Source organism: Zea mays, chromosome 2 (genome assembly GCF_902167145.1).
Source record: "Zea mays cultivar B73 chromosome 2, Zm-B73-REFERENCE-NAM-5.0, whole genome shotgun sequence".
Lineage (NCBI taxonomy): Eukaryota > Viridiplantae > Streptophyta > Magnoliopsida > Poales > Poaceae > Zea > Zea mays.
In genome coordinates, this window is record NC_050097.1 from 92,768,479 (window position 1) to 92,912,657 (window position 144,179).

At 43.3% G+C, this 144,179-nt stretch overlaps 3 protein-coding genes across 3 annotated transcripts in view; 2 read left to right on the forward strand and 1 right to left on the reverse strand.

Moving 5' to 3' along the window:
* Positions 1 to 13,418: 13,418 nt before the first annotated feature.
* Positions 13,419 to 91,638, forward strand: LOC103648791 (uncharacterized). The gene is made up of 4 exons (XM_020548922.1): positions 13,419 to 13,501; positions 13,816 to 13,932; positions 90,135 to 90,856; positions 91,496 to 91,638. Exons 1-4 carry the CDS (start codon positions 13,419 to 13,421, stop codon positions 91,516 to 91,518), a joined length of 945 nt encoding a protein of 314 aa, XP_020404511.1. The 3' UTR covers positions 91,519 to 91,638.
* A 4,451-nt stretch (positions 91,639 to 96,089) lies between these two features.
* On the forward strand, positions 96,090 to 98,099 carry LOC109944230 (uncharacterized). The gene is made up of 3 exons (XM_020548923.1): positions 96,090 to 96,133; positions 96,596 to 97,317; positions 97,957 to 98,099. The coding sequence occupies exons 1-3, from the start codon at positions 96,090 to 96,092 to the stop codon at positions 97,977 to 97,979; spliced, it is 789 nt and encodes a 262-aa protein (XP_020404512.1). The 3' UTR covers positions 97,980 to 98,099.
* A 42,516-nt stretch (positions 98,100 to 140,615) lies between these two features.
* The window catches only part of LOC103646695 (uncharacterized), a 7,104-nt gene continuing 3,540 nt past the window's right edge, over positions 140,616 to 144,179 (reverse strand). Inside the window, exon 2 of the mRNA XM_008671394.3 lies at positions 140,616 to 141,057. Within this exon, the coding sequence (XP_008669616.1) occupies positions 141,002 to 141,057 (56 nt within the window). The 3' untranslated portion in view covers positions 140,616 to 141,001. The remainder of the gene's footprint in view (positions 141,058 to 144,179) is intronic.

Genomic DNA, 144,179 nt, shown 5'->3' on the forward strand with positions numbered 1-144,179 from the left:
TCGAAGCTCCTGGTCCCGAAGCGTCAAACAAAAGTATTGACTACATTATTCGTCATGCTTCGGGAAAGGTACTATCCCAAGAAGAGATGTTAGAAGCGCAACATTATGCCCAAAAATTGAAATATCCGAAGGGGGCATTAGTGTTCAATGGCAGTGGCGAAGAAAACTTTTTGTACTGTCTCCCGGATAACAAAGAAATATCTGTTTGCCGGGAGATAGGTAAAAGCATCGGATTCCCGAAGCTGGAAGACGATCTTTTGATTTTATCGAAGGACGAACTTGCTGACAGCCTAGCATACAATAGCATAAAAGTATAAAAACTAACTCTAAATTTGAAAAATGAGCTATTTTATTTGTCATACTTATTCTTTCCTCCACCTTGCAGGGCTTGATTTTTAGTAATGCCCTTAGGGCACAGAAAAATATGGAGGACGAAGGCTATACAATGGCCCTGAACAACCTTCGTGCAGAGGTAATTGAACTAAGAAACGAAGGTCTTGAAAAAGACAAAATCTTATTTTCTCTGGTTAACAAAGTCAAAGAAAATGAAGCAAGCTTCAAAGCCCAGGCCGAAGCCCCAAAGATTGAAATTGAAGACCTTTGGAGGCAATTGGCCGAAGCTAAAGAAAAATGCGCGCTCGCAGAAGCTAACCGAGAAATCAGCGAATATTGGAAAAATCATTTAGAGAAAAACGTTGAAGAACTTCGCACATCCAAGGAAAGATGCTTTGAAAAATCCTTGGACTGTGTGAAGAAAATAAAAACCAGTTTCGCCAACGTGGGCGCCTTCTCTAACGAAGAGAACTTCATACGAGGCGACCCCGAAGGCGTTATTGATTGGATAAGTGGGGAAGCCGAGAGCTTCGAAGAAATCTTAAGTCATCGAGGGGATGTCTATGCATTTTCTGGTGCACGGGGGATTTCAGCTATCTTGGAGAAGGCGGGATGTGATCACATCAAGACTATGGCCCAGGCCGAAGCTGCCTTCTCCGCAGATGACACGAAGGATCCTTCAGCTGAAGCAACCTTGATGGGCGGAAAATTCTATAATGATGTCTGGGTGAATGGCGGCAGAGAGATGGCTCATGAAATTATAAAGAAGAGTGAAAAATACACCCATGACGCTCAGATAGAAGCGAGACAAGCTGAAGAAGCTGCAGAGTGCGAAAAACGTATAGGTAATATATTTTGATATTCAACTTCAGCATTTTGTTTTTGTGGCTTCCGACTAATTAATTTTTCCCACTTCAGCTGGATTATCCCCTCCACCAGAACCATTCGATCCCCTGGCCGATCCAGAGACGAAGGAAGCACTAGAGATCATTAATATGGCTGAGTCTATTGATGACGAAGTCGTCAATAAACTGCTAAATGAAGTTGCAGAGAAAATCCTGAAAGAAGACTAGGACTTATTGTAAAAACATTTTTAAATGGTCAATGTAAGGGACACTAGAATGGACATTGTGTTTTTATTGTAATGAAGCTGTAATATTTTATGTGTGTAACTTTGGATCGAATATGCAAATTATTGTAATTTATTCCTTTACGATGCATGAAACTTACATACATACCGTTTTTGAGCCTTTGGCGAAAAAAAACACCTTCCCTTCTTTTCATGCTTCGTAAAGAAAGAAGATCCGTGGTTCGTAAAAATAACGATATCCATGCTTCGCAAAGAGAGATCCCTCTGTTGTATGCAGGCTGACGAAGCTGTAATTCGAAGCTTACTTCGTGTAACTTTGACAGTATTTTCCGAAAATCGGCTCCGTATTTCATTCTTGTGTCATTGATGCAATATGATGTATGATGTGATGCTATGCGAAATGATGTGATGATATGATGCAAAATGATAATGATGCCGAAGACACATACTCACACTCCCACACTGGAACACACAATCTCTTCATTCCCTTAGGAACGACTGGAATCTCTTTGCCGTTTATTTTTTGGCTTCACCGTTTATTTATCGGTGTAAGTTCTACATCCCCTTATGAACGTCTTTTGAACTTCTTCGCCTTCTATTTCGGCGGTATAAGTTATGCATCCCCTTAGGAACGTCTTTTGAACTTCTTCGCCTTATATTTCGGCGGTATTTGGCTGTGCATTCCCTTTGGAACAACTTTTGAGCAGAAAACTTACACTGCGCTCCCTTAGGAACGTCTTTTTTGTAGCTTCGGCAAAACTTACGCTGCGCTCCCTTAGGAACGACTTTTTTGTAGCTTCGGCAAAACTTATGCTGCGCTCCCTTATGAACAACTTTTTTGTAGCTTCGGCAAAACTTATGATGCGCTCCCTTAGGAACGACTTTTAGCTTCGGCAATTTTTGAGCTTCGTAAGCATGTGAAAAAGATATATTTCATTCTGATAGAAGTGAAATTATTACAAGGAATTAAAACTAGATTTATATTGCTTGTTCCTTATTGAAAAACAAAATGACATAAAACATAAAAGTATTTCAGAGGTAGGATATCACTCAATAAATGTTCTTTGATTCTGGCACAGTACTATTGACTGTGTGAGCTTTGGATTCCTCCCTGAATTCACGTTGCTGTTGGGAGTGCTGGCGCCCTTCTGGTGCTGGCTTCAGGAATAGGTAGGTTGCAGTGGTGGTGGCGGTGGGATCTGTGGCCAGGAAGCCTGTGAATGGCTAGCCGAAGCAACAAAAGCTGTAGGATGATTGCCCACATATTCTGGTATGTAGGGAGAATGGCACGAAGCAGTGTGCAAGACCTGCTTCGGCTGATTCTGCCGAGCTTCGGCTTCTGCGATCTCCTTTTGCTTCAGAATGGTGATTTGGCACATTCTTGTAGTATGGCCCTTGCCCTCACCATAGAATAAGCAATAGATCTTCCTGGGCTAATCGCCATATCTTCCTCTGAAGCCCCTAGCGCCTCTACCCCTTGGAGCTGGTGGCCTGAAAGAGCTTTGTTGTTGCCCTGAAGATTGTGAGGTGTAATGTGGCCTCTGAAGCTGGCTTCCTTTGTCGTCATTCTCACTGGAGCTGTGGATTGACCTGACATGCCTCGGGTGGATTCTTCCTTCGAAGCCCCTGGTCATCTCCGAGAATCTGTAAGCTTCTTCCCTTCTTTGGCGGAAGTCGTTGTCAGCCCGGATGTACTCATCCATCTTCTGAAGCAGCTTCTCCAGTGTTTGTGGGGGCTTCCTGGCGAAGTATTGGGCCGTAGGTCCTAGCCGAAGACCATTAATCATGCCCTCAATGAAAATTTCATTAGGCACTGTGGGCGCTTGTGCCCTCAGTCGCAAGAACCTTCGGACATACGCCTGAAGGTATTCCTCATGGTCTTGCGTGAACTGGAACAGGGCCTGAGCTGTGACTGGCTTTGTCTGAAAGCCTTGGAAACTGGTAACCAGCATGTCCTTGAGCTTCTGCCACGGCGTGATTGTCCCTGGCCGAAGAGAAGAATACCATGTCTGGGCTACGTTCCGGACTGCCATGACGAAGGACTTTGCCATGACAGCTGCATTGCCTCTGTATGAGGATATTGTTGCCTCATAGCTCATCAAAAATTGCTTTGGGTCCGAGTGCCCATCATACATGGGTAGCTGGGATGGCTTGCAGGATTGTGGCCATGGGATAGCCTGCAATTCTGCTGCCAAGGGAGAAGCATCATCAAAAGTAAAGGTATCATGATTAAAATCATCATACCATCCATCTTCATTGAATAGGCCCTCTTGACGAAGCTCCCTGTGTTGGGGCCTTCAGTCTTGGTCATCTTGAGCAAGCTGACACACTTCCTTAGTAGCTTCATCGATCTTCCTTTGAAGATCGCCTAGCCGAGCCATCTTCTCCTTTTTCCTTTGCACTTGTTGATGGATGATTTCCATGTCCTTGATCTCTTAGTCCAACTCCTCCTCCTAGAGTGTTGGACTGGTGGCCTTTCTCTTATGGCTTCGAGCCTCTCGGAGAGAGAGAGTCTCCTGGTTTGTGTCCAGTGGCTGCAATGCAGCAGCCCCTGGCGTTGTTATCTTCTTCGGTGGCATGACGAAGATCAGTGCTTTGCTGAAGGTTGTGGAAGTGAGTACACCGGAGGTGGACGCCAATGTTGGGGACTTGTTCTCAAATGCTATGAGTTAAGAACAAGGCAACACAAATGTTAATGGTTAAAAGTCCTTCGTCCTTCAAAGCATTATTTCCCTTAGGATATAATGATCTTCAGACGAAGGTCATGAAGGACATACCTTCATCATCGCAGTGTAAATTAATGAAGGAAGAAGCATATGAAATATAAGAGACAACATGAATAATCATATGACACTATTAATATATCTTCTTTATGTTAACATGAATAAACAGGAACAATATTGAATTACATTTGTACCTTCGGCTTGACAGAAGGTAAAAGTCCAAGCGTGACGCACAAATGGATACAAGTCAGCGTGAACAGTACGGGGGTACTGTTCATCTATTTATAGGCACAGGGTGTAGCCAGTGTAAATTTACATTCATGCCCTTCATATTAACTATTGACTTATGGACAACCCAATGGGGACTGGATAGCCTTTTCCTCTTTAAGTCGGTTCCTTTTTCCACCATTGCGCCGAAGCTCCCTTGCGCATAGCTTCGAAGCAACATCAGCCTTCGTCTCGACCATGCTTTTCACATCGTATATGGTTTTAACCCGAGTCCGAAGGTACCTGTTCACATGTTACACTTGGAAAACATTGTTAAATCATGTTTTTGAGGACCTTCGTAAGACGAAGGCCCCCAACAGCATTAAATAAAAATAATAAGGATAAAAATAATATGATAATGACTAGAAGTTGGATTAACCCTAAATGGAAATTAGTGTTTGGAAATAAGAAAAAGGAGAGAAGAGAAAGAAAAAGAGAAAGGTTATGAAAATATAAATAATATAATTATATTTCTAAAATTGGTATTTTTAATTTCACAATATGAATTGAGAATAAATTTGGCACAAGTTTGAATTCAAATTTGTAATTCAAATTGAACTTGGAAATAGAGAAAAGATAATAGAGAATAAAATAGAAAAGAATAAAAGACTTCATGGGCCGACCGACCACCATTTCGGCCCACTGGAGGAAAACAACTGCGTGGCCCAAGACTCCCTTCAAGCGCGCGCCCAACCGGGTACTCACAAGTCGGGTCCGCACATCATATGCTGCCAACCCGCGCCCACGCGAACCGGGTGATTCGCTGCGCTCGGGGCCCGCTTGTCTGCCGCTCCTCCGCACGCGCGACGCGACTCTGGTGACTCGCTGCGCCCTGGGACCCGCCTGTCATCTCGCCTTCCCGTCAACGGGTGTGCCGAGCATGGCAGAGCACGGAGATCTCGCGCCAATCCTTCGAGGCACCTTGGCCATGTCCGCGTCCTTAAAGGTAGCACGATCGGGCTCGCCTCTCCCTCCTTGTCCTCCTAACCTCGCGACAACCACCGTAGCAGAGGGAGAATCACCCGCCGCCGAGTGAAGGAGGGAGGCAGTAGGAGCGCTGCCGCGGAAACTCGTCGCCGGCAGGATTCAAACGCCAGCGAAGCCATCCAGGCGTTGTTCTACTCTCGCTGCAGCTGGGGGAAGATCTAATTGGAAGCGCACCAGCTACAATCGGGGGAATTGCTCGCTGACCGGCCAACTTCGCTGCCATTCGCAACTTGCCCCGCGTAGTGAGCTTCGCGCCGTGTCTGCCGGTAACTCCCTTCCCTTAGCTGCGTCACGTTCCTTGATCGGTAGCAAATCACCTCGCGCCCAAATTTTACTAGCGTAGACTCCAGAATTGCTCAACAGCGTCACATCCTGCCGTGAAATCGCCCCATCTATGGCCGAGAACCTCCATGGCGGGTAACAGTGGGCAAAGGCCTCGGGGCAACCCCCCATCGCGCCCAATTCCGTTCGCACTATTTGCGCAGGGGATTAGCTCCGAGAGTCGGGGGATTAGAACTCCGGCGATGGCGTCGCCGTCCACGGCGGGTGCGCCGTCGCTCGGTTGGGGTTGGGTAGTCGGGGTTTGTGCACCGTTGGATATGAGAGGTGCGGCCCTGATTAGAAATCAGACACCGGTTCGGCCAGGGCCTCTAGTGGCCGTCGATCCCAGATCCGGTGGCGGAAGATGGTTATGCGGTTCATTAAAATCGTGCCAAAGATCTTAAATCGTGCGGTCTGCATAGAATATCGATTCAAGAAGGTCTGGATCTAATCTTGCACGCTGAATTCAGATCGGACGGCTAGCAATCGTTGATACCCTTTCGGCCGCACGATTAAGCAAAAGAGCCCCTCGATTTATGTAAAAATAACCCGCCGTCCTTATCGACAGTAATCTGTCTGGGGTTTACTTGCGCCAAGACCCCTGTGCTTACCAGAAATCGAGGCCTAGTCTAGAGAAGGTTAGAAATAGAGAAATTGAATTATAAATTGATTTTTAACATATAAATAAGTGCTAGAACTTGTATAAATCATATAAAATTCATATGAACTTCAAATTGATCCATTCTAATTTCTATAATTTTATAATATTATTATTTACCACCTAGAGTCTCTGTTTTGACATGAAAACAGTAAGAAAATTAATTTCTCATTTAATCCTATTTCAAGCACATAAAACCTTTGGAAATTCATAACTTAAAATCCATAACTCCAAATTTAATGATTCCTGTTCCTAAAATCTTAGTTTAATGTGTAGATTATTATTGTATATTTTATTTACATGTTTGATGTGATGTTAATTTTTGCTATACTATGTATGTATTGTGTTGATGCGAGTAGACGAGCAAGCTACTGTGGATCCTGAGGTTCAGCAAATAGAAGTTGCTGAGCAGGAGCTCATTGAAGGCAAGTTGTGCCCTTGATCACTTATTTTTACCCAGCCAATAGGTTACCCAGTTTTGGTTATCTTTATACCTTGTTGCCACTGAATATTTTTGGATAGTATTTGCTATTGCTTAATGTGGTTTTGGGTATGGAGATTCACTATTCATGATTACACTTTTATTATCTGTTTATTATTATTGTTCATGTTAAGATCATTATGTTAATGGGAACATGGAGCGGCCACCCAGGAAAACAGTGCTACCACAAGGGTAGTATGGGATGCCCTTGAGTGATTAACTAGGAAAGCTAGTGGATGACTACCTTACCCTAAGGGGCAAGGGCAGTAGGGGAGTGGTCAATGTAGCGAGGTCTTTGGGTTGATTTTGCTGCGATGGCGGTCAAGCGAGGGATTCCTGCACTGGAGCTTCCTATAAACTGTAGCGGGTTTTCTGAAGCTAGTGGAACTTTGTAAAGGCCTCGTAGTGTTACCCTGCTTCGCCTCCTAGGTAGAGGTGTATGGGATTGGCCATCTCTTGGCAGATGGGTAACATGACTTGTGGGTAAAGATGTGCAACCTCTCCAGAGTGTAAAACTGGTATACTAGCCGTGCTCACAGTCATGAGCAGCTCGGGCCCTCACATGATTAATCTATGGAATTAAAACTCAATTTGTCATTTTGCATCGCATTGGGATTATTTTCTTATTACTTTTACTTATTATTACTAAGGTTTGGTATTTACTTATACTTAGTAACTGCTAATAAAATTTTGACCAACTTATAAAAGCAATGCTCAGCTTTAGCCTTTATTTTGTTGATCAGCCTTACAATTCACATGAACTCCCACCTTTGGTGAGTTCATGCACATTATTCCCCACAACTTGTTGAGCTATGAACGTATGTGAGCTCACTGTTGCTGTCTCACACCCCCCATAGGAGAAGAATATTTGGTCGAAGAGGAGTTGCCTAGCACCGAGGCTTTCGACTTGATCTAGGTGGCATCTCCCAGTCAGCTTTGTGGCGCCAGGGAATAATATATAGTTCGTGTAACACCCCAGGTGTTACCCAAGGCCCTGGCTTAATGCATGCACCATAGCCTATTATCAAATGTGTTTAGATACGAAGAAGGGGCACCAAAACCTTAGAGACCATGGCTTAACTAAGTGATGATCATGATGGGAGTGATACCCTAGCTTTTCATGTATCTTAACCTATGAAAAAGGTTCTAAAACCCTAGTTGCCCCTCTTGAGCCATTAAACCCTCAAGCATTGGATTAGTGAGAAGGGGAAGCAAATGATCATTTTATGGCTTGAACCCTTTACCAAAGTTGAAGTGTGTTAATGTATCTACAAAATATAGTAAGGGAGGTATTACAAAAAGGTCCTATAAAACCCCAAATCAAGCCCCCAAGTGGAGAGCACCCTAGAGCAATCCACTTTTCTCTAAGTCAAAAATCAGCCCTAATCTAAAGATCAGAAGTGTTCACTTAATTGCTGGCGGCAAAACCACATGGTCCAAATAACAAAAAGTAGCCAAACTACCCAAGGCACATCCCTGAAAAGTTTGAAATCAAACCAGGGTTGTTTGACATGGTTTGACATCTGTTTTGTCGCGAGGTGAATAGTGCAAACAGACAAGACTTGGCGCCACCATATCTTCCAAGCCAGACCCAATCTCCCCTTGGAACTCACATGAACTAGATAACTCTAGGTGCAGGGAAGAAATCTTACAAAAGTCATATGGCAAGATTCGCACGTTTCGGTGCTCAGCAGGCGCAAGAACTGGGGCAGATTAACACGGCCACGTGTTCGACGCGCCCTGGCAACGCCAGAGCACGCCCCGGCGCTCAGCCCCGCGCGTGCCGCGCCGCGCCGCGTCAACCCCATGCCCACGCCCGCGCCCGCGGCTATAAAGACAACACCGACCTCAGCCGTACACCCCGCCCCCCGCGCTCCCAACCCTGCCCGAGCACAAGTTCACCGACATTTGCCCTGCGCACGGCGTGCCAGCGGCCGCCCAACCCCTGGCCACCGTAGACCGGCCGCTCTAGTTCTGCTCCACCCCGTCTGACCCCTCGGCTAGCTTCTTCGGAGCTCAGTGAAGCTCCTCAAGACCGCAGACCAAGCACCACCTCACCGGAGACGCCGGATTGACGCCGCCGGACTTCAACCGGCCGCCATCGCACGAAGACCGAGCTACACGGTAAGCCACTCGTCGATTCCTTGCGCCTACGACATCCTTGACCTCCAATGAAGCTCCCCATACTATTTAATTGAACTCTACCATCGTGAGCAGGTCGAGCACGCGTCGCTGACAAGCCCGACCGCCTGCGCACTCGGCCAGCCCTACTCTGGCCATCACTGTCGGCGATCCGCCCCTCGACGTGACCGCCAGGACCTCGCGGACCTCACCCAACCCTCCATCGGACCTCTCCCGCCGCCGGTAAGCCGCACTACCCCTTTTCCTCTCTGGGGCCACTATTCCGGCGGGGAGGGAGCTCGGGTTAAGAGAGGGAAAAGCCAGGGGGTATTCGCGATGTCAGTGACTCAGTGAAACAGTTCCTAAGGGGCACGGTTTAAACAACTTAGTTAAAGAAACCCCCAGGGGCCCCGGTGCAAAGCTGTTTTCCTTAAACCTTTAAGATTTATTCTTTTTAAATAAGTGGAAAACTTGAAAATTTCATAACTTGAGTTTTATCCAACCAAATTTGGTCAAACCAATTTTGCTAGGTCCTAAATATTATAAACTATCGAGGAAAAATAATGAACCCCCTGATTCCAGCAATACTTATAGAGTTTTAATTTAAATAAGTATACTGCACAAAATTAAATAAATAAAGGAAAAATAGAAATACTTTTGGACTGAGGGTAAGAAAAATTAGAGACATACTTAACTACTAATTGCACTATTTAAAAATATTAAGCTTCATAGTATATTAGGATAAGGAGAGATTAACCATTAAAACATGTATTGGCCCAAACCTTAAGAAAATGAAAAAGGGACATTAAAATGAGACCCAGAGGGCAACCATATGTTTCCTAGCTTGCTTAGGTGATATAGTTCATAAGAAAATTATGTTGAACTCTCTGTTAGCACAAAGGAAATACACCACATTTGTTTTATAAAAACAGTAAGAAATTAGAAAAATCCTAGAAAAATAACCCTATGGAGGAGCCACCCCAATCCTTGGGATAACTACTATTATGCTAGTATGAATCTAGGAAAAATACAAGTTTTGTTGTTTGATATTTTTCAAATGACAAGTTAGTTATAAGTGCCTTTTTGACATTAAACTTTAGAAAATCACAACTAAATAACCATTAAGTCACTTTCTTTGATTTTTGGCACAGAGACCTGTCATTACCCATAGATGTTAGTAAAAATAATTTTTAGTGCAGGACCCCCACCTAATACAGAGCTGTAGTGCAAAGTGACCATCCATCCTCACTTTTGTTATTTTTCCAAGAGTTTATCCTAATTATTCTTAACCTCAAATTTGTGGAACATGCTACAATGATCAATACTAGCCCACTGTAATTTTTAGAGATTTTTTTTGGAAATTTCTAAATCATCATGGCAGTGCAAGCCTACCTTAAAAGCATAAGTAGAGGATGCAAAGGAGGATTAGTGGAGATAAAGAATGTTATCCACACCCCTACGCCCAAACCTCCCTAAATACCTACTAAAACCATGAAGGATGTCCAAACATCTTGATTCCAACCAAAACCTACTAGGCAAGTATAAAACACGTAGAGCATCATATAATAAAGAAACCCTAGTACCACTGCCTTATATTATTTCACCATACATCGTGTTACTAAATTTGCATCTCATTAACATACATGTATCTTATTCATTGCATTCGATAGATTGTAATCTCGCTGATGGAGAATACGTGCTCATACCGGAGCAAGGAGTTGCTCAGGAGGTAGTCCAGGAGCCAGCACCAGAGCTTGCCATCGAGGATCTGCCTGCCCCAACTGTTGAAGGCAAGCCCCGGTTTTATGCATAACCGTTATATATGCTATTTTACTGCACTTAATGATCGTAGGCTTGTAATGTGCACTTAAGTGTAGGAGTTGCCTGAAACCCTAGTTGCATAAACTCAGGATTCCTTTTGAGATGGATACTAGTATGCTAGGTCGAGTAGCTATTTTGCTAATTAGAGATCTCGGTAGAAGTCGAGTGATTTTTCTAGCACTCACGCGAGGTCAGGAATTGGTTGTATCCATTTTGATAACTGAATAATGATGGTTTGTGGACACGGATCCATGGGGATGCACTGTCTACGAGATGAGAAATTGGAATAAGGATTAACGTGCGGATACCTGTGTCAAGCGTTTGAACGTACTAAGCACATGCCGAGAAAAATGGTAAATCGGTAAGCCTAGTACCTGAGTGAACCTGCCCGCAGACTTTACCCCTCATACGACCTGAGACGTAGTCTCCCATTCCGATTATGGTGGGTACAAGTGCGTTCACTGCACGACGGTAGTCGGGGTTAGTGAGGCATTGTACGCCAAGGCGGTGAGCCCTGTTCTGTTGATGGGGAATCGATGGGAACGGTTGATGTGTGTGGGGATAGAGTGCCTCGCCACGTCGTGTGTTTAGGTTTACCTTGCAAGGTTAAAAACTCAATTCGAATCGTCTACCTCTCGCAGCTAATGAGACTGCGTGATCCATTGTACTGCATTGAGTAATAAGTGGAAATGAGATGACTCGCAAAAGAGGTTGATTAATAAAATGCTTGATACCATGCATGAATAGCTAGGTACTCATTTAGTTTAAAGAGGATCATATAAAACTTGAAAAGCTAAAACTTAATTTTAGACTCAGCTAGTGCTTTTGGCAAACCAAACCCCTCAGCCAAACAACTACGGATCTGATGATAGCCCGATCTGAGGTCAATCTTAGAAAATACCCGAGCTCCGGTAAGCTGATCGAATAAGATATCAATCCGGGGAAGAGGGTACTTGTTCTTCATTGTGACCTCATTAAGGGGTTATAGTCCACACACATCCGAAGCGTTTGATCCTTCTTCTTGACAAAGATTGCAGGACATCCCCAAGGTGACGAACTGGGTCGGATGAATCCCTTCTCCAGTAGATCTTGTAATTTAGTCTTGAGCTCTGCCAACTCATTTGGAGGCATTCGGTACGACCTTCTAGAAATAGGAGCCGTACCCGGCTTCAGTTCAATCACAAACTCTACATCTCTTTCTGGAGGTAACCCAGGCAGATCTTCCGGAAAGACATTGGGAATTTACATACTACCGGAATATCTTGGATTTCTGGCATGATAGCTTCATAGACTCTGCCAAATGGTTTAGCTGGAATAGCTACAGGGATGGACAAGAGAACCTCGTTATGGCCATAGCTCAACCTGATGGTTCTTAAATCAGTGTTGAGGATAGCTTTGTGCTGGGCTAACCAATTCATGCCCAGAATTACATCTATATCTTGGCCTTTTAGAACAATCATATTGGTGGGAAAATCCCGTTCAGCCAATGTTACTTGCACATTGAAGGCCACTTCTTTAGTGAATATTTGTCCATCAGGCGAATGAATAATAAACCCTTCCCTTGATTCAGTGTAAGGAATGCAATATTTTCCACGAATTTCTTGCTTATGAATGTATGCAAAGCACCAGAATCAAAAAGAATGACTGTTGGGTGATTGGCCACAAGGAACGTACCCATCATAACCGGCTCTCCCTCCAGTGTAATGGCCACTTGAGTGTAATATATTCGCCCAGTCTTCTTGATATTCTTGCTTGCTGAATTAGTAGCCATGTTCCCTTTGCCTTGACTGGAGCTCCAAGAGTTCTGCTGATTCTTAGCCTTATTCTGCCTCAGATATGGACAGTCTTTAATGAAATGACTAGACTTTCCACAGTTGAAATAGCCATTTGAAGAACTAGGGAGGGCGGGGAAACGAGCACCAGGGGCACTCGGTTGACTTGTAGAAGTGGGGGCAGTGGCAGGGCGAATGAAGACAGGCTGTTTGAATGGGTAGGAGGGTGGGCGAGACGAAGAACGATTCTGATTAACAGGTCATATTACCAACCTGGTTCACTTTTCAGGTCCCTGATTGGACCTGTCAACTCCGAATCCCTTCGATTTTCCTTGGCTTGTATTCTTAGCTTCTACTGCAGGCGCTGTGCTGACAGCCCTACTGTAAGTGAGATCTAGGCAGGTGGCCATTTTTCTTTGAAGCCGATCGTTGAGGCCTCTCATGAAGAAATTCTTCTTCTTCAGGTCAGTGTTTACTTGGTCAATTGCATATTGGGATAAATGATTAAATTTGAGATACTGCATAACAGTATCTCCCCCTTGCTTGAGTCGCATAAATTCCTCATGTTTCATGTGTAGCACTCCTTCTGGAATATAGTGCTCACGGAACGCTAACTTAAATGCATCCCACGTGACCTGATGTTCGGCTGGTTAAATTGCCACAAATTTTCCCCACAAGGTACTCACAGGACCTCTTAGTTGTTGGGCAGCGAACAACGGCTTATGTGTTTCGGTGCAGCGGATTAATCCGAACTTCTGCTCCATTACCCTGATCCAGTCATCAGCTTCAAGAGGATCTTCAGCTTTAACAAAGATTGGGGGACGCGTTTCAGAGAAGTCCAGATATGAGGTTTCACGCGGTCCCTGGGGAGGAGCCCTTCCGCCTTGCTGCTGGAATTGATTACCCGCCATTTCATGTAAAAAGCAGGTATTATCTCCAGTCGCGTTGACCAAGGCAGCGATAGCCTCGGCCAGCGTTGGTGGTATAGGTGGTGGATTAGGGGTATCTTCCCGACTACGGGAAGTACCCGCACAGTCCTGCGCACGAGTCCTTGATGGCATCTGAGGCAAAAACAACATTTGGGAAAAATGCCGATACACACCATCATTTTACATTACCAAAACGTAATGATACTGACCAAGTGTACAACATGACTTCATTATTTATCTTACATAGGTATAGTTCCTATACTACACTAGTCTAGTCTTTGTTATCTTTTGTTGCTTCACTGTCTGTTGTAGGAGACCGCTCATCAGCCAGGTTCATAGAAGGAGGGGGCTTAAAAAGGTTCAGTTCCCCATTAGGTCCTTCACCTGCTATCCCCGATGGTCCGGCTCCCATTGCAACAGGGTCGGCAGGTACGTCCGGGTGCAGTCGTGAATACAGTACATGCACTTCCTCATGTAGAGTATTGCAGTATACTTGCAAGTTGTCAAGGGCCGCACTAAGCTCGGTCACACGAGCACGAGCTTTGGCTTCCCGATCTCAAGCAACCGAACGAGAGTTGATGGCCCAATCGACCGCCAAATCCCGTTCAGCAAGCTCGTCTTGCAGGCATCTGACGTCAACTTCCAACTCATTTATACGCTGACCAAATTCTGCCCACACCCTGTTTCGGTGACGTAACTCCGTCCAAAGCTGTTCCACTTTGTGAATCATCTAGGCCCCTTAGTGATGTTTTGGTAATGACAACTGTTTGTGGACTAACGGTACTTGGAGAAATAAGAATGCAGGGTTGGACCACATAGAACAGGAAATCTTGGAGATTTATAAGCATTGGTTGTGGATCAAGTGATGGCAAAGGTATAACATAGGTTTTGTTAGGTTTTGTTTTTGCCGGTCTCTAGGAGTTTAGAGAAGATACTTGACCGGATTAGTAGGTTAGATAGTCGTACTATTAAGAGGGGTCAATGACTTTGATCTGTGTAAAACTTAGTGCCTCATAGAGCATCTAATGGTTGCATTTGCATGAGGACTAACAACGCTTCAAATTTCATGAGTTAAAAATCCTTTCAAAAGCGTGTTTGAAAAGTGCCAAGTATTGGGATGCGCGGACCGTTCGGGCCTTGAGGGCGAACCGTCCGTGATCCTCCAGTGGGGTCCGAAGTCTGTTCACTTTGGACAAATCCTGTTCATTTGTACTGTGGACCGTCCGGGCCTTGGGGCCAGACCGTCCCCAGTCCTGACCAGAGGAGGCTGCTCTCGGCACAGTCCCTGAATTATAGTGCGGAACATTCGGCCTAGATGGGCGAACCGTCCGCAGGTGCCAAATTTGGTTTGGACTAGGACTGTGTGGTTTTTGGGATTTGTTGTATGGACTGTCCGGAGGATAAGTTCGGACATTACTAACTCCTAGGTCTCGGACCGTCCTGCCTTGTAGGCGGACGGTCCGCATGTGTTAACTCCACTTGTTCAGAGCTCTGGTGCTCCATGTTGCCAGGTCGCGGACGGTCCAGCCAAGGTGGGCGGACTGTCCGGACCTTACTTTTTTGACAGCTCTGACAGATTTCAAACGGGAAAAATAGCCACTATGCGTACGGCGGACCATCCAGCCCTAGGGCGCGGACCGTCCGCGTGTGCATAGAACATGTGTCTTTTGCTCATAACAGTTGGATTTGAGAGAGGGACTATAAATAGAAGGGGAGCTCGTGTGTGGGGGTCCTCTTGGCCATTCCTTGCACACATTGAGCTCATTTGTGATGCTCCAACTCATTCTCTCACACACATTGCTTGAGATTGCATTCTAATGAGAGATTGAGTGTTCCTAGTGCATTTGCATCCATTGGTGATTCTTGAGGCACTAGGTGGTACACCGAGCAAGTGTCATCGGCTTGTTACTCTTGGAGGTTGCCGCCTCCTAGACGGCTCGGGTGATTGTCTCCGTCGAGCTCTCCAAGAAGATTGTGGAGAAGCCGTAGTGTTGATTGTGAAGGGTTCGCGCCTACCTCGCCGGAGCGGCAAAGGTGACACTAGTGGAATCGAGGTATTGAGTGATTTCTTATCCACTTGGCTCAAAGATCAAGCCATGTCTTGATAGAGGAGCAAGTGAGAGCTTGAAGTCCACCTCAACGTGGATTAGGGGTGATCGGCAAATCATCGATACCACGGGATAAAATCCGGTGTCTTTATTTTCTTGCATTACTTATTGTCGTCCAAGTGAATAGTATTTTGCATATTGTTCATCAAGTATTCAATCACATTAGTTGATTCTCATAGATTGTTTACTTGTTATCACTAGAGAATTTATTCCTCTTGTTATATTGATTAAATTTCCCTAGTGTTTTTTTATTTTAGTCAAAACCGTCTATTCACCCCCCTCTAGCCGGTGTCCTAGATCCTACAAGTGGTATCAGAGCTAAGGAGTCCATTGTTTGTGGATCTAATCATCCCGGAGTGGGACAAAATGGCTAGTAACAACAATGTGCACATTGGGAAGCCACCGCATTTTGATGGGAATAACTACGACTATTGGAAAATAAGAATGTCAATGCATCTTAGAGAAATGGATGGAAAAATTTGGCCAATTGTCGAGGATGGATTTGTTGTGTTGAAAGAAGATGAACCATCCGTTAGTGACAATGAGAATATCCTTACAAATGATCAAGCCATGAATGTATTCTATGATGCTCTTGATATAAATGAGTTCAATCATATCAAGAATCTCACAACCGCTCATGAGATTTGGATTAAGCTAATGGAAATTCATGAAGGAACTACAATTGTGAAGAGTGCCAAGCTATATGTGTTCAAAGGAAAGTTTGAGCAATTTATTATGAAAGGAGATGAGAGTGTATCCGATATGTTCAACTGGTTAAATGAGATAGTGAATGAACTCAAGGGACTTGGTTTTAATGTACCAGATGTGGATTTCACTCATAAGTTCCTTAGATCACTTCCGGAGAAATATGAGACCATTGTGACAATGTTAGTAAAAAGTGATCTATCTACAACTTCTCCAACCGAAGTATTGGGGGAAATTCTTACTCAAGATATATTCAAGAAATCTCAAGCCGATGCTATAAGTTTGGCAAAGAAAGTGAAGAATGAATCAATTGCTCTCAAAGCTAAAGCCTCAAAGGCAATTGAAAAAGAAGATAGTAATGATGAAGAAAATGAAAGTGAGAGTGATGGTGATATGGCTCTATTTGTAAGGAAATTCAACAAATTCATGAAGATGAAGTGAGGTCAACCTAGAAGAGGTCAAACATCAAGAAGAAATGCTTTCAATGATAGAAAATGTTTTGAGTGTGGGGAACCTGGTCACATTGCCATGAATTGCCCTAACAAGAAGAAGAAGGGCAAAGATGAAGGTGATAAGAAGAAAAAGAAATTCTACAACAAGAAGAAAGATGGCAAAGCCTACCTCATCCAAGCTTAATGTCGGAATTGCCATCAAGGAAGCTCCCTCACTCTTCTCATCCCCACATTGTCTCATGGCAAAGGGAGATGCTAATGTAAAAATCATCACCGATTTAAATGATATAAATGATGATGATGATGTTGATGATGATGGCTATTCATATGATGATCTTGTTAGAATGTTAGGTGAGGCTGATGACTACATGCACAAAGAAAAAAAAATTTTAAGACCTTGAAGGAATTGTATAAAAACCTCCAATTGTCTTTTGAGGAGCTCAAGACCTCTCACGACGATCTAAAAGAGAATTGTTGAGAAGCTTGCGGATGCTCAAAAATCATCTATTGTGCATGAAGTTGTGGTGGTCACCGAGGATGTTGGAGTCACTTGTGACTTACTTGATAGTCTTACAAGTGAACCACTATCTACTAACTCTATTTATGATAAATGCAAAATTTCTCCTATGAATGATAATATTGCTCTTGATGAATCAAAAATCATTGTTGAGAATCTAGTGATAGTAGATAGAGTAAATGCTCTAATTTATGATCTAGAGAAGGCATATGGTGGAAAGGCTAAATTGGATTTCATATTGGGAAGTCAATGGTGCTCACTTAACCGTGACGGTCTTGGATATGTTACCAAGAAAGGAAAGAATGTTGTTGGGGACTTGTTCTCAAATACTATGAATTAAGAACAAGGCAACACAAGATGTTAAATGTTAATGCCCTTCGTCCTTCGAAGCATTATTTCCCTTAGGATATAATGATCTTCGGGCGAAGGTCATAAAGGACATACCTTCATCATTGCAGTTTATGTTAATAAAAAAAGCATATGAAATATAAGAGACAACATAAACAATCATATAACATTATTAGGTCATTCTTATTATATTATCATGGAAAGACAAAAACAATATTGAATTACAAAAGTATCTTCGACTTAATAGAAGGCAAAAAGTACAAGCGTGACGCAAAAGTAAGTACAAGTCAGCATGAACAGTACGGGTGTACTGTTCATCTATTTATAGGCACAGGACGCAGCCTATGAGAAATTACATTCATGCCCTTTACATTTATTATTGACTTATAGATAAATCTATGAGGACTAGATAGCCTTTTCCCTTTTAAGTCGGTTCCTTTTTCGGCGATAGAGCCGAAGCTCCCTTGCGCGTAGCTTTGGAGCAACGACAACCTTCGTCACGATCATGCTCTTCCCATCGTGTATGCTTTTATCCTGAGTCCGAAGGTACCTGTCCATAAGCCATGCTTGGAAGACATTGTTAAATTACATTTTTGAGGACCTTCGGAGGACGAAGGCCCCCAATAGTAGCCCCTCGTAGTATTAATTTGTTTAGGATAACGAATTCAGACTGCAACATGGACGAAGGCCTTAAGCCGAAGGTCTGAAAAAACACCTTCCCTTTGCTAGAATAGCAACAACCAATGACAAATGGGACCCTCCAATTTGGAGCGCGCCGGGCGTATAAATAAAAACTCACCCCGACCACATTTGGTACGCTGTTTGTGCCACTTGCTTTATTTGCTCAATTTTATAGCTCTTGCTCACTAACGCTTGCTAGTTTCTCAAGCTTCCTGAGCTTCGGTTAAAAAGACACGTTTTCGTCATTGCTGAAAGAAAAATGTCTCAAGACAAGAAGGTTGTTGCTGAGACGAAGCTAACCGAAGAGGAGAAGCTCTTTGAACAAAAGAAGGATGCAAATCCTTATATAGCTGGGTTTTTAGAATCAATGGCAAAATCAAATACAGAGAAGATTACTAAAGAGATATTGGAGGGCCTGTTTGAAGATACTAGTGATAGTGACAACTATGATGCAGAAAGTGGAGGTGAAGATTCCGAAGATCGACCCTGGAGGCCAAGCCATACCACCTTGAGAGCATGAGAAGGAGGTACTTTCGAGATATGTCTATTGTGAGGGCTGGCGAAGACAACAACACTCCTGCGCCTGAGGAGAATGAAGTTGTGATTTTCCGAAGCTTCTTTAAAGCTGAGCTTCGGTTCCTGCTGAGCAGGTTTGTAGTTCAAGTGTTGAAAACCTTTCAAATTTTCCTTCATCAATTGACCCCCGAAGCCATATTGAGGATGGGAGTCTTCGTCTAGGCAATAAAGAGTCAAGGGATGGAGCCAAGCGCGAAATGCTTCTGCAGCATGCACGAACTTCTGTATGAGACGAAGGCCATGGGGAAAGAACAGTATCACAACAACTTCGGTTGTTATGGATTTATTGCCCGTCCCAACGCAAGCTACCCGGTGCCAACATTCCGGAAAAGGTGGCCGGGAAATTGGATGGAGGAATGGTTTTATGTGAAGAACGACTTGGTGCGAGGGAGGATATTAAGGAGGTTATTATGCGTCCCATTTGGTCCCGCTTCGGCCTCCGAAGACCGAAGATTGAAATGGACGAAGTCGCCGAAGCATGTCAAAAAGCATTTGCTAATATCTGCTTCTTTATTGGTACGAGAGATTTAATTAAAGAGCACATAGCATTCAGAGTATGGCCGCTTGTAGAGAGTTGGGAAATGCCGAAGGAGACCATCACCGAATCTAGTGAAGGTGAATTGGTTTGGCTGAAGTACACATTCAGATATGGGGATAAATTCGATGAACCAAATGATGACTTGCTAAAATGCATCGAAGCTACAAGCGATGAACTGCTTGGATCATATTCCAAGGCGGAAGACAATGCATTATCCATAGCCTTCGGAGGCCAAGGAAAAAAGAGGTTGAATAGAGTTTTTGATGCCATTGGTTTTGTTTACCCCGACTACCGCTATCCGGTGCGAGGACAGGGAAAGAAGAGAAAAACTGCTGCTTCGGCCACTCCAGATGAGCCTGCGCCGAAGGGCAAAAAATGGAAGGTCCTTACCCACCGGCCATGCTATATTGAACCGACCGTGGTACCTGACTTTGGCGGGGAGGCTTCTTCAGCTGCTGAACTGAAAGAACCTGCTCCTCCCACGCAGAAGATTGAGGAGCCGGCTGTAATGCCGAAGGCACCTTCGGCTGAGCTAATTGAAACGAAGGTTGACAAAGATAAGGCTAAAGGGTCAAAAACTAAAGAAGTAACAAAGATACTCGGGGTTTTAAGTCCTGGGATTTTAAGTCCTTCAACAGAAGCAACAATGCTGAAGGCAAAAAAGAGTTCTGCCATAACCCCTAGAAGAAAAAGGATGGTAAATGTATTAGATATTTTGGAAACAACGGATTCCATAAGCCCCACTCCCATAAAGAAAGTTGCCGAAGTTGTCAAAGCGCAAACCAAGGCTGATACTAAGCAGATAGAAGTTGAAGCTACAATGGGAATAGATACTAGGCCTTCAGAGCCTGCTGAGAAAAATTCTGCCGAAATTGAAGAAATGGCAACAGAAGAAAAGGCTACAAAGCAAATTTCGCATGAAAAGGTTGCCACTCCTGCTCCCGAAGCTATAAAAGAGAACATTGATTACATCATCCGCCATGCTTCGGGAAAGGGACTCTCTAAGGAAGAAAAACAAGAAGCTCAACATTATTCTCCAAAACTGAAATACCCGAAGGGGGCATTAGTGTTCAATGGCAGCGGGGAGGAAGATTTTTTTGTACTGTCTCCCGGATAGTAAAGAGATATCCGTCTGCCGGGAGATGGGTAGAAGCTTCGGATTTCCGAAGCTAGAAGATGGCCTTTCAATACTATCAAAGGATGAATTGGCTGACAGTTTAGCATATAATAGCATAAAGGTATAAAAGTCAATTTTGTATTTGAAAACGAATTACTTCATTTGTTTATACTTAATGTTGTCCTCTTGCATGGCTTGATCCTTAGCAATTCCCTTAGAGCACAGAAAAACATTGAAGATGAAGGGTATACAATGGCTCTGAACAACCTTCGTTCGGAGGTGATTGAACTAAGGAACGAAGGTCTTGAAAAGACAAGATATTAATTTCATTGTTAAACAAAGTAAAAGAAGACGAAGCTAGTTCCAAAGTTCAAGCTGAGGTCCAAAAGAATGAAATCGAAGACCTTCAGAAACAATTAGCAGAGACCAAAGAAAAATGCGATGTCACTAAAGCTAACCGAGATGCCAGCGAATATTGGAAAAATTATTTAGAAAAGATAGTTGAAGAGCTTCGCGCATCCAAGGAAAGATGTTTTGAAAAATCTTTGGGCTGCATGGAGAAGATAAAAACTAGCTTCGCCAACATGGGCACCTATTCAAACAAGGATAACTTCATACGAGGCGACCTGAGGGCGTTATCGAGTGGATCAGCGGTGAAGCCGAAGCTTTTGAGGAAATTATAAGCGATCGTGGGGACGTCTGCGCATTCTCTGGAGAGAGAGGAGTTTCAGCCATCTTGGAGAAGGCGGGTTGCAATCATGTTAAAACCTTGGCCCAGGCCGAAGCTGCCTTCTCCGTGGATGACACGAAGGACCCCTTGGCCGAAGCAAGTTTAATAGGCGGAAAATTTTTCACTGATATCTGGGAAAATGGCGGCCGAGAAATGGCTCACGAAATAATGAAGAAAAGTGAAAAAGATATTCATGACTTCCGAGAAGCGGCTAAAAAAGTTGAAGAAGTTGCCGAACGCGAGAGACGGATAGGTATCATTTAATAGCCTTTAGCTTCGTTGTTTGTTTTCGTGACTTCGAACTAATTGATGTTTTCTACCGCAGCTGAATTACCTCCTCCACCAGAGCCGTTCGACCCACTGGCCGACCCAGAAACAAAGAAAGCAATAGAAATCATCAATATGGCCGAAGCTATTGTTGACGAAGTTGTTAACAAATTGCTTAACGAAGTTGCAGAGAAGGTTCTGAAGGAAGAATAGTAGTTATTGTAAAAACATTTTTAGGCTATTAATGTAACATTTGATGTTTATAGTTTTGAATCTAATATGTAAATTGTTTGTAATTGAGTTCTTTGCGATGCATGAAACTTTATGTACATACGGTATTTGAGCCATCGGCGAAAAAACACCTTCCCCTCTTTTCATGTTGTTGGGGGCCTTCGGCTTCCGAAGGTCCTCAAAAACATGATTTAACAATGTTTATGGAGTATGATACATGAACAGGTACCTTCGGACTTAGGTCAAAACCACAGTGTGAAGAAGCATAAAGAATACGAAGGATGGCACATAGCCGAAGCTATGCGCAGATGAGCTTCGGCATGATAGCAGAAAAGGAAACCGACTCAAAGAGGAAAAGGCTATTTAGACTCCGGTGGATTACTATAGAGTTATTAGCAAATGTAAAGGGCATGGGTGTAATTTTACATGGGCTGCGTCCCGTGCCTATAAATAGATGAACAGTGCCCCGTACTGTTCACGCTGACTTGGCATTTGCTTTTGCGTCACGCTTGTACTTTCACCTTCTTTCAAGCCGGAGGTACCTTTGTAACTTATTATCATTTCTATTTTTCCATAATAATGAAATAGAGATGAGTTGATGGTAATACATAACTGTTTATGTTACTTTTTGTATTTCATATGTCTCCTTCGTTATTTATATGTTATATTGACGAAGGTACGTCGTCCATAACCTTCGTCCGAAAATCATTATCTCTCAAGGGAAATAATGCTTCGAAGGACGAAGGACTTTAATGTTTAACATTTTCTGTGTTGCCTTGTTCTTAACTCATAGGATTTGAGAACAAGTCCCCAACATTGGCGCCCACCTCTGGTGAACCCTTTTCGACCACCTTCGGTGAGCATCGACCTTCGTCATGCCGCCAAAGAAAGCTTCAGCGACAGGGGCTGCCGCTCTGCAGCCGTTGGACTCGAACCAGGAGACCCTTTCTCTTCGAGAGGCCCAGGGCCAGAAGAGGAAGGCCACCAGTCCAACGCCCCAGGAGGACGAGTTGGACCAAGAGATCAGGAATACGGAGATGCTTCATCAGCAAGTGCAAAAGAAGAAGGAAAAAATGGCTCGGCTAGCTGACCTGCAAAGGCAGATTGACGAAGCCACTGAAGAAGTACGCCATCTTGCTCAAGATGAGCAAGAACGAAGGCCCCAGCACAGGGAGCTTCATCAAGAAGGATTGTTGGATGATGATGGATGGTATGATGATTCCCATCATGGAAATTTTGCTTTTGATGATGCTTCTCCTCTATTAATAGAACTGCACGCTACACCTTGGCCTCCATCTTACAAACCACCTCAGCTTCCCATGTACGACAGGCACTCAGATCCAAAGCAGTTTCTGATGAGCTACGAAGCTACCATATCTTCATATGGAGGCAATACTGCAGTCATGGCGAAATCTTTTGTCATGGCAGTCAAGAATGTTGCACAAACCTGATACTCCTCTCTACGGCCAGGAACAATCACATCATGGCAGAAGCTGAAGGACATGCTGATCACCAGTTTCCAAGGGTTTCAGACGAAGCCGGTTACTGCTCAAGCTTTGTTCCAGTGCACGCAGGATCACGAGGAATACCTTCAGGCGTATGTCCGAAGGTTCTTGCGTCTGAGGGCACAAGCGCCAACAGTGCCCAATGAAATTGTCATTGAGGCCATGATCAAGGGGCTTCGGCCAGGACCTTCGGCCCAATACTTCGCCAGGAAACCCCCTCAGACCTTGGAAAAATTGCTTCAGAAGATGGATGAATACATCCGCGCTGATAATGACTTTCATCAAAGAAGGGAGGAAGCTTCGAATTCTCCGAGATGACCAGGGGCTTCGGAGGGAGGATTCACCCAAGGCACGTCAGATCAATCCACTCTACTCAGAATGACAACAGAGGAGGTCAGCAGCATAGGCCACAATATTCCTCCCAGGCTTCGGGGCAGCAACAAAGCTATCCTCAGCCTCCAGCTCCAAGGGGCAGAGGCGCCAGGGGCTTCGGCGGAAGGTTTGGGAATGAGCCCAGGAAAATTTATTGCCTATTCAGCGGTGAGGACAAGGGCCATACTACAAGGATGTGCCATGTCACCATCCAGAAACAGAAGGAGATAGCAGAAGCTGCAGCCCAACAAAACCAGCCAAAGCAAGTTATGCATACTGCTTCGTATCATTCACCGTACATACCAGAGTATGTGGGTAACCATCCTGCAGTTTCTGTTGCTTCGGCAAGCCAACCTCAGGCATCTTGGCAACAGCCTCCACCTCCACCACCAATGCAACCCGCATATCCCCAGGGCCAGCAGCCAGAAGGGAGCCAGCACACTCATCAGCAGCGAGACTTCAGGGAGCAGTCCGAAGCTCGCACAGTCAACAGTACTGTGCCAGAATCAAAGCACATCTACTAAGAGATATCCTACCTCTGAAACAGTTTTTACATTCGTCATCATTTTCCTTTTCGATAAAGAAGCAATCATTGAAAGCCTAGTTCTTTTGTTGTTTTCAATTTCTTGTAATAGCTTCGTCATTGTCATGATATAATATACCTTCTTCACAGACTCACGAAGTTCCAAAAGTCAGTAAAACACGAAAGTTGTTCTCAAGAGAACGCGGGGTTCACAATTATATTACAAGATTTGCCGAAGCAACAAAAAGTCGTTCTAAGGAACGCAGTGTAAGTTTGCTGAAACAAAAAAAAAGTCGTTCCTAAGGGAGCGCAGCGTAAGTTTTCTGCTCAAAAGTCGTTCCAAAGGGAATGAAGAGCTTACAGCAAAAAATAAACGCTGATTCCGCCGAAGTATAAGGCGAAGCGCGAAAAGTCAATGCGAATACCGCCGAAGTAGAAGGCGAAGAAGCTCCTAAGGGAGGCTTACAGCGAAAAGTCAGCGCTGATACACCGAAAATTAAGCAGTGAAGCCGAAAAATAAACGACAAAGAGATTGTGTGTTCTACTGAGGGAATGTGTGTGTATCTTCGGCAAAAACTTTATTCGCATACCATAACATCATCACATCATTCGCATAACATGACATCATACATCATATTGCATCAATGGCACAAGAAGGGGACACAATGTTGATCTTCGGAAATTGTTTCAAAGAAGTTGTGCCAAAGCACAAAATAAGTTTTGAAGAAGTACAACTTTATCAACTTTAATATCAAAGGAGATCTATTGCTTACGAAGCATAATATTTTCACGGAATATGGATATTCTTCACGAAGTATGAAAAGAAGGGAAGGTGTTTTTTCGCCGAAGGCTCAAAAACGGTATGTACGTAAAGTTTCATGCATCGTAAAGAACTGAATTACAAACAACTTATATATTACATTCAAAACAATAAAATATTACACACTTTGTTCAGCAAATATTACATCAATATTCCGAATGTTTTTACAACAATAGCTATTCTTCTTTTAAAACTGCTTCCGCAGCTTCGTTTAGTAGTTGAGTCACAACTTCGTCCATAATAGCTTCGGCCATCTTAATAATTTTATCTTCCTTTTTTGCTTCGGGGTCGGCCAATGACTCGAAGGGCTCCGAGGGAGGAGATAGTTCAGCTGCGATACAAAACATAGATAAGTTCGAAGTCACAAAAATAAAACATAAAGTTAAAAACAATCAGGCAATACCTATCCGTTTCTCGAGTTCCGCAGCTTTCTCAGCCGCCTTCGCTGCTTCTCTCGTATCATGATGAGTATCTTTTTCGCTCTTTTTTATTATCTCATGGGCCATCCCTCGGTCGCCATTTTCCCAAACGTCAGTAAAGAATTTTCCACCAGCTAAGTTTGCTTCGGCCGAGGGATCCTTCGTGTCATCAATAGAGAAAGCAGCTTCGGCTTGGGCCAAAATCTTCACATGTTCGCATCCTGCTTTCTCCAAAATGGATGTGACTCCTCTTGCACCAGAAAAGGCGCAGACGTCTCCACGGCCATTCAAAATTTCCTCAAAGGCATCGGCTTCGCTGTTGATCCATTCGATTGGGCCCTCGGGATCGCCTCTTACGAAGTTGTCCTTGCTGGAGTATGCACCGACGCTGGCGAAACTAGTCTTAATTTTTCCCACACATTCTATGGATTTTTCATAACATCTTTCTTTTGAAGACCAAAGTTATGCAGTTGTCTTCTCCCAATAATTTTTCCAGTAATCACTGGCGTCTCGGTCAGCTTCGGCAATTGCACATTTTAATTTTGCTTCTGCCAGCTATTTTCGAAGATCTTCAATTTCACATTTCTGGGCTTCGGCTTGGGCTTTTGAAGTAGCTTCGTCCTCTTTTATCTTGTTCACCAATGAGTTCAAAACTTTATCTTTTTCAAGACCTTCGTTCCTTAGTTCAATTACCTCGGAACGAAGGTTGTTCAAAGCTATAGTGCATCCTTCGTCTTCGGCACTTTTTTGCGCCCTGAGGGCGTTGCTAAGAATTAGGCCCTGTGGAAGGAGTGCGGTATTAAGTATAAGCAAATAAGAAAATCTTTTGTTTTTAAAGTACAAAAAGTTTATTCTCGTACCTTTAAGCTATTATATGCTAAGCTGTCGGCTAATTCATCTTTTGATAGCACCGAGAGACCGTCTTCTAGTGTCGGGAATCCAAAGCTTTTGCCCATCTCCCGGCAGACAGAGATCTCCTTGCTGTCTGGGAGACAATACAAGAAGTCTTCTTCTCCGCTGCCATTGAATATCAACGCCCCTTTTGGATATTTCAGTCTTTGGGCATAATATTGAGCTTCTCGCTTTTCTTCTGCAGATAACCTTTTTCCCGAAGCATGTCGTACAATATAATCGAGAGCTTCGAAAGATGCTTCGGGTGTGGGAGTGGCAGTTTGTTCAGACAGAAGTTGTTCTGAAGCTTCTCTTTCCGTTTCTTTATCTCCAATTTCTAGGGATTTCTTTTTGGCGGGCTCTGAGGGCCCAGTTTTGGGTTTGGCATGACTCTTTGCAGCTTCGGCTTCAGTTTGCTTTGTTTCAATTTGTGTTTTTGAAGCTTCGGTTGTTTTCCCTGGAGTAGAGCTTGAAGTCTTTATTTCTTCCAGTACATCTAGTACGTGGACCATCCTTTTCCTCTTAGGGGTAACTGTAAGATCTTTTTGTGCCTTCGGCACTGTCACCCCTGCCGAAGGACTTGTAACTTTTGATATCTTTGTTCTCTCGACCTTCGGCTCACCCAATTTGGCCAATGGTGCCTTCGGCGTTGCAGCCGGCTCTTCAGTCTTCTGCATAAGCGCAGTTTCTTTGGCTTCGTTAGCCGAAGAGGTCTCACCGCCAAATTCAGGCACTGTGGCCGTTTCAATGTAGCATGGTCGGTGAGTGAGGACCTTCACTTTCTTCCTCTTCGACGTAGGCTCACTAGAGACAGCCAAAGCAACATCCTTCACAGGAGCCGCACCTTTCCTTTTCTAACCCCGTAGTGGGTATCGGTAGTCAGGGTACACAAATCCTATAGCATCAAAAACTCTGTTTAGTCTCTTCTTTTTCCGGTTCCCGAAGGCCGCAGATAATGCGTTATCTTCTGCTCTGCAGTACGGCCCAACCAATTCATCACTTGTAGCTTCGATACACTTCAACCAGTCATCATCCGGCTCAACAAACTTACCTCATATCTGAGGTGTATTTTAACCGAACTATCTCTCCTTCGTCAGTCTTAGTGACAGTCTCCTTCGGCATTTCCCACTTTTCTACAAGTGGCCATACTCTAAAAGCTATATGCTCCTGGATTAGGTCCCTTGTCCCGGTGAAAGAACAAACTGTGCCGAAAGCTCTTCGACATCCTTCGACCGCCTTGTCAATCTCCACCTTCGGCTTCCAAAGGCCGAAGCGCTGCCAGATAGGGCGCATGATTATCTCTTTAATGTCTTCTCGTGCCTTTAAATCATTTTTCACATAGAACCATTCTTTCATCCAGTCTCCAGACCATCTCTTCTGAAAAGTCGGCACTGGGGAGCTTGAGCCAGAGCGGGCAACGAAGCTATAGCAGCCAAAATTGTTATGATATTGTTCTTTACCTCAGGGCTTCGTCTCATATAGCAGTTCGTGCATACTGCAGGAACTTTTTGCATTTGGCTCCAAGCCCTGGCTTCTCACGGCCTAGACGAAGATTCCCATTCTTATGATTGCTTCGGGAGTAATTTGATGAAGGTAGACCTGATAGATCTTTAAAACCTCAACCACAAATCTGTTTCAGGGGAACCAAAGCCCAGCTTTGAAAAAGCTTCGGAAGATCACGACTTCATTCTCTTCGGGAGTAGGCACAGTCTTCTCTCCGTCATCTGCCCTCACAGTAGACATATCTCGAAAATATCTCCCCCTCATATTGTCAAGGTGACTCTGCTTAATAGTTGATTTTCCGAAGACTGTATGACTTGGTCGCCACGGTCGATCTTCGGAGTCTTCACCTCCACTTTCCATATCATAACTGTCACTTTCACCAGTATCTTTAGATAAACCTTCTAAAATCTCCCTAGTGATCTTCTTTGTATTCGTCTTTGCTATCGATTCAAGAAACCCAAGATTTTTCTCCTCAGAAAGGCTCAGCTTCGTTTCGGCAACAGCTTTTTTATCTTGAGTCATCTTCGGAAATGTTGAAAATGTGCTCTTAAGGCCGAAGCTAAAAATCTAAAAAGCCAGGCAAGCGTTGGTATGCAAGAGCTAAAAATTGGGAAAGCAAGAGCAGATGGCAAGAAAGCGTGCCAAATGTGCTCGCGGTGTGCTCTTATTTATACGCCTAGTGCGTTGCAAGTGGGAGGGCCCCGCTTGTCATTGACTATTGCTATTCTAGCAAGGGGAAGGTGTTTTTTCGGACCTTCGACTTAAGGCCTTCGTCCATTTCGCAATCTGAATTTATCATTATAACAAATTAATATTGCGAGGGGCTACTGTTGGGGGCCTTCGGCTTCTGAAGGTCCTCAAAAACATGATTTAACAATGTTTGTAGAGTATGATACATGAACAGGTACCTTCGGACTTAGGTCAAAACCACAGTGTGAAGAAGCATAAAGAATATGAAGGATGGCGCATAGCCGAAGCTATGCGCAGAGGAGCTTCGGCATGATAGCAGAAAAGCAAACCGACTCAAAGAGGAAAAGGCTATTTAGACCCCGGTAGATTACTATAGAGTTATTAGCAAATGTAAAGGGCATGGGTGTAATTTTACATGGGCTGCATCCCGTGCCTATAAATAGATGAACAGTGCCCTCGTACTGTTCACGCTGACTTGGCATTTGCTTTTGTGTCACGCTTGTACTTTCACCTTCTTTCAAGCCGGAGGTACCTTTGTAACTTATTATCATTTCTATTTTTCCATAATAATGAAATAGAGATGAGTTGATGGTAATACATAACTGTTTATGTTACTTTTTGTATTTCATACGTCTCCTTCGTTATTTATATGTTATATTGACGAAGGTACGTCCTCCATAACCTTCGTCCGAAAATCATTATCTCTCAAGGGAAATAATGCTTCGAAGGACGAAGGACTTTAATGTTTAACATTTTCTGTGTTGCCTTGTTCTTAACTCATAGCATTTGAGAACAAGTCCCCAACACATGCTTCGTAAAGAAGAGTGTTCATGCTTCGTGAGAATATCCATACTTTGTAAAGAACATCCAAGCTCCGTAAAAACATCAATGCTTCGTAAATAATAGATCTCTTCTTCCATATCAGAGCTGATGAAGATGTACTTCTCAGCTTATTTTGTGCCTTGGCACCTTTTCATTTTTGTAAAGCATTCTCCGAAGATCATGTCATTGGTGTGATATGATGTATGATGTGATGCTATGCGAGATGATGCGATGATATGATGCAAAGAATAATGGTAATGCCGAAGACACACACCCACGCTGAAACACACAATCTCTGTGTCCCCTTAGAAACGATCAAAATCTCTTTGCCGCTTATTTTTCGGTGTAAGTTCTGCATCCCCTTAGGAACGTCTTTTGAACTTCTTCACCTTCTATTTCGGCGGTATTTTTTGCGTTGACTTTTCACGCTTCGCCTTATATTTCGGCGGTATTTGGCTCTGCATTCCCTTTGGAATGACTTTTGAGTAGAAAACTTACACTGCGCTCCCTTAGGAACGACTTTTTGTAGCTTCGGCAAACTTACGCTTCGCTCCTTAGGAACGACTTTTTGTAGCTTCGGTGAAACTTGTACTGGGATTTTTAGCTCTGCATTCCCTTAGGAACGTCTTTTGAGCTTCGTAAGTCTGTGAAGAAGATATATTTCATTCTGACAGGAACGAAGCTATTACAAGAAATTAAAACTAGGTTTACATTGATTGTTCCTTATTAAAAACAAAATGAAAATGAACGTAAAAATGTTTCAGAGGTAGGATATCTCTTAATAGATGTGCTTTGATTCTGTCACAGTACTGTTGACTGTGCGAGCTTCAGATTCCTCCCTAAATTTCCGTTGCTGTTGAGAGTGCTGGCACCCTTCTGGCTGCTGGCTTCGGGAATAGGTCGGTTGTAGTGTTGGCGAAGGCGGAAGTTGTGGCCAGGAAGCCTGTGAATGGCTAGCCGAAGCGACAGAAGCTGAAGGATGATTGTTCACATACTCTGGTACGTAGGGAGAGTGAGATGAAGTAGTGTGTAAGACCTGCTTCGGCTGGTTCTACCGGGTTTCGGCTTCTGCTATTTCCTTTTGTTTCTGAATGGTGACATGGCACATTCTTGTAGTATGGCCCTTGTCCTCACCATAGAATAAGCAGTAAATCTTTCTAGGCTGATCCCCAAACCTTCCTCCGAAGCCCCTGGCGCCTCTGCCCCTTGGAGCTGGTGGCCTAAAGGAGCTTTGTTGTTGCCCCGAAGATTATGAGGTATATTGTGACCTCTGAGACTGACTTCCTTTGTCATCACTTTGAGTGGAGTTATGGATTGACCTGACGTGCCTCAGATGGACTCTTCCTTCGAAGCCCCTGGTCATTTCGGAGAATCTGTAAGCTTCCTCCCTTCTTTGGCGAAAGTCGTTGTCAGCTCGGATGTACTCATCCATCTTCTAAAGCAGCTTCTCCAGAGTTTGCGGAGGCTTCCTTGCAAAGTACTGAGCCGTAGGTCCTGGCCGAAAGCCCTTAATCATGGCCTCAATTACAATCTCATTTTGCACCGTAGGCGCTTGTGCCCTTAGTCGCAAGAACCTTCGGACATACGCCTGGAGGTATTCCTCATGGTCTTGCATGCATTGGAACAGGGCCTGAGCTATGACTGGCTTCGTCTGAAAGCCTTGGAAACTTGTCACCAGCATATCCTTGAGCTTCTGCCACGAAGTAATAGTCCCTGGCCGAAGAGAAGAATACCATGTTTGGGCCACATTCTGAACTGCCATGACGAAGGACTTGGCCATGACAGCTGCATTGCCTCCATACGAAGATATAGTTGCTTCATAGCTCATCAAAAACTGCTTCGGATCTGAGTGCCCATCATACATGGGGAGCTGAGGTGGCTTGTATGATGGAGGCCATGGGATAGCCTGCAGTTCTGCTGCCAGGGGAGAAGCATCATCAAAGGTAAAGGTATCATGATTAAAATCATCATACCATCCATCCTCGTTGAATAAGCCTTCTTGAAAAAGCTCCCTGTGTTGGGGCCTTCGATCTTGTTCGTCTTGAGCAAGATGACGTACTTGTTCAGTGCCTTCGTCGATCTACCTTTGAAGATCAGCTAGTCGCGCCATCTTCTCCTTCTTCCTTTGTACTTGCTGATGAATTATTTCCATGTCCCTGATCTCTTGGTCCAACTCCTCCTCCTGGAGTGTTGGACTGGTGGCCTTCCTTTTCTGGCTTCGGGCCTCTCAAAGAGAGAGGGTCTCCTGGTTCGGGTCCAGTGGCTGTAGTGCAGCAGCCCCTGGCGCTGAAGCTTTCTTTGGCGGCATGACGAAGGTCAGTGCTTGCCGAAGGTGGTCGAAAAAGGGTTCACCGGAGGTGGGCGCCAATGTTGGGGACTTGTTCTCAAATACTATGAATTAAGAACAAGGCAACACAAGATGTTAAATGTTAATGCCCTTCGTCCTTCGAAGCATTATTTCCCTTAGGATATAATGATCTTCGGACGAAGGTCATAAAGGACATACCTTCATCATTGCAGTTTATGTTAATAAAAGAAGAAGCATATGAAATATAAGAGACAACATAAACAATCATATAACATTATTAGTTCATTCTTATTATATTATCATGGAAATACAAAAGCAATATTGAATTACAAAAGTACCTTTGGTTTGATAGAAGGCAAAAAGTACAAGCGTGACGCAAAAGCAAGTATAAGTCAGCATGAACAGTACGGGCGTACTGTTCATCTATTTATAGGCACAGGACGCAGCCTATGAGAAATTACATTGATGCCCTTTACATTTATTATTGACTTATAGATAAATCTATGAGGACTAGATAGCCTTTTCCCTTTTAAGTCGGTTCCTTTTTCCGCGATTGAGCCGAAGCTCCCTTACGCGTAGCTTCAGAGCAACGACAACCTTCATCACGATCATGCTCTTCCCATCGTGTATGCTTTTATCCTAAGTCCGAAGGTACCTATCCATAAGCCATGCTTGGAAGACATTGTTAAATTACGTTTTTGAGGACCTTCGGAGGACGAAGGCCCCCAACAAATGCTTTTATAAAGCAAAAGACATTATTTGTGAAAGAATGTGACAAAGTGTGTCACAAGTGTCACAAGAAGGGACATATTAAGAAAAATTGTCCTAAGCTCAAGAATGTATCCTCCACTTGTTTTGAGCATTGTTATGTTCTTTCTCATTATGCAAAAGGTGTTCATGCTAGATTTGTTGGTACTTCAATTGTTGGCAACAAAAAGAAAGCTATTTGGGTGCCAAAGACCTTGGTCACTAACATCCAAGGACCCAAGCAAGTTTGGGTACCTAAAAGAGATTGATTTCCTTTTGTAGGTGAACTACAAGGCGGGAGGGAATCATTGGGTGTTAGATAGTGGATGCACTCAACACATGACCGGAGATATGAAAATGTTCACCCAAATGAGTGAGGAAGATTGCTCAAATTATGATAGTATCACATTTGGAGATAATCGCAAAGGAAAGGTTAAAGGATTGGGTAAAATTGCTATTTCGAATGATCATTCCATATCAAATGTGCTCTTAGTTGAGTCTTTGAATTTTAATTTACTATCCGTAGCTCAATTATGTGATTTAGGATTTAGTTGCAATTTCACAGTTGATGATGTTATTATCTCTTGTTTTGATGGTAGCAATCTTAAGTTTAAAGGTTTTAGACATGAAAATCTTTACCTTGTTGATTTCTCATCTAGTGAGGCAAAGCTCACAACTTGCTTATTCTCAAAGGCTTCACTAGGTTGGTTATGGCATAGATGACTTTGTCATGTTGGAATGAAGCAACTCAATCGGTTAACCAAGCATGACTTAGTCCGTGGCTTGAAAGATGTGAAATTTGAGAAGAACAAATTATGTAGCTCTTGTCAAGCTGGGAAGCAAGTGGCAAATACTCATCCAAATAAAAGTCAAATGTCTACTCATCGACCTTTGGAATTACTTCACATGGATTTATTTGGGCCCACATCGTTTGTGAGTATTGGTGGTAATTCCTATTGTCTTGTGATTGTGGATGATTATTCTAGATTCACTTGGGTTTATATTCTTCGGGATAAATCTAATGTGTTTGAAACATTCAAGTCATTTGCTATATTGGCTCAAAATCAATTTGATTTTGATATCAAGAAAGTTAGAAGTGATAATGGGTCGGAATTCAAAAATGCAAGAATTGATGAATATTGTGATGACAAGGGTATTAAACATGAATTCTCTTCCAAATATACCCCGGAACAAAATGGTATTGTTGAAAGAAAGAATAGGACTCTCATTGATATGGCTAGGTCTATGTTAGCGGAATATAATGTGTCGGATTCTTATTGGGCCAAGGCAATAAACACCGCTTGCCATTCATCAAATAGGCTATATTGTCACAAGCTTTTGAAGAAAACTCCCTATCAATTGCTCATTGGTAGAAAGCCAAATATCTCATATTTTAGGGTATTCGGTTGCAAATGCTATATTTTGATAAAGGGAAGCCGGCTCTCTAAATTTGAGAAGAAATGTGATGAGGGTTTTCTTCTTGGATATTCACCAAATAGTAAGGCTTATAGAGTTTTCAACAAAACTCATGGTATTATTGAAGAAGCATATGGTGTTGAGTTTGATGAAATTAATGGGTCTCAAGATGAAAGTGATAATCTTGATGATGTTGGTGGAACTCAATTGAAAAATGCTATGAAAACAATGGCCATTGGTGACATAAATCCAAAGGAAGATGATGATGAAAATAATGTGGTTGTCATTCCTTCCACTTCAACTCTAAATGAAGAAGATCACCAAAGCCAACAAAATGATGAAATTATGGCTACTCATGATCAAGGTACTTCAAGTCATTCGGTTCCTCCTAATGCTTCAACTAGCAATTATCAAACGGTATCAAGAATTCATCATTCTATTGTGAAGGATCACCCGGTTGATCAAATTGTGGGTGATATTAGTAAGGGTGTTCAAACTCGCTCTCGCATAGCTTCATTTTGTGAACATTTCTCTTTTGTATCTTGTATGGAACCTAACCGTGTAGATGAAGCTCTACTTGATGTTGATTGGGTGAATGCAATGCATGAAGAATTAAATAACTTCACTCGAAATGAAGTTTGGGAGCTTGTTGAGAGACCAAAGAACCACAATGTTATTGGTACAAAATGGGTGTTTCGCAACAAGCACAATGAAGATGGGGTAGTAGTAAGAAATAAGGCAAGATTAGTTGCACAAGGATATACTCAAATAGAGGGTTTGATTTTGGGGAGACATTTGCTCCCGTGGCAAGATTACAAGCAATCCAGATTCTTCTTGCTTATGCTTGTGCACACAATATCAAGCTCTACCAAATGGATGTAAAGAGTGCCTTTCTAAATGGTAAGATTAGTGAACTAGTGTTTGTTGAACAACCTCCCGGTTTTGAGGACCCCAAAAGACCTAACCACGTGTTCAAGCTTTCTAAAGCTCTCTATGGGCTTAAGCAAGCTCCACGCGCTTGGTATGAAAGGCTTAGGGATTTCTTGCTTTCCAAAGACTTTAAAATTGGGAAGGTTGACACTACCCTATTCACTAAAAGGATTGGAAAAGACTTATTTGTCTGTCAAATTTATGTTGATGATATTATTTTTGGATCTACTAATGAATTGTTTTGTGAGGAATTTGAAAAAATGATGTCAAAAGAATTTGAAATGTCTATGATAGGAGAATTGAGCTTCTTTCTTGGTCTTCAAATCAAACAATTGAAAGATGGAATCTTTATAAGCCAATCAAAATATTTGAAGGACATGCTCAAAAAGTTTGGCTTAGAAAATGCAAAGCCTATCAAGACTCCTATGGCAACAAATGGTCATCTAGACTTAGATAAGGGAGGTACTATGGTTGATCAAAAACTTTATCGCTCAATAATTGGTAGTTTACTTTATATTACCGCATCTAGGCCCGATGTTTTGTTTAGTGTTTGCATGTGTGCTCGATTTCAAGCTTCACCTAGAGAGATTCACTTGAAGGCCGCAAAAAGAATTCTAAGATATTTGAAGTACACTCCTAATATTGGTCTATGGTATCCCAAAGGTGCTCAATTTGAATAAATTGAATATTCGGATTCGGACTATGCGGGGTGCAAAGATGATAGAAAGAGCACCTCCGGTTGTTGTCAATTTCTTGGAAGATCTCTTATTTCATGGTCTTTTAAAAAGCAAAATTTTGTTGCTCTCTCTACCGCCGAGGCAGAATATATATCGTCCGGTAATTGTTGTGCACAATTATTATGGATGAAACAAACTCTATTGGATTATGGGATCATTTTGAAGAATGTGTCTCTCATGTGTGATAAAGAGAGTGCGGTAAAATTGGCCACAAATCCGGTCCAACACTCAAGAACTAAGCATATTGTCATACGGCATCACTTCTTAAGGGATCATGTTGGAAAGGGAGATATCTCTATATATTCAATTGGCACGGACGATCAATTGGCCGATATATTTACAAAGCCATTGGATGAAACAAGATTTTGTACACTAAGAAGTGAAATGAATGTGATAGATCTCTCAAATGTGGCTTGAGGTTGAACGCACATGTGTAGTATTGCATTTCGTTTCTAAATATGCTCTCTACGCTATTTATTGGGTATTTTTTTGATGAATTTTCATTCTAGATTGATCTAAGTAGTTTGATATGAAAATGTGTATTCCTCAAATACATAATGTGTGTATGCATACATACTAACCCTTTGGATTGGTCGAAATGTCCATATATAAGCATCAAATCGGATTTGAAATTCAAAATCAGAAAATGGACAAAGTTTGAATATTTGGGTATCAGGCTGCGGACCGTCCGCCTATGGACCATGGACCGTCTTCTGTATCTGGTTTTGGACAGTCCGAGGGAGCAGTGCAGACAGTCTGAGTTACCAGGGTGCGGACCGTCCGCGACAGGCAGTTAAATCAAGCTGAGCCAATCAACTTGTCACTTTCATCCATTGTCTCTCCTCTCTCACTCTCCACACGCCTAAAGGTCACTTTGGTCGATTGTGTGCGGACGATGTAGTGAAGTTGCGCACGGACAGTCCGAAAGCTTATGGGAAGTTCAACAAACATGTCTTCATCCTGGTATTTCATAATCTCGTGGATTTCATCTAATTTCTTCAAATTTGGGGATTCTTTGGATTTTTTCTCTGATCTAGAATTGAGCAATACTTTCACAAATCGGATTGGTGGGATTGTTAGTGCTACTCATTGTGAATGTTGTGCAAAAATTTGAATGAGTTTGGATGGATATTTTCTGCCGAATCGTCGATTGCATGATTGAGGCGACTAGGGTTCTAGAGAGTCGCCCCTAGACGGTCGCGGACCGTCCGCCAGGTGGGCGCAGACAGTCCGACCCTCTAGCGCGGATAGTCCAGACCCTGACAGAAAATTACACTTCCTTTCTCTATGATTGTGGCGTTATCAACTATTCATCTATGGATGTTTCTCATATTTATTGCAGTGGCCTGGGTGGTCTTCGAAAGAAGCTTGCCGGTCGCTTCAAATCAAAGCGCCCTCGTGCAGACGATGCAGACTACACTCCAACCACTGAATCAGAGGCCCAATCTTCAGCTAGGGGAGTGTATCTATGGACACAGAAGACGTTCCACATACACATCCTGACTATCCGATTGACGTCACAGGATGGACATTTCCAAAGAGGAGGTTCTCTATAGCATAATACTGCTCCAGGAGGACTATCAATCAATATACTCTGCCATCAGACACCAATGTTCAATTCTTTCACACTCAGCTCCAATTTGATGTTTTTTGGGGCACATTGATGGATACCAACTTTCACAAACATCAGGAGATTGATTGGACTTTCATGCTAAGACAATCAGTTATGGAGGACCTGATTCTAAAGTTTGAGACATGTGGTCTGTATCACTTTATGGGTCAGAGAACTGATTTCAGTGAGATGGCACTAAAGCAATTCCTGGCCACAGCTGAGATTGATATAGATGAGGAATCCATCACTTGGATGACTGGTTTTAAGAGATATTCTGCAACGTTTGCTGAATTTGCAGCTGCCAACAGTCTGAATTATGTCACCATTTCAGCTGGGATTGATCTATACACTGAAGATAACTTTGAAGACTTTGTGCAATTTTATGAGCCAGCAAGGGCTTCAGACCCACATGGATAGCCGCTTCCAGGGACTGATGACACATATGGATCAGCGCATGGATGCCATGCAATCTCGTTTTGATGATAACTAGGATGCGCTAAACACTGAGTACTCTAAATTTCGCAGTCACAATCAAGATCATGTCACTGATCCTATCATGAACAGACTCAACAACATGCAATAGAGTTATCAGGACAACATGGGAGCTCTATCTAGTCAATTTGACAATCTCTCTACCAATGACAGCATGCAAGAGATCAGTCAGAGGCAGCAGCAGCTTCAGCAGGATTTTGGGCAGTTCTCCTCTCTCTTTGACACCTTCAGCACTCACTACTATAGCATGCATCCTCCACTAGGTGATCAGTGAAGCCCCTCCTTTGTGGCAATTGATGCCAAAGGGGGAGAGAAGAGAAGAAAGAGAAGTTGTCATATTCAGGGGGAGCTTGTTTATGTGGACATTGAGACCATGCATGTGCATGTTTACCATTTTATGTCGTATGCACTATTTTATGTCGTATGCACTATTTTATGTCTTATGCACTTGGTATTGGCTACTATTTGAACTCTATGTCTTATGCCTGTGGACAACTATTTGTAATATTCTGTGGGTTGAACTATGTTTAGTTCAAATTACTCTGTGATTGGTTAATCGAGGAGTGATTATAATTGCTGCGCTTACTTTACATATTATCTCTTGTATGCCTCGATAACCATGACTGTAGGAAGATCTCCATCAAAACTCCGATCAATTATGTCTTATGCACACACATAGGGGGAGCTTTTCCTACATTCTGAATTTTATTGGGATTTATCTATCTCTCGGACAGAACTTCAAATCAAGATAAGTCCTATGAAACTCATCGCTAAAATCCTTCTTATACCTAAGGTATGAGGGAGATTTGGAAAAACAAAACTTCTCTTGAATATATTGTGTAGTGTTGTCATCAATTACCAAAAAGGGGGAGATTGTGAATCATCTAGGCCCCTTAGTGATGTTTTGGTAATTGATGACAACTGTTTGTGGACTAACGGTTCCTGGAGAAATAAAAATGCAGGGTTGGACCAAATAGAACAGGAAATCTTGGAGATTTATAAGCATTGGTTGTGGATCAAGTGAAGGCAAAGGTATAACATAGGTTTTGTTAGGTTTTGTTTTTGCCGGTCTCTAGGAGTTTAGAGAATATACTTGACCAGATTAGTAGGTTAGATAGTCGTACTATTAAGAGGGGTCAATGACTTTGATCTGTGTAAAACTTAGTGCTTCATAGAGCATCTAGTGGTTGCATTTGCATGAGGACTAACAGCGCTTCAAATTTCATGAGTTAAAAATCCTTTCAAAAGCGTGTTTGAAAAGTGCCAAGTCTTGGGATGCACGGACCGTCCGGGCCTTAAGGGTGCACCGTCCGCGATCCTCCAGTGGGGTCCGAAGTCTGTTCGCTTTGGACAAGTCCTGTTCATTTTTACTGCGGACCGTCCGGGCCTTAGGGCCGGGCCGTCCACAGTCCTGACCAGAGGAGGCTGCTCTCGGCATAGTCCCTGAATTATAGTGCGGACCGTTCGGCCTTGATGGGCGGACTGTCCGCAGGTGCCAAATTTGGTTTGGACAGGGACTGTGTGGTTTTTGGGATTTGTACTACGGACTGTCCGGAGGATAAGTCCGGACAGTACTGACTCCCAAGTCTCGGACCGTCCGGCCTTGTAGGCGGACGGTTCGCATGTGTTAACTCCACTTGTTCAGAGCTCTGGTGCTCCATGTTGCTAGGTCACGGATGGTCTGACCAAGGTGGGCGGACTGTCCGGACCTTACTTTTCTGACAGCTCTGACAGATTTCAAACGGGAAAAATAGCCGTTATGCGTACGGTGGACCGTCCGGCCCTAGGGCGCGGACCGTCCACGTGTGCGCAGAACATGTGTCTTTTGCTCATAACGGTTCGATTTGAGAGAGCGACTATAAATAGAAGGGGAGCTCGTGTGTGGGGGTCCTCTTGGCCATTCCTTGCACACATTGAGCTCATTTGTGATCCTCCAACTCATTCTCTCACACACATTGCTTGAGATTGCATTCTAGTGAGAGATTGAGTGTTCCTAGTGTATTTGCATCCATTGGTGATTCTTGAGGCACTAGGTGGTACACCGAGCAAGCGTCATCGACTTGTTACTCTTGGAGGTTGCCGCCTCCTAGACGGCTCGGGTGATTGTCTCCGTCGAACTCTCCAAGAAGATTGTAGAGAAGCCGCGGTGTTGATTGTGAGGGGTTCTCGCCTACCTCGCCGGAGCGGCAAAGGTGACACTAGTGGAATCGAGGTATTGAGTGATTTCTTGTCCACTTGGCTCCAAGATCAAGCCATGTCTTGATAGAGGAGCAAGTGAGAGCTTGAAGTCCACCTCAACGTGGATTAGGGGTGATCGGCAAATCACCGATACCACGGGATAAAATCTGGTGTCTTTATTTCCTTGCATTACTTATTGTCGTGCAAGTGAATAGTATTTTGCATATTGTTCATCAAGTATTCAATCACCTTAGTTGATGCTCATAGATTGTTAACTTGTTATCACTAGAGAATTTATTCCTCTTGTTATATTGATTAAATTTCCCTAGTGTTTTTTGATTTTAGTCAAAACCGTCTATTCACCCCCCTCTAGCTAGTGTCCTAGATCCTACACACTTGGGCTTCTAAGTCTCCGATTGGATCGTTGTTGCCGCTGCTGCTCCCTTCATGTCTTGGAGCCAACTGATGACAAGGTACGCCAATAGGTCCAGTGGACTTACGCGCGGTTTTCCTCCTACGCGGCGGCATGTCTCCATAAGGGGGGAAAATTTATTAGTATAGTTTTAAAACATGATGCACTCTATTACCTGGTCTTACAAGATGATTACTTCAGAAAGTAGTAAGATAAGAATGAAAGAAATTTTCTTAGATAAGCCTTTGAAAATTCTTTTTGAAATGCTTCATAATGTCTGAAGAGATGGGCTTCACTCCGATACCAGCTGTGACGGAACCTCCCAAGTTATTTGGCCCACCTACAGTTGTCCTTGTCCAACGGACTTTAGACAACCATGTAGATGCACATAATTACTTGACAAGTTCGGTATCTGTATCCTTTTCTCGCCCAAGAGTGTCTCACTCGTCACGCAGATATTACAACACATCGAAGGAACGAATAAGCGGAAGCAATTACAGTAACTTAATTTACATTAAAATACAGAAAGAGTGTTATTATTACAGACTAGAGGTATATGAGTGCAGAAGTATTATTATTACAAACTCAGGAGGCAAAAACCCCTCCCGCATAAAAAGTATAATGTTTTTAAAAGGAGGACAACATCCTCCCGAGGCTTCACTCTTGAGATTCTTCTTTTGGCACCACCTTAGAGCAAAAGCAGCAAAAGTTTGCTGCTTCCTCACCTACAACAACATGGGTTCCTAAACCCTGAGTACGAAGTGTACTTTCGCAAGTCTTACCCGTCAAAATAAAAGACTCTCAAGCACTTGGCCTATAATAGCCAGTTTTATTAGCAAGTTAAGTCATTACCTGAATCTAGAGTTCTTTCTACCCTAGTTCAAGCACTTAGCCTATAATAGCCATCTTTTATCATCCCTTTAAGTTTACTAGAATGCTACATGTAAGTCAGTGACCAAGTCTTCATGTCTGAGAAGTAACGGCGATCCGAATCGATTAATACTCAGCTGAGGATCTCCAATCACACGACATATTGAGACTTAACCCTTGCATATGTTAACTCACCTCCGGGGTTCTTAAGACCAGATCGGGTTCACGCCAACCGAGAGCACAGATACACCCTCGTCCAGCCTCTTGCTATGGAGGGTACACGCTACTCTCGCCATCTCTCCACTCACATTGTGTGTTGTCCTATTCTGGTATTAGTCTGCTCGAGGCAAAGCTTACCCATGATGAGGCATGTGACCAGTTAAAGGGTCCTCGGTCAGCAGGCCGACATCGACACAGTCATTAATCGACTCAGACGGAGACACTACACCGAGACTCTCTTCTCGTGCAAGTCACCCGCCCGGTCTCAGCTTTATCATTTCAAACCCAAAGTTTGGTACCTGACAGAGGTACATCTTTTCCGATGTTGAACCCATCAAGTCCCTGATGGATCCACCATCAAGTTTTATTTTTGAAAACATCCCATCCCACTTGAGGCATCATCTTTTGTCAAAAAAAACATTTTGTTTTTCTAGAGCTAGACTAAGCATCGGAAAAATCTTTTCATAAAACAGGTGATCAAGGAAAGGTAATCAATCTTCAAAGGAAGGAAATGCATCAACTGTTTAGTAAACAACTCCTATCACCTAATGCATTAAGCAAGTGAGAAAGATTTTAAAATATCAAGGAGGTGGCAAATGCACCGGGGCTTGCCTTGTGTTGTATGAGAGTCGGGTTCTGCTCCACAAATATCAAAATAAAAGCAGTTCCCAGCAGGTGGGTCTTCAGGTGGTGGTGGTGTAGCTCCTTCTTCTTCAACCACTACTTCTTCCTCGTTCTCTATATATAACCATATATAACCATGAATGCTCATGTAATGCTTATGAAAATGCAGTAATAGAAAAGGTTTATCAAGTTGTATATTGAATACAAGGTTTATCATGATACTCCAGGGAACTATGGTTTTTGGAGTCAGTTCTTCATTTCAGAGGGCAGACCCTACCTAGAAGACTAGGGTTTTAAGTTTAGGAACCAAACAATGTCCAAAACAAGTCAAACATCACTCATGTGATCTAATTACTAAATTAGGCTCATCCTAAAAGTTTGGTTATTTTTGGAGTAATCCAATAATTCCTAAAATTCCAATAGACTAGGTTTTGGCTATTTTAAATACTTCATAATTCCTGGTTTGGACTAAAAATCTTGGAACCATTTTTATTAAATACTATAGAAATTTAGGAGTTCAACAAAATTGGTCTCACATTTTTAGCATTTCTCTAGAATTTTCTATGGATTTCCAAAGTCTGGTAGAAAAAGAAAAAGAGAAAAGGTCAACAGTACTGGGCTCAATTCAGCCCGAGCCAACCCAATACCGGCAGAACGCGCCCGCGTGCGCGCCCGTGGCGTCAGATTTGCACAGAGAACCTTGGTGATTTGAAAACCCCTTAAAGAGTCTGCAGTACTGTTTCTCTGTGCCACTATCAATTGCAAATAGTGTAACACCCCGGGTGTTACCATGGCCATGGCACATCTATGCACTAATGACTGTGATCACATGTGGAAGAAACTTGAAGAGAAGAGCCCCAAAACCTTGGGAACCATGTAATAACCAAGAATGTTAATGACCAAAAGCATTACCCAAGCATTTATGCAATTATCACCTTGGGCAAGAGAGGATTAAACTCTAGACCCTTCTTGAGCCCTTAACTCCTAAAACCCTGGTTAAAGGGGGAGGTTAAGCAAATGTGCAAATCATGATTTAACCCTTGGTCAAAGTTAAGTAACATTAAAGTTCACAAAAATGCAGAGAGGAAACATTACAAAAAGACCCCTTTAAAACCCCAAATCCATTCTTTAAGTGGAGAGAGCACTAGAGCTCTCTAATTCTCTCTAATTCAAATTTACACCTAATCTAAAGATCCACCGTGTTCACTTAGTAGATGGCACCAAAACCACTTGAGTTGTATACCAAAAATGTGTCATACCAACTAAGGCACCCACTGGAAAAGTTTGAAACCGAGCCTAAGACGTTTGACATGATTTGGCATGGCTTTTGTCGCGAGGTGGGTAGAGGGACAAGCCAGATTTGGCGTCCGCATATCTCCCTACCTAGGGCATATCTGCCATGGGGACTCACATACAAGAGACAGCCCTAGGTGCTAGAAGGAGGCCTGCGCTGGATTTTTGCCAAGATTCGCAGGCTTGCGATCTCGGCGAGCTGTTGAACAAGGGCAGAAGAACACTTCCACGTGTTCGACGCGCTCTGAGCGCGCCAGAGCACGCCCAGCGCCCGACCCCGCGCGCTCCGTGCCGCGTCGAGCTGTGCCCATGTCTCCTGCTCGCGCCTGCGCCTATAAAGCCTCCTTAGACGTCGACCGTACTCCTCCGCTCACACTCGACCTCACCGGAGCCAGAGACCACCGGCGTTTGCCCTGCGAACGGCGTGCCCGTGGCCACCCGAGCCCCTGCCACCATAGACCGGCTAGCAGAGCCCTTCCCAGCCACGACCGACCCTCGGAAGAGACCGTGCATGCCTCGGTGAAGCTCCCGGAGCAAGGAATCGGACTTTGCCTCGCCGGAGAAGCCAGTCCACGGTCGCCGGACTTCACCCGATCGCCGGTGAACGTAGACTGGGTAAGTCTCTGCCCCATTTTTCGATTCCTTGCGCACATAGCCTCTACGTCATCCCGTGGAGCTCACCGTGCCGTTTAATTGGACTAGATCACCGTGGTTAGGCCAGAAGACTCACCGCCGACGAGTTCACCCGCCTGCGCACGTGGACCGGCCGATTTCGGCCACCACCGCCATCGAGCCGTACCTCGCTGTGACTGCCAGGACCTCCCAAAGCCAACCCCGCCCCTCGCCGGACCTCTCTCGCCGCCGGTAAGCCGCGCCGCCCTTTCCCTTTCCGCGGGTACAGTTTACATAAGGGGAGGGACCTCGGGGAAGAAGAAGGAAAGGCCAGGGGGTTTTGTGTGTTTTCAGTGACTCAAGGGAATAGTGGCGCAGGGGTAGAAATGAGTGGGTTGATTTAGATAGAACCCAGGGTCTTCGGTGCAAAGTAGTTTTTCAGGAAACCTTTTAAATTATTCTGAATTAAATCCAAATAGAACTTGGAAAATTCATAACTTCAGTTTGGTTTACCCAAATCGAGTCAAACCAATTTTTCCAGATCCTAAATGATGTAAACAACTTAGGAAAAATATAAAACTCCTAAGTGTTGCAGAAAACTTTAAAGTTTTGATTTAAATGATTAACTGGTCAAAAGCTAAAAGAAATAAGAAAAAATAGTTACACTATTTGACTGGGGTTAAGAAATTTTAGAGAAGTACTTAATCATTTCCTAACCTATTTAAAAATAGTAAACCCTTCTGTACACCCCATTAAGTGTTGCAGAAATTTGTTGTTTGACATTTTTCAAATAGCAAGATAATAGTAAGTGCCTTTTTAACATTAAACTTTAGAAAATCACAACTAAATAACCACCAAATATCCTTCTGTGATTTTTGGCACATAGGCATGTTATTACTCTTAGAAACCAGCAAAAATGACCCTTAGGACAGAACCCACCCCTAGTTAAGAGTTGTAGTGCAAAGTGACCCCTTTGCCCCAACTTTTGTCATTTTTGTCCAGGGCATACTCTATTTAATTTGGACCTCAAATGTATAGGGCAAACTACAATAACAAATAGTAACCTCCTGTTATTTTTATAGAAATTTTGGAAAAAGTTAAACCATTGATGTAGTTCTAACCCACACTAGAATTCATAACCCAACCAGCAAAAACCCCTTAAATGCCTACTAAAACACCTAAGGGAAATCCAAGCTTCAATCCCCTATGCTTATCCCTAGGCAAAAACCAAATCTAAAGTTGATAAGCATAAACCACTGAGAGCCACGTGTAACCAAGAAACCCTAAGTTACTAACTAAACTTAGTTTTCTTTCACTTAGCATAATGTTTACTAAATCCTACATAATCATGGCATACATATTCTTATTCATTGCATTTGATAGATTGCAACCTCACTGATGGAGAGTACGTCCTCGTGCCGGAGCAAGGAGTTGCTCAGGAGGTAGCCCCGGATCCAGCACCAGAGCCTGACCCACAGGATCTGCCTGCCCCAACTTTGGAAGGCAAGCCCCGGTTTTATGCATAACCTGTTCTATATGATATTTTACTACACTTAATGTTTGTAGGTTTGTATTGTGCACTTAAGTGTAGGAGTTGATTGAAACCCTAGTTGCATGAACGCAGGAATCATTGTTGAGATGGATACTAGTATGCTAGGTCGAGTAGCTGCTTTGCTAAATAGGGATATCGTTAGAAGTCGAGTGATTTTTCTAGCACTCGCGCGAGGTCAGGAATTGGTTGTATCCATTTTGATATCATAATGATGGTGGTCTGTGGACAACGGTCCATGGGGATGCGTTGTCTACGAGACGGAAATTGGAATAAGGATTAAGGTGTGGTACCGTGTGTCAAGCGTTTGAACGTACTAAACACATGCCGAGAAATATGGTAAATCGGTAAGCCTAGTACCTGAGTGAACCTGCCAGCAGACATACCCCCTCACGCGACCTGAGACGTGGTCTCCCATTCTGGTTATGGTGGGTACAAGTGTGGTCACTTCACGACGGCAGTAGGGGTCAGTGAGGCATTGTATGCCAAGGCGGTGAGCCCTGATCTGTTGCCAGGGAATCGATGGGGACGGTTGATGTGTGTGGGGACAGAGTGCCTCGCCACGTTGTGTGTTTAGGTTTACCTTGCAAGGATAAAAACTCGATTCGAATCGTCTGCTTCCCGCAGCTAATGAGACTGCTTGATCCATGCTGCTACATTGAGTAACAAGTGGAAATGTGATGATGTGACAAAAGATGTTGATTGCTAAATTTGCTTGCTACCATGAAAGAGTAGATAGTACACATCTAGTCTTAAGAGAGTCACACTAAAACTTGACAAAGCAAAAACTTGATTTATAAATTGAGCTAGTGCTTTTGGCAACCAAACCCCACAGCCAAACAGCTCCATGTCTAGAGGTAGAGGAGTAGACTCCTCACACCGGGTAAGTCTAGCTGAGTATTAGTATACTCAGCCTTGCTTGTGGCATAATTTTACAGGTTCTCTGGAGGACATGGTTGTTGGAGTGACTTGGCCGTCCATCTTGCCACCAGGTTGGACAGTCGAGTGGGATCCTGCCTCGGCTGAGGAGGAGCATGAGGAGTGATGGGACAGACTTCCCCATCTCTCTGTTTATTTACCGTTAGTTTTATTCCGCTGCATTTCGAACAATGATGACTACTTTTGTTAAAACTCTGATGATGATGTAATAAGTTTAATACTCTTTAATGTATGGTTTTATGCTTTATTGTATCTGCTCTGTGACTCACCATCGAGTGATTCTATGGTACTTGATCCTGTCAGTGGCCTTGTCGGACTAGATCCGAGGGATTGACGGGTTATTCCCATTATGTGTGGTCTAGCCTCTAAGGCGGGACTTAGACACTTAAGTTGGAATAATTCGGGCGGTTCCGCCACAGCTGGTATCGGAGCTCATACCACCACAGAGGAATCAATAAACTATAAATACCATCCTTTTTCAAAGTAAAACTGGTTAGAAATAAATGTTGAATAGATCGTCAGGACGATAAGGATAGACCTAGGATGTGAAGCCTTAGGATGATAGAGGGGTAGCTAGGTGGCAAATTAAGTAAGCCCTACAGGCTACTATAAGGGATGGGAGTTCCTTCCTATTCCCTCTAAGTTGATGTGAGGTCGTTTAGGACGAGCATGCATGCATCCTTAATTAAACTAATGGATAATTGGGTAAGAACTTTAGTACAAAATGATGACAAACTAAGTACCCCAGTACCATTGTCGTAGTTATAGAGAGGCTGAGTTGTGATCCCTTTTCTTTTTATAATTCTTTTTTTCTTTTGCTTACGCTTAACCGTACACAGATGACTTCTCACGGATCCTCGGACGAAGGGAATGCACAGTCCCACACTGACGGACTTGCACGAGAGGGTTTCCCCCGTATCTTGTGGGAGGTACTTTAGGGAGCTGGTTACATGACGCCTCCCCAGTACGCGGTGCAGCAGTTCGAGAAGCACCGAGTGCCCCGCTGTACGGTGAGGATGACCCTGGAGCCTCATCCCCTACAACCAGGCTAGCGTTCACTGGACTCTGAGTCGTTTGGATACAGGGCTGAGGACACTATGGAGGCAATTGCTCTTCACGGACTGACCACCTTATGCGGATTCCACCACTTGGAGCTATCCACTCACCCCATTGGTTTGTTCCCCGTGGAGAAGGAGGACGACCTAATGTGGAAGGATCGAGTGGAGCATGCCAAGGATATCTGGGTTATCTACCCAGGTCAGACTGCTCACTTGACGGTGCGGTGCATGAATGCCCTGTATCGTCTGCAAGTGATGCGTGGAGAGACGATGTCCCATCTAATGGCGTTATTGGAGGCTACCAAGGTCACTTTGGATAACAGAGAGGAACTTGTGGTTGACTTGTCCACTGAGATGGTGGAAAAAGACCTACAGGTGGAACAATTGTCCAATGAGATCCAAGAGCTGGAAGAGTTAGTGGGAACGAGGGAGAACACCATCGAGGTTCTCGAGGATCAGTTGATCAACACTCAGCAGCAACTTGCAGAGGCTAACCAGCACCTGGATATGCACCACCAAGAGATCTAGGACATGGAGGCCAATGAGGATGTCAACATCGAGGGAGGAGAGGAGCCTACCTCCAGTTTGGACACTGCTGGCTCAGGGAGACCACCTTCTCCCGAGTCGAGCGTTGCCTCGTTTGCTCACTAGGTCACAAGGATAGAGTTAGAAGTCTGTGATGGTAGGACTACTCGAAGCTAGCTTAGCTTTTGTACCCTTGGGGTACTAGGCTAGATAGAGTTGAATCTTTTGAGTTATTGATGTAATCGTGATAAACACTTTTGGAAGCATGGTTGATGAATGCTGTCGGTCTTAATTTAAGAAGAAAAGTTTAGACCATGTGGTTTCTTTTATAATTATGCAATATATATTGGTTTTGCCCTTTTGACTCTTTCACCACGATTGAACCTTGAACCTCAGAAATGTGATATTGAAAATATATATGATTTTTCAGATGGCAGGAAGAGCGCGTCGTGATCAGAATGAACGCGTTCCTCCACCACAGCCACCGCCTCCTACTCTGCAGGAGTTGATGGCTCAGCAGAATGAGATATTGAGATAGCTAGCTCAGTGTTGGGGACTTGTTCTCAAATACTATGAGTTAAGGACAAGGCAACATAGAAAATGTTAATCATTAAAGTCCTTCATCCTTCGAAGCATTATTTCCCTTAGGATATAATGGTTTTCGGACAAAGGTTATGAAGGGCGTACCTTCATAAATTCATTATACAGTGACGAAGGATAAAATGTAAGGAATATAAAAGACAACATAAACAATTATATATTATTATCATGTATAAACAGAAATATCGTTGAATTACAAATGTACCTTCAACTTGAAGGAGATGATAGTACAAGCGTGACGCAAAAAGCGAATGCCAAGTCAGCGTGAACAGTACGGGGGTACTGTTCACCTATTTATAGGCACGGGACACAACCCATACAAAATTACATTCATGCCCTTTACACTTGATAATAATTCTATAGTAATTTATCGAGGTCTAAATAGCCTTTTCATCTTTAAGTCGGTTTCACTTTTTGTTGCCACGCCGAAGCTTTCCTGCTCACACCTTCGGCGCTGTATCAACCTTTGTATTATTCTGGTCTACTGTGATGCCGACTTGAGTCCGAAGATACCTGTTCACACATTATACTCCAGAAATACTGCTAAATCCTGTTTTTGAGGACCTTCGGAAGCCGAAGGCCCCCAACAGTAGCCCCTCGCAATATTAATTTGTTTAAAATAATAAATTTAGATTGCGACATGAACGAAGGCTTTACGCCGAAGGTCCGAAAAAACACCTTCCCTTTGCTAGAATAGCAACATTCACTGACAAGCGGGGTCTTTCAATTTTCAACGCACTTGGCATATAAATACGGTCATACCGCAAACTCATTTGACACGCACTCTGGCCAACTGCTCCCGCTCACTCAATTTTTAGCTCTTGTGCACTAAGATTTGCTAAGCTTTTAGTTTTGAAGCTTCGGCTTTGAAAATAGTTTTTTAGTGTCTCCGAAGATGTCTGAAGATAAGAAGACTGCTGCTGAGATGAAGCTGAGCCTCGACGAAGAGAAAAACTTGGGGTTTCTTATAGCGATGTCAAAGACCCATACAGAAAAAATCACCAAGGAGATTCTGGAAGGTTTGTCTGAAGATACTGGTGACAGTGACAGTTATGATGTGGACAGTGGTGGTGAAGACTCCGAAGATCGTCCCTGGCGACCAAGCCATTCAGTTTATGGTAAATCAACTATCAAAGAGAATCATCTTGTCAACATGAGAGGAAGGTATTTCCGGGATTTGTCCATTGTGAGGGCCGACGAAGGGGAAAAAACTTGTCCACACCCTGAAGAGAATGAAGTCGTAGTGTACCGAAGCTTTTTGAAAGCTGGACTGCGATTTCCCTTGAGCAGCTTCGTCGTGGAGGTGCTGAAAATCTTCGAAGTCTATCTTCACCAACTTACCCCCGAGGCAATCATAAGGCTGAATATCTTTGTGTGGGCTGTGAGAAGCCAAGGTCTGAAGCCTGATGCAAAAAGCTTCTGCAATATACACGAATTATCATACGAAACAAAACCTTGGGGTAAGGAACAGTATCACAATAATTTTGGCTGCTACAGTTTCGTTTCTCGGTCCGGGTCAAGTTGTCCCGTGCCAACCTTTCGGAAGAGATGGCCCGGAGACTGGATGACAGAATGGTTTTATGTGAAGAATGACCTGTCAGTACGAGAAGATATCAAAGGTGTAATTATGCGCCCTATTTGGCAAAGCTTCGGCCTTCGGAGGCCGAAGGTTGAAATGAATGAAGCTGCCGAAGAATGCCAGAGGGCCTTCGGCGTTATCTGTTCTTTTATTGGAACAAGAGATTTAGTACAAGAGCATATTGCCTTCAGGGTATGGCCGCTCGCGGAGAAATGGGAAATGCCACAAGAAACCATAAAAGAGGCCGACGAAGGTGGACTTATCAGGTTGAAGTACACTTTTAAATTTGGAGATAAATTCGTTGAGCCAGATGATGACTGGTTAAAAAGCATTGAAAATTTAAGCGATGAACTGCTTGGGGCTTATTCGAAGGCCGAAGATACTGCACTGTCAGCAGCCTTCGGGGGCCGAAAAAAGAAAAGACTGAATCGGGTGTTTGATGCAATCGGGTTTGTCTACCCTGATTACTGTTATCCCATTCGAAGGCAAAAAAGAAAAAACACAACCTCTGCTAAAGAAGAAGTTGCAACTGCTCCTAGCGAGCCAGAACCAAAAAGAAAGAGGATAAAGGTCCTGACACATTGGCCGCGCTATATTGATCCAGCTTCGGTGCCTGAGTTTACTGGGGAAACCTCTTCGGCCACCGAAGCTGAAAAACCAACCGAGCCAACCTTGCTGCCAGAAGTCGCAGAAACGGCCGAAGTGGCAACAAAGATAAAATTGGAAAAACCAAAGATTTTGTTATCAGAAACGAAAGAGAAGGCCGAAGTGCCGTCCATAGAAAAAATGGAATAAGTAAAAGAAGCAACTGAGGGATCAAAAACATCAGAAGTTTTGAGTCCTGCAGCAAATATTGAGACAGTAAAAAACCAAAAGGTGCCAGCAGTGACTCCGAAAAGGAAGAGAATGGTCAATGTACTAGATGTTCTGGAGACAATTAAATCTTCAAGCACACCTCCGAAGGAGGCTGTTGTCATCCCCGAAGAAAAAACTGAAGTCTCTGAAACTAAAGCTCCAGAGCAAGAAACTGAAGCCGAAGCTGGGTCCTCAGAACCCACGAAGACAAAATCCCTGGAATTCGAAGAAGAAAAAATAACAGGGCCAACTTTTGTTGAAGAAATCAGTGCTGCTGCCCCCGAAGCATCCCCGAAAGCCTTTGATTATATTATTCGCCATGCTTCGGGGAAACAATTATCAGAAAAAGAAAAACAAGAGGCCCAACTTTACGCCCAAAAACTGAAGTATCCGAAGGGGGCATTAATATTCAATGGCAGTGGAGAAGAAGACTTTTTGTATTGTCTCCCTGACAGCAAAGAGATTTCTGTCTGTCGGGAGATGAGCAAGAGCTTCGGATTCCCAACACTGGAAGACGGACTCTCAGTGTTATCGAAAAATGATTTGGCCGACAGCCTGGCATATAATAGCTTGAAGGTGCAATAAATGGGATCTTTGCATTTTTTGTTGAGACCAAAAATTTTCGTTTGTTTAAACCTATTGACGCACACATATTTCTCTTTGCAGGGCCTGATACTTAGCAATGCCCTCAGGGCATAGAAAGATGCTGAAGACGAAGGGTGTTCTATAGCCCTGAGCAACCTTCGTTCCGAAGTAATTGAACTGAGGAACGAAGGTCTCGAAAAAGATAAAATATTACACTCATTGATAAATAAAATAAAGGAAGACGAAGCTGCTTTTAAAGGTCAAGCTGAAGCTCAGAAGCGCGAAATTGAAGATCTTCGGAAACAACTGGCCAGAGCCAAGGAAGAACGCATACTTGAAGAAACAAAGCGAGAACTCAGCGACCAATGGGCAGATCACTTAGAAGGAACTGTTGAAGAGCTTCGGTCGTCCAAGAAGAGATGCTATAACAAATCTATAGAGTGTGTTAAGAAGTTAAAGGCTAGCTCCGCCAGAGTCGGCGCATTCTCAAGCGAGGAAAACTTTACGAGAGGCAATCCCGAAGGTCCCATCGAATGGATCGACCACGAAGCTGAAGCCTTCGAAGAAATTTTAAATAGCCGTGGAGATATATGTGCTTTCTCGGGTGCCAGAGGAATTGCCACTATTTTAGAGAAAAAAGGCTGCGAACATGTAAAGATTTTAGCGCAATCCGAAGGTGCTTTGTCCTTCGAAGATGCAAGGGATCCATCGGCCGAAGCTAGCATGGTTGGTGGAAAATTTTTCACCGATATCTGGGATAATGGTGGCCGAGAAATGGCCCGAGAAATTATTCAAAAAAGCGAAAAGGGCATTCACGATGCTAGAGAAGTAGCTGACGCTGCTGAGAAGAGCGCAGAGTCCGAAGATCAATTAGGTATTATCTAATAGTTTTTATTGTGTTGTAATTTTAGGTTTTAAGATTCGTTTGCAATTTGTAATAGCAATGTAGCCGTATCCTGTCCTACTTCAGATTCTGCTAAAGCGTCTTCGGGCCCTCAGCCGAAAGGAGACGACGAAATAAAAAAGATGGCTGAAGCTATTATGGACGAAGTCGTCAATCGGCTCCTGAACGAGGCTGCAGAAGTCGTTTTGAGAGAGGATTAAGTATTATTGTAAAAACTTCTGAAATGTAATATATTATAACATTTTGTAACCCTGAATGTAATATACCTGTTTTTATTGCTCAATTCTTTACGATGCATGAAACTTTATACGTACCGCTTTTGAGTCTTTGACGAAAAAACACCTTCCCTTCTTTTCATGCTTCGTGAAGAAGAATTTTTCAATAATATCCAGTGTTCTGATGAATAATGTCCAGGCTTCGTGAAGATATTTTCCGAAGCTACACCTCCGAAGATCAATAATGTATCTCCTTGTGACATTATGATTTTTCCCTTTTCTCAAAAACGTTCTTCTGTAGATTAATATTGTGTCCACCTCTTGTGCTATATGCAACATGATGTATGATGCTTATGCTATGCGAAATGATGCGATGATGTTATGTTATGTGAGGTGATGTTTATTCCGAAGATGCACACGCATCCCTGCAATAAAACACATAATCTTTTATAAGCCTCCCTTAGGAGCTTCTTCGCCTTTTACTTCAGCGGAATCAGCGTTTATTTTTCGTTGTAAGCCTCCCTTAGGAGCTTCTTCGCCTTTTACTTTCGGCGGTATTCGCGTTGACTTTTCGCGCTTCGCCTTTTACTTAGGCGGTATCAGCGTTGACTTTTCGCTGTATGCTCTGCATTCCCTTTGGAACGACTTTGGAGCAGAAAACTTACACTGCGCTCCCTCTGGAGCGGCTTTTTGTGACTTCGGCAAACTTACTCTGCGTTCCTTAGAACGACTTTTTGTTGCTTCGAAGAATTTTCGATAATCCGAAGGTCCTCTTTGTTATCATAAATCTTTAATACTTCAACAACTTAGGCCTGTGAAGAAAATATATTTTCCTTGTGGCAAACAACGAAACTATTTCCATGAAATCTAAACAATGTCCTTTATTACACAGAAAAGAAGACTGAATAAGAAAGACTGCTATTAAGGTAGGATATCTGTCAATAGATGTGCTTTGACTCTGGCATGGTGCTATTGACTGTACGAGCTTCGGACTGTTCTCTGAAGTCCCTCTGGTGTGGAGCATACTGGCTCCCTTCTGGCTGCTGGCCTTGTTGCAACAGAGGTGGAGGCGGAGGCTGCTGCCATGAAGCTTGAGGTTGACTTGCCGAAGCAACAGAAACTGCAGGGTGGTTGCCCACATATTCTGGGATGTAAGGTGAATGATACGAAGCAGTATGCATGACCTGCTTCGGCTGAGCTTGTTGTGCTGCGGCTTCGGCTATTTCCTTTTGCTTCTGGATGGTGACATGGCACATTCTGGTGGTATGGCCTTTGTTCTCACCGCAAAACAAGCAAAAGATTCTTCTTGGCTGATCTCCGAATCTTCCGCCGAAGCCCCTGGCACCTCTGCCTCTTGGGGCTGGTGGTCGGAAGGAGCCTTGCTGTTGCCCCGAAGCCTGTGAGGAACATTGTGGCCTTTGCTGTTGGCTCCCTCTATCATCATTTTGTGTAGAGTTATGAAATGATCTGACATGCCTTGGATAAAACCTCCCTCTGAAGCCCCTGGTCATCTCAGAAAACCTGAAAGCCTCCTCCCTTCTTTGGCGAAAATCATTATCGACCCGAATGTACTCGTCCATCTTCTGGAGCAGCTTCTCCAAAGTTTGAGGAGGCTTCCTAGCGAAGTACTGAGCTGACGGTCCTGGCCGAAGCCCCTTGATCATGGCCTCAATGACAATTTCATTGGGCACCGTTGGTGCCTGTGCCCTCAAACGTAAGAACCTCCGGACGTACGCCTGAAGGTATTCTTCGTGATCCTAGGTGCACTGGAATAGAGCTTGAGCAGTGACCGGCTTCGTCTGAAACCCTTGGAAGCTAGTTAACAGCAAGTCCTTCAGCTTCTAACATGAAGTGATTGTTCCTGGTCGAAGGGAGGAATACCAGGTTTGAGCAACACTCGTGACAGCCATAACAAAAGATTTGGCCATGACTGCAGCATTGCCACCATACGAAGACACTGTTGCTTCGTAGCTCATCAAAAACTGCTTCGGGTCTGAGTGGCCATCGAATACAGGAAGCTGAGGCGGTTTGTAGGACGGGGGCCAAGGTGTAGCCTGCAGCTCAGTGGACAAAGGAGAAGCATCATCGAAAACAAAATTCCCATGATGGAAATTATCATACCAGTCATCTTCCTTGAGGAAACCCTCCTGATGAAGGTCTTGGTGCTGAGGCCTTCGGTGCTGCTCATCCTGAGCAAGATGACGAACTTCTTCAGAGGCTTCGTCTATTTGCCTTTGCAGTTCAGCTAGCCTGGCCATCTTTTCTTTCTTCCTCTGCACCTGTTGATGAAGCATCTCCATGTCTCTGATTTCTTGATCTATCTCGTCCTCTGGTGGTGTCGGGCTGACAGCCTTCCTTTTCTGGCTTCGGGCCTCCCGAAGAGAGACAGTCTCCTGATTGTGGTCCAACGGTTGAAGAGCTGCAGTGCCAGTTGCTGAAGCTTTCTTCGGCTCCATAACAAAGGTTTATGATCGCCGAAGGTGTTCAGAAAACTCAAAGAGTGGAAGTGAGTTCACCGGAGGTGGGCGCCAATGTTGGGGACTTGTTCTCAAATACTATGAGTTAAGGACAAGGCAACATAGAAAATGTTAATCATTAAAGTCCTTCATCCTTCGAAGCATTATTTCCCTTAGGATATAATGGTTTTCGGACGAAGGTTATGAAGGGCGTACCTTCATAAATTCATTATACAGTGACGAAGGATAAAATGTAAGGAATATAAAAGACAACATAAACAATTATATATTATTATCATGTATAAATAGAAATATCGTTGAATTACAAATGTACCTTCAACTTGAAGGAGATGATAGTACAAGCGTGACGCAAAAAGCGAATGCCAAGTCAGCGTGAACAGTACGGGGGTACTGTTCACCTATTTATAGGCACGGGACACAACCCATACAAAATTACATTCATGCCCTTTACACTTGATAATAATTCTATAGTAATTTATCGAGGTCTAAATAGCCTTTTCATCTTTAAGTCGGTTTCACTTTTTGTTGCCACGCCGAAGCTTTCCTGCTCACACCTTCGGCGCTGTATCAACCTTCGTATTATTCTGGTCTACTGTGATGCCGACTTGAGTCCGAAGATACCTGTTCACACATTATACTCCAGAAATACTGTTAAATCCTGTTTTTGAGGACCTTCGGAAGCCGAAGGCCCCCAACACTCAGCGTCAGCCACCACCTTAGCACTATGGTGGTGGTGATCATCAGCGTCACCCCGCAGCAGCCACTTATCAGGAGTTCCTCAGTACCCAGCCACCATTGTTCACCAGGGCCGAGGACCCCCTTGATGCTGATGTATGGTTGAGAGTAGTGGAATCCAAATTCCCGCTACTCCATGGAGTTTGTTCAGAGGTGACTAAGGTCAGGTTCGCCACCCAGCAGCTTCGCGGACCCGCGCGGACATGGTGGGACCACTTTCTTGCTATGCAGCCAGCTGACCGTGAGGTGGAATGGAGAGAGTTCAAGGCAGCTTTCAGGGGACATTATGGACCGCAAGCTCAACGAGTTCCTGGCACTCACTCAAGGGAATCAGACAGTGTTACAGTATGCTCAGGCCTTCAATGACCTGTGCCAGTATGCCGGATATCATGCAGACACCGACGAGAAGAAGAGGGACAGGTTCAGGAGGGGGCTCAGCACTAAGCTCTATGACCGTCTCAACACAGTTAGGGCCAATAGCTATAATGAGCTAGTCAACATGGCCATTTCTCAGGAGGATTGTATCACAGCTCGTCGGGCAGAGAAGAAGAGGAAGACCCCTATGCCAAGACCTTCAGCTCAGCCATAGCGTTTCAGGATCGTGTCTGACACTCAGAACAGAGGACCCCAACAGCAACAAGGACGTTGGGTGATCCGGCCACAACAGCAGCAGCAGGCACCCAACCGCACCCAGTTTCTAGCTCAAGGGAACAATCAACCACAGCAGCAGCAGTACCATCAGGCCAATGACAACAGGTGTTTCACTTGTGGTAACATCGGACATTATGCTAAGAATTGCCCTAGAAACCAGCGGAGGCAAGGACAGAATGCCAACCAGAACCAAGGCAAGAGGCAGAAGGTGCAAGTGAGGCAGGGCAGGCTGAACTTCACCACCATGGCTGATATTCCAGAGGGAGCACCCGTCATGATTGGTATCTTTTCAGTTTTGAATTATCCTGCAATTATTCTTTTTTTATTCTGGTGCATCACATAGTTTTATCAGTGCCAAATTTAGTGCCAAGTGCCAATTACCTTTCCACCACACCAATGGGGGTATTATAATTTCAACACCAGGAGGCAGGGTTGCCACCTACCAAATCAACAAGAATGTGCCTATAAAGTTTGGTAGTTTCATAATCAAAACCAACCTCCTCATTTTGGGTTTGGATAGTGTGGATATCATATTGGGAACTGACTGGTTAACCAAACATCAGGCCATGATGGATATTGCGGCAAGGGCCATTGAGGTGCACTCGCCCACTTGTGGTTAAACCACATTATATTTACCCGACCAGGGTTGTACCCGTTCTTGTGCCTTCGTTATGATAGAGTCCCCGGTGGAGAGGATCCCAGTGGTCTGTGACTACCCAGATGTTTTTCCGGATGAATTGCCAGGGATGCCACCTGATAGAGACATCGAGTTCGCGATTGAATTGCAACCCGGAACTGCTCCTATATCCAAGAGGCCTTATAGGATGCCTCCAGCGGAATTGACTGAATTGAAAAAGCAATTGCAAGAGTTGTTGGACAAGGGGTTCATCCGCCCAAGTACTTCACCATTGGGATGTCCGGCCTTATTTGTGAAGAAAAAGGATGAGAGTTTGAGAATGTGTGTTGATTACCGCCCTCTCAATGCGGTAACCATCAAAAACAAATACCCACTGCCCTGCATTGATGTTTTGTTTGATCAGTTGGTAGGAGCCAAGGTATTCTCCAAGATAGACCTTCGCTCGGGCTACCATCAGATCAAGATCCGTGCCAGTGATATTCCGAAGACGGCTTTCTCTACCAGATATGGGCTCTATGAGTTTTTGGTGATGTCTTTTGGGCTGACCAATGCCCCGGCTTATTTCATGTATCTGATGAACTCAGTATTCATGCCAGAGCTAGACAAATTCGTGGTGGTTTTCATTGATGATATTCTGGTTTATTCCAAGAATGAAGCTGAGCACACTAAACATTTGCATACTGTACTTCAGAGACTGTGTGACCATCAGTTGTATGCCAAATTGTCTAAATGTGATTTCTAGCTGAGGGAAATTAAATTTTTGGGTCACACAATTTCTCAGGATGGGGTCTCAGTTGATCCTGAGAAGGTACAAGAGGTAATGGATTGGAAACCTCCTACCACCGTGAGACAGATTCAGAGTTTTCTGGGATTGGCAGGGTATTATCGACGATTCATTCCAGATTTCTCCAGGATTGCCAAACCAATGACTGAACTATTGAAGAAGGGATTCAAGTATGATTGGAGCCAGAAGTGTGAGGATGCCTTTCATACCCTAAGGCAACATTTGACAACCGCACCAGTGCTAGCTCAACCTGATAACACCAAGCCCTTTGAAGTTTATTGTGATGCTTCTGGTACTGGATTGGGATGTGTCTTAATGCAAGACAACAGAGTAATTGCTTATGCCTCCCGGGCACTTAGACACCATGAGCAGAACTACCCCACACATGATCTGGAGTTAGCAGCTGTGGTTCATGCTCTCAAGATATGGAGACATTATCTGATGGGAGCTCACTGTAACATTTACACTGACCATAAGAGCCTCAAATACATTTTCACTCAAGCGGATCTTCATATGAGGCAGAGAATATGGTTAGAGCTAATCAAGGACTATGATTTGGAGGTGCATTACCATCCTGGCAAAGCCAATGTTGTGGAAGATGCCTTGAGCAGAAAGGCCCAGTGCAATTGTATGAGCATGGATGCAAGAGTCACCACCCTGTGTGATGAGTTGTGCAAGCTGAACCTAGAAGTTGTTTCTTCAGGTGCTTTAAATTATATCTCGGTGGAGCCCACATTACAAGAGCAAATAGTTAGGGCACAGATTGAAGACATGGGTGTTCAGGTCATTAAGGAAATGATCAAGCAGAGAGCAGAAAAATACAAATGCTTCCGGCAGGAAAGCAAAGGAATCCTATGGTTTGGAGATCAATTGGTTGTTCCCAAGGACCCTGAGCTCAGAAAGAAGATACTGGATGAAGCTCACCTTTCAAAATTCTCCATGCACCCGGGCAGCAATAAGATGTATCATGATGTCAGATCCATATACTGGTGGACCAGAATGAAGAGGGAAATTGCTAAGTACATCTCTGAATGTGACACCTGCCAGAGAATCAAGGCTAGTCATTTGAAGGTAGCAGGCCCTTTGCAACCCCTCCCCATACCATCTTGGAATTGGGAGGACATTTGCATGGATTTTATCGTGGGATTGCCCAATACCTCCCGGCACCATGATTCCATTTGGGTCATTGTGGACAGATTGACCAAGACAGCTCACTTCTTGCCAGTACACACCACCCACAGGACGGAAAAGTATGCAGAGGTCTACATTGACCACATAGTTCGCTTGCATGGAATACCAAGGACTATAGTGTCGGACAGAGGAGCACTGTTCGTGGCACGATTTTGGGAGCAATTACAGGAATCACTTGGGACCCATGTAATAAGAAGCTCAGCATACCATCCTCAAACAGATGGCCAGACAGAAAGGGTAAATCAGATTTTGGAAGACATGTTGAGGGCATGTGTGCTACACTATGGAAATGATTGGGACAAGTGTCTTTCTTTGGCAGAATTCTCCTATAATAACAGCTACCAGTCTAGTTTGAAGATGGCACCTTTTGAAGCCTTGTATGGGAGAAGGTGTAGAACACCACTAAATTGGTCACAAGCTGGAGAGAGAGAAATATTTGGACCAGACTTGGTACTTGAAGCAGAGGAAAAGGTCAGAGTTATTAAGAAGAACCTAGAAGCTGCTCAGGCTAGGCAAAAGAGCTATCATGACAAGATAAGGAAGCCTCTACAGTTTGAAGTGGGAGATCATGTTTATCTTAAGGTGTCACCCACCAAAGGTGTCCAGAGATTTGGAGTCAAGGGCAAGTTAGCTCCTCACTACATTGGACCCTACGAGATCAAGGAAACTTGTGGACCTGTAGCATATCAATTGAAGTTGCCACCCCACATGTCAGCAGTTCATGATGTGTTCCATGTATCCCAGCTACGGAGATGTGTCCGCTTACCCACTAAAGTATTACCTGAACCAGAAATTGAGATAGAACCAGACTTGTCTTATCAGGAACACCCCGTCAAGGTATTGGATCAGAAAGAGAGATCAACGCGGGCAAGGTCGATCAGAATGTATAAGGTTTAATGGAGTCACCTTCTAGTAGAAGAAGCCACATGGGAGACTGAGGATTTTCTACGTTCTCGCTTCCCAGACTTTTTGCCCAAAGGAGTCGGTACGTAACCCCAAAACCCCACCCCCACCTGCCCTTTGAATTCAAATATAAGAAAAACTTCGATGTTAAGGGTAGTATAAGTTTTGGAAATGACTCAAAAAGGACTTCCTTCTGAAGTCGCAAAGAGAATGACATTCGAAGAGCAGTTAACAAGAGAATCTTGGATAAAAGAAGGAACAACGCACCAACACGCCTTCATGGCACCCCTCCAGAGGACTCTACCAAAAATCTCGGGACGAGATTCCTTTAAGGGGGGAGGGTTGTAACACCCCAGGTGTTACCATGGCCATGGCACATCTATGCACTAATGACTGTGATCACATGTGGAAGAAACTTGAAGAGAAGAGCCCCAAAACCTTGGGAACCATGTAATAACCAAGAATGTTAATGACCAAAAGCATTACCCAAGCATTTATGCAATTATCACCTTGGGCAAGAGAGGATTAAACCCTAGACCCTTCTTGAGCCCTTAACTCCTAAAACCCTGGTTAAAGGGGGGAGGTTAAGCAAATGTGCAAATCATGATTTAACCCTTGGTCAAAGTTAAGTAACATTAAAATTCACAAAAATGCAGAGAGGAAACATTACAAAAAGACCCCTTTAAAACCCCAAATCCATTCTTTAAGTGGAGAGAGCACTAGAGCTCTCTAATTCTCTCTAAGTCAAATTTTACACCTAATCTAAAGATCCACCGTGTTCACTTAGTAGATGGCACCAAAACCACTTGAGTTGTATACCAAAAATGTGTCATACCACCTAAGGCACCCACTGGAAAAGTTTGAAACCGAGCCTAAGACGTTTGACATGAGTTGGCATGGCTTTTGTCGCGAGGTGGGTAGAGGGACAAGCCAGATTTGGCGTTCGCATATCTCCCTACCTAGGGCATATCTGCCATGGGGACTCACATACAAGAGACAGCCCTAGGTGCTAGGAGGAGGCCTGCGCCGGATTTTTGCAAAGATTCGCACGCTTGCGATCTCGGCGAGCTGTTGAACAAGGGCAAAAGAACACTTCCACGTGTTCGACGCGCTCTGAGCGCGCCAGAGCACGCCCAGCGCCCGACCCCGCGCGCCCCGCGCCGCGCCGAGCCGTGCCCGTGTCTCCTGCTCGCGCCCGCGCCTATAAAGCCTCCTTAGACGTTGACCGTACTCCTCCGCGCACGCTCGACCTCACCGGAGCCAGAGACCACCGGTGTTTGCCCTGCGAACGGCGTGCCCGCGGCCACCCGAGCCTCTGCCACCGTAGACCGGCCAGCAGAGCCCTTCCCAGCCACGCCCGACCCTCGGAAGAGACCGTGCATGCCTCGGTGAAGCTCCTGGAGCAAGGAATCGGACTTTGCCTCGCCGGAGAAGCCAGTCCACGGTCGCCGGACTTCACCCGATCGCCGATGAACGTAGACTGGGTAAGTCTCTGCCCCATTTTTCGATTCCTTGCGCACATAGCCTCTACGTCATCCCGTGGAGCTCACCGTGCCGTTTAATTGGACTAGATCGCCGTGGTTAGGCCGGAACACTCGCCGCCGACGAGTTCACCCGCCTGCGCACGTGGACCGGCCGATTCCGGCCACCACCGCCGTCGAGCCGTACCCCGCTGTGACCACCAGGACCTCCCAAAGCCAACCCCGCCCCTTGCCGGACCTCTCTCGCCGCAGGTAAGCCGCGCCGCCCTTTTCCTTTCCGCGGGTACTGTTTACATAAGGGGAGGGACCTCGGGGATGAAGAAGGAAAGGCCAGGGGGTTTTGTGCGCTGTCAGTGACTCAAGGGAATAGTGGCGCAGGCGTAGAAATGAGTGGGTTGATTTAGATAGAACCCAGGGTCTTCGGTGCAAAGTAGTTTTTCAGGAAACCTCTTAAATTATTCTGAATTAAATCCAAATAGAACTTGGAAAATTCATAACTTCAGTTTGGTTTACCCAAATCGAGTCAAACCAATTTTGCCAGATCCTAAATGATGTAAACTACTTAGGAAAAATATAAAACCCCTAAGTGTTGCAGAAAACTTTAAAGTTTTGATTTAAATGATTAACTGGTCAAAAGCTAAAAGAAATAAGGAAAAATAGTTACACTATTTGACTGGGGTTAAGAAAATTTAGAGAAGTACTTAATCATTTCCTAACCTATTTAAAAATAGTAAACCCTTCTATACACCCCATTAATATAGAATTTGCCATTTAAAACACTTTTTGCTAAAAGTTAGAGAAAAGATTAAGGGTAGTTTAAAATAAGAACCAGGGAACACCCATATTTTTGTTAGTTTACTTATTCAGTATAGTTTACTAGAAAAATTATTATACCCTTGTTTTGTACAAAATAAATGAGATACATTTTATTTTAGGAAAACAAGGAGAACTTAGAAAAACCCTAGAAAAATAACCCCAAGGAGAAAACACCCCAAACCTTGGGATAACTTATGTTTTGTTATTAAGAACATAGGAAAAATATGAAATCTGTTGTTTGACATTTTCAAATAGCAAGATAATAGTAAGTGCCTTTTTAACATTAAACTTTAAAAAATCACAACTAAATAACCACCAAATATCCTTCTGTGATTTTTGGCATAGAGGCATGTTATTACTCTTAGATACCAGCAAAAATGACCCTTAGGACAGAACCCACCCCTAGTTAAGAGTTGTAGTGCAAAGTGACCCCTTTGCCCCAACATTTGTCATTTTTGTCCAGGGCATACTCTATTTAATTTGGACCTCAAATGTATAGGGCAAACTACAATAACAAATAGTAACCTCCTGTAATAACACTAGAATTCATAAATAGAAAAGGAAAAAGGGAAATTAATAATGGAGATTAATGTCATCATAACCCAACCAGCAAAAACCCCTTAAATGCCTACTAAAACACCTAAGGGAAATCCAAGCTTCAATCCCCTATGCTTATCCCTAGGCAAAAACCAAACCTAAAGTTGATAAGCATAAACCACTGAGAGCCACGTGTAACCAAGAAACCCTAAGTTACTAACTAAACTTAGTTTTCTTTCACTTAGCATAATGTTTACTAAATCCTACATAATCATGGCATACATATTCTTATTCGTTGCATTCGATAGATTGCAACCTCGCTGACGGAGAGTACGTCCTCGTGCCGGAGCAAGGAGTTGCTTAGGAGGTAGCCCCGGATCCAGCACCAGAGCCTGCCCCAGCTTTGGAAGGCAAGCCCCGGTTTTATGCATAACCTGTTCTATATGATATTTTACTACACTTAATGTTTGTAGGTTTGTATTGTGCACTTAAGTGTAGGAGTTGATTGAAACCCAAGTTGCATGAACTCAGGAATCCTTTTTGAGATGGATACTAGTATGCTAGGTCGAGTAGCTGCTTTGCTAAATAGGGATATCGTTAGAAGTCGAGTGATTTTTCTAGCACTCGCGCGAGGTCAGGAATTGGTTGTATCCATTTTGATATCATAATGATGGTTGTCTGTGGACAACGGTCCATGGGGATGCGTTGTCTACGAGACGGAAATTGGAATAAGGATTAAGGTGTGGTACCGTGTGTCAAGCGTTTGAACGTACTAAACACATGCCGAGAAATATGGTAAATCGGTAAGCCTAGTACCTGAGTGAACCTGCCCGCAGACATACCCCCTCACGCGACCTGAGACGTGGTCTCCCATTCCGGTTATGGTGGGTACAAGTGCGGTCACTGCACGACGGCAGTCGGGGTCAGTGAGGCATTGTACGCCAAGGCGGTGAGCCCTGATCTGTTGCCAGGGAATCGATGGGGACGGTTGATGTGTGTGGGGATGGAGAGCCTCGCCACGTCGTGTGTTTAGGTTTACCTTGCAAGGATAAAAACTCGATTCGAATCGTCTGCTTCTCGCAGCTAATGAGACTGCTTGATCCATGCTGCTACATTGAGTAACAAGTGGAAATGTGATGATGTGACAAAAGATGTTGATTGCTAAATTTGCTTGCTACCATGAATGAGTAGATAGTACACATCTAGTCTTAAGAGAGTCACACTAAAACTTGACAAGGCAAAAACTTGATTTATAAACTCAGCTAGTGCTTTTGGCAACCAAACCCCACATCCAAACAGCTGCATGTCTAGAGGTAGAGGAGTAGACTCCTCACACCGGATAAGTCTAGCTGAGTATTAGTATACTCATCCTTGCTTGTGGCATAATTTTACAGGTTCTCTGGAGGACATGGTTGTTGGAGTGACTTGGTCGTCCATCTTGCCACCGGGTTGGACAGTCGAGTGGGATCCTGCCTCGGCTGAGGAGGAGCATGAGGAGTGATGGGACAGGCTTCCCCATCTCTCTGTTTATTTACCGTTAGTTTTATTCCGCTGCATTTCGAACAATGATGACTACTTTTGTTAAAACTCCAATGATGATGTAATAAGTTTAATACTCTTTAATGTATGGTTTTATGCTTTATTGTATCTGCTCTATGACTCACCATCGAGTGAGACTGTGGTACTTGATCCTGTCAGTGGCCTTGTCGGACTAGATCCGAGGGATTGACGGGTTATTCCCATTTAAGTGTGGTCTAGCCTCTAAGGCGGGACTTAGACACTTAAGTTGGAATAATTCGGGTGGTTCCGCCACAAATAGACCCTTCCCCTTTCTATTCTTTACAACCCGCGATCGTCGTCGGTGGACGGCGACAGGCCGAGCTTCGGCGAGCTCGTACTGCTGGAATAGGCAACGACTAGTCCTTCCCTTTGCTTGACACCAAATTCAACCCCGAACGACCATTTCCCCTCGCTTAATTGCAAGGTTCAAGCTCTTAATCACACTGCCCACGGTGACAGCGCGAGCAACGGATAAACCGAGACGTTCCCGGTGATCCTACGAGTTCTAACTCAATTGGATGGGTCGAGGAGTATCAAGAGCACACACGGATGATAAAACTGAAGCTAGGAGGGCATGATCGGACCTGTGAAGAGCTGACCGCGGCGAGCTCACACAACACGGTGTTCTTGACCGATTTGGGGGAATACTCAAATTGGGGAGCTGTAGGGGATGATTGGAGGTGAGAGCTGGTTTACTGGATGCACAACTACCTAGCGGAGCTGATGGCACGCTCAATTTATAGGATTCATGAACGGTGGCGGCTAATTTGGAGAAGACGCGCGGCGGCCGGAGAGGGGAAAGAGCACTGCGCAAAGGATTCGTGGCATTCACTGTGGCAAGCTTACCGGCGACGACCCAGCTATCTAAAGCGGCTTAGTGCGACATGGTGAATAGCCTGAGGCATGGTGCAACCGTGGTGAAGGGCACAAACTCTGGTGACGGCCGCTTGGCCACGTCGCTGGCGCAAGTGGGCACGGCATAGGACGGAACAGTGCTTCAAGCTCATCCGCGGTGAAGATCTTTTCACCCCGAGGCATTATCTGGGCACTAGTGGGCACAAATCGCATCGCCGGTGTTAATCACGGCGAAAGGTCACCGGCGGCGATATCCTCTGCACCTGAAGATCTTTTGCTACTGTACCATGAGAAATCCAATTCAGGGCCTCTGTCCGACCAACTTGCAGGACCCATATCTTAGTTTTCTGTGTGAGAACTTGTTAATCTCTCTGTAACAAAGTTGTAGCCCTATAATCCAGCTACAATCTTGTCACAGCAACCATAGTCAAATACTTACTGGATCATCTCCAAAAGAACTCTCAAAGTTCATTCCGAGTCACTGTCAGAAAAAATTCAGAATCTGAGTTGACTGACAGCTAGTCTTTAGGGCTAGTTATCTCCAATTTTTGTATGTGATCAAGGCTTAGTTACATAAGCAAAGTTGCACTCCTATTATAGCTCTACAAGTTTTATGTGTTGACCCTAGGCAAATTCCTTGTATTTTTAGAAATACAGAGCTCCAAAGTCAGCCTTATGCAACTGAATTTAGACTAAGACACATGGATGTATGGGGTGCCCCTTTTTGCAAATAAGTCCAAACTTCATCATTTGGCTTGGAAATCCTCAAATGTGAGAAACACATAGTTTGTGGTGTTGTATTCCTTTGGTATTTGCACTTGGGTCCAAAAGTGCACAAATTTTACACTTAGCTCCCTAGGGTTCCAATTTAGGGTTTTCCAGGGATCTTTTCAGAGTTTTTAGCACTTTAGGGTTTGGATGCCACTCAAGTCCTTCCAAGAGGATATCTTAGGATCATTTCTCATATCTTTTGAGGTTTTCACATATTTGGGCTTCCCTTATATCCATAAGCCTAAATTTAGGGTTAAGTACTTTACACTAGGGTTAACCACATATCAAGTCATATTAGTACAACGTTTTTGAAATTTTTACCTAGTGAATGCACTCTAGGTGTGACAAACACATGTTATGCTAATGCTCAAGTTTTAGTGATAGTAACACCAGGGGTGTTACACCCTCGGCCTTCGAAGACCGAAGCGAGACTAGATGGGGCGTTGGATAATTTCCTAAATGTCCTCCCTCTCAATCAGATTATTCTTAACATAAAACCATTCCTCCATCCAGGCCCCGGGCCACCTTTTCTGAAATGTTGGAACCGTGTAGCTTGCATTGGGACGAGCAATGAATCCATAACAACCGAAGTTGTTGTGATATTGTTCTTTGCCAGTGGCCTTTGTTTCGTACAATAGTTTGTGCATATTGCAAAAACACTTTGCGCTTGGTTCTAGGCCTTGGCTTCTCACAGCCCAAACAAACATCCCCATTCTGATTATAGCTTCGGGGGTAATTTGATGTAGAAAGATCTGAAATATCTTTAGCACTTCAACCACAAATTTGCTCAATGGGAACCGAAGGCCTACATTCATAAAGCTTCGGTAAACAACAACTTCATTTTCTTCAGGTGCAGGGGCGGTGCTGTATCCTCCAACCCACACAATAGACATGTCATGAAAGTATCTTCCCTTCATGGCGTCAATTTGACTTTGTTTAATGGTCAACTTTCCGAAGATGGAATGGCTTGGCCACCAGGGCCGATCTTAGGAATCTTCATCTCCACTTTCCACATCAAAGTCATCACTGTCATTAGAATATTTAGATAAATCCGCCATCATCTCCTTTGTGATCTTCTCTGTATTTGTTTTTGCCAAAGATTCATAAAACCCAGTAATGAAAGGGTCCACAACCTTCTTCTCCACGGCCACCATCGTCACCTCAGACACCTTCTTCTCCTCAGACATTTATTCAAAACTTCAGTATTTCACGAAGCTCGAAAATCAAGCAAGAGCTGACAGCAAGAGAACTAAAATTTGAGAAAACAGCGCAAGCAACAGAAATGGCGTAGCAAATGCCACTGCTGTGGGTTTCTATTTATACGCCTAGTGCATTGCAAATTGGCGGGACCCATTTGTCATTGACTTTCGCTAATCTAGCGAAGGGAAGGTGTTTTTTCAGACCTTCGACTTAAGGCCTTCGTTCAAGTCACAGTCTCAATTCGTTGTTACAAGAACAAATTAATACTGCGAGGGGCTACTGTTGGGGGACATCGTCTTCCGAAGGTCCTTAAAAACAAGACTAACATGCTTTCCAAGTATAATATATTGTCACAGGAACCTTCGGCCTTGATATGAAGGTGCATACTATGAAAGGAGCGGTCTGGGAGAAGGATGAACCAGTTCTGAAGCTACGAATGATGAAGCTTCGGCTTAGCGCAAGGGCAGCGATGGAGAATGTAACCGACCTAAAGGGGAATATACTGCCTAGTCCTCGACATATTACTCCTTAGTCAGTAGTAAGTGTCAAGGACATGGATGTTGTTGGGGGTATGCTTCATAGCCGAAGATCCTAAAGAAAGAAATACCTTCGGCAGATCCTCTCAAAAGCAGTGCCGAAGCTATTGCCTATAAAGCTTCGGCACAGTGACATGTCTCAAGACAAAGGGGTGAACCGACTTAAAAATGAAATGACCCAAAGGCCCATGGTATTTTGTGTCATTATTGTAGTCGATTGTAAAGGGCATAAATGTAATTATACATAGGCTGCGCCCTGTGCCTATAAATAGGTGAACAGTACCCATGTATACTGTTCACGGAATCATGTAATCATTTACATGCGACACTTAGACTATTGCCTTCTGTCAAGACGAAGGTATAAATGTGATTAAATGTTATATTTCGATATTTGAGTTTATATAATGAAATATATGAATAAGTTTATGTGCTTTGACATATTATTCCTTCATGTCTTATATTTTGTATTACATCTTTTATTATCTTACAATTCTGATTACGAAGGTATGATCTTCATAATCTTTGCTCATGACCTTCGTCCGAAGTGCATTGTGTCCCTGGGGAGATAATGTTTCAATGGACGAAGGTCATTAACATTTAACATTTTATGTTGCCTTGTTCTTAATTCGAAGCATTTGAGAACAAGTCCCCAACATTGGCGCCCACCTCTGGTGAACTCACTTCCACTTTCTGAGCTGATGGCTTCATTCAACAACCAAGCTGAAGCTGCTTCGGCTACGAAGCTGGTGCTCCCACTAATAGGCGGTTCGTGCTCAGAGCCAGCCAACAAGAAGCAGAAGAAGGAGGCTCAGAGAAGGGTACAACATGTTGGGGTGCAGGGACCCTTCATCAAGTCAAAATGGTACCACATCCCAATCACCTTCTCCTAGGAGGACCTTCAGCTCAAGGATTACCCTCACAATGATGTTATGGTCATTTCTTGTGTCATTAAGGGATTTCTGGTCCACAATGTTCTGGTTGATACAGGCAGTGCAGCGGATATTATATTTGCCAAGGCCTTCAGACAGATGCAAGAGCCAGAGGATACGATTCATGATGCTACACACCCTCTTTGTGGCTTCGGAGGAAGGCAGATCGTAGCACATGGCAAGATCACGATGCCGATGACCTTCGGATTTGTCAACAATACAAGGACTGAGCAAGTTGTGTTTGATATTGTCGACATGGAGTATCCTTACAATGCAATCATTGGTCATGGGACACTCAATGCTTTTGAAGCAATTCTTCATCCAGCATATTTATGCATGAAGATACCTTCGGATCAAGGGCCTATTGCTATTCACGGAAGTCAGAAAGCTGCCAGAAAGGCTGAAGGCAACTGGACAGATTCAAAAGCAATCCATAATATAGATGGAGCCGAAGCTTGTGAACAATATAAGTACAGAAGGGAGAAGGCTGCTTTGGCTGATCAGCCGAAGCCAATGCTTCTATGTGAAGACATAGCAGAGCAGAAGGTATTGCTGGGATCTCAACTATCTGAAGAGTAGGAGAAAACCTTGTTAAGGTTTTTATTCAACAACAAAGATGTTTTTGCTTGGTCAGCCAATGATCTCTGTGGTGTCAACAGGGACGTCATTGAACATTCGCTCAATGTCGATCCATCCTTCAGACCCAGAAAAAAGAGGCTTCGGAAAATGTCTGATGACAAGGCCGAAGGTGCTTGGAATGAAGTAAAAAGACTTCTTAGTGCTGGAGTCATCAGAGAAGTAAAATACCCGGAATGGCTAGCTAACACTGTTATGGTGAAGAAGGCCAATGGTAAATGGAGAATGTGCATTGATTTTACTGATCTCAATAAGGCTTGTCCAAAGGATGAATTCCCATTACCAAGAATAGATTCTCTAGTGGATGCAGCAGCTTCGTCAGAACTCATGAGTCTCCTAGATTGTTATTCAGGCTACCATCAAATCTGGATGAGGAAGGAAGATGAGCCAAAAACCAGCTTCATAACCCCCAGTGGTACATATTGTTACCTTTGGATGCCTGAGGGGCTCAAGAATGCTGGAGGAAGCTTCAGTAGAATGACAGCCAAAGTCCTTCATTCCCAGATAGGCAGAAATGTACTAACATATGTTGATGATATCATAGTAAAGAGCACGAAACAGGAAAATCACATTGCTGATCTACAGGAAACATTTGCTAATTTTAGGCAAGCTGGCCTTAAATTAAATCCAGAAAAATGTGTCTTCGGAGTAAAGAAAGGAAAATTCCTTGGTTGTTTAGTTTCAACGAAGGGGATCGAAGCTAATCCGAACAAAATCGAAGCTTTTCTTCGGATGGAGCCACCAAGCACCAAGAAGGGGGCTCAACGGCTGACAGGAAGATTGGCATCTTTGAATCGATTTATATCTAGATCAGCAGAGAGAAATTTACCATTCTTCGAAGTGCTGAAATCAGCCGAAGTCTTTCAATGGGGATCAGCTCAGCAGAAAGCCTTCGAAGAGCTGAAGCAATACCTGATAGATCTAACAACGTTAACTCCACCCACGCCAGGGGCTCCTTTGCTATTGTATGTGGCAGCTTCGCACTCTGTAGTAAGTGCGGCGCTTGTGCAGGAGAAGCTTGAAGGACAAACTAAAAAGCAAGTTCCAGTGTATTTTGTCTCCGAAGTATTAAGCTTATCAAAGAAAAATTACACAGAATTGGAGAAAGTGTTATATGCTGTATTAATGGCCTCCAGGAAGCTTCGACATTATTTTCAAGCTTACCATATAATTGTTTCTTCGTCACAGCCTCTGAAGGATATTATGAGGAACAGAGAAGCTACTGGAAGGGTTGGAAAGTGGGCCGCGGAGCTCAATGAATTCACCATTGACTACGTGCACAGATCTTCAATTCAATCCCAGGCGCTAGCAGACTTCATCGCTGATTGGACGCCAGGGGCTCACGAAGAAGGGACAAGCAAGGATACCGAAACTTGGATGGTATTCTGTGATGGTTCTTGGGGAACCTTCGGTGCAGGAGCAGCGGTGGTTCTAGTAGCACCTTCAAGAGTCAAAACATGTTTTGCAGTCAAACTGCATTTTAGTTGCACAAACAATATTGCTGAGTACGAAGCACTTCTATTGGGGCTTCGGAAACTAAGGGCAATGGGAATAAGAAGGGCCATCCTAAAGACTGATTCTCAAGTTATTGCTGGCCATGTGGATAAGAGCAGCAAGGCACAGGATCCGAAGCTTGAAAAATATCTGGATGCAGTCCGAAGGTTGGAAGCTTCCTTTGAAGGTTTTTCCGTAAAGAATATTCCAAGAGGTGAAAATGAGCATGCAGATTTGCTAGCCAAATCAGCGGCTCAGGGGCTTCCCCTTCCCCCCGAAGTATTTTTTGAAGCAATAAAAGCACCTTCGGTTGAGCTCATGGAGAGAGCAGTGCTTACTATTTCTCCAGTACACAGTGAAGACTGGAGAACTGAAATAATATCTTTCCTTCAAGGCAATTGTCTTTCAAGTGACGAAGCTTATAACAAAAGAATGGAGGCAAGAACAAGACCATATGTGGTAATAGAAGGGGAATTGTATAAACATGGAGTTTGTTCACCACTCCTCAAATGTCTATCAAGAACCAAAGGTATGGAATTAATGAAAGAGATACATGCAGGACTATGTGGATCTCACATTGGATCTAGGCCCTTATTGGGAAAAGTTTTCCGACAAGGATTCTATTGGCCGAAGGCAGCTTCGGATGCGGCAGAATTAGTCCAAATGTGCGAAGGCTGTCAAAAATGTGCAAGGGATCAGAAGCAAACTTCATCTCTCACTCAATTAATACAACCCACTTGGCCATTACAAAGGTGGGGCCTCGATTTGCTAGGCCCACTCCCACCAGCACAAGGAAATCTAAAATATGTTGTGGTGGCGGTAGAATATTTTTCCAAGTGGATTGAGGTGAAGCCTTTAGCCACAATAACTTCGGTCACTGTCCAGAAATTTTTCTGGCAAAATATTGTTTGTCGCTTCGGAGTGCCGAAGGCTATTACTGTGGATAACGGAACACAGTTCGATGCTAAAGCTTTTAAAGAGTTCTGCGAACAAATTGGCACGAAGATTCATTTTGCATCAGTCAGGCATCCGGAGTCAAATGGACTTGTTGAAAGAGCTAATGGCATTATAATGACGGGGATAATGAAGTTAATCTTCAATCAGCCCAGAGGAAAGTGGCCAGATGAATTGATCAAAGTGGTGTGGAGCCACAATACAACAGTATCAAGGTCAACAGGTTTTACACCATTCAAGCTATTGTTTGGTGATGAAGCAATAACCCTAGAAGAAGCTAAAGCAGGATCAATAAGAATAGTGGCTTCGGCAGAGGATGAAGCTGATTGTTCTGTGGCAAAAGATGTTATAGAAGGGATCATGCTTCAGCCCGTCAAGAACATCAATAAATATCAAGCCAAAACAATAAAGTGGCGTGACAGAAAAGTTCGGCTAAAGAACATCAAGCCAGGGCATTTGGTGCTTCGGAGAGTTGCCAACCTAGATACAGTAGGTAAGCTACAGTTGAAGTGGGAAGGACCTTTTCTGGTAGTATCTTCGTCAAGACCCGGTTCTTACAGACTGAAGGATATGGACGGCAACGACATTCCTAGATCTTGGAATGCGGATGAGCTTCAGCGATATTATGTTTAGCTTGATGCATTTTTATTTTTCCTATGGCACCCTTTTCCTTTCCGAAGGGGGAGAAAGGTTTTTAATGGGGCCATAGCATGTAATTTCTCTTTTTTCTTATTCAGCTCTACGAGAGCAAAATCCCCCAAAAATATAAATGTAAAAACTGGGCATGCACCATCGAGTGCAGGCAAAAAGGAAAAAACAGGGAGAAGCTCGAAAGTCGTCCCTAAGGGGATGCAGAGCACGACGAAGCTACAAAAAGTCGTTCCTAAGGGAGCGCCGCGTAAGTTTTCTGCTCAAAAGTTGTTCCAAAGGGAATGCAGAGCTTACAGCGAAAAGTCAACGCTGATTCTGCCGAAATATAAGGCGAAGCGCGAAAAGTCAACGCGATACCGCCGAAATAGAAGGCGAAGAAGTTCAAAAGACGTCCCTAAGGGGATGCAGAACTTACAGCGAAAAGTCAGCGCCGATACACCGAAAAATAAGTGGTGAAGCCGAAAAATAAGCGGCAAAGAGACTTCGGTCATTCCCAAGGGAATGAAGGCTATGGTTGTGGCTTCGTATGTGTGTTTGGACATTCATTTCCACGACACATTACATCATACATTTGCATTCATAAACATTCATTTAGACATACATAGGATCATCATCATCATAACATACAGACAAAGGCGGATGCTTCGGCTCTAAAAAATATGGCTTCGGCAAAAAGAGAAAAAGAAGCAGTTTTATGCTTCGTTGTGTACAAAAAGAAGGGAAGGTGTTTTTCGCCTTCGGCTCAAAAAATGCTAGTTTCGTCCACAGCAAAGCAAATCAATGCAAGTACAAGTGTTGTTCACATCGAAGCACTTCATACGTTGATGGAAAGGTAAAAATATATTACAAGGTATGGACAAAGTTTACAGAGTAAAATGTAATTTTCAAGTTACAATATTTTTCACAAAGGTTATTACAAAAAATTCTTAGTATTTTCCACAGCTATCTATTTTAGCTTCATCATTATCTATTAAGCTTCGGCTTCGCACTCTTCAACTTCATCGACTTGCTCTTCAGCTTCGTCAATTTGCTCTTCAGCTTCGTCATCCTGTACATATTTAAGTATGGTAAGAATTATTCAAGTTTAAAGGGAAAAGTAAGCATAAGGTATGATTTTGTTACCGGCTTAAGATGACTTCGAGCTTCGTCACCAGCCATGCTTCGTCCACCCTTAGTCCATATTAGTTTTATAAAACTGTTTCCTATGCTTCGGGCAAGATTGGGGATATCAACTAGATCTGCTGGTGACAAACTAAAGTTGGGCCTATTAACAATATTTCCATGTGTATAACCAGATTTCTGGAAGGCGACAACTGTGTCCCGAGAAGCTACCAGGGCACAGAAATCACCATGTCCGGCTATAATTTCATCAAGGTCATCAATTTCACCCTCGATATGTTTGAAGGCTCCTGGCAAGTCTTCAGTCGAAGGACTAAATTTTTTACAGCTGGCTCCAACCGAATTGAAGACTTGCTTCAGCCGTTGTACACATCGGCTACTGAACTCCAGACACTTGTTCTGAAGCTCTGTCAATGATTTTCGCAAATTTGAACTTTTCTCGACCTCGGCCTCAAGTTTTGCATTAAACTTTTGCTTTCCCTGTTCGAAGCTTTTTGACTTGGAAAGAAGCTTTGTATTTAATTCTGCAATTTTAGCTTCAGCTTCTGCCAATAAACCTTCTGTTGTCTGAAGCTCGAAGTCCTTCTTTTCAAGAGAAGCTGCTTGATCTTTTATTTTGCTTTCTAAACTCTCAATTATAACTTCATGTTTTTTATCTTCAAAATCTTGCTGCATTCTTAGAGCTTTACTCAACAGCATACTCTGTGCACAAACAACCTTCGTTAGAAAACATCTTTGTTGTTAAAGATAATAATAACTGAAGAAAAGTTTTTACCTTGAAATTGCAATAGAATAAACTACCGACGATGTGCTGTCGTCGGTAGCGGCTAATGTCTGTCTCGAGCTTCGGGAAACCAATACCCTTTGATAGAGTACCAATAACCTTCGCTCCGGTTTGATCTCGGACACAGCCTAACTTTTCATCGTCAACGCCACCGAAGAGTAGTGCCCCCGGTTGATATCCGCAAGATATGGCATATTCTTTTAATTCTTCTTTTTCGGCCTTCGTCAACTCCTGTCCAACTAAGTTTTGAAAGTTGAAAATTTCCTCATCCGAAGTGTATTCGGTTATTTCCTTCTCCTTCTCAGGCTCTAGGGCCATAGTTTCTTCGGTGGCTGCGGCAGCCTCTTCTGCGGCCATGTCTAGAAGTATGTTATCAATATTAGAAATTGTGTGTTCTAAATCTACATCTTCGGCCGTGGCAGCTTCGGCGGTTGTAGCTTCCGAAGGTGCAGCTTCGGTCGCTGTTGTGCTCTCAACAACTAGTGCCTTCGAGGCCGAAGCTGTTGGTGGTGTCCTTTCAATAACTTCTGTCACTGTAACAATTCTTCGTTTTTTCGATCCGGCTCACTTCTTCATTATCGAGGGCTCCTTTTCCTTCTGAAAAAGCTTCGTCAGATGCGGCCCCAGTGGACTTAGCTTGATAGGCAAATATTCAGTCATTACCTTTAAGATTTCCTCCACGTCGGTGGTAAAAGGTGTTGCAGCAGTTTCTTCTTCTATATCAGTTGCCTTCTGCTTCGGAGCTGTAGCTTTTCTTTTCTTCGAAGCATCTGTCTTCGGCTCAGGCTTCACCTTTTTCTTTTTCAATTTTTCTTCATCGTCTTTCATCGATTTAGTAGCCTCTTTATTCAGAACACTGGCCACTCTCTTTCTCTTCTGCCCTTTGGCATCCTTGTCTAGTCGCTCGTAGTTGGGGTACTCAAAGTCCAGAGCATCCATTACTCGGTTTAACCTTCGCTTCGGACGAGAGCCGAAGGCTGCAGTCATTAGTTGATCTTCTTTTTTAGAGTAATTGCCGAGAATTTCGTTGCACATTACTTCAATCGTGTCTAACCACTCTTGGCAAGGCACTTTGAAATGTTTCTTGAATTTATAATGATAGGGCAACCGAATAAGTTCCCCCTTTTTCTTTTCTCCCTTTAGCTTCGGCATGTCCCACTCTTTCAAAGTTGGGAACACTCTGAAAGCCAAGAATTATTGCACTAAGTCCCTAGTGCCAATATGCTCCGCAATAACTCGAAATTCAGCTAGAGCAATTTGGCTTGGGCTCCCTGGTGTCATGTTGCACTGGGGTCTGGTTTCTCCGAAGATTAATTCTAGCGGACTTTGGACCAGCTTCTCCTTTTCTTCATCAACTTTGACGTAAAACCATTCGGTCTTCCAGCCAGCTGGCCATTTGGTACAATAGCTGATAACTGGAAATTTTGTATTTTTGCGATAGGCAAAGTTGTAGCAGCCGAAGTTTTCATGTAGCCCATCTCCTCTAGCTTTTGTTTGATAATGAAGCTCGTGCACTCGGCAGAAGCCTTCGGCAACTGGTTCCACCCCCTGGCTTCGGAGGGCCCAGATATAAACACTAAGCCTAACGATGGCGTTAGGCGTGAGTTGATGAAGATAATTCCCAAACTTCTTCAAAACATTAGCAATCATTCCATTCAAAGGAAATCTTAGTCCTGCTTTAAAGAAACTTTTGAACACTACCACTTCATCCTTTTTTGGCTTCGGAGTAATCTCTTCTCCGCCAAAACGAACCAGCTCCTTTTTTGCTTCACTGAAATAGCCTAGCTTCATCAGCTTAGACATATCACCTTCGGTAACGGTGGATTTCCCAAATTCCAAGTGACTGGGTTTAGATGGCACGACATTGTAATCATCTTCAGATCCAAATGCCTCAGCATCAACTTGCTCAGCTTCAATGGCAGGTACATCCTCCGATACTACCAGCCCTGACCGTTGCATCACTTCAGAAATTGGAGCGGTTTCGGCGCCTTCGGTTTCTTCTCCGTCGCGAGTAACCCTAGCTGTTGAGCGTACCCTAGCCATCTGATGATTGAATTTCTTGTTTTTTGATGAAGTTGAAATTTTTTTAACTTTGCCGAAGCTCTTTCTTGTTACAAAGCTTGAACAAAGTGAATAGCTTCGGTTGGCGATGCAGTAAGCAAGCTTCGGCTATGGTCAAATTTTTGGCAGCAAAACAGTGCAATAGCAATGAATGCTATGGTAACTTCACACCTACCCGTTTGTTTATATAGTGCCACAGGTGGGAAGGTAAATCGTCAACTCTTCCACACTGGACAAACAGCCGCCCGCACTCACTAAACGGTGGGCCACAGAGTCCGAGAAGGTGAATCGCCAGGGCGCGCGTAACTGCTGCAAGATGGGGTCACCTCGCGCTCGGATTATTTTAATCGTTTCTCGGCAATGAGCTCAGGGAAGGTGTTTTTCGGATCTTCAGCATCCCAAAGCCTAGAAGATTTTTTCACGGATCAAGCTCGTTACGAAAAACGATCTAGCACCGCGAAGGCGCTACTGTTGGGGGTATGCTTCGTAGCCGAAGATCCTAAAGAAAGAAATACCTTCGGCAGATCCTCTCAAAAGCAGTGCCGAAGCTATTGCCTATAAAGCATCGGCACAGTGACATGTCTCAAGACGAAGGGGTGAACCGACTTAAAAATGAAATGACCCAAAGACCCATGGTATTTTGTGTCATTATTGTAGTCGATTGTGAAGGGCATAAATGTAATTATACACAGGCTGCGCCCTGTGCCTATAAATAGGTGAACAGTACCCCTGTACTATTCACGGAATCTTGTAATCATTTACAGGCGACACTTAGACTATTGCCTTCTGTCAAGACGAAGGTATAAATGTGATTAAATGTTATATTTTGATATTTGAGTTTATATAATGAAATATATGAATAAGTTTATGTGCTTTGACATATTATTCCTTCATGTCTTATATTTTGTATTACATCTTTTATTATCTTACAATTCTGATTACGAAGGTATGATCTTCGTAATCTTTGCTCATGACCTTCGTCCGGAGTGCATTGTGTCCCTGGGAGATAATGTTTCAATGGACGAAGGTCATTAACATTTAACATTTTATGTTGCCTTGTTCTTAATTTGAAGCATTTGAGAACAAGTCTCCAATAGATGAACAGTAACACTGTACTGTTCACGCTGATTGGTACTCACTTGTACATCACTCCTAGATTTTTACCTTCTGCCAATCCGAAGGTACAAATGTAATTCAATATCATTAATGTTTGTTCATGATTATGTAATGAGAATATGAATAGTCTAATGATTTAATATTATTATTCAGGTTCTTTTCTATGTTTCATATGTCCCTGTCCTTATTATTACATGTTGTGATTATGAAGGTATGCCCTTCATGACCTTCGTCTGAATATCATTATATCCTAAACGAGATAATGCTTCGAAGGACGAAGATCTTTAACCATTAACATTTGTGTTGCCTTGTTCTTAACTCATAGCATTTGAGAACAAGTCCCCAACAGTTGATTCCCACCGGTGGAGGATCTGGAGGATTCATTTCTGTTTGCTGTTGCCTGATAGTCTTCCCTTCCGGTTATAAACAGAAGATTCTTTAGCAGGGCTTAATCTTTGTTTTTATGTCCAGATTAGGGTATCTAGTCGTATAAGGTGAATATCCAAAGGTAGGATGTAATTTTTTTAAGATGAGATAGTGTATGTGGCAGAGCCGCCCGAATTATTCCCACTTAAGTGCCTAAGTCCCGCCTTAGAGGCTAGACCACATTTAAATAGGAATAAAGTGTCAGTCTCTCGGATCTAGTCTGACAAGGCCACTAACAGGATCAAGTACCACATACCCACTCGAAGTTGAGGCAGAGAGAAAATACAATAAAGCATAAAACCATGAATTAAAGAAGTACTTAATCTTATTACAACATCATTGGAGATTTGCAAAAGTAGTAACCATTGTCCTCGATGCAGCGGAAATCAACTAACGATAAATGAAAGAGAGGATGGGGAAGCCTGGCCCATCACTCCTCATGCTCCTCTCCGGCTGAGGTAGGGTCCCGCTCGACTGTCCAGCCCGGTGGCAGGATGGACGGCCAAGTCACTCTAGCAACCATATCCTCTATACAACCTGTAAAAATTATGCCACAAGCAAGGCTAAGTATACTAATACTCAGCTAGACTTACCCGGTGTGAGGAGTCTACTCCTCTACCTCTAGACTTGCAGCTGTTTGGCTGAGTGGTTTGGTTTGCCAAAAGCACTAGCTGAGTCTAAAACAATTTTTTTAGCTTTTCAAGTTTTATTATAATCCTTTAGACTAGATGAGTACCTAGCTATTCATACATGGTATCAAACATTATTGCAATCAACATCATTTGAATGCCACCTTATTCCACTTCTTACTCGATGCAGTACAATGAATCAAGCAGTCTCATTAGCTGTGAGAAGCAGACGATTCGAATCGAGTTTTTAAACCTTGCAAGGTAGACCTAAACACACGACGTGGCGAGGCACTTCGTCCCCATACACATCAACTGTCCCCATTGATTCCTTGGCAACAGAAAGGGGCTCACCACCTTGGCGTACAATTCCTCACTGACCCCGACTGCCGTCGTGCAGTGACCGAACTTGTACCCACCATAACCGAAATGGGAGACCATCTCTCAGGTCGCGTGAGGAGGGCAATCTGCGGGCAGGTTCACTCAAGTACTAGGCTTACCGATTTACCATATTTCTTGGCATGTGTCTAGTACGTTCAAACGCTTGACGCAGGTACCACACATTAATCCTTATTCCAAATTTTAATCTCGTAGACAACGCATCCCCGTGGATCGTTGTCCACAGACCATCGTCATTCCGATATAAAAATGGATACAACCAACTCCTGACCTCACGCGAGTGCTAGAAAATCACTCGACTTCTACCGAGATCCTCATTAGTAAAGCAGCTACTCGACCTAGCATACTAGTATCCATCTCAAAAGGAATCATGAGTTCATGCAACTAGGGTTTCAACCAATACCTACAATTAAGTGCACGATACAAACCTACAAGCATTAAGTATAGTAAAATAGCATATATAAACAGTTATGCATAAAACCGGGGCTTGCCTTCAAAAGCTGGGGTAGGCAGATCCTTAGTAGCAGGCTCTGGTGCTGGCTCCTGGACTACCTCCTGAGCAACTCCTTGCTCCGGAATGAGGACGTACTCTCCGTCAGTGAGGTTACAATCTATCGAATGCAATGAATAAGATACATGCATGTTAATGATTTGTCAATTTAGTAATACTATGTATGGTGAAGTAGTATTAAAGAAGTGGGTAAAATAGGGTTTCTTCATCGGAAGGTGCTCTTAGTGTTTTATACTCACCTATTTTAGGGTCTTAAGTGAAATTAAGAATTTAATCATCTCCTTATGTTTTATTGGACACTTACAGAGATTTAGTTGTATAATAGTAATTCCTTCCACAATCCCCCTTTTTATTCTCTATTTATGCTTTTAAAGTGAGCTTGCACTACCATAGTGATTTAGAATTTTCCAAAAATGTTGCAAAAATTACAGTGGCCTAATATTGAGCATTGTAGTTTGTTCTACAAATTTGAGGTTAAGAATAATTAGGATAAACCCTAGGAAAAAATAACAAAAGTGAGGGTGGATGGTTACTTTGCACTACAACTTTAATTTAGGTGGGGGTTTTGCACTAAAAATTATTTGTGCCAACATCTATAGGTAATGACAGGTCTCTATGCCAAAAATCACATAAAGTGACTTAATGGTTATTAAGTTGTGATTTTCTAAAGTTTAATGTCAAAAAGGCACTTATAACTAACTTGTCATTTGAAAAATATCAAACAATAAAACTTATATTTTTCCTAGATTCATACTAGCATAATAGTAGTTATCCCAAGGATTGGGGTGGTTTCTTCTTAGGGTTATTTTTCTAGGATTTTTCTAAGTTCTTAATGTTTTTTATAAAATAAAATGTGGTGTATTTCTTTTGTACTAACAAAGGGTTTAACATAATTTTCTTAGGAACTATATCACCTAAGGAAGCTAGGAAAAATGTGGTTGCCCTCTGGTTCTTATTTTAAATTCCTTTTTTTATTTTCTTAAGGTTTGGGTCAATACAAGTTTTAATGGTTAATCCCTTCTTAACCTAGTGTACTAAGGAGTTTAACATTTTTAAACATGATAGTTAGTAGTTAAGTATGTCTTTAATTTTTCTTACCCTCAGTCCAAAAGTATTTCTATTTTTCCTCTATTTATTTAATTTTGGGAAGTATAGTTATTTAAATTAAAACTCTAAAAGTATTGCAGGAATCAGGGTGTTTATTATTTTTTCCTAAATAGTTTGTAATATTTAGGACCTAGCAAAGTTGGTTTGACCAAATTTGGTTGGATAAAACTCAAGTTATGAATTTTTCAAGTTCTCTACTTATTTAAAAAGAATAAATCTTAAAGGTTTATGGAAAACAGCTTTGCACCGGGGCCCCTAGGGTTTTCTTTAACTAAATTGTTTAAACTGTGCCCCTGAGGAACTGTTTCACTGAGTCACTGACATTGCGAATACCCGCCTGGCTTTTTCCTCTCTTAACCCGAGCTCCCTCCTCGCCGGAACAGTGGCCGCAGAGAGGAAAAGGGGTGGCGCGGCCTACCGGCGGTGGGAGAGGTTCGATGGAGGGTCGGGTGAGGTCCGGGAGATCCTAGCGGTCACGTCGAGGGGCGAATCACCGGCGGTGATGGCTGCGGTAGGGCTGGCCGCGTGCGCAGGCGGTCGGGCTCATCGGTGACGCGTGCTCCGGCCTGCTCACGGCGGTAGAGTTCAATTAAATAGCACGGGGAGCTTCACTGGAGGTCAAGGATGCCGTAGGCGCAAGGAATCGATGAGTGGCTTAACGTGTAGCTCGGTCTATGTGCGACGGTGGCCAGTTGAAGTCCGGCGACGTCAATCCGGCGTCTCCGGTGAGGTGGTGCTCGGTCTGCGGGCTCGGGGAGCTTCACTGAGCTCCAAGGAAGCTAGTTGAGGGGTTAGACAGGGTGGAGGAGGGCTGGAGTGGCCGGTCTAAGGTGGCCGGGGCTCGAGCAGCCGCTGGCACGCCGTGCGCAGGGCAAACGCGGGTAAACTTGTGCTCAGGCAGGGTTGGGAGCGAGCAGGGGCGTACGGTCGATGCCGGGGTTGGCTTTATAGCCGCGGGCACGGGCGTGGGCGCGGGCGCGGGCGTGACGTGGCGCAGCACGGTGCGCGCGGGGCCAAGCACCGGGGCATGCTCTACGTCGCTAGGGCACGTCGAACACGTCGCCGTGTTATTCTGCCCAAGTTCATGCGCCTGCTGAGCTCCCAAATGTGCGAATCTTGCCATATGACTTGTGTAAGATTTCTTCCCTGCACCTAGAGCTATCTAGTTGATGTGAGTTTCAAGGGGAGATTGGGTCTGGCTTGGAAGATATGGTGGCGCCAAGTCTTGTTTGTCTGCACTGTTCATCTCGCGACAAAATAGATGCCAAACCGTGTCAAACGACCCTGGTTTGGTTTCAAACTTTTCAGGGGTGTGCCTTGGGTAGTTTGGCTACTTTTTGTTATTTGGATCATGTGGTTTTGGCGCGAGAAAATAAGTGAACACTTCTGATCTTTGGATTAGGGATGATTTTTGACTTAGAGAAAAATGGATTGCTCTAGGGTGCTCTCCACTTGGGGGCTTGATTTGGTGTTTTTATAGGACCTTTTTGTAATATCTCCCTCACTATATTTTGTAGATATATTAATGTACTTCAACTTTGGTAAAGGGTTCAAGTCATGAAATGATCATTTGCTTCCCCTTCTCACTAATCCAATGCTTGGGGGTTTAATGGCTCAAGAGGGGGAACTAGGGTTTTAGAACCTTTTTCATAGGTGAAGATACATGAAAATCTAGGGTATCCCTCCCATCATGATCATCACTTAGTTAATCCATGGTCTCTAAGGTTTTGGTGTCCCTTCTTCCCATCTAAACACATGTGATAATAGGCTATAGGTGCATGCATTGAGCCAGGGCCTTGTGTAACACCTGGGGTGTTACAATGTACATGGTGTAGGTCAAAAACTTGTTTGACATTTGGTGGGGACAGATAGATTATGCAACCTATCATGACACTATGGGTTGGGTTAGCTCATGGTTGAGGTGATCTAATGTGTTAGATTAAGTTAACCCTGGTTAGAAGGGTCCAAGTACCACTAATCTCTTTTAAGCAGACCACATTGGAGATCACACTAGATTCCATAATCATATTTAAGAATATCATTTAGTTGAGCATATCCGACTGAAATTCTAGTATATTTTTTTGTGGAACTCCTAATTAGTTTTTTTATACACCTAGAAATTTTCATGCCATTAGCAGGTGTGGAAAACAAGGGTACATCAGATTTTAGCTATTAGGTAGGTGTAGACAAGTTTTGGAGGTAAAAGGAAGTTAAGTAATGGAGACTTTTTATTCCGGGTGGTGAATCTTGATTCATCTGAAGATCTGTTTCTACTCATATTCTTCATTGCCGAGGTTAACCTTCTTCTTGGGTCTGTTTTAGGGACCATCAATCATGGTGTTAGGTGTCATTACCTGAGTTGGGATAACAATTATGGGTACATAGGATAGGTAGATTAATTGAGTTTTACTTTGCTTTTGGGATAAATGGGTTGGGCAACCTATAACATAGGCTAGGTCGTGGTTTCACAAACGAGTGGGTCTAAGACACCCGTTTAGGCCTAGTTTGGGTACTCTTGGATTGAAGTGGTTTGGAGGGATTGAAGAGTGTTTAAATCCCCAATAGATCAAAAACTCCCCTAATACATCTCAATCCACTTCAATCCGTCTCATTCCTAGAGTACCCAAACCAAGCCTTAGGTTTAAAACCCACTTATAGGAATATGGTTTAGTTAATACTTGTAACATAGATTAGACCATATTAGATTAGGTAGGGTCTAGATTAGATTAGATATAACTGGATTAAACTTAGTTTAAGTTAGATAGATCTACCAGGGTAGAATATGTATTATTAATATGTGTTAGAATCCTTTGAGATAGGATGAATTATATAGTATAGGTAGGTCAGAATCTCTATTAGGTTAAAACAGAGGGGTTATGCAACTATCTGATGATTAAGGTAGTCGCATATGGTTAGGTAGTTGTATGTGGTCTAGTTAATCTAGAGCACCAATTTAGGTTAAAACATGCTTATAGAAGTAGGGTCTGTTGGGGGCCTTCGTCTTCCGAAGGTCCTCAAAAACACGACTAACATGTTTCGCAAGTATAATATATGTACAGGAACCTTCAGACATGGGATGAAATCATACACGATATGATGAGCACGGTTCGGAAGAAGGGTGAACTAGTGCCGAAGCTACCCGTGAAAAGCTTCAGCTTAGTGATGGAAAATGAAACCGACTTAAAGGGAAAATGGCTATCTATTCCTCGATAGATTATCCCTAAGTCAATAGTAAATGTCAAGGGCATGAATGTAATTCTACACAGGCTGCGTCCTGTGCCTATAAATAGATGAACAGTGACATCGTACTGTTCACGCTGACTTGTATTTACTCGCACGTCACACCTACAATTTTGCCTTCTGTCAAGCCGAAGGTATAAATGTAATTCAATATTGTTCATGTTTATTCATGATGATATAATAAAGATATAATGATAATATCATATGATTATTCATGTTATATTTTATGTTTCATATGCTTCTACTTTCATTATTAGATACTGAGATGACGAAGGTACGTCCTTCATAACCTTCGTCTAAGGATCATTATATCCTAAGGGAGATAATGCTTCGAAGGACAAAGGTCTTTAACCATTAACATTTTGTGTTGCCTTGTTCTTAACTCATAGTATTTGAGAACAAGTCCCCAACATTGGTGCCCACCTCCGGTGAACTATTCGACCACCTTCGGTAAGCTGTGACCTTCGTCATGCCGCCGAAGAAAGCTTCAGGGCTAGGGGCTGCACTGCAGCCACTGGACGTCAACCAAGACACATTGCACGAAGCCCGAAGCCAAAAAAGGAAGGCTACAAGTCAACACCTCAGGAGGAAAAGTTGGACCAAGAGATCAGGGATCTCGAAGCCATTCATCAGCAGGTCCAAAGGAAGAAGGAGAAGATGCTTCGTCTTGCTGATCTTCAGAAGAAGATCGACGAAGCCGCTGAGGAAATGCGTCATCTCACCCAAGATGACTAGGACCGACGACCTTAACGCATAGAGCTTCGCCAGGACAATCCCTATGATGATGACGATTGGTATGATGATTTCCACCATGGAAATTTTTCTTTTGATGATGCTTCTCCTCTGTCAGCAGAGCAGGCTACACCATGGCCTTCATCTTACAAGCCACCCTAGCTTCCCATGTATTATGGGCACTCGAACCCAAAGCAATTCTTGATGAGCTATGAGGAAACAATATCCTCATATGGAGGCAACATTGCTGTCATGGCAAAGTCCTTTGTCATGGCAGTCCAAAGTGTGGCCCAGACATGATACTCTTCTCTCCAGCCAGAAACAATCACATCATAGCAGAAGCTTAAGGACATGTTGGTCACCAGTTTTCAAGGGTTTCAGACGAAGCCACCTGTAACACCCCACGTGTTACTTAGGGTTTTCACTCAAGACTACACAAGTAAGCCATCATCACCTGTGACTTAAGTTGGGAAAAGTACACCAAAGTTGGAGCTCAAGATCCTAAGTAAGTGCAACCCACCTTAAAAGTCATACCTTGGCTTGTTATGCACATATAATGGGGAGAATTGCCCAAACCCTAATTCAACCCCTTTGGACAAGTGGAGCACTAGAAGTAAGCATGAACAAAAGGGTATGAAAACCACATGATCATGACTTGGGCCAATTATTGAAAAGGTAGTACACTTGATACCCCACAAGTGATAGTAAGAAAGTGACCCCAAAAAGAATTCAGAAAAACCCCAAAAGGTTCACCAAAGGGTTAAGCACAAAAGAAAAATAAGAATTCTTCTAAGTCCAAAACCACCCCCTTTTCAAAGATCAAACATGTTCACCTTGATCCCAAACTTAAAACCATTTGGCCCCATTGACAAAGTGGCGCCAAAATACCTCTAGAACACCCTGGATAAGTTTGAACCCAACCCTAAATCGTTTGACACAACTTGGCACAAGTTTTGTCTCGGTTTGGACAACTAGGACAGAGACAACTTCCCACCCCCATATCTCTCTAACCCGACCACATCTCCCCTTGGAACTCACATGAACTAGGTAGCCCTAGGTGCAGGGAAGAAATCTCTCATAGGTCTTAGGACAAGATTCGCACGTTTTGGCCGCTCAGCAGAGGGTAGAACACGAACAGAAGCAAAGAGCCATGTCTTTGACGCACTCTGAGCTCGCCAGAGCACGCCCGCGCGCGCCCCCGCGTGCCCCGCGTCGCGCCAAAGCCGAGCCTGCGCTGTTGCCCGCGCCTATAAAGCTCCCATATACGTCGACCGTACTCCTCCGCGCACGCTCGACCTCATCGGAGCCAGAGATCACCGGCGTTTGCCCTGCAGACAGCGTGCCCGCGGCCACCCGATTCCCCGCCACCGTAGACCGGCCAACAGAGCCCTTCCCAGCCACGCCTGACCCTCGGAAGAGACTGTGCATGCCTCGGTGAAGCTCCCTGAGCAAGGAATCGGACTTTGCCTCGCCGGAGAAGCCAGTCCACGGTCGCCGGACTTCACCCGACCGCCGGTGAACGTAGACCGGGTAAGCCTCTGCCCCATTTTTCGATTCCTTGCGCACATAGCCTCTACGTCATCCCGTGGAGCTCATCGTGCCGTTCAATTGAACTAGATCGCCGTGGTTAAGCCGGAACACCCGCCGCCGACGAGATCACCTGCCTGCGCATGTGGACCGGTCGATTCCGGCCACCACCGCCGTCGAGCCGTACCTCGCTGTGACCGCCAGGACCTCCTGAAGCCAACCCCGCCCCTCGCCAGACCTCTCTCACCGCCGGTAAGCCGCGCCGCCCTTTTCCTTTCCGCGGGTACTGTTTGCATAAGGGGAGGGACCTCGGGGAAGAAGAAGGAAAGGCCAGGGGGTTTTGTGCGCTGTCAGTGACTCAAGGGAATAGTGGCGCAGGGGTAGAAATGAGTGGGTTGATTTAGAAAGAACCCAGGGTCTTCGATGCAAAGTAGTTTTCCAGGAAACCTTTTAAAATATTCTGATTTAAATCCGAACAGAACTTGAAAAATTCATAACTTCAGTTTGGTTTACCGAAATCGAGTCAAACCAATTTTGCCAGATCCTAAATAATGTAAACCACTTAGGAAAAATATAAAACCCCTAAGTGTTGCAGAAAACTTTAAAGTTTTGATTTAAATGATTAACTGGTCAAAAGCTAAAAGAAATAAGGAAAAGTAGTTAAACTATTTGACTGGGGTTAAGAAAATTTAGAGTGGTACTTAATCAATTTCTAACCTGTTTAAAAATAATAAACCCTTCTGTACACCCCATTAAGATAGGATTTGCCATTTAAAACACTTTTTGCTTAAAGTTAGAGAAAATATCAAAGGTAGTTTAAATAAAGAACCAGGGAGCACCCACATTTTTGTAAGTTTACTTATTCAGTGTAGTTCACTAGAAAAACCTATTATACCCTTGTTTAGTACAGAATAAATGAGATACCTTTTATTTTAGGAAAACAAGGAAAACTTAGAAAAACCCTAGAAAAATAACCCCAAGGAGAAAACACCCCAAACCTTGAGATAACTTATGTTTTGTTATTAAGAACATAGGAAAATATGAAATCTGTTGTTTGACATTTTTCAAATAACAAGATAGTAGTAAGTGCCTTTTTAGCATTAAACATTAGAAAATAACAACTAAATAACCACCAAATATCCTTCTGTGATTTTTGGCACAGAAACATGTTATTACTTTTAGATACCAGCAAAAATAACCCTTAGGATAGAACCCACCCCTAGTTAAGAGTTGTAGTGCAAAGTGACCCCTTTGCCCCAACTTTTGTTATTTTTGTCCAGGGAATATTTTAATTATTCTGGACCTCAAATTTATAGAACAGCCTGCAGTGACAACTATTAACCCACTATAATTTTTATACAATTTTTGGAAAAAGTTAAACCACTGATGTAGTTCAAACCCACACTAGAATTCATAAATAGAAAATGAAAAAGGGAAATTAATAATGGAGATTAATGTCATCATAACCCAACCAGCAAAATCCCTTATGTAACACCCCTGGTGTTACGTTAACTAAAACTCTGACATGTCATCATAAGCATTTGCATTATCTGGTTTGATATACCTAGAATGCATTCAATAGGTCAAACTTTTTCAAAAGTGTGATGTTGTGTGTTGGGTTTAGAGTTTAGTTTAAGGACTAGGCCTAAGCTAGACAAGAGTAGGTCATCTCTTGAGCAAGTAACAAATGAACTTGGAGTCTTTGAGTGCTAAAGGCAAGTCTTAGAGTCTATAGCAACTTTGTTTTCAAAGATAGATCAAGTGGAAGAAATACTTGGACCGAAGGATTAACTTCAAAACCCTAAGGCTTGAATACATTGTTTGAAATTGAGTGTAAGCAAACAACTCTTAAACCAAGGACACTTTTGACATGAGTTCTATATGCCAAGGTCGGATTTGAGACTAAGGAGTTATTTCTCTTAGGTGGACGAATCACTGAAAGAAATAATAGCCACATTTGAAGCCCTAAAACTAGCCCAAGAGTGGAATTCAAAATCTAGTGACGATTGGCTAAAAGTCCATATATTAAAGTTGTAGTACATGGGAAATAAAACAACTTTCTTATTTGGAGATTCCCATGTTGTGTGAAGAAAATTGGAGTAAATCACAAAAGTTCAGTTTTGAGCTCAAATTGGAATTTGCTGAAAATAGTAGCAACTAGGCAATTTTGGTCCTTTATAACTTCTGATCTATAAACATTTTGAAGATAGTCATTATAACAAAGTTATAGAGCTACATGAGGAGTATAAGTTTGGTTAAGTCATATAGCTCTAAAACTATTTGGAACTTGGAGTAAAACTGGTCCAAAATAGAGCTGTCACAGATTGTCAAATTCAGACTTGGAGTAAATTCAGATTCTGAATTTCTGTGTTCGATGCAAAAGTTGGGCTAGTGTGGTTTGGAATCCAGGAGGTTTTGGTTAATGACCACTATACAAAACTTGTAAATCCATGATAGTATAACAATTCTTATTAAGTGATATAGTCCCAAAACTATATTTACTGGTAGAAAAGATAGTCCAAATGTTGATTGATAGATTTTTCCAGTTTTCAGACTTAAAACAGTAGTCTGAACCTGAGTTTCAGTATTTTGAGCTGTTTTTGGAGATCAATTGTGCCTAATCCATGAGGTTTTGGGCTGTAGAATATATAGAGTAATTAAATACCATATGATGGTGAATAAGTCTCCTTAAGTGACTTTGGTTTGATCCTACACAAAAGTTGGAGAGAAAGCTTGCTCAAAGTTGGACTGACAGATAGTGCTTTAACTGCATTTGGTTCAGTTCTGAAATCTGAAATTTGTTGTATGGTGCCAAGTTTGGAGCCCTTTTGTGGCTGTTTTGTAAGGTTTTATACTATGGTGCTTGTAGAGGAATTAAATACCATATATTGGTGAACAACTTCCTTAAAGGGTGATGGACATGACCCCATACAAGAATTGGAGTAAGAACTGCTTAAATTGGGACTGTGTTGTGGCTGAAACTGAATTATATTCAGTTATTGAAAACTGAATTTCAGTGAAAGTTGCTGAGTTTGGAGCCCATTTGCAGCTGATTCATGCAGTTATAGGCTAAGAAAGCTATACAAAGGTGGATGATCATGTGTTGGTGTATACGTTTGGTTAAGGATTATACCCCTAAAGCTACTTGGAACTAGGAGAAAAGGTTGCCTAAATATGGACTGTCAGGTTACTTGGACTGAGTTTTTGTTCAGAACTAAAATCTGAATTTTAGTGAATAGTGCTCAGTTTAGAGCTCTGTTGTGATTAATCTATGTGGTTTTAGACTGTATTTTCTATATCAAAGTTGAAGATCATCTAATAGTGAACAAGTTTCTTTAAGCCAGTGTGACGTGGTGCTGCACAAAAGTTGGAGTAAAATGTGCCGAAATTCTCTCTGTCAGACATGTGTGTTCAGTCTCTTATTCAGTTAGCTGCAGCTGGTTCCTAGTGTATTCACCTCACTCTGGAGCGTTATAACTTTTGATCTATGAATCTTTGACCTAAGGTTCCTGAAGTAAACTTGTAAAGTTACATTTTGTGAACAAACTTTATTAACCAAGGTTGACATGTATTGCTTGGAATCATGAGGATCGAAGGGGTTACAAATGAGGGTTCAGTTTGGTGCCAAATTCAGTTCAGATTCTGAAACGTATTCAGTTTTGCTGAATTTTTAGAAACCATGTATTCCTTTCAGTGTTGGACCCTTCTAACTCTTAATTCTTGGTGAATGACCATTACATCAAACTTGGAGATCTATTATGGAGGAATACTTCTTATGATGAAGGATCTCCCTGTTCTTATTTTAGATTAGAAGAAAACTTTGCTTCAAGTCGAGCTGTTGGGCTGGTGGTGGACTGAATATTGTTCAGCTGACTGAAACCGGTTCAATTTTAGTGAGAAAAAGATCTCCATGCCACTGATGTTTATCCTGTACATGTGCTCAGTTCTCTAAATTTTTCTCCTTTGTTCCACTCGTTCTTATCCAATATCTAGTACACGTACTCCCTGGAAGTCTCTCCGTGCGTTGTCTCATCTCCAGAAATCCACGTGCAGCCCTGAGCAGTGAGCACTAGCTTCTCCACGTCATATATCCCCTCACCCCATCGCTTAGGCAGCAGCAGCCGAGCTCCCTTCTCGTAGTGCCCCTCGCATTCCTGTTCTCAGCCCGCTCTCCTCTCTGCTCGGTCTCCCCAGTACTTGCCTCACCTGGACACGTCGTTCTGTTGTTACCACTTGCCAGTCACGATCTCTTCCTTCCTGGAGTTTGCGTGTTGGGAGTCCGTGGATCATGGCTGAAACTGCACGCGTTCTCGTCTCCTTCTCTGGCACATCATTGTGTGGAGCTGCTGAACGCCACTATCTCTAGCTCCTGTATCGTCGTGCCGGCGCTCAGCTCCCCAACTTCGCTGTTGCCTACTGGACCTGCTGCTCTCTCTGCAACAGCTCGTCGGCTCCCTAGAAATTCCCCAGCCGTCGCCTGCCTTCTCGCGGACGTTCTCCCTCGTCGCGTCCGCAGCGCTACCGCGACTTCAACATCGCCTAGGTGCCCCCTACTTGGTTTCAGGCCATTGCACCAAACGCGCATCTCCAAAGTGCCATCGAGTTTCATCTCACCTCACGGTGGCCAGGGATCTTCCAAGGTTTCCTCGACCGTGTGGCGCTCGTTTTGTGCTCACGTAAGGTCAGTGAAGCTCATCAACTTGGAATTTTTAACTCTACTATTTTGTGCTGACCAGAACAGAACTCCGCCGCCGTGGTTTGGCGCCGTGAATTACCCCTGCGTCGACCCGTTAACTCGCGCCATTTCCGGTCGAGTTCACACGCGCACTATAGGTTTGTGAGATCACTGAAGCTCTCTGGTAAATGTGTTTTTGGGATCCTTAGTGCAGTTTACAAATTTTAAGTAATTTAAGTGTGTTCTAAAAAGGATTAATTGAATATTTAGGGAGCAAATGTGAGCACCAAAAATTGTGAGAACTTTTGAGAGTCTTGTTATCAGAAGATAAACTCTTGGTAAAAGTTTGTGGCTGTTTGTAAGCCATTTGCTCTGAAATCCTTGTAGAGTCCCTAATTGGAATAATAAGAAGAACATAATCACATGTGGATTAGAACTTTGGAAGAAGGAACAAGTTTAACAAGTGAAACCTGATCTTTGGATAAAGAAGTAAGAGTGCATAGTGGGATCTGGATTTTTGGCGTAGTTTGAAGATTGTTCTAATCCTCTAGAAGTTCAAGTTGTAGGATTCAAGTCAGAGAAGTAAGTCCTTACTTAAGGCAAGCATAGAGTTCTTGGTTATGGAGGCAGAGTTCCCTGGTGTGGTCTGAGAGCTTAGTGATGATATTAGAATGTTTAGCTCCCCTATTGTTTGGTTAGTTTTGTGTGCACCTTTAGTAAGGTGTAGTTTGTACTGCTTTAAAGTATTTTTGTAGTTGCATAAGTATATGCATTCATGTTCATATCATTTCATGTAGAGCTCCCAGCAGAAGGAGTGTAAATTCAAGATGAAGTGGTTGTGGAAGAGGAGTTTGCTCCAGTGCCTATTCATCAAGTGGATGGAGCTATCTAACTGGTTATTGGGTAGAAGATCTAGAACCTCTTCTCTGCAACAAAGGCAAGCCCCGGTGCATTTGCCACCTCCCTTGTGTTTACAAAATTTTATCACTTATATGTTGCATTAGGTAATAGGAGTTGATTGATTAAACACTTGATGCATTACCATCCTTGAAAGATTGATTATCATACCTTGTCACCTGTTTTATAAAAGCTAGAGATGCTTAGTCATGCTGATAGACTAAGAAAAATGTTTTTGATCTATGACTCATGTTTTTTTACAAACAAGAAAATGGGCTTGGGATAATGAAGGCATCAAGACGTTGATAAATTCATTATCCAAGCATGGCCCCTCTGTCAGGCGCCAAAATTTTGAAATAGTTTAAAATGGGACCAGACGCTGAGCAGGAAAGGTCGCCCGTCTGTGTCGATTAAGGACCGTACCGATTGTTGGCCTGATGATCTAGGACCTTTTAACTGGCCACATACCTCGTCATGGGTAAGCCTGAACCCGTCTATTCCATACGTGAAAAGACAACCGCGCACTGGGCGTGGGAGATGGTGGGAGTAGCAGTTACCCTCCTGGCAAGAGGCTGAATGGTAGGGTAATGTGCTCCCGGGTAGCGCGGATCGGTTCATGTAGTGGAGGATCCGTGGGAATGGTTGACATATGCAAGGGTTAAGTGCTACATACGTCGTGTGGTTGGAGATCCCCAGCTGGGTATTAATCGATTCGGATCGCCGTTACTTCTCGGATATGAAGACTGGATCGCTGCCCTTCATCGTAGATAACAAGCGAAACAAAATTTGGATTTTAAAAGAAAGTTAGTATAGGACAAGTGAATGATCTAGATTAGGAAATTGTTAGATTCAGGCTAGAAGATTCAGGTAATAAACTAACTTGTGAAATAAAACTTGGCTTAAGGACCCATTTCTAGTAAGCTTTTCTGCAAAGTGAGTCCTTGAACTTTGATGAGCTTTACCTTGATTCCCAAAAGCCAGCATACCCTTGAGAGTCTTTTCTTTAGTCGGGTAAGTCTTGCTGAGTAATTGCATACTCAGGGTTTTATCCCTTGTTGTTTTTGTAGGAGAAGTTTTATTCCCTTATCTTTGGGTTAGTTACTTCATGTGGAGGACTTGAAGCTTAGAAGGTTTTTATATATCTCTTATGGAAAGGCTTCACCCTTCCAATTATTGTAGTTAAGTTATGCCCTTCGAGTACTATCAGGACTTGTAATAAATACATCTCTTTCTACCATGTAAAACTTGAGTTCTGGAATGTAAAGTGTACTTTGTAAAAGTCTTCCGCTCTATCTCCAATGTGTGTGTATTAAATGTGATTACTGTAATATACCTGTTATGTGGGAGATCCTTGGGATGATGAGTTCCAGTTGGCGAACTCGATAGCCTTGTTAAGTTATCCGGTACACGTGTACAGCCATCTTAGGCCATTAAGGCAAGGATTGGTGCATGTGGGCCTGATAACTTGGGAGGGCTGTCACAGCGTGGTATCGGAGCGATCCCCCATTATCATGGATATTAAAGTAATCCTTTGATAGGCTTCAAAAGGATTTTGAGTCCAAAGTATTTTGAAAAAAAAAACTTAAGAATGAATAAGCAAGTCCTAATAGTCGAAGTGCAAATAGTATATGGTTAAGTTAAGGACTATAAGGTGGCTTAGTTTAAGATGCTAACCACTAACCCACAACTATAATGCAATTTTCTGCAGGTACACTAACTAAACCCTAGGAAAGTGCGACTAGTGTTCAATAACGGAGTGAGTAGGTATGCCACCGTCATAGAACGTGATAACTACTATATGTTGGCAAGAGTTGCAAGGACGAATAGGACGAGCATGCATCATGACATACAATTTTAAGTTAAACCCCCTATGTAATAGCTTAGTACATGTTTCATCCATCCTACTCATGCTACCTATCTTTGATTTTTTTATACTAAGTTTTCCTACTTGAAACTCATTTCATTTGATTGAAATGTAGTTTATAAGGTACAGTTGCTAAAGGATCTTTCCATAGTGCACAACATGTTTCACATATCTCAGTTGAAGAAATGTCTTCGGGTTCCCAAACTGGGTGTTGAGATTTCAGATGTTAACCTTGGACCAGATTTAACCAACTTGGAATATTCCATAAAGGTTTTGGATCAAAAGGATCGGTCACTTGAAGAAAACTTATCAAGTTTGCAGGATGCAGTGGAACTAACACCCGGAAGATAAAACCACATGGGAATTAGAGGAGTATTTAGATGTGAACCAGGAAGGGTACACCCCTGTCTTGTAGGGGTAATGGGGAAATAAGTCAGTGACACATTTCCTTTTCCATTACCTAGCCTAGAGTTTTAAATCTCGGGACGAGATTTCTTTTTAGGGGGGAAGACTGTAACACCCCTGGTGTTACGTTAACTAAAACTCTGACATGTCATCATAAGCATTTGCATTATCTGGTTTGATATACCTAGAATGCATTCAATAGGTCAAACTTTTTCAAAAGTGTGATGTTGTGTGTTGGGTTTAGAGTTTAGTTTAAGGACTAGGCCTAAGCTAGACAAGAGTAGGTCATCTCTTGAGCAAGTAACAAATGAACTTGGAGTCTTTGAGTGCTAAAGGCAAGTCTTAGAGTCTATAGCAACTTTGTTTTCAAAGATAGATCAAGTGGAAGAAATACTTGGACCGAAGGATTAACTTCAAAACCCTAAGGCTTGAATACATTGTTTGAAATTGAGTGTAAGCAAACAACTCTTAAACCAAGGACACTTTTGACATGAGTTCTATATGCCAAGGTCGGATTTGAGACTAAGGAGTTATTTCTCTTAGGTGGACGAATCACTGAAAGAAATAATAGCCACATTTGAAGCCCTAAAACTAGCCCAAGAGTGGAATTCAAAATCTAGTGACGATTGGCTAAAAGTCCATATATTAAAGTTGTAGTACATGGGAAATAAAACAACTTTCTTATTTGGAGATTCCCATGTTGTGTGAAGAAAATTGGAGTAAATCACAAAAGTTCAGTTTTGAGCTCAAATTGGAATTTGCTGAAAATAGTAGCAACTAGGCAATTTTGGTCCTTTATAACTTCTGATCTATAAACATTTTGAAGATAGTCATTATAACAAAGTTATAGAGCTACATGAGGAGTATAAGTTTGGTTAAGTCATATAGCTCTAAAACTATTTGGAACTTGGAGTAAAACTGGTCCAAAATAGAGCTGTCACAGATTGTCAAATTCAGACTTGGAGTAAATTCAGATTCTGAATTTCTGTGTTCGATGCAAACGTTGGGCTAGTGTGGTTTGGAATCCAGGAGGTTTTGGTTAATGACCACTATACAAAACTTGTAAATCCATGATAGTATAACAATTCTTATTAAGTGATATAGTCCCAAAACTATATTTACTGGTAGAAAAGATAGTCCAAATGTTGATTGACAGATTTTTCCAGTTTTCAGACTTAAAACAGTAGTCTGAACCTGAGTTTCAGTATTTTGAGCTGTTTTTGGAGATCAATTGTGCCTAATCCATGAGGTTTTGGGCTGTAGAATATATAGAGTAATTAAATACCATATGATGGTGAATAAGTCTCCTTAAGTGACTTTGGTTTGATCCTACACAAAAGTTGGAGAGAAAGCTTGCTCAAAGTTGGACTGACAGATAGTGCTTTAACTGCATTTGGTTCAGTTCTGAAATCTTAAATTTGTTGTATGGTGCCAAGTTTGGAGCCCTTTTGTGGCTGTTTTGTAAGGTTTTATACTATGGTGCTTGTAGAGGAATTAAATACCATATATTGGTGAACAACTTCCTTAAAGGGTGATGGACATGACCCCATACAAGAATTGGAGTAAGAACTGCTTAAATTGGGACTGTGTTGTGGCTGAAACTGAATTATATTCAGTTATTGAAAACTGAATTTCAGTGAAAGTTGCTGAGTTTGGAGCCCATTTGCAGCTGATTCATGCAGTTATAGGCTAAGAAAGCTATACAAAGGTGGATGATCATGTGTTGGTGTATACGTTTGGTTAAGGATTATACCCCTAAAGCTACTTGGAACTAGGAGAAAAGGTTGCCTAAATATGGACTGTCAGGTTACTTGGACTGAGTTTTTGTTCAGAACTAAAATCTGAATTTTAGTGAATAGTGCTCAGTTTAGAGCTCTGTTGTGATTAATCTATGTGGTTTTAGACTGTATTTTCTATATCAAAGTTGAATATCATCTAATAGTGAACAAGTTTCTTTAAGCCAGTGTGACGTGGTGCTGCACAAAAGTTGGAGTAAAATGTGCCGAAATTCTCTCTGTCAGACATGTGTGTTCAGTCTCTTATTCAGTTAGCTGCAGCTGGTTCCTAGTGTATTCACCTCACTCTGGAGCGTTATAACTTTTGATCTATGAATCTTTGACCTAAGGTTCCTGAAGTAAACTTGTAAAGTTACATTTTGTGAACAAACTTTATTAACCAAGGTTGACATGTATTGCTTGGAATCATGAGGATCGAAGGGGTTACAAATGAGGGTTCAGTTTGGTGCCAAATTCAGTTCAGATTCTGAAACGTATTCAGTTTTGCTGAATTTTTAGAAACCATGTATTCCTTTCAGTGTTGGACCCTTCTAACTCTTAATTCTTGGTGAATGACCATTACATCAAACTTGGAGATCTATTATGGAGGAATACTTCTTATGATGAAGGATCTCCCTGTTCTTATTTTAGATTAGAAGAAAACTTTGCTCCAAGTCGAGCTGTTGGGCTGGTGGTGGACTGAATATTGTTCAGCTGACTGAAACCGGTTCAATTTTAGTGAGAAAAAGATCTCCATGCCACTGATGTTTATCCTGTACATGTGCTCAGTTCTCTAAATTTTTCTCCTTTGTTCCACTCGTTCTTATCCAATATCTAGTACACGTACTCCCTGGAAGTCTCTCCGTGCGTTGTCTCATCTCCAGAAATCCACGTGCAGCCCTGAGCAGTGAGCACTAGCTTCTCCACGTCATATATCCCCTCACCCCATCGCTTAGGCAGCAGCAGCCGAGCTCCCTTCTCGTAGTGCCCCTCGCATTCCTGTTCTCAGCCCGCTCTCCTCTCTGCTCGGTCTCCCCAGTACTTGCCTCACCTGGACACGTCGTTCTGTTGTTACCACTTGCCAGTCACGATCTCTTCCTTCCTGGAGTTTGCGTGTTGGGAGTCCGTGGATCATGGCTGAAACTGCACGCGTTCTCGTCTCCTTCTCTGGCACATCATTGTGTGGAGCTGCTGAACGCCACTGTCTCTAGCTCCTGTATCGTCGTGCCGGCGCTCGGCTCCCCAACTTCGCTGTTGCCTACTGGACCTGCTGCTCTCTCTGCAACAGCTCGTCGGCTCCCTAGAAATTCCCCAGCCGTCGCCTGCCTTCTCGCGGACGTTCTCCCTCGTCGCGTCCGCAGCGCTACCGCGACTTCAACATCGCCCAGGTGCCCCCTACTCGGTTTCAGGCCATTGCACCAAACGCGCATCTCCAAAGTGCCATCGAGTTTCATCTCACCTCACGGTGGCCAGGGATCTTCCAAGGTTTCCTCGACCGTGTGGCGCTCGTTTTGTGCTCACGTAAGGTCAGTGAAGCTCATCAACTTGGAATTTTTAACTCTACTATTTTGTGCTGACCAGAACAGAACTCCGCCGCCGTGGTTTGGCGCCGTGAATTACCCCTGCGTCGACCCGTTAACTCGCGCCATTTCCGGTCGAGTTCACACGCGCACTATAGGTTTGTGAGATCACTGAAGCTCTCTGGTAAATGTGTTTTTGGGATCCTTAGTGCAGTTTACAAATTTTAAGTAATTTAAGTGTGTTCTAAAAAGGATTAATTGAATATTTAGGGAGCAAATGTGAGCACCAAAAATTGTGAGAACTTTTGAGAGTCTTGTTATCAGAAGATAAACTCTTGGTAAAAGTTTGTGGCTGTTTGTAAGCCATTTGCTCTGAAATCCTTGTAGAGTCCCTAATTGGAATAATAAGAAGAACATAATCACATGTGGATTAGAACTTTGGAAGAAGGAACAAGTTTAACAAGTGAAACCTGATCTTTGGATAAAGAAGTAAGAGTGCATAGTGGGATCTGGATTTTTGGCGTAGTTTGAAGATTGTTCTAATCCTCTAGAAGTTCAAGTTGTAGGATTCAAGTCAGAGAAGTAAGTCCTTACTTAAGGCAAGCATAGAGTTCTTGGTTATGGAGGCAGAGTTCCCTGGTGTGGTCTGAGAGCTTAGTGATGATATTAGAATGTTTAGCTCCCCTATTGTTTGGTTAGTTTTGTGTGCACCTTTAGTAAGGTGTAGTTTGTACTGCTTTAAAGTATTTTTGTAGTTGCATAAGTATATGCATTCATGTTCATATCATTTCATGTAGAGCTCCCAGCAGAAGGAGTGTAAATTCAAGATGAAGTGGTTGTGGAAGAGGAGTTTGCTCCAGTGCCTATTCATCAAGTGGATGGAGCTATCTAACTGGTTATTGGGTAGAAGATCTAGAACCTCTTCTCTGCAACAAAGGCAAGCCCCGGTGCATTTGCCACCTCCCTTGTGTTTACAAAATTTTATCACTTATATGTTGCATTAGGTAATAGGAGTTGATTGATTAAACACTTGATGCATTACCATCCTTGAAAGATTGATTATCATACCTTGTCACCTGTTTTATAAAAGCTAGAGATGCTTAGTCATGCTGATAGACTAAGAAAAATGTTTTTGATCTATGACTCATGTTTTTTTACAAACAAGAAAATGGGCTTGGGATAATGAAGGCATCAAGACGTTGATAAATTCATTATCCAAGCATGGCCCCTCTGTCAGGCGCCAAAATTTTGAAATAGTTTAAAATGGGACCAGACGCTGAGCAGGAAAGGTCGCCCGTCTGTGTCGATTAAGGACCGTACCGATTGTTGGCCTGATGATCTAGGACCTTTTAACTGGCCACATACCTCGTCATGGGTAAGCCTGAACCCGTCTATTCCATACGTGAAAAGACAACCGCGCACTGGGCGTGGGAGATGGTGGGAGTAGCAGTTACCCTCCTGGCAAGAGGCTGAATGGTAGGGTAATGTGCTCCCGGGTAGCGCGGATCGGTTCATGTAGTGGAGGATCCGTGGGAATGGTTGACATATGCAAGGGTTAAGTGCTACATATGTCGTGTGGTTGGAGATCCCCAGCTGGGTATTAATCGATTCGGATCGCCGTTACTTCTCGGATATGAAGACTGGATCGCTGCCCTTCATCGTAGATAACAAGCGAAACAAAATTTGGATTTTAAAAGAAAGTTAGTATAGGACAAGTGAATGATCTAGATTAGGAAATTGTTAGATTCAGGCTAGAAGATTCAGGTAATAAACTAACTTGTGAAATAAAACTTGGCTTAAGGACCCATTTCTAGTAAGCTTTTCTGCAAAGTGAGTCCTTGAACTTTGATGAGCTTTACCTTGATTCCCAAAAGCCAGCATACCCTTGAGAGTCTTTTCTTTAGTCGGGTAAGTCTTGCTGAGTAATTGCATACTCAGGGTTTTATCCCTTGTTGTTTTTGTAGGAGAAGTTTTATTCCCTTATCTTTGGGTTAGTTACTTCATGTGGAGGACTTGAAGCTTAGAAGGTTTTTATATATCTCTTATGGAAAGGCTTCACCCTTCCAATTATTGTAGTTAAGTTATGCCCTTCGAGTACTATCAGGACTTGTAATAAATACATCTCTTTCTACCATGTAAAACTTGAGTTCTGGAATGTAAAGTGTACTTTGTAAAAGTCTTCCGCTCTATCTCCAATGTGTGTGTATTAAATGTGATTACTGTAATATACCTGTTATGTGGGAGATCCTTGGGATGATGAGTTCCAGTTGGCGAACTCGATAGCCTTGTTAAGTTATCCGGTACACGTGTACAGCCATCTTAGGCCATTAAGGCAAGGATTGGTGCATGTGGGCCTGATAACTTGGGAGGGCTGTCACACCTTAAATGCCTACTAAAACATCTAAGGGAAATCCAAGCTTCAATCCACTATGCTTATCCCTAGGCAAAACCCAAACCTAAAGTTGATAAGCATAAACCACTAAGAGCCACGTATAACCAAGAAACCCTAAGTTACTAACTAACTTAGTTTTCTTTCACTTAGCATAATGTTTACTAAATCCTGCATAATCATGGCATACATATTCTTATTCATTGCATTCGATAGATTGCAACCTCGCTGACGGAGAGTACGTCCTCGTGCCGGAGCAAGGAGTTGCTCAGGAGGTAGCCCCGGATCCAGCACCAGAGCCTGCCCTAGAGGATCTGCCTGCCCTAGCTTTGGAAGGCAAGCCCCGGTTTTATGCATAACCTGTTCTGTATGATATTTTACTACACTTAATGATTGTAGGTTTGTATTGTGCACTTAAGTGTAAGAGTTGATTGAAACCCTAGTTGCATGAACTCAGGAATCCTTTTGTGATGGATACTAGTATGCTAGGTCGAGTAGCTGCTTTATTAATTAGGGATCTCGGTAGAAGTCGAGTGATTTTTCTAGCACTCGCGCGAGGTCAGGAATTGGTTGTACCCACTTTCATATCACAATGATGTTGGTCTGTGGACAACAATCCATGGGGATCGGTTGTCTACGAGATGAAAAAATGAATAAGGATTAAGGTGTGGTACCGTGTGTCAAGCGTTTGAACGTACTAAACACATGCCGAGAAATACGATAAATCGATAAACCTAGTACTTGAGTGAACCTGCCCGCAGATTGCCCTCCTCACACGACCTGAGACGTGGTCTCCCATTTCGGTTATGGTGGGTACAAGTGCGGTCACTGCACGACGGCAGTCGGGGTCAGTGAGGCATTGTACGCCAAGGCGGTGAGCCCCTTTCTGTTGCCAAGGAATCGATGGGGACGGTTGATGTGTGTGGGGACGGAGTGCCTCGCCATGTCGTGTGTTTAGGTTTACCTTGCAAGGTTTAAAAACTCGATTCGAATCGTCTGCTTCTCGCAGCTAATGAGACTGCTTGATCCATGCTGCTACATTGAGTAACAAGTGGACATGTGATGACTTGGGAAAAGTTGTTGATTGCTAAATGTTTGATACCATGTATGATTAGATAGGTATACATTTAGTCTTAAGAGAGTCACACTAAAACTTGACAAAGCTAAAACTTGATTTATGAACTCAGCTAGTGCTTTTGGCAACCAAACCCCCCAGCCAAACAGCTGCATGTCTAGAGGTAGAGGAGTAGACTCCTCACACCGGGTAAGTCTAGCTGAGTATTAGTATACTCAGCCTTGCTTGTGGCATAATTTTACGGGTTCTCTGGAGGACATGGTTGCTGGAGTGACTTGGCCGTCCATCTTGCCACCGGGTTGGACTATCGAGTGGGACCCTGCCTCGGCTAAGGAGGAGCATGAGGAGTGATGGGACAGGCTTCCCCATCTCTCTGTTTATTTACCGTTAGTTTTATTCCGCTGCACTTCGAACAATGATGACTACTTTTGCTAAAACTCCGATGATGATGTAATAAGTTTAATACTTCTTAATGTATGGTTTTATGCTTTATTGTATTTGCTCTATGACTCACCATCGAGTGAGGCTGTGGTACTTGATCGTGTAAGTGGCCTCGTCGGACTAGATCCGAGGGATTGACGGGTTATTCCCATTTAAGTGTGGTCTAGCCTCTAAGGCGGGACTTAGGCACTTAAGTTGGAATAATTCGGCCAGTTCCGCCACAGCTGGTATCAGAGCTTGTACCACCACAGAGGAATCAAGAAACTATAAATACCACCCTTTTTCAAAGTAAAATTGGTTAGAAACAAATGTTGGATAGATCGTTAGGACGATAAGGATAGACCTAGGACGTGAAGCCTTAGGATAATAGAGGGGTAGCTAGGTGGCTATTTGAGTAAGCCCTACCGGCTACTATAAGGGATGGGAGTTCTTCCCTATTCCCTCTAAGTTGATGTGAGGTCGTTCAGGACGAGCATGCATGCATCCTTAATTAAATTAATTGATAATTGGGTAAGAACTTTAATGCCAAAATGATGATGAACTAAGTACCCCAGTACCATTGTCGTAGTTAGGGAGAGGCTGAGTTGTGTTCCTTTTTCTTTTTATAGTTCTTTTTCTTTTACTTACGCTTAACCGTACACAGATGACTTCTCACGGATCATCGGACGAAGGGAATGCACAGTCCCACACTGACAGGCTTGCACGAGAGGGTTTTCCCCGTATTTTGTGGGAGGTACTTCAGGGAGCTGGTTACACGACGCCTCCCCAGTACGCGGTGCAGTTGTTCGAGAAGCACCGAGTGCCCCACTGTAGGGTGAGGATGACCCTAGAGCCTCATCCCCAGCAGCCAGGTTGGCGTTCGCTGGACTCTGAGTCTTTTGGATATAGGGCTGAGGATACTATCGAGGCGATTGCTCTTGACGGACTGACCACCTTCTGCGGATTCCACCCCTTGGAGCTGTCCACTCACCCCATTGGCTTGTTCCCCACGGAGAAGGAGGACGACCCAATGTGGAAGGACCGAGTGGAGCATGCCAAGGATATCTGGGCTATCTACCTAGGTCAGACTGCTCACTTGATGGTGCGATGCATGGATGCCCTGTATCATCTGCAAGTGATGCGTGGTGAGGCAATGTCCCATCTAATGGCATTGTTGGAGGCAACCAAGATCACTTTGGATAACAGAGAGGAACTTGTGGTTGATTTGTCCACTGAGATGGTGGAAAAAGACCTACAAGTGGAACAATTGTCGAATGAGATCCAAGAGCTCGAGGAGCTAGTGGGAACGAGGGAGAACACCATCGAGGTTCTCGAGGATCAGCTTATCAACACTCAGCAGCAGCTTGCGGAGGCTAACCAGCATCTGGATATGCATCATCAGGAGATCCAGCACATGGAGGCCAACGAGGATGTCGACATCGAGGGAGGAGAGGAGCCTGCCTCCAGCTTGGACACGGCTGGCTCAGGGAGACCACCTTCCCCTGAGTCGAGCATTGCCTCGTTTGCTCACTAGGTCGGCGAGATAGAGTTAGAAGTCGGTAACGGTAGAACTCCTCGAAGCTAGCTTAGCTTTTGCACCCTTGGGGTACTAGGCTAGATAGAGTTGCGTCTTGTGAGTTACTGATGTAATCATGACAAACTCTTTTGGAAGCATGGATGATGAATGATGCCAGTTTTAAATTTAAGAAGAAAAGTTTATGCCATGTGGGATCTTTTATAATTATGCAAAATATATTGGTTTTACCCTTTTGACTCTTTCACCACGGTTGAACCTTGAACCTCAGAAATGTTGTATTGAGAACATACATGATTTTTCAGATGACAGGAAGAGCGCGTCGTGGTCAGAATGAGTGCGTTCCTCCACCACCGCCACCGCCTCCTACTCTGCAAGAGTTGATGGCTCAATAGAACGAGATCTTGCGACAGCTAGCTCAGCGTCAGCCACCACCTCAGCACTATGGTGGTGGTGATCATCAGCGTCACCCCACAGCAGCCACTTATCAGGAGTTCCTCAGTACCCAGCCACCGTTGTTCACCAGGGCCGAGGACCCCATTGATGCTGATGTATGGCTGAGAGTAGTGGAATCCAAATTCCTGCTACTCCATGGAGTCTGTTCAGAGGTGAATAAGGTTAGGTTCGCCACCCAGCAGCTTCGCGGACCCGCGCGGACATGGTGGGACAACTTTCTTGCTATGCAGCCAGTTGACCGTGAGGTGGAATGGAGAGAGTTCAAGGCAGCTTTTAGGGGGCACCATATACGAGCAGGCATTATGGACCACAAGCTCAACGAGTTTCTGGCACTCACTCAAGGGAACCGGACAGTGTTACAGTATGCTCAGGCCTTCAATGACCTGTGCCAGTATGCCGGGTATCATGCAGACACCGATGAGAAGAAGAGGGACAGGTTGAGGAGGGGGCTCAGCACTAAGCTCCGTGACCGTCTCAACACCGTCAGGGCCAACAACTACAATGAGTTAGTCAACATGGCCATTTCTCAAGAGGACTATATCACAGCTCGTCAGGCAGAAAAGAAGAGGAAGACCTCTGTGGTAGGGCCCTCAACTCAGCCACAGCGCTTCAGGATCGTGTCTGACACTCAGAACAGGGGACCCCAGCAGCAACAAGGACGTTGGGTGATCCGGCCACAGCAGCAGCAGCAGGCACCCAACCGCACCCAGTTTCCAGTTCAGAGGAACAATCAGCCACAGCAGCAGCAGTACCGTCAGGCCAATGACAACAGGTGTTTCACTTGTGGTAACACCGGACATTATGCCAAGAATTGCCCCAGAAACCAGCAGGGACAGAATGCCAACCAGAACCAAGGCAAGAGGCAGAAGATGCAAGTGAGGCAAGGCAGGCTGAACTTCACCACCATGGCTGATATTCCAGAGGGAGCACCCGTCATGACTAGTATCTTTTCAGTTTTGAATTATCCTGCTATTATTCTCTTTGATTCTGGTGCATCACATAGTTTTATCAGTGCCAAATTTAGTGCCAAGTGCCAATTACCTTTTCACCACACCGATGGGGGTATTACAATTTCAACACCAGGAGGAAGGGTTGCCACCTATTAAAATTTGGCAGTCTTGTGATTAGAACCACCCTTCTCATCTTAGGATTGGATAGCGTGGACATTATATTGGGAACTGATTGGTTATCCAGGCATCAGGCAGTATTGGATATTGCAGCAAGGGCCATTGAGATTCACTCCCCTACTTATGGCGAGACTACTTTATACTTGCCTGATCAAGGTCGTACCCGTTCTTGTGCATTCACTATGATAGAGTCACCAGTTGAAAGAATCCCTGTGGTCTGTCACTACCCAGATGTTTTTCCAGATGAATTGCCAAGGATGCCACCCGATAGAGACATAGAGTTCGCAATTGAATTGCAACCCGGGACTGCTCCTATTTCCAAGAGACCCTATAGGATGCCTCCCGCGGAATTGGCGGAGTTGAAAAAGCAGCTACAAGGGTTGTTGGACAAGGGGTTCATTCGCCCAAGTACTTCACCTTGGGGATGCCCAGCCTTATTTGTGAAGAAAAAGGATGAGAGTTTGAGAATGTGTGTTGATTACCGCCCTCTCAATGCGGTGACCATCAAGAACAAATACCCACTACCCGGCATTGATATTTTGTTTGATTATTTGGTGGGAGCCAAAGTGTTCTCTAAGATAGACCTTCGCTCGGGCTACCATCAGATCAAGATCCGTGCCAGTGATATTCCGAAGACGGCTTTCTCTACCAGATATGGGCTCTATGAGTTTTTGGTGATGTCTTTTGGGCTGACCAATGCCCCGGCTTATTTCATGTACCTGATGAACTCAGTATTCATGCAGAGCTGGACAAATTTGTGGTGGTTTTCATTGATGATATTCTGGTCTATTCCAAGAATGAAGCCGAGCACACTAAACATTTGCATACCGTACTTCAGAGACTGCGTGACCATCAGTTGTATGCTAAGTTGTCTAAATGTGATTTCTGGCTAAGGGAAATTAAATTTCTGGGCCACACAATTTCTCAGGACGGGATATCAGTTGATCCTGAGAAGGTACATGAAGTAATGGATTTGAAACCTCCTACCACAGTGCGACAGATTCGGAGTTTTCTGGGATTGGCAGGGTATTATCGACGATTTATTCCAGATTTCTCCAGAATTGCAAAGCCGATGACTGAACTGTTGAAGAAGGGAGTCAAGTATGATTGGAGCCAGAAGTGTGAGGATGCCTTTCATACGCTAAGGCAACATTTGACAACAGCACCAGTGCTAGCTCAACCTGATAACACCAAGCCCTTTGAGGTTTATTGTGATGCTTCTGGTACTGGATTGGGATGTGTCTTAATGCAAGACAACAGAGTAATTGCTTATGCATCCCGAGCACTCAGACCCCATGAGCAGAACTACCCCACACATGATCTGGAGTTAGCAGTTGTGGTTCATGCTCTCAAGATATGGAGACATTACTTGATGGGAGCTCACTGCAACATTTACACTGATCATAAGAGTCTCAAATACATTTTCACCCAGGCTGATCTTAATATGAGGCAGAGGAGATGGTTAGAACTTATCAAGGACTATGATTTGGAGGTACATTACCATCCTGGCAAAGCCAATGTTGTGGCTGATGCCTTGAGCAAAAAGGCCCAGTGCAATTATATGAACATGGATGCAAGAGTCACCACCCTATGTGATGAGTTGTGCAAACTAAACCTGGAAGTTGTTTCCTCGGGTGCTTTAAATTATATCTCGGTGGAGCCCACATTACAAGAGCAAATAGTCAGGGCACAGATTGAAGACAAGGGTGTCCAGGTCATTAAGGAGATGATCAAGCAGAAAGCAGAAAAATACAAATGCTTCCGGCAGGACAGCAAAGGAATCCTATGGTTTGGAGACCGATTGGTTGTTCCCAAGGACCCTGAGCTCAGAAAGAAGATATTGGATGAAGCTCACCTTTCAAAATTCTCCATACACCCCGGCAGTAACAAGATGTATCATGATCTCAGATCCTTATACTGGTGGACCAGAATGAAGAGGGAAATTGCCAAGTACATATCCGAATGTGACACCTGCCAGAGAATCAAGGCCAGTCATTTGAAGGTAGCAGGACCTTTGCAACCCCTTCCCATACCATCTTGGAAATGGGAGGACATTTGCATGTATTTTATCGTGGGATTGCCCAATACCTCCCGGCACCATGATTCCATTTGGGTCATTGTGGACAGATTGACCAAGACAGCTCATTTCTTGCCGGTACACACCACCCACAGGACGGAGAAGTATGCAGAAATCTACATTGACCAGATAGTTCGCTTGCATGGAATACCAAGGACTATAGTATCGGATAGAGGAGCACCATTCGTGGCACGATTTTGGGAGCAACTACAGGAATCACTTGGGACCCATGTAATAAGAAGCTCAGCATACCATCCTCAAACAGATGGCCAGACAGAAAGGGTAAATCAGGTTTTGGAAGACATGTTGAGGGCATGTGTACTACACTATGGAAAGGATTGGGACAAGTGTCTTTCCTTGGCAAAGTTCTCTTATAATAACAGCTACCAGTCCAGTTTGAAGATGGCACCTTTTGAAGCCTTGTATGGAAGAAGGTGTAGGACCCCGCTAAATTGGTCTCAAGCAGGAGAAAGGGAAATTTTTGGACCAGACTTGGTACTTGAAGCAGAGGAAAAGGTCAGAGTTATTAAGAATAACCTAGAAGCTGCCTAGGCCAGGCAAAAGAGCTATCATGACAAGAGAAGGAAGCCTCTACAGTTTGAAATGGGAGATCATGTTTATCTTAAGGTGTCACCCACCAAAGGTGTCCAGAGATTTGGAATCAAGGGCAAGTTAGCTCCTCGCTACATTGGACCCTATGAGATCAAGGAAACTTGTGGACCTGTAGCATATCAATTGAAGTTGCCACCCCACATGTCAGCTGTTCATGATGTGTTCCATGTATCTCAGCTACGGAAATGTGTCCGCTTACCCACTGAAGTATTACCTGAACCAGAAATTGAGATAGAACCAGACTTGTCTTATCAAGAGCACCCCGTCAAGGTATTGGATCAGAAGGAGCAAGGTCGGTCAGAATGTATAAGGTTCAGTGGAGTCACCATTTAGTAGAAGAAGCTACATGGGAGACTGAGGATTTTCTACGCTCTCGCTTCCCTGACTTTCTGCCCAAGGGAGTCGGTTCGTAACCTAAAACCCCACCCCCACCTGCCCTTTGAATCTAAATATAAGAAAAACTTAGACGCTAAAGGTGTAGTAAGCTATAGAAATGACTTAAAAGGACTTCCTTCTGAAGTCGCAAAGAGAATGACATTCGAAGAGCAGTTAACTAGAGAACTTGGACAAAAGAAGGAGCAACCCACCAACGCACCTTCATGGCGCCCCTCCAAAGGACTCTACCTAAAATCTCGGGACGAGATTCCTTTAAGGGGGGAGGGCTGTAACACCCCAGGTGTTACTTAGGGTTTTCACTCAAGACTACACAAGTAAGCCATCATCACCTGTGACTTAAGTTGGGAAAAGTACACCAAAGTTGGAGCTCAAGATCCTAAGTAAGTGCAACCCACCTTAAAAGTCATACCTTGGCTTGTTATGCACATATAATGGGGAGAATTGCCCAAACCCTAATTCAACCCCTTTGGACAAGTGGAGCACTAGAAGTAAGCATGAACAAAAGGGTATGAAAACCACATGATCATGACTTGGGCCGATTATAAAAAAGGTAGTACACTTGATACCCCACAAGTGATAGTAAGAAAGTGACCCCAAAAAGAATTCAAAAAAACCCCAAAAGGTTCACCAAAGGGTTAAGCACAAAAGAAAAATCAGAATTCTTCTAAGTCCAAAACCACCCCCTTTTCAAAGATCAAACATGTTCACCTTAATCCCAAACTTAAAACCATTTGGCCCCATTGACAAAGTGGCGCCAAAATACCTCTAGAACACCCTGGAGAAGTTTGAACCCAACCCTAAACCATTTGACATGACTTGGCACAAGTTTTGTCTCGGTTTGGACGGCTAGGATAGAGACAACTTCCCACCCCCATATCTCTCTAACCCAACCACATATCCCCTTGGAACTCACATGAACTAGGTAGCCCTAGGTGCAGGGAAGAAATCTCTCATAGGTCTTAGGGCAAGATTCGCACGTTTTGGCCGCTCAGCAGAGGGTAGAACACGAACAGAAGCAAATAGCCACGTGTTCGACGCGCTCTGAGCTCGCCAGAGCACGCCCGCGCGCGCCCCCGCGAGCCCCGCGTCGCGCCAAAGCCGAGCCGGCGCCGTTGCCCGCGCCCGAGCCTATAAATTCCCCATAGACGTCGACTGTACTCCTCCGCGCACGCTCGACCTCACCGGAGCTAGACATCACCGGTGTTTGCCCTGCAGACAGCGTGCCCGCGGCCACCCGATTCTCCACCACCGTAGACCGGCCAGCAGAGCCCTTCCCAGCCACGCCCGACCCTCGGAAGAGACTGTGCTTGCCTCGGTGAAGCTCCCCGAGCAAGGAATCGGACTTTGCCTCGCCGGAGAAGCTAGTCCACGGTCGCCGGACTTCACCCGACCGCTGATGAACGTAGACCGGGTAAGCCTTTGCCCCATTTTTCGATTCCTTGCGCACATAGCCTCTACGTCATCCCGTGGAGCTCATCGTGTCGTTCAATTGAATTAGATCGCCGTGGTTAAGCCGGAACACCCACCGCCGACGAGATCACCCGCCTGCACACGTGGACCAGTCGATTCCGGCCACCACCGCTGTCGAGCCGTACCTCGCTGTGACCGCCAGGACCTCCCGAAGCCAACCCCGCCCCTCACCAGACCTCTCTCACCACCGGTAAGCCGTGCCGCCCTTTTCCTTTCCACGGGTACTGTTTGCATAAGGGGAGGGACCTCGGGGAAGAAGAAGGAAAGGCCAGGGGGTTTTGTGCGCTGTTAGTGACTCAAGGGAATAGTGGCGCAGGGGTAGAAATGAGTGGGTTGATTTAGAAAGAACCCAGGGTCTTCGATGCAAAGTAGTTTTCCAGGAAACCTTTTAAAATATTTTGATTTAAATCCAAACAGAACTTGAAAATTTTATAACTTCAGTTTGGTTTACCCAAATCGAGTCAAACCATTTTTGCGAGATCCTAAATAATGTAAACCACTTAGGAAAAATATAAAACCCCTAAGTGTTGCAGAAAACTTTAATGTTTTGATTTAAATGATTAACTGGTCAAAAGCTAAAAGAAATAAGGAAAAATAGTTACACTATTTGACTGGGGTTAAGAAAATTTAGAGAGGTACATAATCAATTCCTAACCTGTTTAAAAATAATAAACCCTTCTGTACACCCCATTAAGATAGGATTTGCCATTTAAAACACTTTTTGCTTAAAGTTAGAGAAAATATCAAAGGTAGTTTAAATAAAGAACCAGGGAGCACCCACATTTTTGTTAGTTTACTTATTCAGTGTAGTTCACTAGAAAAACCTATTATACCCTTGTTTAGTACAGAATAAATGAGATACCTTTTATTTTAGGAAAACAAGGAAAACTTAGAAAAACCCTAGAAAAATAACCCCAAGGAGAAAACACCCCAAACCTTGAGGTAACTTATGTTTTGTTATTAAGAACATAGGAAAAATATGAAATCTGTTGTTTGACATTTTTCAAATAACAAGATAGTAGTAAGTGCCTTTTTAGCATTAAACATTAGAAAATCACAACTAAATAACCACCAAATATCCTTCTGTGATTTTTGGCACAGAAATATGTTATTACTTTTAGATACCAGCAAAAATAACCCTTAGGACAGAACCCACCCCTAGTTAAGAATTGTAGTGCAAAGTGACCCCTTTGCCCCAACTTTTGTTATTTTTGTCCAGGGCATATTTTAATTATTCTGGACCTCAAATTTATAGAACAGTCTGCAATGACAACTAGTAACCCACTGTAATTTTTATAGAATTTTTGGAAAAAGTTAAACCACTGATGTAGTTCAAACCCACACTAGAATTCATAAATAGAAAATGAAAAAGGGAAATTAATAATGGAGATTAATGTCATCATAACCCAACCAGCAAAACCCCTTAAATGCCTACTAAAACATCTAAGGGAAATCCAAGCTTCAATCCACTATGCTTATCCCTTGGCAAAACCCAAACCTAAAGTTGATAAGCATAAACCACTAAGAGCCACGTATAACCAAGAAACCCTAAGTTACTAACTAACTTAGTTTTCTTTCACTTAGCATAATGTTTACTAAATCCTGCATAATCATGGCATACATATTCTTATTCATTGCATTCGATAGATTGCAACCTCGCTGACGGAGAGTACGTCCTCGTGCCGGAGCAAGGAGTTGCTCAGGAGGTAGCCCCGGATCCAGCACCAGAGCCTGCCCCAGAGGATCTGCCTGCCCCAGCTTTGGAAGGCAAGCCCCGGTTTTATGCATAACCTGTTCTATATGATATTTTACTAAACTTAATGATTGTAGGTTTGTATTGTGCACTTAAGTGTAAGAGTTGATTGAAACCCTAGTTGCATGAACTCAGGAATCCTTTTGTGATGGATACTAGTATGCTAGGTCGAGTAGCTGCTTTATTAATTAGGGATCTCGGTAGAAGTTGAGTGATTTTTCTAGCACTCGCGCGAGGTCAGGAATTGGTTGTACCCACTTTCATATCACAATGATGTTGGTCTGTGGACAACAATCCATGGGGATCGGTTGTCTATGAGATGAAAAATTGAATAAGGATTAAGGTGTGGTATCGTGTGTCAAGCGTTTGAACGTACTAAACACATGCCAAGAAATATGGTAAATCGGTAAACCTAGTACCTGAGTGAACCTGCCCGCAGATTGCCCTCCTCACGCGACCTGAGACGTGGTCTCTCATTCCGGTTATGGTGGGTACAAGTGCGGTCACTGCACGACGGCAGTTGGGGTCAGTGAGGCATTGTACGCCAAGGCGGTGAGCCCCTTTCTGTTGCCAGGGAATCGATGGGGACGGCTGATGTGTGTGGGGACGGAGGGCCTCGCCATGTCGTCTGTTTAGGTTTACCTTGCAAGGTTTAAAAACTCGATTCGAATCGTCTGCTTCTCGTAGCTAATGAGACTGCTTGATCCATGCTTCTACATTGACTAACAAGTGGACATGTGATGACTTGGCAAAAGTTGTTGATTGCTAAATGTTTGATACCATGTATGATTAGATAGGTATACATTTAGTCTTAAGAGAGTCACACTAAAACTTGACAAAGCTAAAACTTGATTTATGAACTCAGCTAGTGCTTTTGGCAACAAAACCCCCCAGCCAAACAGCTGCATGTCTAGAGGTAGAGGAGTAGACTCCTCACACCGGGTAAGTCTAGCTGAGTATTAGTATACTCAGCCTTGCTTGTGGCATAATTTTACAGGTTCTCTGGAGGACATGGTTGCTGGAGTGACTTGGCCGTCCATCTTGCCACCGGGTTGGACTGTCGAGTGGGACCCTGCCTCGGCTGAGGAGAAGCATGAGGAGTGATGGGACAGGCTTCCCCATCTCTTTGTTTATTTTCCGTTAGTTTTATTCCGCTGCACTTCAAACAATGATGACTACTTTTGCTAAAACTCCGATGATGATGTAATAAGTTTAATACTCCTTAATGTATGGTTTTATGCTTTATTGTATTTGCTCTGTGACTCACCATCGAGTGAGGCTGTGGTACTTGATCCTGTCAGTGGCCTCGTCGGACTAGATCCGAGGGATTGACGGGTTATTCCCATTTAAGTGTGGTCTAGCCTCTAAGGCGGGACTTAGGCACTTAAGTTGGAATAATTCGGCCAGTTCCGCCACACCAGTTACCACTCAGGCCTTGTTCAAGTGCACACAAGATCATGAGGAGTACCTTTAGGCGTACATCCGAAGGTTCTTGCGTTTGAGAGCACAAGCGCCAATAGTGCTCAATGAAATCGTCATAGAGGCCATGATCAAGGGTCTTCGGCCAGGACCTATGGCTCAATACTTCACCAGGAAACCCCCTCAGACCCTGGAGAAGCTGCTTCAGAAGATGGATGAGTACATTCGAGCCAATAATGATTTTCGCCAGAGAAGGGAAGAAGCTTATAGGTTTTCTGAGATGACACTAGTACGATTTGGCTCTATACAAGCGGTAGGCTTTTTACATCACAGGCGGTTCGGTTAGAAAACCGCATGTGATGTCCCAGGTGGTTCGGTACGCCTGTGATGTAATAGTATCACAAGCGGTTTTTGTTTAGGACCGCCTGTGGTGCTCTATCCTTTTCACAAACGGACCCTAAGGAAAAACCGCCTGTGATTGTGAAAATATGAAAATACAATTTAAATAAATTAATATTTTAATTTTTAACAGAAATATGCAAATACAATTTAAATGAATTAATATTTAATTTTTAACAAAAATATGCAAATACAATTTAAATGAATTATAATAGCACACATAGATAACTAGAGAGATTTTAAATTAATTGGCAACCACAATTCATAGTCGATCATACATGATAACAAATACAATTTGATTCATACAATTTTTCATGAACTACCATTTTTCCGCATGTATGGCTTTAAGTTCTTATCAATTTTCTTTTCCACACGCTTGATTCTCTCTGGACCGTTAAAGACGAACATCTCTTCATACTTATTGTATTCCTCATCTTGGTCTCCCACATTCTCAACTCCAACAATTTTTTGCTTTCCAGAAATAACTACATGCATCTTCTCATCTGCTGGATCGAGTACATAGAACACTTGTGCAACACATTCGGCGAGAACCCACGGGTCATCTTTATATCCTACTTTCTTTAAGTCTACCAGTGTGAGTCCGTAGTTATCCACTATCACCCCCACGGGATGTTGTACCCATTGGCACTTAAATAAGGGTATTTTCATGCTTGGGCCATAATCAAGTTCCCATATTTCCTCTATGAATCCAAAATATGTGGTCTTCTGTCCATGTAGGTCAAAAGCATCGATACGAACACCGCTATTTTGTGCAACACTTTTCATGTCTTTTGATTTAGTATAGAATGTGTACCCATTGATGTCATATGCTTGCCATGATGTCACAAAACACGATGGCCCAGAAGCCAAATTCTTCATTGTTTTCTCTTCCAAAGAGTCTCTGAATGGGATGTTTTTGTCCATTAACCATTTGCTGAAACGATGTTTGTGCTCCCTCATGATCCAGTCCTCTGTGCGGTTCTGATTTTCTTTACGAAGCTCATCTAGGTGTTCCTCTATGTAAGGCTTGGCTATCGTGAGATGTTGTAGTACACTACCATGAGCACAATGTACTAGCTTGTAATACTCAACGCGAAAAGTTTTCTTGCCCATTCTCCCTCTCCCACATAGTTTACCCTCATGTTTAGGTACATGCACACCTATCATTGTTCCGTCACTGATGTAATCTATACAGCTCTCAATCACTTCTTCTGTAGTGTATCCCTCCATGATTGAACCCTCTAGGTGAGCGCGATTTCGCACATAACCTTTTAATACTCCCAGGTATCGCTCCAACTGAAACATATGATGTAAATATAGTGGCCCTAATATTTTTATCTGATCCACGAGATGTATGATTAGGTGTACTTGCATATCAAAAAATGATGGAGGAAAACACATTTCAAGCTTGCACATAGTCTCGATGATGTATGCCTTTAGATAGTCCAAGTCTTCTAAAGCTATTACTTATTGTGAAACCGCATTGAAAAATTAACACAAGCGTGTGATGACAACTTTGACATGCTATGTTTCGAGGGCTCTTACCGCAATTGGGAGGAACACCGTCATCATCACATGGCAGTCATGAGAGTTGTAGCCAAATAGAGACAAGTCCTTCATCCTGACTAGTTTGCTGATATTGGATGAAAAACCTGTGGGCACTTTGACCCCACGCAAACATTTGCAAATCTTTGTTCTCTCCTCAACTGACAAGTTGTAGCTAGCTGGGGGTAGGTAAGGCTTCCCTTTGCCACTATCCACTGGAAGAAGTTCCGGTCTGATTTGAAGATCTACTAGATCATTGCGTGATTTAAGTCCGTCCTTTGTCTTACTCGGCATGCCCAGCAAGGTTCCAATGATGCTGTCAAAAACATTCTTTGTTACATGCATCAAATCAATGCTGTGGCAAATTTCCATATCCTTCCAGTATGGGAGGTACTTGAAAAAATTGATTGCTTCTTGAAAGTTGTGTAAGTTGAAGGGTCAGTTCTCTTTCTCTTTTCTCCTTTGTTTTTTCCCTTTCCGAATACAACATGAATGTTCTTTACAATTTCAAAAACAAATTTCCCACTATAAGGCTTTGGTGCACCTTCACTTTCTAGCTCATTGTTAAATTCCTCTTTCATCTTTCGGTAATTATGCTGCTTCATCAAGAACCGTCTGTGTCCCATGAACACCAACTTCTTGGATGATTTAAGGTACATGGAAGCAGTTCCATCGACGCACATTACACAACCATTCTTTCCTTTAGTCTTTTGCCCTGATAGTGTGGCGCCACCGGGAGAATCATGGATGGTAACAAATATAATTGCTCTTAAGTTGAAATACTCATGGCAATACTCATCTCATATTCTAACTCCTTCATTCCAGAGCTTTGTCATATCTTCCATAAGAGGTTCTAGGAACACATCAATATCAACACCAGCTGATTTCGGACCTTGAATAAGAATAGTCAACATAATGTACTTTCTTTTGTGACACATCCATGATGGAAGGTTGTACATCGTTAAAGTCAAGGGCCAGGTGCTATGTACACTTCTTTTTTCACCAAATGGATTCATTCCGTCTGTACCCAAAGCAAATCTTACATTTCTGGTTTCTTTGGCAAACTCAGGATACATAAGATCGAAATTTTTCCATTGTGATGCATCAGCAGGGTGTCGAATCTGTTTGTTATTCTGCTTGTGATTTTCAGTATGCCAACGCATAAGCTCAGCCTCCCTAGGATTTGAGAACAAACATTTTAAGCGATCAATTACTGGAAGATACCACATCACCAAAGCTGGGATCTTTGACTTCTTTTTCCCATCCATGTCATCAAAAGTGTCATCGTCACTTTCAGGTCCAATAGTGGATTTCTTGTTTTTATTTTTCTTCGGGAATTGTTTTACACAATCTTGATTGTAGCTCTTCTTGTATCGACTGACATTGCAAACTGGGCATCTTGAGGCGTTCTCAAAATCGCCACGATACAGAATACAATGGTTCGGACATGCATGAATTTTTTGCACACCCAGAGCTATGGGAGATATAAGCTTCTTCGCTTTATAAGTGCTTGTTGGTAGTTTGTTGGGTTTTGGTAGTAATTGGGACATAAAATTCAAAAGATCTGTGAAGCTAGTATCAGACCATCCGGCGCTATCCTTCAACTTAAGAAGTTCTAGAACTGTACGCAGTGTAGTAAACTCTTTGTCACAACCCTTTGATTCATCATATAAAGGTTCTTTTGAGGCACTTTCCAGTCCCTCCATTTTAGATAGCCCTTTCTGCGATCCCATAGAACTCAACATTTCTGGTTCCATATGGCGCAACATCTCTTCGCAATCAAATTCTTCAAAATCTTGATTAGCATCCACATAATCCACTTTACCATCAACTTTAAGATCTAAAATTCCGACAACTCTCTCATCATTATCAGGCACTTCACACGGATCCAACTCACCATGTTCTGACCATATCGTGTAATTGTTTTTAAACCCTCTTTTTAGCAGATGTGATTGGATTACTCCTGTATCTCTCCAAGCTATCTTATTATCACAATCGATCCACAGACATAATATCTCCTTACTTTTTCGCAAATTCGCATGCTTGTTGGCTGCTTCAATAAAGCTTCTCAAATTTCGAATGTACGACGGATGTGGTCTTGGCACATTGTACATCCAACCTTGGTCCATTACCTATCCCTATAAAGATTAACATCAATAAAATCATTAATTAATTGGATTCATCCATAAAACATGAAACGAATTGATGTGCATGAAAATAAAACAAACATTGCAGCAATAGGTACCTTGAGGTGAGACAACTGTGTTTCTAAATAATCTTTAAATTAGATCAACTACTACAAGTCCAAATCTTGGAATTCCTAAGCTTTTCTTCAAATCCGGTCTATATTACAAAATTGAGGCAAAAAATCGCATCAAAATGAGAAAGAAAACAAACGGAGATCATATATATGCATAAACTATTGAAATCAATCAATAAATTCAAAAACAAAACCTTCTCCCTGTAGATCTCAAAAAACACTCGCCGCCGCTTCAGTGCTGCGCTTGTTCTGGGAGTTAGGGTTCTGGAACCCGTGGGCTAGTCCTTTTATAGTGTACACACATCACAGGCGGATTTTTAGAAAAACCTCTTATGATATATCACATCACAGGCGGTTTTTTATTCTGACCGCCTGTGATAGATTAACTTCACAAGCGGTCGGAATAAAAAACCGCCTGTGATGTGATATATCACAAGCGGTTTTTTCTAAAAATCCGCCTGTGATGTGTGTACAATATAAAAGGCTATGGTTCTGGTAGGAACCCTAACTCGTCCCGCCTGAGCTGACACAGTTGCGCCGCCAGGCTGCCGCGCCCGTCCACGAGCCCGAGCGTCGCCGTCCCCGTCCACATCCCCGAGCCCGAGCGCCGCCGTCCCCGTCCCCGAGCCCGAGCGCCGAGTGCGCCGCCGTCCCCATCTCCGAGCCCGAGCGCTGCCGTCCCCATCTCCGAGCCCGAGCGCCACCGTCGCCATCTCCGAGCCCGAGCGCCGCCGTCCCCGCCCCCGAGGTCGAGCGCCGTCGTCCCCGTCCCCAAGGCCGAGCGCCGCCGTCCCCGTCCCCGAGCGCCGCCGAGCCCGAGCGCCGAGTGCGCCGCCGAGCCCGAGCACCGAGTGCACCGCCGTGCCCATCTCCGAGCCCTCGGTGCACTCCTTGATCATGCCTTAATTACTTGTTACAAATTCATGCCTTGATTACTTGTTTCTGCTAGTCATGCCTTGATTCCTCGGTGCACTCCTTGATCATGCCTTGATTACTTGTTACAAATTCATGCCTTGATTACTTGTTTCTGCTAGTCATGCCTTGATTCCTCGGTGCACTCCTTGATCATGGTGCACTACATTGCAGATTAGTGTACATTAGATTAATTATCAGTGCTTAGATTAATTATTGTTAATCTTATATTGTTACTGTTGGTCATTATGCTTATATTGTTGGTGTTTTCACTTACATATTTTGTTAAGGTCACCTTTTTTGCTTTAGTAGCTTGTATCCCTTGTGATTAAATGTTTGTATACCATTAAGGTGTTAGTATCCTTCGAATGAAGAATTTTGTGTCCCTCCATCGATGTCAGTTGTTTGATCTTGTCATGGATAGTTGATGCAACTACTACGACCCCTTCTTGGTAGAAAATCTCCATAGTGATTGGGGCAACAAGTCTATTTTTAGTGTTTTTTTGACTACCTATCTTTGTTTGATAATCATTAGGGCAAATGTGCTTATGGCCACATACATCATGGAAGTACATCATGGAACCCCTTATCGAGCACTGAGTATCTGCATTGTTGGCACACATGAATTCCCTGTGCTTCCCAACCCTATGTTATATATAAGCCACATGACAGTGTTATTTGGATCCCTCTTTTTCTTATCTCCCTTCTTTGACTTGTTCATAGCCATGACAGTGTTATTTGGACCCTTCTTTTTGCCCTACAAGCCACATCCTTGTTTTCCCTCTGATCCCTGCCTTTGTTGCGATCTCAATTTTGATTGTGAGACTTGGTCATTTTCAGTTTCAGAGATGGAAAAAGAGCCACTTGACATGGTTGAGAGCTCAGTTCGAGTCATCGAGACACATGTTGACATCATTCGCAGTCTAGTGACTGATGGGGTTGTGGATACTAGTGAACCGGAATCAGTGTACACACTTAAGACCACTTTGTTTCAAATTGGAGATGTATGCGACATGCTTGAGAAGTGTGCTCTGTCCATCAAAAAGTATGCTGACTCCAAGAAGGCTAAAATTATTCAAGATGAAGCCCTGCAATATGCTGAAGATGATGAAGCTGCAGATGATTTGGAGGAACTCCCAAGCCTAGATCTCCTTACTCAAGCCGACATATTGGAAAAATATTTTGGAATTGAGTATGATAGCGACTAGTCAAGGGGTTGTTGATGTTTAGTCCTAAACAACACGATATGAGTATCGTAGGTTTCACTCTTAGAGATAATGTATTTTGTATGAACCTCTTAGAGAGTGTCAAGTCAATGAACTATCTTCGAGTACTATTGGGAAGTGGATCTCTTTAATGTATTTGTTTTCCCTAGTGATATCGATGGTGCCGAGTAGCACCAAATTTGGACTTGTGTCCATATCTATAGATTCTAGTAGTTGAGCACTAGCGCCTACAATCTTGACTACCTCATCCCTATTCTCTGTTTGGGACTTATATGGAGAATGGCATCGGTTGAATGCTTGAATCGGGTCAGGACGCACGGAGCAGATAGAAGTGCACTTTCCAATGCAGTTAGACAGAGAAGGCATGGCTGTGATGTTATAATGCTGAAGGACACCAAGAAGAGATTATGGCCTGCCATCCACCACTGCCCGTTATTTGTGGGCTTCACCGAGGGCTGGAAACATTTGGTGATAGCAAACGATCTTCGGGCTGGGGACATCTGCGAGCTTGTTAAGGGGCCAGACGATGGTGAGCCGGTGTACTATGTCCGGATGTGTGGTCACAAAATTTAAAGCCGCCCCGGCTTCATGTGTGTGCTTCTCTTCTCTTAGGTGGGGTGCTAAGTGATCTTAGTAGCCGACATAAGAGAAGAGAAGCGCACAGATGAAGTCGGGGCGGCTTTAAATTTTGTGACCACACATCCGGACAGAGTACACTGGCTCACCATCGTCTGGCCCCTTAACAATCTCGTAGATGTCCCCAGTCTAAAGGTCGTTTGCTGTCACCAAATGTTTCCAGCCCTCGGTGAAGCCCACAAATAACGGGCAGTGGTGGACGACAGACCATAATCTCTTCTTGGGGTCCTTCAGCATTATAACATCACAGCCATGCCTTCTCTGTCTAACTGCATTGGAAAGTGCACTTCTATCTGCTCCGTGCTTCCCGGCCCGATCCTTCCCCGGAGGCGGGTTTGGGCTTTCTGTTTGGGGAGTAAAGGAGGGACACGAAGGCGGGTTTGGGCTCGATTTCTTTTGAATCACCTTTTCTCCAAGTTCCCTTATTGATGGAACCAGTATATCAGACTAACAGTATATCCCTTTATCGATGGAACCAGTTGTGCACTAGGTACCTACTAGGATGGATGTGGTCTGCACCGGTGCGTCTAACAAAGTTGATGAAGACGCGACCAAACTTGAATGGTAGACAACGAGCAGCTCCGGTGAAGGGAGCGGGGAGGATAGTTCTAGTGACGACAATCCTTGTACTCCTATTCCTCCAAGGAAGAAAAAAACATCAGATGAGCTTGATGCCGACTATATTCCCAACGATGAAGAGGTAAATAGAAATACGCCGACTATATTCTAAAATAATGTTCATATATGAAAGGCCATTAATTGTTTCAATATATAGATTTCAAATGAAGAGAAGAAAGAGGATGCATGTTCTACACGAAACACGGAGGATGCTCCGATGCCTGAATCATCCGTTTCACATAAGCGGAAACGAGGGCGACAAGGTCCCAATCAGATGAAAGAAGGTGCAGTTATGTACGTAACAAAACTAAATGTAGAGGGGTTTCCTGAAGAACCACTTGACGTGGTTACAAAGTTTCGAAATTCCTGCGGGTCTACTGTTAGAGATATAGTGCCAATCACACTTCAAAAATGGAAGGATTTAGATGAAGACACCCACAATAAGCTATGGGCTAAGTTGTCTGAGTCATTCAAGTTCCCAAAAGGCACAGAGGATGCAGTAAGGAAGTCGATGCTCTCTGCTATGGCCAAGATGTTTCGTGGGTGGAAGGCCGAGATGAATAGGGAATTTGTTAAGAAGAATAAGGTTCCTCCGCCCAAGAAAATGGGGAAAATCACTCAAGCTCAGTGGGAGGAATTTGTTCGTTAGAAGACCGAACTGAAGGCCAAAGAACTGGGCGAAACTAATTCTAAGAGAGCGAAGATGAACAAACACCCCCATCGCCTGGGGTCAACCAGATATCACTATAAAGTTGTGAAGTGGAACAGGATAATCGAGGAAGCTATAGCTAACGGCACTTTGGACCCAATATTAAAAGATATCGATGAGCGAGCTATTCGTTGGATCTTAGGTCGGGCAAGTTTGAGTGAGGACGGCAAACTTTTGCATCCAGAATTGGTAGGCGAAGTTTTGACAAAAATTCAAGAATATGCAGATAAGAGAAAGAAGGGCGAATTTAAGCCTCGAAGGGAGAATGACATACTAACTGCAGCACTAGGCAATCCTGAAAACACTGGACGGGCTCGGGGAATCTCTTTTAAGATTTCCTGGAGAGAGGCGTTTCCAGAGTAAGCGTCGTCATATAGGAAACACGAGAAGTCGAAAAGGACCCTTGAAGAGACTATTGATGAAAGGGTACAAAAGGCTATTAATGATGTGATGAACAAAATGAAGAAAACAGAATGCATATCATTTGAACTCAAGCCAGGCCACATGAGTCCACCTATAGTCCCTAGCAGCGTAGGATCTGTGCAAGACTTCACCAAGTACCCTGTAGACGATATTGTTGAGGACAAGCCTTGCTTTCTTCATATTCCAATCAATCGATCTGGGACAAAAACAAAACAAGCTGCTACTGGTTTGGTAAAACCAGGACTTGTTAACTACAAGGATAATCCTGTCCCGCCACACTATGCTGTGGTCCAAGTTCTAGAAATCACAGACAGTGGTTGTCAAGATTGGGAGATAGACTTTCCAATTTAGGGGATCATAACTTTGCAGGAGGCAATGAACGAGTTGGTCCTTTGGCATCGACGCGACATCAAGTTGGGTGATGAGCCGATCTTAAGCTGATCAACACCAATGCAACAGGAAGATAGTTCGATCATTCCATACCCCATGGTGCAGGAAAATATGACACCGACCTCCACAAAAATCGTTGAAACTTTCATATCACCTCTTGCGAAGGAACTCGACGAGGGGGACGTAGACAAAATTGTTCCTCAGAATGTCTTTGCAAACATCAAAAAGGAAGCAAAGGTTGACACCAATGTTGAAGGGCCAACTATTTCAAAGAAAATTCATCAGCGAATCGCCACTGACGATGTCAAGAAACCGTCAGAATCAGTGGCACGCTACCTGCATAAATTGCGGAGAGTTATGTCAAATCAATCAAAAGCGGAATCAGCATCTCATGGAGTACGCACACGGTCCCAAATAGACAATTTCGAAGTATGGGAACAAGATGGAATGATTAATACTCGAGAATCATTACGTCTTAAAACCAATATCTCGATATACAAGAAGGAGGATGTTCCTCCTAAATTTGTGAATGGGAGGCCGTTCTTGATGACGGTGCAACTTTCTAAGTTGTCGACTCCGGAGATTAGAATGCATGAGTGGTACATGGTGGCTAGCAACAAATACAAACTCGAGGACTTCACATTTGTTGTGCCAGAAGATGCATTTTGGAGCAATGATAATATAGATCCTGTGCGGCATTTATTCTTTGACGATCTCTAGTTGTTGTACCACCGACAAAGGATAGAAACCAACTACTTAACCCTCTTTTGCTTGTAAGTACCTCTAAACTTTCATATTTGTTAGTTTTGTACACGCACACATAAACGAGAGTCTAACGATTAACAATTTTACACGTAGGATGCAATACATGGATGATAAGAAGAAACAACTTAAGACATGGTTTCTTGACCCGTTGATGATATCCCAAGCTCGCTACAAAGAAGTTGCTCGGAGACATGGAGAAGAATACAAAGACTTGGATGATGCTGAATTTGAGAAAGCCATCAAACAAAATCAAAGAAAGAAAATGAAGGTAATGGCGGCATACATTGGATGAGCCATGTATAATCATGTACAACATGGCAAGGACTTAATAATAGCTCTGCACCACTTTAAGTAAGTTCTCGACGTGGTTTTGAACTATAAATTATGGCAATCGTGATCTTAACATGTGTTTTCGTCTATGTCTATATAGTGACCACTACATTTGTATCATGATCTTTCCAAAGCACGGTAAAGTCGTGGTCTTCGACTCACTGAGAATGGAAAAGGCTACGTATAATGACGTCTTGAAGATTTTAGATAAGTATGATTATTATTGCACACTTGTACTTATTACAACTTAACAAATGTATTCTTAATCTCACAATGCTATTCTTATATGCAGTGCATACCGTTTTTATTGGAAAGGTCTTGGCGGCGAACATCCAGAGGGCAAGCCTAATTTGTCAATATCATTATTTCCATATGGTGATAAACAACCTCTGGGTACTGTCATGTGTGGTTATTATGTATGCGAATGGTGTCGTGTCACCTTTCATTACATGGTCAATCGTAAGGATGTAAGTTCGCTATCATTGTCTATGTTGCAATTTTTATGTTATAATGTTGCTCATCACATTACTCTTAGTACTGCTTGCTTTTTGCTTTCATTGCAGGTTCCTAAATCCAAGATCAATGCTGAATGGTTAGAAAGAGATATGGTTTCCGTCGGCGTGGCTAAGGTTGTAAAAGACCTGCTTTACTTTATGCGTCGTGAAGTTCTTCATCAACAAGGGCTATTCTACAATACAAATGGAAATTTGCAACAATTCCGAGAACTAAGTTTGTACACGATATCACACAGTGTTTAATATTTAGTTAGGAACTTTAGATGTTTAGTTGTCTATGGAACTTTGAGATGTTGAGTTGTTATGCAACTTGATATGTGTATAAATCTGTGTATGATGGAACTTGATATGTGGATGAATATGTGTATGGAACCTGTTATGGAACTTATTAGGTATAAATCTATGTATGGAACCTGTGTATTATGAATCTGTGTATGGAATATGTGTTTGAATCTGTGTGTTGAATCTGTTATTAATTCTGTATATGAATCTGGAATTGAAATATGAATCTGGAATCTGTATATTGAAATACAGTCGGACTTATATTTAAAACCGCTTGTGATGTGTGTCTATCACAGGCGGTTCTTTTAAACTGGACCGCCTGTGATGTGTTTCTATCACAGGCGGTTCTTTTAAGCCGGACTGCCTGTGATGTGTTTCTATCACAGGCGGTTTTTGATTGACTGCCTGTGATATTGTTTTACATCACAGTCGGTGCACCACAAGCGGTTCCTGGAACCGACTGTGTAGAGGCTAACCGGACCGCCTGTACAGAGGTTTACTCTAGTAGTGTGACTAGGGGCTTCGGAGGAAGAATTCACCCTAGGCATGTTGGATCAATCCACAGCTCCAGTCAGAGTGATGACAAAGGAAGCCAGTTTCAGAGGCCACAACACAGCTCTCAGTCTTCAGGGCAGCAGCAAAGCTCCTTCAGGCCACCAGCTCCAAGGGGCAGAGGCGACAGGGGCTTCGGAGGAAGATATGGGGATCAGCCTAGGAAAATCTATTGCTTATTCCGTGGTGAAGACAAGGGTCACACTACAAGAACGTGCCAGATTACCATTCAGAAGCAAAAAGAGCTTGCCGAAGCAGAAGCCCGGCAGAACCAGCTGAAGCAGGTTTTACATACTGCTTCGTGCTACTCTCCCTACATACCAGAATATGTGGGCAATTAACCTGCAGCTTCTGTTGCTTCGGCAAGCCATTCATAAGCTTCCTGGCCTCAGCTTCCACCGCCACCACCAGTGCCACCTACTCATACCCAAAGCCAGCTGCTAGAAGGGCATCAGCACCCCCAACAGCAACATGACTTCATGGAGGAGTCCGAAGCTCGTACAGTCAAAAGCATTGTACCAGAATCGAAGCACATATACTGAGAAATATCCTAATACTGAAGTACCTTTATCTTTCATGCCATTTTACTTTCTGTATGAGAAACAAGTAATGAAAAACTCAGTTTCAATTTCTTGTAATATTTCTGCCTACACCAGAATGAAATATATCTTCTTTATAGATTTACGAAGCTCGAAAGACGACTCTTAAAGGAACGAAGTAGATTTTGAAGCTCAGAAGTCGTTCCTAAGGGAATGTAGAGCCAAAATTGACGAAGCTACAAAAAGTCGTTCCTAAGGGAGCACAGTGTAAGTTTTCTGCTCAAAAGTCGTTCCAAAGGGAATGCAGAGCCAAATACTACCGAAATATAAGGCGAAGAAGTTCAAAAGTCGTTCCTAAGGGGATGCAGAACTTATACCACCGAAATAGAAGGTGAAGAAGCTCAAAAGTCGTTCCTAAGGGGATGTAGAGCTTAGACTCAAAAGACATTCCTAAGGGGATGCAGAGTCTTCCATGTACCAGTGTGGGCGTATGTGTGGGTGCTAAAGCATCATCATATTGCATCATATCATCGCATCATTTAGCATAGCATCACATCATATATCATATCACATCAACAGAAATACTGAATACGAAGCAAATCCTTGGAAATACTTCGATTAAATGAAAATGTGCTAAGGCACGAAGCAAGCTTCGGGTGACAATTCTATCAGATCTTCCCTAGAAGGGGTTTCCTACTTTACGAAGCATGAAATTAAGAAGGGAAGGTGTTGTTTCGCCGAAGGCTCAAAAAACGGTATGTGTGTATGTTTCATGCATCGCAAAGAAATAAATTACAACAACTTACATATTCGGTTCAATATTACATACATCAAATTTTACATAGTTTTGTTACAACAGAAGCCTAATCTTCTTTCAATTGTTCCGTACATTAAGCATTTCAAAACATTATTACAACAAAATCTATTCTTCCCTAAGGACTTTTTCTGTGACTTCGTTCAAAAGTTTATCGACGACTTCGTCGATAATGGAGTTCGCCATGCTTATAATATCCAGTGCTTCCTTCATCTCTGGATCAGCTAGGGGATTGTACGGCTCCGGTGGCGGAGATAGTTCAGCTGTGGTAAGTAAACTGTTAGTTCGAATCTACATAGCAAGTACTAAAGCCAAAAAATCAAAAACGATACCTATGCGCCTTTCGCGCTCAACAGCCTCTTCAGCTCGCTTTGCTTCTTCCCGGGCATCGTGGGTGTCTTTTTCATTCTTTTTTATAATTTCGTTGGCCAGCTCTCGGCCACCGTTCACCCAAACATCAGAATAAAACTTCCCGCCCACTAAAGTTGCTTCGGCTGAAGGATCCTTCGTATCGTCTAAGGAGAAGGCAGCTTCGGCCTGGGCTATAGCCTTGACGTGATCACATTCGGCCTTCTCCAGAATGGCTGAGATTCCCCGAGCGCCGGAAAACGCACAAATATCCCCGCGATCATTCAAGATTTCCTCGAAGGCCTTGGCTTCTCCACTTATCCATTCAATAACGCCTTCGGGGTCGCCTCGGATAAAATTTTCTTCAGAAGAATAGGCGCCCACTTTGGAGAAGCTAGTTTTTAATTTCTTCACGCAATCCAAGGATTTTTCATAACACTTTTCCTTGGATTCGTGAAGTTTTTCAACATTTTTCTCTAGTTTATTCTTTCAAAACTCACTAATCTCTTGGTTAGCCTGTGCGAGCACACAGTTTTCCTTAGCTTTGGCCAGTTGTCTCCGAAGATCTTCAATCTCGGCTTTTTGGGCTTCGGCATGAGCATTGTACTTAGCTTCGTCTTCTTTTATTTTATTCACCAATGAAATCAAAATTTTGTCTTTCTCCATGCCTTCATTTCTTAGTTCAATCACCTCAGAGTGAAGGTTGTTAAGAGCCATTGTACAACCTTCATCTTCTGCGCTCTTTTATGCCCTCAAGGCATTACTAAGAATTAAGCTCTGCAAAGGAGAAGAAAGAATTGCGCATGGCAATAAAATATTTCATTTTCCAACTTCAAAGTTAACTTCTATACCTTTATACTGTTGTACATGAGGCTATCAGCAAGATCATCCTTTGACATAACCGAAAGGCCTTCCTCAAGCTTCGGAAATCCCATACTTTTAGCTATCTCCCGGGAAACGGATATTTCTTTGCTGTCCGGGAGACAATATAGGAAATCATCTTCATTAGTGCCATTAAACACTAAGGCCCCTTTCGAATATTTTAGTTTTTGGGCATAGTGTCTGGCTTCCAGGATTTCATCTGCGGATAATTTTTTCCCCGAAGCATGTCGAAAAATGTAATCAATATCTTCGACTGAAGCTTCGGGGGCAGGGGATTTTGCTTTTTCTGCCATGTCTTGCCCCGCTGCCATGCCAATATCTGAAGTCTGTTGATCGGCTTTATCTTCAGGTGCGACAGCCTTGGTCTCAATAGGTGCTGAAGGCCCAGCTTCGGCTCCGGTTTGGACTTTGGCAGCTTCAGCAATTTTCTTAGCAGGAGAAGGGCTCGAGGCCTTTGTGGTCTCCATAACAGCGTCCAGCACGCTGGCCATCCTCCTCCTCTTGGGAGTTGTGGCAGGAGCCTTTTGCACCTTCGGCAATTTTGCCTCTCCTAGTGGGATCAGAATTTCTGGCATTTCCACCTGTGGCTCTTCGGCCTTATCATCTTTAGCTTCAGCTGGCCCGACTGTAGGCACCTTAGGCACTACATTCGGCTCTTCAATGCTCTGCACAATCGGAGAAGCTTGTCTTGCTTCGGCAGTTGAAGAGGCCACTTCATCAAATTCATGCACTTCGGTTGGTTCAATATATCGAGGCCGGTGGGGTAGAACCTTCACTTTTTGCCCTTCGGCATAGTTGCGGTGGCCGAAGCGGCAGTCTTTCTCTTTTTTCCTTGCCCTCGTAGCGGGTAGCGATAATCAGGGTATACGAATCCAATCGCATCAAATACCTTGTTCAATCTTTTCTTCCCCGGCCCCCGAAGACTGTGGACAAGGCATCATCTTCGGCCTTAGAATATGTCCCAAGCAGCTCGTCACTGGTAGCTTCAATACATTTCAACCAGTCATCATTTGGCTCATCAAACTTCTCTCTAAACCTGAAGGTATACTTCAATCGGACTAGGCCACCTTCACTGGATTCGGCACTAGTCTCCTTCGGCATATCCCAGCTTTCCACAAGTGGCCACACCCTTAAGGATATGTGTTGTTGAATTAAATCCCTCATGCCAATGAAGGCGCAAACAGTACTAAAAGCCTTCTAGCATGTTTCAACATCGCCATCGATATCCACCTTCGGCCTTCGAAGGCCGAAGCGAGACTAGATGGGGCGCTGGATAATTTCCTTGATATCTTCACTTTTAATCAGATAATTTTTATCATAAAACCACTCCTCCATCTAGGCCCCGGGCCATCTTTTCCGGTAAGTTGGCACTGGGTAACTTGCATTAGAGCGGGCAATGAACCCGTAGAAGCCGAAGTTGTTGTGGTATTGTTCTTTGTCAATAGCCTTCGTCTCGTATAAAAGCTCGTGCATACTGTAGAAGCACTTCGCGCTCGGCTCCAGCACCTGGCTTCTTACAGCCTAGACAAACATCCCCATCCTAATTATAGCTTCGAGGGTAATCTGATGAAGAAAAATCTGAAAAATCTTTAATACCTCAACCACAAATTTGCTCAGTGGGAACCGGAGACCTGCTTTCAGGAAGCTTCGATAAATAACAACATCGTTTTCCTCAGGAGCAGGGGCAGTGTTGTCTCCTCCAACTCTAACAATAGACATGTCACGAAAATATCTCCCCTTCATGGTGTCAATATGACTCTGTTTGATAGTCGACTTTCCGAAGATAGTATGACTTGGCCGCCAGGGCCGATCCTTAGAATCTTCATCCCCACTCTCCACGTCATAGCTATCACTGTCATCAGAACCTTCGGACAAACCCTCCATGATCTCCTTAGTAATTTTCTCTGTATTCGTTTTTGTCATGGACTCATAAAACCCAGCGATGAAAGGATCTGCAACTTTCCTCTCTTCATACAGCTTCTTCTCCTCGTTTATTTTCTTCTCTTCCGTCATCTTCTTCTCCCCACTCATCTTCTTCTCCTCAAATTTGGAGCAAGCACGCCTTTAAACCGAAGCTCTAAAAGCTCAAAAATCAGGCGAGAGCTATTGAGTAAGAGCTAGAAATTTGAGAAAATAACGCGAATAGCAGAAATAGCGTACCAAATGCTGCCGATGTGGGTTCATATTTATACGCCTAGTGCTTTGCAACTTGGCGGGCCCCATCTGTCATTGACTATCATTATTCTAGCGAAGGGAAGGTGTTTTTTCGAACCTTCGGCTTAAGGCCTTTGTTGATATCGCAGTCTAAATCCGTTGTTGCAACAAATTAATACTGCGAGGGGCTACTGTTGGGGGCCTTCGTCTTCCGAAGGTCCTCAAAAACACGACTAACATGTTTCCCAAGTATAATACATGTACAGGAACCTTTTGACATGGGATGAAATCGTACATGATATGATGAGCACGGTTCCAGAGAAGGGTGAACCAGTGCCGAAGCTACCCGTGAAAAAGCTCCGACTTAGCGATGGAAAATGAAATCGACTTAAAGGGGAAAAGGTTGTCTAGTCCTCGATAGATTATCCCTAAGTCACTAGTAAATGTCAAGGGCATGAATGTAATTCTACACAAGTTGCGTCCTATGACTATAAATAGATGAACAGTGACATCGTACTGTTCACGCTGACTTGTATTTACTCGCACGTCACGCTTGGATTTTTGCCTTCTGTCAAGCCGAAGGTATAAATGTAATTCAATATTGTTCATGTTTATTCATGATGATATAATAAAGATATAATGATAATACCATATGATTATTCATGTTATCTTTCATGTTTCATATGCTTCTACTTTCATTATTAGATACTGAGATGATGAAGGTACGTCCTTCATAACCTTCGTCTAAGGATCATTATATCCTAAGGGAGATAATGCTTCAAAGGACAAAGTTCTTTAACCATTAACATTTTGCGTTGCCTTGTTCTTAACTCATAGTATTTGAGAACAAGTCTCCAATAGGGTCCAATCTATTTTCCCAGTATTATCTATCATGTTTGTCCATTAGATTAGATCTGATCAGATTAGATGGGATCCAAACTGGTGTAATTAGATTAGACTAGATAAGATCTACTTAATTTATTTTGGAATAGATCATGGTTGTTACACTATTATGATATAAGCAAAGTGGTGTGGATAAGTATGCTTATTAGGACAAGATGAGTCTATAAGAATAAGATAGAATCTTTTGAGATTAGTTAGATTCATTAGGGTAAGATAAAATCTTTTCAAGATAAGATGAATCTATTAAGGTAAGAAAGAATCTTTTCAGATAAGATGGATCTATTAAGATAAGAGAGAATTTTTTGAGATAAGGTGGATCTATATGAAATAGGTACACTTTAATAGAGGATAATCTAAGTTGTTTAGTTATCTTATGAATTTTATTTATTTATATTTATGCCTAAATGTATATGCAGATGTAATTATGGACATTACTCCACAACTAATCACACTCAATCGAAGATCCAAATCAGGGAAATATCATAAGAACAAACACTCAAGCGTATAGATACCTATAAAAATAGTTTTGTTTGTTTTTGTTCCTAGGATTAGGTCTCCTAGTCCTAAAAGTCACTTTAGGCACGGGATTTCAAAGTGTGAAATCCACATTTGTCTTCAAAGAAAAAGGTAAAGAATAATCAGAGTAAAGCAGAAATAGATGAGAAAAGATTAAGATAAGTTTAGAAAGAATCAGAGTAGCAAAGGTAAGTAGGTATTGGTTGTCCAGTTCTATCTAGGTTTTTTCCTACAGTCAACATTCCTCTGATACCACTTCTGTCACACCCGGGTTTAAGGGACAAAGTCTGGTGCATCTCATCTTCTGTCACACCCGGGTTTAAGGGACAAAGCCGGGTGCATCTGATCTTCTGTCACACCCGGGTTTAAGGGACAAAGCCGGGTGCATCTCATATATGCGCCAAAGAAGACAACAAATATAATAACAGAGTGTACAAAGATAAATGTCACAATATAATCAGAGTATTTATTACACAGCGGAAGTCTTACAACATAAATTATAAATATGAATCGAACTAAAGTCTATCCTTGGCGCCACAAAGTCAACTGGAAGACGACACCTAGATCGAATCGAACTCCTCGTTGAGTGGCTCCTCTTGAATCACCTGTTCTTCTCCTGTGGGGGGGTGTGAGACAGCAAGGGTGAGCTCACACATGATCATAGCTCAACAAGTTGTGGGGAAACCAGTGTGCATGAACTCACCAAAGGTGAGAGTTCATGTGATGTGTAAGGCTGATCAACAATAGGGGTTAAACCTGAGCATCGCTTTTAATAAGTTGGTCAAATTTTATTAGCAGTTACTAAGTGTAAGTAAATACGAAACCATAATAAATAATAGAACAAAATTAATAAATAATCCCATGCAATGCAAATAACAAATTGAATTTAAGTTCCATAAATTAATCATGCGAGAGTCCTGAGCTGCCCATGACCGTGAGCTCGGCTAGTATACCAATTTTACACTCTACAGAGGTTGTACCTTGTACCGACAAGTCATGTTTCCCATGTCGCCAGGGTTTGCAAGGCAATTAGACACTACCAAGGTGAATGGCTAGGGATCCACTACGAGGCCCTTACAAAGTTCCACTAGCTTCCGAAAACCCGCTACAGTTTATGAGAAGAGCACTTGCAAAAATCCCTTGTCTGACCGCCATCACAGCAAAATCAACCCAAGGACCTCCCTGCATGCAACTCCCCTACTGCCTTTGCCCCTATCGGGTAAGGTAGTCTTCCACTAGCTTTCCTAATTAGTTAGCCAAGGGTCCCATTCCTCCCTTGTGGTGGCACGTGTTTCTCAAGTTAAGCTCCATGTTCCAATTAAAGATAATGATCTTGACATGAACATAAATAAAATAACAGAATAATTGGAACATGGACATAATGTGATATTAATCCCAAAACCATATAGAGCAATAGCAAAAACTACCCAAATGATTCAGGGGTAAACAAGGTAAAAGATAATCAGACTAGGGTGACCTATTGGGTCCCATCAAAATTAAACATATGCATTGAATAGTGATAATAAAGAATATTATTGTGTAACAAAAGTGGATCAAGGGCACAACTTGCCTCGCACTTGAGATTCCAATTACCAGGATGATTCTTCAGATCCTCGTGACCTCACTACTAGTCATAGCAATACAAACAGACATGGTATAGACAAAATTAACATCACACTAAACATAAGAATAAACTGAATAATAATGATCTACGCGAAGCTACAAGATCGTGGGATCGAGAAGTACTAAGATCGGAGTTACGATTATCAAGTTATGAATTTCTGAAGTTATTACGTACCTAGAATAGAGTAATTCATGTGAATAATTTTAAATCAAGTTTCATGGTTACATCAAAGTACTAGGTTATAAACAATGCTTAAACAAAATTAATACCACTGGAATGAATCCATTTGGAGTTATGAATTTTAAGTTATGAATTTCTAAAGGTTTTATGTATTTGATACAAGATTAATTGAGAGATACATTTTAATATGGTTTTCATGTCAAAACAGAGATACTAGATGATAAACAATAATATTATAAAATTATAGGAATTGGAATTGATCTATTTGGAGTTCATATGAATTTTCTATGAATTAAACAAATTCTTAGCATTTATTTTTTATATTAAAAATCATTTTCTAATTCCATTTATTTGATTTCTTAACTTCCTGGACTGGGCGCTCTAATACAGAGAAGTTCAGGGTTTAACTCGCAAAACATCCCAGACACAGAACTATCCCGCAGGACGACGGGTTTATTAACTAAAAGTCCGAGGGCTTCTCTGTAAACCATGCTCAGCGAAGGGGTATCCTGCGATCTAAACCGCACTATTGGAAACCAGCGCTCTAGATTAGATCGGACCACTGCAAAAATTGGTACTTGACCACGACCATCGGATCACGATCCCGCGACCCAAAATCTTCCACGACTTGACTGAATCTAGTCCCTCAATCCTGAGATCAACGATCCGGATTCAAAATAGTGAAGCGATGCCTTGGGTTATTATAATCCTAGCCGCTCGGTCGCAGATTTGCGGTTGGGATCAGTCGTGCCCAAAATAGCATGTGCCCTCTAATCTCGACCACACGTGGCCAGATCAACGGTGCCGCGCCGTTCTCCCTCCCAGCAACAACAGGCGTGGCGGCGCACAGGTCTGACGGCGGAGAACTCACCGGAGATGTGAGAACCGGTGACGCAAAGCACCATTCTATCATCTAACGATTGCTACGCGATGTGGAGTGGTTATAGGAGCTTCTAAGGATAATCTTACTCGTGATTTTGTATCTAGGGTTCCCGGCCACGGTGCGAGGTGGTGTTGCGGCAGAGAGAAAATTCCGGCGAGAAATCGGTCGAAGGCGGAGGTCTTAATCCACCAAGTGATGCAACAAGAGGTTTCCATGGCGGCTGGCGAATCTCCCTAACCACCGATAGAGGCAAAACCGGTGACCTACGAAGGAATTGCCCGTGGCAGCGGCCTCCCTTGTTTTCCCTCTCTCTCTATGTGGAGTCTCCGTGGTGGTGCTGCTGCAATAATGGCGGACCCAGGGTTTATTGGCACGCGCAGGCTGCGGCGGGGTTGTTGAGCCCGCGCGGATTCCGCGCCATTGGCAACCGCGAGGATGAAGGCACGGTTCATACGGTGGCGCGCGAGATTCCGGCTGCAGTATCGCACGAGGCCGAGAAAAGATCAGAAGGGAGAAGGTGATAGACCCAACCAGTGGGTCCCACTCCGAAGCCGTGATGCGCGGGTTGAGTGGCTTAGGGCAGCGACTGTGTTTGTTACGCGAGATCCACGGGGGGATGACGGAAATTCGTTGGGGGAAGAAGAAGCACAATGTCGCGGCCCGGTGGTCAGTCAAACACGAGCGCTATCCGGCCCTGACGCGGAGGCCCCCATGGCAGCGACATTGGGCGAGGCCAGCGCGCGCAGTGTGAACGAGAGGCTGCCCCGTGGGGCCCTCCTGTCGGTGCGCACATGATGACGAATTGGGCCACACGGGAGGGGAAGGTAGTGGGCCGAGGCAGGTAAGAATGGGCCTAGATGCTGGATTCCCTTATTCTTTTTTTTTCATTTTCCTTTTTATTTTCAGTTTTCTTTTCTTTTTCTTATTTATTTTCAAATTCCTATTTGAATTCAAGTTTAAAGTTCATAGGCATGAGTGCCATAAAATTCCATATTTCAAATATCAAACCACAGTCTCATGGATTATGCTTCTATTGTCTAAATTAATATCATCTAGTATTTCCCTTGTCATTTATTTATGGGGGAATAAATGGGTCCATAAACATTTTTTCCTTCTCATTTTCTATCCTATATTTTCATTTGTACTTTGAGGTCAAATTTATGTGTTCAATAAAGTACCTCACAACAAAGTCATCAGTGAGAGATGCAGCACGTTTCTTTATTTATTTATTGTTTGCTTAATTAATTTAATACCATTAATTGATTATGAAAAAAAAGATCCAAATGAATTTTCCAAGGGTTTCAACAATTCTCAAAACACTATCATAAATATATTTGTTTATTTATTTATCTTATATTTGTTTTCTACCCAATTTTGGGTCTTACACGGTGCATATCTTGGAGTCCTCGGAGCGTGTCATGAGAAGGAGAACAATTAAGTATGTTAAGGTCTTGTGGACTATTCAGTCTCAGCACGAGGCTACCTGGGAGCTTGAGGGTCTGGTGCGGCAGAAGTACCCCGAACTTTTTGTTATTGGTGAGTTTTTGTCTTTGCCGATCTTTCTTGTCGTTTCGTTAGAAGCGTTGGAATTCGAGGTCGAATTCCTTTTAAGTGGGGGTAGAGTGTGATACCCAAATTTTATGAAAAAGAAGTTAAATTTCTTTTCCCTCTTCTTTCGTGCTCTGTGCCTCTGGAGTTTGGAGTTCTGGGAGGTGAATACCTCAATTGAACGGTAGTTTTTTGGCATTATTCGCTGGGGCCAGGAGCTCAAAGGGGAGCATGGGTTGTGAGCCATCGATTTCTCATCGAGTGGATGGGATGCCCCCTCATCTTTTCCCCCCTAACCCTAGTCGCCCCCACTCCCCTTGCAGTCGCCCCCTCCCAGCTATTCTTTTGCAGTCTTTTCCCCCTAACCCTAGTCGCCCCCCACTCCCCTTGCAGCTGCCCCCTCCCACCTATTCTTTTGCAGCCGACCCCCTCCCCCTCTCCCATTTTCCCCACTCCGCTTTGCAGCCGACCACCTCCTCCTCTCCCTCTCCCACCCATTTGCAGTTGCCGCCCCATCCTCCCCATCAAACCCTAGCCGCCCCTCCAATTCCTCCCCTCCAAGGTGCAGCCACTCCTTTCCTCTTGGATCTCCTTTGGGTTTGTGCAAGTCTCCATTGGAGTATTGGTGGGAGGAAGAAGAAAGGGGTGAAGGTGTCAAGGTGATCTTGTTTTCTATTTTGTAATTGTGCTGCAATTTCAATTGGTTATCCGTTCTCCTAGGAGAATTGGGAGGGATGCTGTCCTAAATTTTGTTGGCGGGCGGATAACAGTAGTATTAGCTGTTTATAGAATTTTTGTGAGGTCGATTAGCTATAATCACTGGGAAATTGATGTAGAGCATTATCATATCCTTCCATAGAGTACTTATGCGTTCAATTCGGTGTAATAATCTAGGAGATATCACATTTTGAACTCAACAAGGTTGCTGTCCAAAAAATAGAACGCAGGGAGTACTTTGTTGGCTATTTGGGGCCATCGAGATTTTGAAATTTAATTATCTTTTGAATGCAAAACATGTAGGGAATTTTATGCAAATGTTTCTGAAGTTTTTGTTTGATATCACTGCTGTTGTAATTTTGAAGTTATGAAATTATCAAACAGCGCTGCTGCAGTTTGGTGGGTGATGGGGAGAGGTGTTGTTCGCGATGGGTTGGGGTTGTGCGTAGGAGCGGCATTGGTTATTAGCGATTGTTATGTGAATATGTGCACCAAGTTTTATGTCAAAAATAGGTAGTGGACCTCCGAATCGTACTTAGTAACATTCCAAATTCCCGATGAAGGCAAGTAAATGCAGTGGTGGTTTATACCGTTTGGTTATGTCTAGTGCACTGTCTTTGAATTTATAAAAGTATTGACTGTGTTTGTTATTGAATTTCATTATAAGAATTGGTGTTTAACATTATTCATACTCTATTGTTTTAAATACATTGAGGCAATTGATTCGAGAATGTTATTTGTGGTTGATTCCTATTTTTGATGAAGTTGAAGTATCTATATAACACATGTTAACTGATGTGGAATTATGTTGGCTTGTCATGCATAGTGCATCCATCATTTTTTTGCATTGAAGTTATATCGTGATCATATGGTCCCACCATACCGATACAATAAGCATCGTACGTTGCTCGAGGAGGGGTACGATGCAGCTTCATATCCCTAGAGGTATGAAGGCAGAAGTCATAATTGCATTTATATTCATATGGACTCATGAGGAATATGTGGTACATGACATTGATATGTTACTATTGAGATTTTTCCTCTTTGTGGTTTGGGAACTAGGTGTTTGATACATTGTATTCTTGCTGCACTCTAATATTTAAGAAGCAAGTTCTGAAATCCGTGGTTGGCAAAACATTGTAGTTATGTTGTCTAACTGTTGGAAAATCATTTTACTTACTGAGATGTGTCATCTCACTCTTGCATTGCTTGATGCAGGTACATGAATCTTGCTTGGGAAAAGGAGGGAAGCAGCAGCATGTTCACCTACACTTTTAAATAACTTTGCCACTGATTAGTAATGAGTTTAATTGGGGACTTCGGGTCAAGGATGTTGGTCTTTTTTAAATAGTTTGTGCAAGTGGTTTAATCTGTTCTAGTCAATATGGTGGTCGTTCTTTTGTTGGCTGAATTAATAATGTTCTGAATGTTTATTCCTATCATGCATTATGTTATACACTATGGTATCCTCGTTTATGCAACTTTCAAGGGAGATGCTGCCGAATTTTTTAGCAGTTTGTGGGAAGGGTAATGTTGGTGACACCCGTAGTGTTTGGGGACCTTGGGGTGTTACAGAAGGAAAATGCGTCAATTGTTTAGCACACAACTCCTATCATCTAATGCATCAGACAAGGTTAAGTTTTTAAAACAACAAGGAAAGGGATAATGCGCAAGAGATTGCCTGGGATAACACTAGGTTAGTGTTAGTTAGATGATGACCACTTGACGATCATCTTCATCAAGGCTCTTAATGAGGTCGTCCATCCTTAGGTTCGTCCATCAGCATCACCTTAAGATCAATCCAGCTCTTGTTCTTTACATCACGTGATCAACTAGCGTACCTAAATGATATGCATAATGCACATGAATGAATATAAACAAGAATAGCACACGACTAATTAATGATTCACGGAAGTGAATAAACTCTTAGTGATGTTGCATTACAACACTTCAGAAGCAAACACTGGTTATCGACATATGACTAAGTGCAATAATCGCGCCTTTCTAGCTTAACAAAATATAATTCAAACATCAAGCAACAATAAATATAAATACATGCTATGTTATCCTTAGCTCAAGCATAACATCGGGAGTCTAAGAAACTCTAGCTCACCGTTACTGGATACCCATGACTTAGACTAAGGATAGAAACCATTCCACTAGCTTTTAAAATTACTATTCTTGGCTATTATGTATAACACCAACTAAATTAAATAACTCAGTTATCCTTAATCTAACAAGTAGAACATAATCATACATCATAGAGTTCTACAAAACGACCTTCAAAACAACCAAAGATCTAAACCGCTTATGTGAACTCTCCACTGACATTCCTCGGGTTTTCACAAGAATAGACTTATTGATGTTCTTCGCTTCCTAAATATTTTGTGTAACAACAATTATCTATTTATGACACTTAACCAATCAACAAACATAGAGTTTTTCACAAGATCATAATTTAGATCCTAAAGAATTAAATCATTAAGGTGTAAAGCCTACTATGTAGTTTTCAGAATTCACCTAAAGCGAACCTTATGGTGATACTTGCTTTAAACTAATTAAAACAATGATGAACATATATTCACGATGATTTACTTAAGTGACCAAATTCAAATATGACATTTAACTAATAGATAAACATGGAATACAACAACTACTAAGGTAATGCATCATTCCACCACTTAATTAAAATTGGCATAATCAATTCTAGAAGAACCTATCGACTAATCGCTAGAGACACTAGACATATTCCTCATATTATTACTTTGACCACATAGCATAGATATCTACCCATAAAGTTTTTGCATAATTAACAAGCTCAGATCCAAACTTCACTTCTGCCAAACATTCCTACTCTCCTATCGCGACATCAACTATAACACTGCACACACTAAGACATTTTCCCATACAACAATATAATTACTTCATGTAAGCTATAAAAAGATAATCATCGTGACTAATAAATATGCCCAATCTACTCCTCAATCCAACTAGCATAAACAACAATTTATCTCACCATGACCAATTCGATTTAAATCTGCGGGATCATCCACGCTCTTCGGTTCAAACAGTCCATCAAACACCGCATGGCTTTGCTTTCTTCCTTAATGACATCACGGAATAGCACACAGGCAATAACAAAGAATTTGAGAATCATCACCAAAATTGACTCAACATTCGTGAATTTCACCAAACAACAATGACTTACCTCAACTAAACTCGGCGTGCGGCGTCCGCGAACACAGTTATGGTTTGGGTTCGGTCCTTCTATCGGACACCTGACAAGCGGTGGCCGGACCTCGCTTGCTTTTGCCCAACGTCTGAGATTCTCTCCTCACAAGCATATACAAATGTACATGTTGGGGGCCTTCCTCTTCCAAAAGTCCTCAAAAACATGTGTAATCATATGTTTTCAGCATGATATGGATTATTACATGGAGCTTCGGCTTCAAGATGGAAGTTTTCTCCTAAGGTAAAGGCATACGAGGTAAAGATACAATTCGAAGATGATAAGAGTGAACGCCGAAGCTATAGCCGAAGAGTAAGGTTCAACATCGGAAAAGATGTACCTCTGCCAGGTACCAAACTTTGGGTTTGAAATGATAAAGCTGAGACCGGGCATGTGACTTGCACGAGAAGAGAGTCTCGGTGTAGTGTCTCCGTCTGAGTCGATTAAGGACCGTCTCGATGTAGGCTTGCTGATCGAGGACCCTTTAACTGGTCACATGCCTCATCATGGGTAAGCTTTTCCTCGGGCAGACTAATACCAGAATAAGATAACACGCAATGGGAGTGGAGAGATGGCGAGAGTAGCGTGTACCCTCTGTGGCAAGAGGATGGACGGTGGTGTATCTGTGCTCTCGGTTGGCGTGAACCTGATCTGGTCTTAAGAACCCCGGTGGTGAGTTGACATATGCAAGGGTTATGTGCTACATATATCGTGTGATTTGAGATCCTCAGCTGAGTATAATCGATTCGAATCGCCGTAACTTCGCAGATATGAAGACTTGGTCACTGCCCTACACGTAGCAATCCAGTGAAGATGAAGGGTTGTTAAGAAATTGGCTAGTATAGGTCAAGTGATTGAACTAGGGTAGAAAGAACTCTAGTTGCAGGTAATTTTACTTAACCTGACAAATAAAACTGGATTTTTAAGGTTCCACTATTAGTAAGCATTTCTGCAAACAAAGTCAATGATTATTGATAAGCCTTACCTTGACTCCCCTTAAAGCCAGCATATCCTTGAGAGTCTTTTACTTTGTCGGGTAAGTCTTGCGAAAGTACACTTCGTACTCAAGGCTTTGTCCCATGTTGTTTTAGGTGAAGAAGCAGCAAACTTTTGTTGCTTCTGTTCCAAGGTGGTAACAAAAGAAGAAAATCAAGACTAAAGCTGTGGGAGGAAAGGTCCTCCAAAAAGAAAAACTTTTACTGTTTATTTGGGAGGGGTTTTTGCCTCCCATGTCATGTAATAATAATACTCAGCACTCATATATTTTGGTTCTGGTCTGTAACTATATAACTCTGTCTTACTTTTCAATAAAGTAAGTTATTGTAACAGCTTCCGCACTTTCGTATCTCCGATGAATTGTAATGTCTGCGTGACGGGTGAAACACTCTTGGAAAGGTAAGGAATTCAGATACCGAACTTATCAAGTGATCAGGTGCACCTGCAGGGTTGTCTGAAGTCCGTGGGACAAGGACAACTGTAGGTGGGCCTAATGACTTGGGAGGTTCTATCACAACTACATTACGTCTCGTATGGCTCGTGAGTTAAAAATCTTTCCTTACGGAAGAAACATTGGTGCTGTTGTGTCAATAGTGATGGATAAGGACCGCTAGTGTGGTAGAACCTCCCAAGTTATTAGGCCCACATGCAACTGCCCTTGTCTCAAAGACCTCAGACGGCTATGCATGTGCACCAGATAACTTAACAGGATCCGTCCGAGTGTCCCAAGGACCCCGGATAAACCACTTACAACCAGGATCACAAGATTAAGTAAACACAACTCACATACAAACATTTGCAGTGGAAATAAATTCTTTATTACAACATGATTATAAGTTACACTAGTTACAAATTATAATTGGGTTACAATATATATCATCAGAGTTGATTACAAAAGAAAGTGTTTCAAAAGGATTACACTTTAAAATGTTATAGAATATTTGAAAATTTGAAATACATGCTAGCTTAAGTGACAGTCCACATTAAAGAAACTATAGAAGGGATATACTTATATAAGAAGGCTGAACCCACCAGCACTTGGCACCATCCACAACAGAACAAAATGACACCCTGAAAAACAACAGGAAATAAAACCCTGGGTACGCAATTACTCAGCAAGACTTACCCGACTAAAGAAAAGACTCTCAAGGGTATGCTGGTTTGTCGGGAATCAAGGTAAAGTTTATCAAATTTCAAAGACTCATTTTTGCAGAAAAGCTTACTAGTAGTGGATCCTTATGCAAAAATTTAACATCACAAGTTAAGTACTTTTCCTGAATCTAGATTTTACAAATTTAGAGCATTCACTTGTCCTGGTCTAGCTTTCTTTTACCATATTCTTAGTTTACTTATTAACTACGATGAGTGGTCGGAGGGAAGAGTCTCCATGACCGAGGAGCAACGACGATTCGAACCGATTATACCCAGCTGGGGATCCCTAACCACACGACATATGTAGCACTTAACCCTTGCATATGTTAATTGTTCCCACAGATCCTGCACAACGTGAACCGGTCTGCACTACTCGGGAGCATAGTACTCCTCTGTCCAGCCTCTAGCCAGGAGGGTACACGCTACTCCCACCATCTCCCACGCCCAGTGCGCGGTTTTCTTTTCACGTATGGAATAGCCAAGTTCAGGCTTACCGAAGCATGTGGCTAGTTGCAAAGTCTCCAACACAACAGGCCTACATCGAACCGTCCTTAATCGACACAGACGGGCAAACTTTCTTGCTCAACGTCTGGCCTACATTTCATATTATTTCCCAAAACTTGATACCTGAGAGAGGTACCCGACTTGAATGATGAAATCATCGTGGCCACACTGGGTTCATCATCACAAAGTCCTTTTATTTCACAAACTCCCATATCCCGTGTTACACATCATCTTTTAAAAACAATCCTAAATTAATAAGCAGGGCTAAGCATCACTAAATTTTCATAAAACAGGTATTAGGGTTTTTTAATCAAGGATGGAAATGCATCAACTGTTTGATCACACAACTCCTATCACCTAATGCATGCATCATTCAAGGTGATAAAACTTTTTAAAACAGAAGGAGGTGGCAAATACACCGGGGCTTGCTTGGGATAAAAACTACGTTAGTGTTGTTAGCAGATGACCACTTGACGATCATACTTTGTCTTGGTACTCGTTCAAGTCATCCATCCTTATGTTCATCCATCAGCATCACCTTGCGAAGAAGCCCATGCTTAACATCATCTTGTGGTTGACTCAGCTCTGGCCCTTCGCATCAAGTGCTCAACTAGCGCACCTAATGAAATGCAAAATGCGCATGTATGAACCTTCAGAGGAATGGCGCGAGATAATATGATGCTACACAAAATTGAAATAAAAGAATTAATGGTGAGGCCTTGCAACACTCTGGAGCAAACGCTAGATATCGGTAAATGACTAAGCACCATAATCTCGCTTCTCTAGCTTATCCAGATCTAACTCAAATATCAAGAAATATTAAATTATGAACAAGGCATATACCTTTATTAGGTAGCCCAGAACACAAAAAGATTAATTATACCTCGGCTCACCATTACCGGACACCCATGACTTAGAACAAAAAATAGAAATAATTTGACTAACCTTTTAGATCGTGTTTATAGACTAACTTGAATTCCACACTAACCGAATAGGGCATCACACTATTCAATCTAGTTGGTTGGCAATTATCAGACAACATATAATCTTGTGAGAGTATTTTTATCCACGAAAGATTTAAAACATTGGTATACACCCTTGTCAATGCTATTCACTTTAAAATACTCGAGTAATGATCAACATTCATTCATGACATCTAATCTATTACTAAATATAGAATATAATGACTATCAGAGCAAATCATTGACTTAATCAAACATCACTCATGATTACCAATATTTTTCACATAAATTTGCATCAAAATTCTATACCTCAGCCTCCGACTTGACTACTTTATAATTCTAAAAACAATGATATTGCCACGGCAAAGCATACCAACACAACAACGGATCTAGCCATAATCTTCAAGCGCATTTATGCTAAATAAAAGGATCACACACTAACACACTAATTTATTCAACGATCCAACTATCATGAATAACCCATCTCCTTACCAAGACCAAAACGATTTGATAATAGCAAATCGACGATGATCTATACTTCACTCATTTTAACGAACATCCGGAGAGTGCTACACTAGAGCTAATTTCACCACACAAACAAAAATCAGCTAACCACAAGCGACATCGATTAATCCTACTGAATGCATCATTCGCTTCATCCATCTAATAATTTAGCTAACAGGAATAATAGACTAGCTTACCGACCCAACCAACTAACAAAATAACCAACCCGCTCACCACACCTAAGGCCGACTCAGATTCTACAAGAACCACGATGATCACCGGTTCAAGCATAATGTCGAACATCTAACAAGCGCAACTTACGCACTTCACTACGTACCCCATTGTTGAGCTCTAAAAAGAGCAGTGCGGACGGTCCGGCCCCGAGGCCGGACGGTCCGCGGTCCGGACAGTCCGCGGTGGTGGCGCGGACGGTCCGCGCGTGCGCAGAGTCAGTTAGGGTTCATAGTTTCTCGCGGGATTGGTTACCTAAAACCGCGGGATTAACTCGGAAATCAGTTTGAAGCGGATCCAAACCTCCCCCTTTATATAGATGAAGGGCTACGGCCGATTGAACCCCCAACAATCGAACCAATACCACTTCTATCTCGCATTTATTTTCAGCACAATTAGGAGTAGTTCTAGTCTAGTTCTAGTTTAGCCCTAGTTTAGTATTCCAATCCCCAAATTCTCTGCCTCTCCTCGACTCTACGTCGATTAGAGGAGTCTAGGTCGGTCTGCCCGAGCCTAGACAACTCCTAGGATCTCTCCTCCCCGATGGGGTCCCTCCCGGGAGCGAGATCCAGGCGCCGCCGGCGATCTTCCGCCGCCCCTGCGCACGCGCGGACCGTCCGGCCCTAGGGCGCGGACCGTCCGGCCGTCAGGCAGGGGATCCTAGCTTCTGCACCAGGTCGCGGACCGTCCGGCCCTGTGCCGCAGACCGTCAGCGTCTGACCAGGGAGCACCGCCGCCTCGCGCCAGGTCGCGGACCGTCCGGCTCTGTGCCGCGGACCGTCCGCGCCTGACCAGAGAGCACCGCCGCTGGTTCTTTTGAAGTGATTGGCGCCTCCAAAAAGGTGTCAACATACTTTTTGGCGACTCCGCTGGGGACTAGGTGTCTAGACCTGCTAAAAATCGGCCCATAGATGGCCGGTTCTAAGGATCACACCAAGATCTCCACCACCAACATCATCAAGCCGGCCATGGAGGCGCTCCCGGCTGATGACCAAAGGCCCTTTGAAGACCTCGTAATGCGCGATGAGAAGGAGGTGATGCGGCAATGGAACGAACAACGCGACAAGGAAGAGGCGGAACTGCTGCATAAACTCTCCGAACGGCACAAGGAGGCGGCGGACAAGTACTTGTCACACTTCACGGTAGATCGCCACCAGAAGATCGTCCGTCAAGGGGAGATCGATATGGAATCTCTTCTACCTCCATTTCAGGGTCCCGCTGTAAGTACTCCAGATCTATCTCTTACGACTTTCATGGATCAACGAGGAGATCAGTTAAAGCAATATGTAGATGAATCTATTAAAATGCATTTACGTGCACACGAGAAATCAGCTGCTCCTAGCTTTCCATCGCGAGAGTCTAATACAGAACCACCCGCGTCAAACACATCGGCTCTAAATGGGTAACCCTTGACCCAGCCATCACATGGTATGTCGATGCACGCTTTCGTGTCACCATCACAGCCGCAACCACTAGGCACGCGGCAGGTACTGGACGCGACCGGACCGTCCGAGCATCATCTTAGACAGTCCGGTTATACCGCGGACCGACCGGCGTGTTTCATCGGACCGTCCGACCTGATGCAGACCCGCACACAAAACACTGAGGTCGCACTGTACATGGCCAGACCATCAGGGTACAACCCCGAACATTTCAGCCCCATCACGGACCGTCCGACGCATCACGCCGGACCGTCCGGATATGTTGCGGACCGTCCGCCATCATACATCGGACCGTCCGGATATGGCATGAACCGGCCGACGTATTACGCCGGACCATCCAACTCTACACAAGTCACGTGCAGACTGCCCAAGTCGTGCCATATATGACCGATCCGTCCGGGTACAACCCTGGACCATTCGGACCGATCACGGACCGTCCAGTTCTTTACGATAGACGGTATGGGTACGAGACTACCCACGTAACACCTTATACGACTGGGCATTCCGGATATACCTTCGGACCGTTTGGCCAGGTCGCGGACCATCCAGCCCCTTACGCCGGACCATCCGGATATGCGTACGCAGAGCCGAGAACTGCGCAA

Excerpts from the sequence above, each read along its gene's own strand:
- LOC103648791 (XM_020548922.1), top strand. The coding sequence starts at position 13,419 with ATGAGGTTTCACGCGGTCCCTGGGGAGGAGCCCTTCCGCCTTGCTGCT. Across the intron at positions 13,502-13,815 it reads CCATTTCATGTAAAAAGCAG|GAGACCGCTCATCAGCCAGG; the intron begins GTATTATCTCCA and ends TGTCTGTTGTAG. Across the intron at positions 13,933-90,134 it reads CATTGCAACAGGGTCGGCAG|GCAGCAGCAGCCGAGCTCCC; the intron begins GTACGTCCGGGT and ends CCCATCGCTTAG.
- LOC109944230 (XM_020548923.1), top strand. The coding sequence starts at position 96,090 with ATGAGGGTTCAGTTTGGTGCCAAATTCAGTTCAGATTCTGAAAC. Across the intron at positions 96,134-96,595 it reads TTCAGTTCAGATTCTGAAAC|GCAGCAGCAGCCGAGCTCCC; the intron begins GTATTCAGTTTT and ends CCCATCGCTTAG. Across the intron at positions 97,318-97,956 it reads AGTTCACACGCGCACTATAG|AGCTCCCAGCAGAAGGAGTG; the intron begins GTTTGTGAGATC and ends CATTTCATGTAG.